Source organism: Lithobates pipiens, unplaced genomic scaffold (genome assembly GCF_037356315.1).
Source record: "Lithobates pipiens isolate NorthernLeopardFrog02 unplaced genomic scaffold, aLitPip1_a1.2 Scaffold_8, whole genome shotgun sequence".
Taxonomy (NCBI): Eukaryota; Metazoa; Chordata; class Amphibia; order Anura; family Ranidae; genus Lithobates; species Lithobates pipiens.
In genome coordinates, this window is record NW_027507903.1 from 598,593,447 (window position 1) to 598,737,625 (window position 144,179).

At 45.2% G+C, this 144,179-nt stretch overlaps 1 protein-coding gene across 1 annotated transcript; it reads right to left on the reverse strand.

The window, feature by feature from the left end:
• Positions 1 to 11,291: 11,291 nt before the first annotated feature.
• Positions 11,292 to 100,230, reverse strand: LOC143961278 (NACHT, LRR and PYD domains-containing protein 3-like). The gene is made up of 12 exons (XM_077470529.1): positions 100,132 to 100,230; positions 97,472 to 97,524; positions 84,185 to 84,267; positions 80,409 to 80,557; positions 73,692 to 73,869; positions 55,783 to 55,848; positions 49,389 to 51,084; positions 46,963 to 47,127; positions 43,328 to 43,492; positions 39,331 to 39,495; positions 30,467 to 30,631; positions 11,292 to 15,718 (listed from the first exon to the last, which is right to left on the reverse strand). Exons 3-12 carry the CDS (start codon positions 84,216 to 84,218, stop codon positions 15,628 to 15,630), a joined length of 2,874 nt encoding a protein of 957 aa, XP_077326655.1. The 5' UTR covers positions 84,219 to 84,267; positions 97,472 to 97,524; positions 100,132 to 100,230; the 3' UTR covers positions 11,292 to 15,627.
• Positions 100,231 to 144,179: the final 43,949 nt, after the last annotated feature.

Sequence of the window (144,179 nt, forward strand, 5' to 3'; positions counted from 1 at the left end):
ATTAGTCGTGTACTCCATAAATCTGACCTTTATGGAAGAGTGCCAAAAAGAAAGCCATTGTTGAAAGAAAGCCATAAGAAGTCCAATTGAGAATCTGTGGCAAGACTTGAAAATTGCTGTTCCCAGACGCTCTCCATCCAATCTGACAGAGCTTTTTTGCAAAGAAGAATGGGCAAAAATGTCACTCTCTAGATGTGCAAAGCTGGTAGAGACTTCCCCAAAAATACTTCCAGCTGTAATTGCAGTGAAAGGCGGTTCTACAAAGTATTGACTCAGGGGGGCGCCATACAAATGCACGCCACACTTTTCACATATTTATTTGTAAAAAAAATTGAAAACCATTTATCATTTTCCTTCCACTTCACAATTATGTGGCACTTTGTTTTGGTCTATCACATAAAATCCCAATAAAATACATTTACATTTTTGGTTGTAACATGACAGAATGTGGAAAATCTCAAGGAGTATGAATACTTTTCAAGGCACTGTATATAATTGACTTGCTTGCTATGATTATAACACACACAGTACACATCACCATGCTTAGAGCCCATGTAAATGGGCTTCAGGTTTGGGATAATGGGCAAAAGCAGCTGCTTTAAGGAGGATAAATCAACATTAACTGTTTTTTAGGCTGCTATTATTATTAAATAGGTATATTATACAGTATATTTACTTGTTTAACCGCTTGCTGACCTTATAACCAAGATATAAAGCAGCACGGTGGCTCGGCTGCACCAGATCACTTTCCTAGTGCATGATCTGACACTTTGGGGTAGGGGGCATGCACGCGGGCATGGATTGCTGCTGGTGTTCTGTCAAAATAACCAATTCATCAAGATCTCCAATTAAGTCATTTCCGGTTACTGTAAACCGTCAGTAATTGGAGATTTTGCTGACTTGCTGTTTTGACACAAATATACAAAAAGACAGTGCAGCACTAAAAGAATAAGTCCATAATTCAACAAACAACATGATCTGTAGTGTTTTCAGTGATGAGATATAGACAAAACATGCAGGTGACTTTGTGGGAAAACGGAACCACCACCAATGATAGAAATGGCAGCTCACCTCACAGAGTGGACCCTTTGTTGATTATAGAGGGTCTGATACACTTTCCCACTTGGGGTATATGATATATGAATCAAAGATGCGGCAAGTCAATCCTGGAACTTCCCCTCACTGGTCGGTTCAAAATACGACAGTAAACACTTTCCACTCCAAAGCCATGTGGTTCATGCAAATATAAGACAATACATAGTGCTCTCCGCAGGTATAAAGTATTTAATGGTAATACAATGGAATAAAATGTACAAATATGGCACTTCAACCATGTGCCTGGTAAAACAGTGTGTGTACATAACAAAGTCTGCGATGGCCGCTGGTGACGTCACGAGACTTCCGTCCATCCGAACGAAGGAAAGAACTGGACAGAAAGCTATCAGTGGTAATGTTCAATCGGTTCCACCTTTTACAACAACTGAAATATAGGAGGAGGGGGTCACTTCTCAGTGTGGCGGCTCAGATAATCCACACAGTCCCAGAACACTGACCCCAGGAGCTCACACTGCACAATGATCTCCTATCTGCCTGTGCTTCTGCTGCAGGGACAAGAGTGTACCGGCAAGCATGTACACTCTGGTACACAAAGACTTTGCTGTTTTGACACAACAGCGGGTAACGAGTAAAAAAGTGTTGCCGCTGCGGAGGTGGCCATTTTGTTGGTTAGTATCGGAGCGGACTAACAATATCTGCTCATAATACCATGTACCAGAGTGTATACGGTTGGCGTGTTGTGTCAAAACAGCAAGTCATTGAAATCTCCAATTACTGATGGTTTACAATAACCGGAAAAGAGCATGGGGGAGCTCATATCCATAATGGGGGTGGTAGTGACACAGCCCCAAATCCACAATGGCTCAAAAGTGATATGGTCCAGAAATATTTAGACAGAATAAAGGTGGATAAAGCACGAGGACCTTATGGCACGATTCCTAAAAGAATCGAGCTCTGTAATTTCAAAGCCATTGTATCTAATTTTTAGGGACTCATTAATGACAGGAATAGTACCACTGGATTGGCACAGGGCAAACATGGTGCCTATATTTAAAAAAAGGAACAAAGTCTTTACCAAGTAACTATAGACCTGTTAGTTTAACTTCTATAGTTGAGAAGATACTGGAGAGATTAATAAAAGACCACATAGACGAAAAAATGTTTTAAGCAACAGACAGCATGGATTAATGAAAGACAGAAGTTGTCAGACAAACCTGATTTCTTTTTATGAAGAGGTAAGTAAAACCTTGGACAGAGACGTGGCAGTGGACGTGTTCGATACAGTTCCACACACACGGCTCATGTGTAAGGTAGTCAGTTTTGTAGATGGATAGGAAACTGGCTAAAAGAAAGAATTCAGAGAGTAGTGGTTAATGATTCTTACTCTGAATGGTCTGAGGTTATCAGTGGTGTACCCCAAGGTTCTGTGTTGGGACCCTTACTTTTAAATATCTTTATAAATGATATTGGGTCTGGGATCAAAAGTAACATTTCTGTCTTTGCAGATGACACCAAGCTATGCAGTGGAATAACGTCCTTACAGGATGTCTCCAATTTACAAGCCGATCTCAATGCTCTGTCTAATTGGGCGATTATGTGGCAGATGAGGTTTAATGTTGAGAAATGTAAAGTTATGCACTTGGGGGCTAAGAATATGCATGCATCATACATACTAGGGGGGAGTACAACTGGAGGGATCCATAGTGGAGAAGGATCTGGGGATTTTGGTAGATCATAAGCTCAATAATAGCATGAAATGCCAAGCTGCGGTTTCCAAAGCGAGCAAAGTCCTTTCTTGTATTAGGAGAGGTATGGACTCCACAGAGAGAGATATCATTTTGTCCCTGTACAAATCATTAGTAAGACCTCATCTGGAATATGCAGTTCAGTTTTGAGCTTCAGTTCTCAAAAAGGATATCGGGGAACTGGAGAAAGTGCAGAGAAGGGTAACAAAAAGGTATAGTGAACTTGGTGTTGAGTTATTCACTTTGCGGTCAACGCAGAGGACAAAGAGGCACTCTTTACATCTAGAGGAAAAAAGATTTCATCTCCAAATATGAAAAGGTTTCTTCACAGTAAGAGCTATGAAAATTTGGAATAGACTCCCTCTAGAGGTGGTTCGGGCCTGGTCAGTAGATTGCTTTAAGAAAGGCCTGGATACTTTCCTAAATGTACATAATATAACTGGGTACTAACATTTATAGGTAAATATTTGTGTATATATACTGCGCTGTGAACCAAAAACTCTATAGTTAAACAGCCAACACACTCACATTCTATAGTTAAAAAGAATTGTGACGGCCAGCTAAATGTAATGCTGCCCGTCGCTTCCGAGTTCAGCGTAGATCGCGGTGACGTCAGCACCGCTCCTCCCTGGGGGCGTGCTGACGTCACCGCGATCTACGCTGAACCCGGAAGCGACGGGCAGCATTACATTTAGCCGGCTGCCAGAATTCTTTTTATTATTCGATGCGAGTAGACTCATTCCCCTATATCGACTTATAATCGATATTCCCCTCTTTCGGATCGGTTTAATTCAAATGTTTATCCATATCCTAAAGTTGAATACAGCCAACCTCTATATAGCTACCTATAGATAACAACCAAATTCTAACCCGCGTTCTAATCTGGGTTTTCACAAGGACAGGGCAGAAAAAGAGGCCCAGGACAAAAAGAGGGGCCAGAGGAGGGAGGCGGCTCCAGAAGGGAAAAGAGAAGGCGAACTTGACCTGTCAAGGGGTCTTTAATTTAAGTACCGTGACCCTAACCCAAAATGAAAAGGTAGTTTTAAATAAAGGTCTCAAGTTTGCACCTCCAAAGGCTAAATTTGATACAAAAAGTAAATTTGATACCTTCGTGGATGTGCACAAATATATTAGAAAAGTGTGAAAACAGGGACTTGGTTATCCGTCCGGCTGATAAGGGGGGGGGGGTGGAATCGTCTTACTAGACAAAGTAGACTATATGGGAGAGAGGAATAATATTTTGAGCGATTGTACTACTTATGTGGAGTTGCCTAGTGATCCAACAAAAAAATATAAGAGGGATATAATCAGCCTGATCTGTAAAGGTTTTGATTCTTTGATTTTAAACTATAAAGAAAAGTAATTTCTAGTCCCTACAGCTCCCCGCATTCCGATGGCCACTTCGATTCAGAAGTAAAAGGTGTCGCAATGGGGGCTAAGTTTGCCCCCAGTCTGACCAATTTATTTATGGCCAACTGGGAGGAGGACGTCGTCTATGCCTTAGACTGGCCCCAGTTAAAACTGTGGGTTAGGTATATAGACGACGTCCTCCTCCTATGGGCTGGCACCGCAGAATCACTCGAGGATTTTTTTTTCGATCCTTAATACAAATGAATTTCACTGTCATTTCAGTCGAGCCTATCCAGGATTAATTTCCTGGACCTTGTGATAGAAAAGGTGGGGCAGAAATTTATATTGAGTACCTATTTTAAACCCACGGATAGGAACGGGTTTATACCTCTTGACAGCTGCCATCACAAAATATGGCTGAACTCAATTCCCAAAAGCTTAGTAAAAATTGTACAGAGGGTGAGACCTTTAGAGTACAAGCTGATGTTATGTCGAGATTTCTGGAAAAAGGGTATAATCAAGACACTGTTGACAAGGACCTTTTGAAAGTCATGAACACTGATCGTTCCCAATTGTTGATTGAATGGCCTCAAAGGGAGGACGATATTAAATCCAAATGGTCCTTCCTCACTAGGCTTTCAACACAACATAAACAGATAAAGGATATCTTTGTTAAACATTGGGGGATTTTGAGGCATGACAAGATCCTGGGATCCATTATCTCAGAGAGGCCCAGGGTTGTTTACCGTGGGCTGCCTGCCCTCAAAAGTAAAATAGCTCCCTCTATTATTAACCCTCCTACTAGGCCGTCCTTTTTTCATAATTGGACTGGATATTTTCCATGTAAAAGGTGCCTTGTATGCCAGTATAACATCTGTGGGCGCAGAACTACAAAAGAATTTAGACCGTAACAGATGCGCCACAATTAATGTGGTCTACCTGCTGACTTGTCCATGTGGTAAGCAGTATGTGGGCCGCACTATAAGATCTTTCACTACGAGGGTCTCTGAGCACATTCATTTGATAAAACAGGGCAGTACAAAACATACAGTTTCACGTCATTACAGACAGTGTCATGATCGGGATCCTACTGGGACTCAATTTCTCGTCATAGACAAATACACTGCACCCTGGAGGGGAGGAGCCAATATCAGAGGCGTGTCTAGGCTTGAAACTTTTTGGATCTATGAATTTCAAACGCACTATCCTCATGGAATGAATGTAGAATGGGATATTAATTCCTTTATAAATAGATCATAGGGGTGATTAACGGTAGATTTTGGTAATGACTTTTCTCACTGATAATTTATCTATTTAGTTTTATTTGGTTTTTATCTTTCTATTTAGTTAGCATTCTGGTTCTCAAATTGGTCCACCTCACAGGATGCTCTGAGGGCGTTCTGAGGGTGGACAATGAAGTCGACGTATGCAAACAATAAGGGTAATATGTATTATATTGCGAAGGGGACACATAATGGTAATGTGTTAGTTCATATAATTACATGATTACCAAAATAAAACACGTGTAGAAGTGTTTGTTATGAGCTTTATAACGCTTCAGTTGTTTCTAATGACTTTTGTAATTTTTATTGGGAACAAAATTTTTTTTTTTAAATTATAATTTTATGATTATTTTATGAAAAGAATATATTAGAATGTACATGATGACCCCATTCGTTATGTAGCCGACATTAAAAAAGAAATTTTTTGAGTGCCGATGGGTTATGGAGATACTTACCATCAATAATCATAAGCCACTCATTATACAAATAATACTCAATTGGTTCATGATGCAGCTAGTGAACAGTGTTTCTCTTTGCTTACTGTGGATCATTCGAGGAACTGCGCATGTTCTGTTAGTCTAGCTGCCTGGCACTTAGCTTCTGCTGATAGAAGCAGTGCTAAGATGTTAAAATATGTATAACTATGCCCCCTCTATGTATAGTGATGAGGGTTTTTGAGAGCCCCATTGGAAGTTTACAGCCAAGCCTCTCTATCGAATGTTGTGATTGGCCGATAGCATATTGGATGTGCGCCAGGTCGGACGTGCTTCCCGTCTGGTATGCCGGAAGTTATGGTGACCAAGCCTTGTTCTCATAAATAGGTGAGATTGACTAACACGACACTGGAAGTGTGCGGAGCCAAGCCTCTCTTCTATAGAGAGGCAGTATTGGAGATAGTACATTGGCTGGCTGTGTACTGGGAGCGAGGCTGGTTATTTGGACTGTACATCCGGCGTTGACGAGGAAGCAGTATTTGTAGGCGCATCTGAGGCCAATCTCTGACAATATGTTTAGATATTTCATATTGTTGTATATAGCAGCACAAAGGGGGAGTATGTTTACATAATTTTATTCGCTAAAAAAAAAAAGGGCCTGTCCTTCCGAGTTTCACCCGGAAGTGACATCAGGCGGAAGTGTTCTGGCGCCATGAACGGATTGGGGTCACCATTTGTTTATTTGGCGAAACGCGCCAGTGGACCTCTTTGCAGACATCGCTTGCACTTGTTTATACACTGATTGATACTCTCCAAATGTGAGTGTTTTATTTATCCTTTATATTAAAGTTTTATGTTTGACGGTATCACGCTATGTTGGACTTTTATTTACATGGTTCTACATATAATACCGCTATCCCGCCTTCCATTTGATGCTTCTGGAGAACTATCTACTATTCATTTATTGATGTTTCAATGATCTGTGATTTGAGTTGAGACTGAGGACTACCTATAACCATTGGGCCGGGTTGTGCAGATAAGCCTGTTAGACTTGGGGGGCATATGCCCAGCTAAGTCCAAGTCCTCTGGTAAGCCTCTTCCGTTTTCATGGTGGTGTTGCACTTTTGAAGAGTTTACCTGAATTGGGCACCAAATTTTTTTCTTTTGTGACTGTAGTGGCACTTAAAAAAGTGGTTTCAGACTATTTGCTTTTAATAATAATTTCAAACTAAATCATGTTTTTGATCACTGTCTTTGGGTTTATATATCATATATGAGTTAAATCCAGATTTTGCAATTTTTGATATATTTATGTTTTCACGCATATGTATGGTTTTACTATAGAATAGTGCTACACATATTTTTCTTTATTTACAGGTAAAGTTGATCAAGGGAAAATTCGATTGCCTCTTGGGGGATCAGGAAGGAATTTTTTCTCCGCTGTAGCAAATTGGAGCATGCTCTGCTGGTTTTTATTTTTCCTTCCTCTGGATCAACTGTGGGTATAGAATTGGGTATATTGGATTGTACAATATTTTTTATTTTTTTTTATGGTTGAACTGGATGGACCTGTTTCTTTTTTCAACCTGACTAACTATGGAAGTGACGTAATTGGAGATCTTGATGAATTGGCTATTTTGACAGAACTCCAGCACCTGGCGATCATCATCATGTATTTACACAGGACATAGCTCTACCTAAGTAAACAAGGCAAAGCCCTGTCCTGTCAGCTGATAAGTAATAGACTTTCTTCCCCTAGTAAAAGCACCTAAAGACAGTACACCAAAACACTGGTTAGGTATACATTTAACCCTTTGATCACCTTAGATGTTTAACCCTTTCCAAGCCAGTGCATATTTTTTAGCACTGATCACTGCTTTAGTGTCATTGGTTCCCGCAAAATGTCAAAAGTGTCAGTTGGTGTCCCATTGGCCACAATATTGCAGTCCTGCTATAAGCCGCTGATCACTGCCATTACTAGTGTTAAAAAATCCAATATATATATACAGTGGTGTGAAAAAGTGTTTGCCCCCTTCCTCATTTCCTGTTCCTTTGCATGTTTGTCACACTTAAGTGTTTCGGAACATCAAACCAATTTAAACAATAGTCAAGGACAACACAAGTAAACACAAAATGCAATTTGTAAATGAAGGTGTTTATTATTAAAGGTGAAAAAAAATCCAAACCATCATGGCCCTGTGTGAAAAAGTGATTGCCCCCCCCCTTGTTAAAACATACTATAACTGTGGTTGTCCACACCTGAGTTCAATTTCTCTAGCCACACCCAGGCCTGATTATTGTTCACAATCAAGGCATCACTTAAATAGGAGCTGCTTGACACAGTAAGGTCCACCAGAAGATCCTTAAAAGCTACACATCATGCTGAGACCCAAAGAAATTCAGGAACAATTGAGAAAGAAAGTAATTGAGATCTATGAGTCTGGAAAGGGTTATAAAGCCATTTACAAAGGTTTGGGAATCCAGCGAACCACAGTGAGAGCCATTATCCACAAATGGCGAAGACATGGAACAGTGGTGAACCTTCCCAGGAGTGGCCGGCCGCCCAAAATTACCCCAAGAGCGCAGCGACGACTCATCCAAGAGGTCACAAAAGACCCCACAACAACGTCCAAGGAACTGCAGGCCTCACTTGCCTCAGTTAAGGTCAGCGTTCATGCCTCCACCATCAGGAAAAGACTTGGCAAAAATGGCCTGCATGGCAGAGTTCCAAGGAGAAAACCACTGCTGAGCAAAAAGAACATCAAAGCTCGTCTCAATTTCTCCACAACACATCTTGATGATCCCCAAGACTTTTGGGACAACATTCTGTGGACCGATGAGACAAAAGTGGAACTCTTTGGAAGGTGTGTGTCCAAGTATATCTGGTGTAGAAGGAACACTGCATTTCATAAAAAGAACATTATACCAACAGTAAAATATGGTGGTGGTAGTGTGATGGTCTGGGGCTGTTTTGCTGCTTCAGGACCTGGAAGACTTGCCGTGATAAAAGGAACTATGAATTCTGCTGTCTACCAAGAGATCCTGAAGGAGAATGTCCGACCATCTGTTCGTGTACTCAAGCTGAAACGAACTTGGGTTCTGCAGCAGGACAATGATCCTAAACACACCAGCAAGTCCACCACCGAATGGCTGAAGAAAAACAAAATGAAGACTTTGGAGTGGCCTAGCCAAAGTCCTGACCTGAATCCTATTGAGATGTTGTGGTATGACCTTAAAAAGGCCGTTCATGCTCGAAAACCCTCTAATGTAACTGAATTAGGACAATTCTGCAAAGATGAGTGGGCCAAAATTCCTCCAGGACGCTGTAAAAGCCTCATTGCACGTTATCGCAAACGCTTGGTTGCAGTTGTTGCTGCTAAAGGTGGCCCAACCAGTTATTAGGTTTAGGGGGCAATCACTTTTTCACACAGGGCCATGATGGTTTGGATTTTTTTTCACCTTTAATAATAAACACCTTCATTTACAAATTGCATTTTGTGTTTACTTGTGTTGTCCTTGACTATTGTTTAAATTGGTTTGATGTTCCGAAACACTTAAGTGTGACAAACATGCAAAGGAACAGGAAATGAGGAAGGGGGCAAACACTTTTTCACACCACTGTATATATATATATATATATATATATATATACTATAGTTTGTAGATGCTATACCTTTTGTGCAAACCAATCAATATATGCTTATTGGGATTTTTTACCAAAAATAGCAGAATAGTGCATAGTTACATAGTAGGTGAGGTTGAAAAAAGACACAAGTCCATCAAATCCAACCCATGTGTGTGATTATATGTCGTCAGTATTACATTGTATATCCCTGTATGTTGTGGTTGTTCAGGTGCTTATCTAATAGTTTTTTTAAACTATCAAAGCCCCCTGCTGAGACCATCGCCTGTGGAAGGGAATTCCACATCCTTGTCGCACTTACAGTAAAGAACCTTCTACATAGTTTAAGTTTAAACCTCTTTTCTTCTAATTTTAGTGAGTGGCCACGAGTCTTGTTAAACTCCCTCCTGCGAAAAAGTGTTATCCCTATTGTGGTGTTACCAGTATGGTATTTGTAAATTGAAATCATATCCCCTCTCAGGCGTCTCTTCTCCAGAGAGTATAAGTTCAGTGCTTGCAACCTTTCCTCATAAATAATATCATCCAGACCCTTTATTAGCTTAATTGCCCTTCTTTGTACTCATTCCATTTCCAGTACATCTTTCCTGAGGACCGGAGCATCAGAACTGGACAACATACTCCAGGTGAGGCCAGACCCGTGTCTTGTAGAACGGGAGAATTATCATTTTATTTCTGGAGTTAATCCCCTTTTTATTACATGCCAATATTCTGTTTGCTTTGTTTCTGAGCCTGCCATCTACTAGGACCCCCAGGTCCCTTTCCATCCTAGATTCCCCCAGAGGTTCACCCCTTAGTGAGTAGCTTGCATTCATATTTCTGCCACCCAAATGCATTATTTTACATTTTTCTACATTAAGCCTCATTTGCCATGTCATTGCCCACTCCATTAACTTGTTCAGATCTTCTTGCAAGGTTTCCACATCCTGCGGAGAAGTTATTGCTCTGCTTCGCTTAGTGTCATCCGCAAATACAGAGATTGAACTGTTTACCCCATCCTCCAGGTCATTTATGAACAAATTAAATAGGATTGGTCCCAGCACAGAACCCTGGGGGATCCCACTTTCCACCCCTGACCATTCCGAGTATGCCCCATTTATCACCACCCTCTGAACTTACCCTTGTAGCCAGTTTTCAATCCATGTGCTCACACTATGGTCCATGCCAATGGATCTTACTTTGCACAGTAAACATTTATGGGGAACTGTGTCAAAATGCTTTTGCAAATTCCAGATATACCACATCTACGGGCCTTCCTTTATCTAGATTGGTTTGGCAAAAAATGATTCTTCATGAAACCATGCTGATTACTGCTAATGATAACATTTTCATTACTAAAATCTTGTATATAGTCCCTTATCATTTCCTCCAAGAGCTTCCATACTATTGATGTTAGGCTAACTGGTCTGTAAATCCCAGGGATGTATTTTCGCCCTTTTTTAAATATTAGTGCTACATTGGCTTCTCTCCAATCAGCTGGTAACTAACCCAAAGCATGTACATAGCAAAAATTACACTCCAAAATACATTCTGCTACTCATCCTGAGTATGGCGATACCACGTGTGTGTGACTTTTACACAGCGTGTCCACATGCAGAGGCCCAACATGCAGGGAGCGCCGTCAGGTGTTCTAGGAGCATAAATGACACCTCTAATTTCGACCTATTACATTTGTGAAGGCCCTGGAGCACCAGGAAAATGGAATTACCCACGAAATGACTCCATTTTGGAAAACAAACACCCCAAAGTATATTCTATGAAGCATTATGAGTCTTTTGAATGGTTAATTTATTTACACAAGTCTTCAGAAAACGTGGAAAGAAAATGAAAATCTTTTTTTTTACACAAAGTTGTCCATTTATAAGATATTTCTAACACATAACATGTATATAGCAAAAATTACACCCCAAAACACATCCTACTACTCCTCCTGAGTATTGCGATACCACATGTGTGAGACTTTTACATAGCCTGGCCATATACAGAGGTCCAACATGGAAGTAGTACCTTCAGGCGTTCTAGGAGCATAAATTACACATCTCATTTCGTTGCTACCTATCACACTTTTGAAGGTCCTGGAGCCCCAGGACAATGGAATTACCCAAAAAATGACCCCATTTTGGAAAGCAAACAGCTTAACATGTATTCTATGAGGTATGGTCTGCAAATAGGTACTGGGGTACTCTGATGGGCTAGTGACAGGTACTCTGTTACTCCAATGGGCTGTGACAGGTGCTTCGTTACTCCGACAGGCTGGTGACAGGTACTCGGGTACTCCAACAGGCTGGTGACAGGTACTCGGGTACTCCGACGGGCTGGTGACAGATACTTGTGTACTCCGACGGGCTGGTGACAGGTATTCGGGTACTCAGATGAAATGTGACAGGTACTCGGGTACTCAGATGAACTGTGACAGGTACTCAGGTACTCAGATGGGCTGTGACAGGTACTCAGGTGGACTGTGACAGGTACTCAGGTACTCAGATAGGCTGTGACAGGCACTCAGGTACTCAGATGGGTTGTGACAGGTACTCAGGTACTCAGATGGGCTGTGACAGGTACTGAGGTATTCGCGTACTCAGATGGGCTGTGAGAGGTACTCAGGTATTCGGGTACTCAGATGGGCTGGGACAGGTACTCGGGTACTCAGATGGGCTGGGACAGGTACTCAGGTACTCAGATGGGCTGGGACAGGTACTCAGGTACCCGAATACTCAGATGGACTGACAGGTGCTCAGGTACTCGGATACTCAGATGGACTGCGACATGTACTCAGGTACTCAGATGGGCTGTGACAGGTACTCAGGTACTCAGATGGGCTGACAGGTACTCAGGTACTCGGGTACTCAGATGGGCTGACAGGTACTCAGGTACTCGGGTACTCAGATGGGCTGACAGGTACTCAGGTACTCGGGTACTCAGATGGGCTGACAGGTACTCAGGTACTCGGGTACTCAGATGGGCTGGCAGGTACTCAGGTACTCAGATGGGCTGGGACCAGTACTCAGGTACTCGGGCACTCAGATGGGCTGGGACAGGTACTCGGGTGCTCAGATGAACTGTGACAGGTACTCAGGTACTCAGATGGGCTGTGACAGGTACTCAGGTGGACTGTGACAGGTACTCAGGTACTCAGATAGGCTGTGACAGGCACTCAGGTACTCAGATGGGTTGTGACAGGTACTCAGGTACTCAGATGGGCTGTGACAGGTACTGAGGTACTCACGTACTCAGATGGGCTGTGAGAGGTACTCAGGTATTCGGGTACTCAGATGGGCTGGGACAGGTACTCGGGTACTCAGATGGGCTGGGACAGGTACTCAGGTACTCAGATGGGCTGGGACAGGTACTCAGGTACCCGGATACTCAGATGGGCTGACAGGTGCTCAGGTACTCGGATACTCAGATGGACTGCGACATATACTCAGGTACTCAGATGGGCTGTGACAGGTACTCAGGTACTCAGATGGGCTGACAGGTACTCAGGTACTCGGGTACTCAGATGGGCTGACAGGTACTCAGGTACTCGGGTACTCAGATGGGCTGACAGGTACTCAGGTACTCGGGTACTCAGATGGGCTGACAGGTACTCAGGTACTCGGGTACTCAGATGGGCTGGCAGGTACTCAGGTACTCAGATGGGCTGGGACCAGTACTCAGGTACTCGGGCACTCAGATGGGCTGGGACAGGTACTTGGGTACTCAGATGGGCTGGGGCAGGTGCTCGGATACTCAGATGAACTGTGACAGGTACTCACGTACTCAGATGGGCTGTGACAGGTACTCAGGTATTCGGGTACTCAGATGGACTGTGACAGGTACTCATATGGACTGTGACAGGTACTCGGGTACTCAGACGGGCTGTGACAGGTACTCAGGTATTCGGGTACTCAGATGGGTTGTGACAGGTACTCAGGTACTCAGGTACTCAGATGGGCTGTGACAGGTACTCAGGTACTCGGGTACTCAGATGGGCTGGGACAGGTAATTGGGTACTCAGATGGGCTGGGACAGGTACTCAGGTACTTGGGTACTCAGATGGGCTGACAGGTGCTCAGGTACTCGGATACTCAGATGGACTGTGACAGATACTCAGGTACTCAGATGGGCTGTGACAGGTACTCAGGTACTAGGGTACTCAGATGGGCTGACAGGTACTTGGGTACTCAGATGGGCTGACAGGTACTCAGGTACTTGGGTACTCAGATGGGCTGACAGGTACTCAGGTACTTGGGTACTCAGATGGGCTGACAGGTACTCAGGTACTTGGGTACTCAGATGGACTGACAGGTACTCAGGTACTCAGATTGGCTGACAGGTACTCGGGTACTTGGGTACTCAGATGGGCTGGGACAGGTACTCAGGTACTCAGATGGGCTTGGACAGGTACTCGGGTACTCTGATGGACTGTGACAGGTACTCAGGTACTCGGGTACTCGGGTACTCAGATGGGTTGTGACAGGTACTCAGGTACTCAGATGGGTTGTGACAGGTACTCAGGTACTCGGGTACTCAGATGGGCTGGGGCAGATACTCGGGTACTCAGATGGGCTGGGACAGGTACTCGGGTACTCAGATGGGCTGGGACAGGTACTCGGGTACTCAGATGGTCTGGGACAGGTACTCGGGTACTCAGATGGGCTGGGACAGGTACTCAGGTACTCAGATGGGCTGTGACAGGTACTCAGGTACTCAGATGGACTGACAGGTGCTCAGGTACTCGGATACTCAGATGGACTGTGACAGGTACTCAGGTACTCAGACGGGCTGTGACAGGTACTCAGGCACTTGGGTACTCAGATGGGCTGACAGGTACTCAGGTACTCGGGTACTCAGATGGGCTGACAGGTACTCGGGTACTTGGATACTCAGATGGGCTGGGACAGGTACTCGGGTACTCAGATGGGCTGGGACAGGTACTCGGGTACTCTGATGAACTGTGACAGGTACTCAGGTACTCTGATGGACTGTGACAGGTACTCAGGTACTCAGAGGGGCTGTGACAGGTACTCGGGTACTCAGATGGGCTGGGACAGGTACTCAGGTACTCAGATGGGCTGTGACAGGTACTCAGATGGACTGACAGGTGCTCAGGTACTCGGATACTCAGATGGACTGTGACAGGTACTCAGGTACTCATATGGGCTGTGACAGGTCCTCAGGTACTCGGGTACTCAAATGGGCTGACAGGTACTCAGGTACTCGGGTACTCAGATGGGCTGACAGGTACTCAGGTACTTGGGTACTCAGATGGGCTGACAGGTACTCAGGTACTTGGGTACTCAGATGGGCTGACAGGTACTCAGGTACTCAGATGGGCTGACAGGTACTCAGATGGGCTGACAGGTGCTCGGGTACTCAGATGGGCTGTGGTGACAGGTACTTTGATGGGTGGTGACAGGTCCTCTTTATTGGGGGGTTAATCAGTGTGAATGGTGTGTACACTAGGCGATAACGAGATGTTACCGCAATCTCCTCCTCACACACGATCAGTGTGTGAGGAGGAGAACCCGGTAACATCTCATTACCGCGGTCTGTTTACATTCTGTGACCGGCTGTGATTGGACACAGCCGGTCATGTGGTAAAGAGCCAATTTCATTGGCTCTTTACTGTGATCGGGGTTGGGCTGTGTCAGCGCTGTGAATGCTCAGTACATGTGACCGACTGTGATTGGACACGGCCGGTCATGTGTATCGGGGGGTGGATGGGGATAGAAATCCCACAGATCGGGGATGGGCTGTGTCTGAGGGACACCCCCGGGGGCCCGCAGGAACGGCGAAATACGGAGGACGCCATATGACGCCCACCCAGGATGGGAGAGCCCATCTGTGGGCATCATTTGACTATGGCCCAGTACTGAAGTGGTTAAGATAAATCCTGAGATATAGAGTGGACTCCACTCAGAACGTAAAGAGGATGTGCCCCTACATTTGTGAAAAATGTACCTTTAAACCCTTTATTTCTCCTTTATGTTCAGAAATGTTTTACTAATGTAACAATTTCCTTGAGGATATGAATTCACTATTTGCCCTTTTTGGGGTTGCTCCTTTGAAATAAGGTTCTCTTTGTCATGGTTCAGTGCAACATCCTGGCTCCCTTCACAGCTTTTTCTTTGGGTTCATTCTATGTAAATATTCAGTTCTGGACGAAGATTTTCTAGATTTTTAAGTTCCATTCTTACTGTATGAGACATGTGGTGAGAGAAGAGACTGGAAGAGATAAGGCAAATGTTCAGTAGATATTAGCAAAATTTTCTTACAAGAATGCCTTGCAGTCTCTAAAATGACTAGACAATAATAAAAAAAAAAACCCTGCTCCTTATATGTAAGGGTCAACTAACAAAAAAAAACACCAAAAAGTATATAAAAAACAAAAATAGAGCTGTTACAGTTCATATACCACACTAGTATAATACATAAAACAAAGATAATAAAGTGAAACGCTCAAAATAGTAAAATATCAATGTCAAATATGTAAAAAAATATATCCAAAATGACATAGTAACTATATAGCAAATATATCAATAGTGCAAAATATACTGTATAGTGCTCTAAAGACTAACAAAAGTCCCATACACAATCCAGTTGGTAATGTTAGATCAGTCAAAACTGTTTTGAAGTACATTTAAATATTGTGCTATAAAAGTCCAAATCTTCTCGGTCCTTCCACAGACATCAAACTTTTTAACAAAGCCTGGACCAACAGTGTTCCCACCACTGGAAACCTCTATGGGTGTCTTCTTACTTTATCTTGTGGACCCCACTGGTAAATGGAAGTCAAACACGCTTATATAGTAACTTATCCTATAAATCCAAAGTAGTATGCTTAATAGTTTTTATCAGGCATTCCTCAAGGTACAGTGAATTATCATACCAAAGTGAAGGTTTGCATCAATACTTTGAGTAAGAAGGTAAGGAAAAAATAAAACTATTTGAAGAAACTTAGAAACAGAAAATGAAACAAAATCAAATAATTACACAGTCTATTATTTCGATTTGTATTGAGGTATAACATAAGTGGTGTTCAGAACTTTTTAACTTATACCAGTCAGTCCATGGTTTCCAATGTAAGTGTGCTGTTTGAAATTTACCCTGTGATGAAGCAAACACTAGTTTGTATGTGGCATGCATATTAGTTGTTAGAACAACTTCTTTTATCATGGGTATTTCTCGGTCATTCCAGTGTCTCATAATCGATAGTCTAGTGTTCAGTAGGGTGAGCATCATTATTATTCTAGTAGCTTTAGAAAAATATTCTGTACCCAAATATAAAATGGCCAATCCTGGGGATTCATAAATGTAATATGTATGCCAATATTTCAAATACTTTATTCCAAAGGGTGCGAATGCATGGGCAATCCCACATTAGGTGGAATAATGTACCTATAGAACTGCATTTCCTCCAGCAAAGTGGAGAAGTATGGGTGTCAAACTTGGATATTCTAAGGCAGCAAGGCAGTATTTTTTTAGTTAATTTCCAAAGGTTGATACTTTTGGTTGCTGAATATGTTGTTTGAAGTGCTTTTTGCCATTGTACTGGGGTGTAGGAAGTACCCAATTTCTGCTCCCAAGCATTGATGTCAGAGAATTTGGTGAATATCAATTTATTATTCAGGGTATTGTAGTATAGTGATATTCCTTTGATATTGGTGGAAGGTTTGGTAAGGTATAGAGCTATTCTCCAAGGCAGGGATCTCCAACTGGCGGCCCTCCAGCTGTTGCAAAATTACAAATCCCATCATCTCTCTGCCTGTGGGAGTCATGCTTATAATTGTCAGCCTTGCAATGCCTCATGGGACTTGTAGTTTCACAGCAGCTGGAGGGCCACCAGTTTGAGACCTCTGCTCCAAGGTAAGTGGATGGAGGTCTGAGGGTTCATGCAGAGAAAATGGCTAATCTGGAGAAACTTGTAATGTTCACAATCCCCCAAATTATATTCTAGTTGGGTGGTTTGGAACATTTTCATTGTGTTCTACCACGAGGTCTGTTATGGTTTTTATTCCTTTTTCTATTCAGTGTGTAATGTGGAGATCAGGAATGATCCCAGCAAGACTGGTGAAAGGAAGTGATAGCGATATTGTGGTGAGGTCTGTATTTTGTATCTCCATTAGCAATTTCCATGCCTGAAGTGAGGCTTTCATTGAAGGTGATAGGATAGTGGTGCAGGTTGTGTTGTTTGCTTGACATTAGTAGGTGGTAAAGGCTATTGCTTGGAGTTTGGGATTTCCCTTTTTTCTGCCATCTCCTCCTAGGTGAATTGGGAAACCATGTTCTCAGTTTTGCAAGAATTTAGGCCACTCCTCCCACCTTCCTTGATGTTATTAATTTCCTAAATGCCCATCTCACCCTCTTCCCTTTCCACAGATACCTATTTACCGAGGATTGTACTTTGGAAAAATAAGAATTAGGTACTGGTATGGGTAGAGTCCTGAATATATATAGCAATTGAGGTAGTATCACCATCTTGAATGCTGCTAAGCGACCTGACCACAAAACGTCTGTCTTGGCTATATATTGGAGTTTTGATCTGAGTGAACTGAGAAATGGTATGCAATTGGCTGCGACTAGTCCTTCTGTTGATGCGGTTAGTGTGATACCTAAATATTTTATGCCTTCATCACTCCATTTGTACGGAAACTGTGAATTGTGTTATTGTCTTAGATGTGGAGCTATTCCCAGTCCCAGTATATACGACTTGCTTTCGTTTACTTTATAGTAAGAATCCATATTAAACATTAGCAGTGCTGAGTGTACCGAAGGAGAGATTTCTCAGGTTCTGTAAGCATCAAAATGATATCATCAGCAAAGAGGCTGATAGTATGGGTGGAATTTTGTATTGGGAATCCTCTGATATTGTGGATTCTGATATAATTGGCTAGAAGTTCCATTAATAGGTTAAATATTAACGGGGAGAGAGAACAGCCTTAGCGCGTCCCATTTGAGATGTTAAATGGTTTAGATAGTACTCCTGACGTATACACCTGAGCAGAGCTTTTGAGTAAAGAGCCATAATTGCAGTAAAAATTGGACCAGAAAATCCAAACTTCTCTAGGACTAGGGCCAGGTATCCCCAGTGGATATGATCAAAGGCCTTCTCTGCATCTAAAGCCAACAGCAGAGAAGGCCTTTGCTGGATCTTGGCTAAGTGTTTAATGTTTGTCAGTCTCTGAGAAGCATCGGAGGTTTGACAGCCATTGGGGAATCCTGATCTGGATGTATCAGAAAGGCTAATATGTCTATTAGGCGATTGGCTATATGTTTGGCGTATAATTTTAAGTCTGAACTTAAAAGTGAGATGGGTTTGAAATTTGCAGGGGTAGTCGGGTCCTTCCCTGACTTGGGTAGAGTCACTATTAGAGCATTAAGCTTTTCGGGGGGGGGGGGGGGGGAGAAGAGGCCATGGCAGCATTGAATAGTTTTTCTAGGTATGGTGCTAATAGAAGTTTCTATGTTTGGTATTATTCTCCTATAAAGAAATCTGGGCCTGGAGATTTGTTTGCAGGGAGAGATTCTATTGCTCTGTGGATTTCAGCTGCGTTAAATGGCAAGTTCAACAACCTTAGTTGTTTTGGGGACAATTTTGGTAGGAATATTTGTTGTAAGAAGCTGTTAATCAATTCAGTGTTGGGTTGATAAGTTTCTACGTAATCTTTTAAGTTATAAAGGGTGTCATAATAGTGGCTAAAGGCATTCACTATATCTTGTGGATGACATCATTTGTTTTTATTCTGGGGGTGTTGGATATAGGTTATTTTGGTTTTATACTTTTTATACTTATACTTTCCTCAAATGCCTCCAATAGGAGAAGTCTAAGATCATATCTTAGTTGTGTTAACCTATTGGATAGTGAAGGAGAGGATTGCTGTTTATTTTTGGTTTCTAATTTAAAAATTGAATCTGTAAGTTCACACAATCGTGCTTGCCGCTGCCTCTTCGCCCTGGCTCCCAATTTTATGAAAATACCCCTTATATATGCTTTATGAGCATTCCACAAAACAAATTGGTCTTGTACAGAGGATGTATTTTATGTCATCTTCAAGAGCCTGTTTAGGTTCTGGTTGTTGCATAAGATAGGTATTGGCCCACCACAAGGGGATTGAATTGACAGTTGATGTATCAGCTATGGATAGCGTTATACAAGCGTGGTCAAACCATGTAATATTGTTTATGGAAGAGGAAACAGCTCTAGATAGAGCCTGTTGGTCAACTAGAAACAGGTCAATCCTGGTGTATACATGATGAGGAATGGAGAAGAAAGTGAAATATTTTTCTCCTGTGTAAAAACACAGCCATACATCATATAGATCCTACTCATGAAAGGCTACTTGTAGGGATGGAGATGTGTGTCTATTTCTTGATATAGTGTTGATGGTTGGATCTGGTGTAGTATTAAACTCCCCACAGAGCACTAAAAGGCCTTATCTGTGAGCGCATATTTTCCTCATAAGTTTGTGAAAGAAGTGGATTTGGTGCGTGTTGGGGGCATAGACAGTCACGATTGTGTATGTAACCAAGATACATGCTAGGATCAGGAAACATCCCTGTGGAGCCTTGATTTCTTTGTGCAGGACAAATGCCACAGTCTCCTATTACAGTAAGTACTCCCGTTTTTTTAGAATCTGCAGTAGCAGTGAAAATATAAGCACAATTCCTGTGTGTGCAGGATGGAGGAGACATGTTGCAGAAATATGATTCCTGAGCACACAGGATATCACATTTATTGGAAAGAGCCTCTTTCCACAGGGATTTTCTTTTTACATGGTGATTGAGGCCCTTGGTGTTTATAGAGAGAAATGTCATACCCAATGTGGAGAGCATTTTAGGTGTGGTGGTAGTAGATGTGGCATATACAAAGTTATATCAAGAGCGCCCTCCTGTGGCCACTTCCGAAATGGCAGAAAGGTCTGCATAGCGTACTCACTCATTGCGGATGTGAACCTGCATGTGAAAGGGGTCTATGGGACTCGAACGTTCGAAATGGAAAGTGCTAATTTTAATGGCTAATATGCAAGACACTGTCCTAAAAAGGGTTTGGGGACCTGGCTCCTGCCCCAGGGGACATGGGTCAATGACTAAAATGTTTTTAAAAATGGCCGTTTTGGCGGGAGCACTGATTTTACTGACGATTAAAGTGAAAAAAAAAAGTGAAATATTCCTTTAAATATGGTGCCTAGGGGGTGTCTGTAGTATGCCTGTGAAGTGCCACGTGTTTCCCGTGTTTAGAACAGTCCCTGCACAAAATGACATTAAACGGAAATAACACCATTTAAAACTGCTTGCGGTTTTAATGTTATATCTGGTTCCTGCAATATGGTTGAAAATCATTGAGAAAAATGGCATGGGTAGCCCTCCCTGCCCATTACCAGCCTATTTGGGTCTTGTACGGATATTAAGGGGAACCCTGTACCCATATTAAAAAAAGGAAATGCGTGTGGCCCCCAGGCCCTATATACTCAGAACAGCAGTATACAGGCGGTGCAAACAAGACAGGGACTGTGTAGGTTTGTTGTGTTAAGTTGAATCTGTTTGTAATTTTCAACTGGTACATTTTTAAAGTGTAGCTCCAGTCAAAAAAACTATTTTTAAGCTTTTTGGAAAACATAGGGAAGGGTTATCACCCCTGTATAATTTGTTTTGTCGTCCATCTTTTTTCATCTCACTTGCTGCTGTCTCCTTGCGTTTGCAAGTAGGAGATGTTTGTAAGTTGGATGTTTGAAAGTAGGGGCCTGCCCTATATGCTCTGCAGAAATGGCGGAACAAGGTGTTGGTTTTGCCACAACATTGTAAGCCCTCAAAGTGACTCTTGGTGGGCGCTGGAGCGCCCTGCTGTGAACGATTATATCAAGAATTGTAATTACATGCCATTGTTGAACAGTGGTAGAAAAATTGACCTTTGGTGGTTGTGGTGCTGGTGCCACAACACTATAAGTCCTCACCGTTACTCTGGGTGGGCACAGGAAGGGGCCCTCCTGTGAAATATTATATCAAGAATTGTAATTACATGTCCCTGTTAAACAGGGGCAGAAAAATTTGGCCTTAGGCACTGCTGCTGGTGCTACCACACTGCAACCTCTGCCATATACTCTAGTTTTATTGCAGGAATTAGCCCTGCTGCAAAGCATTGCATCAAAAATTGTACTTAAACGCCCCTGTTAAACAGGGGCAGAAAAATTGGGCCTTAGGCACTGGTGCTGGTGCCACCACACTGCAACCTCTGCCATATACTCTAGTTTTATTGCAGGAATTAGCCCTGCTGCAAAGCATTGCATCAAAAATTGTAATTAAACGCCCCTATTAAACAGGGGCAGAAAAATTGGGCTGCTGGCATCACCCAGAACCAAAAATGTTCTTCCAACATATCAGCGGAGGAGGAAGAGGATAGACAATCAACATAACAGGACAATCACTCAGCATAGGCAGTCTTGAAGGGATGTGGTATTTCAAAAAAAATTATTCGGTTACATCAGCTTCAGGTGCTTGGTAGCTCTGGGTGATCCAAGACTGATTCATCTTGATGAAGGTCAGTCAATCAACTGATTCGGTGGACAGGCGCACCCTGTGATCGGTAACAAAGCCACCAGCAGCACTGAAGGTGCGTTCCGAAAGAACGCTGGATGCAGGACAGGCCAGTAGCTCAATTGCATACTGTACAAGCTCTGGCCAGTGATCCATCCTCAAGACCCAGTAAGCCAGAGGATTTTCGGTGGGAAAGGTGTCCAAGTCTGACCTTGCCCCTAGGTATTCCTGCACCATGTAAATCAGACGCTGGCGATGGGTGCTGGAACCAATCATACCTTGGGGCTGCGGACTAAAAAATTGTCTGAAAGCATCAGTCAGACGGCCACCTTCTCCACCGCTCCTTCTGACTGATGCCTCAGCAACACGTTGTCCAGGACCAGGAGTTTGTAACCTCCCAGTCTCTGGGAACGCGTTGCACAGACCTTTCTGCAAGGCCTCCCGGAGATGTCTCATCCTCTGCTCCCTCTGCGATTGCAAGATAAGGTCGGCAACCTTACCCTTGTACCGTGGATCAAGGAGAGTGGCCAGCCAGTAATGGTCCCTCTCCTTGATCCGAAGAATACGAGGATCCTTCCGCAGGCTTTGCAGGATCAGGGAGGCCATGCAGCATAGGTTAGCTGAGGCATTCGGTCCTCTGGGTCACTAAGGACAACATGATCCGCAGCTACCTCCTCCCAGCCACGTACAAGTCCACGTGTTTCTTGGGACTGTAAATCATCCCTATAAGACTGCTGCTGCTGCTGCTGATGCTGATGCTGAGTGCCAGCCTCCACCTCCATGCTGACACAATCATCCTCCTCCTCCTCTTCCTCCTCCTCATCCTCTTCCTGTGTGATGGGTGGCACAGCAGGAACACTGTCTGGATAAAGGGGGCCTTGAGAGGCAAGGAAGTCCTCCTCTTCCTGCCTCTGTTCTGCCTCAAGTGCCCTGTCCATTATTCCACGCAGCGTATGCTCCAAGAGGTGGACAAGAGGTACAGTGTCACTGATGCATGCACTGTCACTGCTCACCATCCTTGTGTCCTCCTCAAACGGTGACAGGACAGTGCATGCATCCCTGATCATGCCCCACTGGCGTGGTGAGAAAAAACCAAGCTCCCCTGACCCTGTCCTGGTGCCATAGTTGCTCAGGTACTCATTGATGGCCCTCTGCTGCGTGTGCAGCCGCTGCAGCATGGCCAATGTTGAGTTCCATCTGGTGGGCATGTCACATATAAGGCGGTTCTTGGGCAGGTTCAACTCCTTTTGGAGCTCAGCCAGCCAAGCACAGGCATTAAATGATCGGCGGAAATGCACACAGACTTTCCTGGCCTGCTTCAGGACATCCTGTAAGCCGGGGTACCTGCCCAAGAACCGCTGCACCACCAGGTTAAGGACGTGAGCTACACAGGGCACATGGGTCAGTTGTCCGGAGGGCGGAGAGGAGGTTGGTGCCATTGTCGCAAACCACCATTCCTGGCTTAAGCTGGCGTGGCGTCAACCACCTCTCGGCCTGCCCCTGCAGAGCTGACAAAACATCCGCCCCAGTGTGGCTCCTGTCCCCCAAACAAACCAGCGCAAGCACGGCATGGCATCGTTTTGCCTGCGTACTTGCATAGCCCCTGGAACGCCTACGGAGCACCGCTGGTTCTGAGCACAGAGCACTGGAAGAGGCCATGGAGGAAGAAGAAGAGGAGGGGGTGGAGGAGAGAGGTGTGTCACAACCAATTGTAGCATTTTGGAGGCGTGGTGGCGGAACAACCTCCAACACTACTGCACCTTGTCCTGCATCCTTCCCAGCAGCCAGAAGAGTGACCCAATGGGCCGTGAAAGACAGGTAACGTCCCTGTCCATGCCTGCTGGACCATGAGTCAGCGGTAATATGCACCTTACCGCTGACCGCCCTGTCCAGCGAGGCAAGGACATTGCCTTCCACATGCCGGTAGAGAGCCGGAATCGCCTTCCGTGAGAAAGAGTGGCGTTTGGGGACCTGCCACTGAAGAACCGCACATTGTACAAACTCACGGAAGGGGGCCGAGTCTACCAACTGAAAAGGCAGCAGTTGAAGTGCTAGCAATTTAGCCAAGCTAGCATTCAACCGCTGGGCATGTGGATGGCTGGGAGTAAACTTCTTCCGCCGGTCCAGCAGCTGGGGCAGGGACATTTGCCTGCTATAATCGGACGTGGGTGTACCACTAGCAGAGTTCCCGGAAGCACTTGGCTGTGACACACCTAATTCTACACCTTCATTCCTCTCAGAGCAGGTTTCAGAGAGGACTGAAGGTCTAGTGGGGTTGGAGATGCCAGCTGATGAGGAGCAAGGAGAGGTCCGCTTTGTTCTTTGGTGTGGGTCTTTGAGGTACGCTTGCCAACGAGCTGCATGGCAGGTCAAAATATGTCTGGTCAAGCATGTGGTGCCCAAGCGGCTGATGTTTTGGCCACGTGAGATACGCTTGAGACATATGTTGCAAATAGCAGCGGTGCAATCTGATGCACTCGTCTCAAAAAAGGCCCACACCAAAGAACTTTTAGAATAACGCGCAGAGGCAGCACTCTGCACAGGCGGAGCTCTGCGGTGTGATTCAGTTGGTGTGCTGCCCCTAAGCTGGCCCCCAGAGGCCATCCTGCCTCGTTGGACATGTGCCTCCTCCTCCTCCTCCCTCCTTCCAGGCACCCACGTGGAGTCAGTGCCCTCATCATCCCCTCCCTCTTCATCGCTGTAGCAAACCTGGCAGTATGCTGCAGCTTGTGGAACATGACTGCCAGATTTCTGTCCTTCTTGAGCATCCCCTCTCTCTGCGCTCACGCTACTGCCTTCCTCTAGCTGAGCGTCATCATCAGAGCCCACCAAACACTGGGCATCCTCCTGGAGCATGTACCCAACACTGTGCTCAAAGAGTTCAGGAGACTCCTCAGGAGGACGTGGTGGGTCTAGGGAAGGAGTCACTGATGATGACATTGAGAGGAGGGAAGACGATGCGTTGGCAGCTGCTTTGCTACTACCCTGAGACTGGGTGAGAGAGGATAAGGAGGATGAAGAGGGCTTGGTCATCCACTCTACCAAGTCGTTGGCATGTTGCGGTTCAACATGTCCAGCTGCCGAAAAGAAGGACAAGCATGTCCCATGGCCGATGACAATGCACCGCGTCCACGGCCAGCACTGTTGTCTCTAGACACAGAGCCTGCTTGCCCTCTTTTATCGGCTCGCGCCTGTCTGCCTCTCCTTGCTGGCCTTCCAGACATGGTAATGGCCTGAAGGGAGTTGGGTAAAACAGCAGTTGGGTAGTTTATATTGTGCTGGAGGCACACCACACCCACTAACTCCTGCAGATGCCTTTTTTATAGAACACCAGAGATAAAGGGGTATATACAGATGTATACTGTGCTGTGCTGGAGGCACACACAACTTCCAATAATTCCTGCAGATGGCAATTGGGCTCAAATAGAGAACAGCTATGTAGGTGGATTATAGCGGTATGTACTGGGTACAGAGCACGCAGACAGCACACACTATCTCCTAACACTACTGACTGCAAGCTCTATTATTAAAGATAGATCACTAGCTATATAGGTGAGGTGAATATCGCGGTGTATACTGCGGTCAGGGCACACAGACAATAACCAGAAAACAGCAGAGATAAAGGGGTATATACAGATGTATACTGTGCTGTGCTGGAGGCACACACAACTTCCAATAACTCCTGCAGATGGCAATTGGGCTCAAATAGAGAACAGCTATGTAGGTGGATTATAGCGGTATGTACTGGGTACAGAGCACGCAGACAGCACACACTATCTCCTAACACTACTGACTGCAAGCTCTATTATTAAAGATAGATCACTAGCTATATAGGTGAGGTGAATATCGCGGTGTATACTGCGGTCAGGGCACGCAGACAATAACCAGAAAACAGCAGAGATAAAGGGGTATATACAGATGTATACTGTGCTGTGCTGGAGGCACACACAACTTCCAATAACTCCTGCAGATGGCAATTGGGCTCAAATAGAGAACAGCTATGTAGGTGGATTGTAGAGGTATGTACTGGGTACAGAGCACGCAGACAGCACACACTATCTCCTAACACTACTGACTGCAAGCTCTATTATTAAAGATAGATCACTAGCTATATAGGTGAGGTGAATATAGTGGTGTATACTGCGGTCAGGGCACAGACAATAACCACTACACAACAGCAAGATAGGAAATCAGCCAAAAACGATCGGTGTGTACTGTGTTGAAGGTACACAGAACACCCACTGCTTCAGATGCCAACACACTACACGAGGCCGCCTCAATGGCGGCCTTATATAGTGTGGGGCGTGCACTACACAGCCTGAGCTATGATTGGCCACAGGCATCCTGCCTGTGGCCAATCATGGCTCTCCTCGCTGCTGGCGCTGCGATTGGCCAAGCATGCGGGGTCACAGTGCATGCTTGGCCAATCATGAGCCAGCAATGCACTGCGCCATCGCAGTGCATTGTGGGCCGTGAGCGCCACACGAATTTTGACGCGAACGGACCAAGTGTTCGGATTTCGCCGAACGGACGAACAGCCAACGTTCGAGTCAAACGTATGTTCGACTCGAACACGAAGCTCATCCCTATACACAACATATCTTTGGTCATTTTTTGTGATGGTAATTTTGGTGGGATATCCCCATCTATATGGTATTTTATAGTTTTTGAGGACTTTGGTGATTGTGTTCAGGTTTTTCCTCTTTTGCAGAGTATGTTGGGATAGATCCGCATAAAATTGCACATTTTGGTATTGGGAGAGAATTTGCTCTTGTTTGTGCATCACCAGCATTAGTTGTTCCTTAACATGGTAGAAGTGGAGACGTAGAATCACGTCTCTAGGAACTTTTTTTAGGTAGGTATGATGGTTTTGGCAGGTGGTGTATTCTGTCAATGATAACTTCCATTTCAGAAATGTCAGGTAAGAGGGATGTGAACGCATAGGACCGTGGGTCTGACTGCTGGACATATTCAGGGATCCCCCTATTTTTAAGATATTCCTTCTGGACCTTCAATATCCACTATTTTTTTTTTTTATCCATGTTGATTCTCCTTCTTGCTCCTCATTTGCGTCTACCAGTTCATTTATGGTGGATGCAAATTCCCCCATTTTGATTTCCCCGCTGAATCTATAAATACAGTTCATCATGTCTGCTTGTAGTGTGCTTCTCAGTGATACAAACCATGTCCATTACAGTTTGATTCAGTTTTGATTGTGGGGAATGAGGTGATTGACTCATGGAGTTCCCTTGTGTCAGTGACAGGGCTCAACGCAGGCCTGCATCCAGCTCTATCCAGTCTAAATTTGGCCTTGGCTGGGCTCCCTTGTGGTAGGGAGGAAGGGTAGGACTGCTGGCTGTCAGAGGAGTCACTATGCTGGAGCGATGTGCATTTTTTGTGTGTTTTATCCTGGTGTTTGGTAGCCAGGGTGGATGAGGATCCGGCACTATTTTGCCTACCTCCATGCTGCCAGTGGGTGAAGAAGTCTGTCAGCTGTTGCGGCTTGGAGGTTCCTTTTCTTTTGTGGGTCATGGTCCCCTGGTGTGCCCGGGTAAGATCGCCAACAGGATGAGTATTGAGTCCTATATTGCCATTTTGTGCCGCTATTCCCTCCAGGTGATCGGAGCTCCGGGTTTATGCTGGCATCTGGCTCTGTAGCAGGCCACGGCCCGACATCAAACTTTTTAACAAAGCCTGAGCCAACAGTGTGCCCACCACCAGAGACCTCTATAGGTTTCTTCTCACCTTATCTTGTGGACCCCACTGGTAAATGGAAGTCAAACGCGCTTTACATGCAAATAATGGCAGCCAGACTCCTGGTCCTTTAAATATCTGCCTCCACTCCTCCAGCAGGTATACCCATGAGAAAGAAAGAAAGAAAGAAAGAAAGAAAGAAAGAAAGAAAGAAAGAAAGAAAGAAAGAAAGAAAGAAAGAAAGAAAGAAAGAAAGAAAGAAAGAAAGAAAGAAAGAAAGAAAGAAAGAAAGAAAGAAAGAAAGAAAGAAAGAAAGAAAGAAAAATGCCACTCACAATAGAATGGATAAAAACCGCTTATAGAGACAAAGGGTCATCCACAAACCTAGCTTCAGCAAAATGGCGTCCTTATCCCACCCAGTGTAATGACATCACCGCCTGCTAGAGGTAACAACAGCAAGGACTGGGGGTAGGGTGGGGAGGGTGTTTGATGTTAGTTCACCTTTAATTTTTTTTTCTTAAAAAGGGAACTCACAAAACTTTGTGGAAATAGGTGGTTAAGCTGAAATATGTTCACCTTATCTAAATACCTAAATGGGCGCAGAGTAAAATTCAGTGGAAAGTAATTCACTTTAAAGCAGAACTTCACCCAAAAGGGGATGTTACGTTTTTCCACCTCCTCCCCCCTTCCCTCTCCTTTTCCACGTTTGTAACCTTTTTTTTATTTCGGGAATTAGGTACCAGATTTTGACAGGTACCTGCTCCTACTTTCACTTGGACCACCTACAGTAGGTTTGCATATGCGCAGTGGGAAGCTGCCTGTGAACTCGCAAGGAGCCATAGCTGGCTTCCCACACTAAAAATGCCATTACTGGGGAACTGAATACTGGTGGAAAACCGGCACAGGTGAAGATGGTACTGGATCCTTGGATAGATAAGTGTCCTTTTATTAAAAGTCAGAAGCTACAGTATTTGTAGCTACAGACTTTTAATTTTTTGATCCTAAGGTGAAGATCCTCTTTAAGGTCACTGACAAAAATACAAAGACACTGAAGGAAAAATGGTTTAACCCCTTCTTATGGTAAGGTAAATATGTTTTTACTGCAAGGGCTGCTGCAAAAAAACCTGGCTGTGTTTCTTAAGGCATTAAATATTAATACCAATAATATTTAAAAGAAATACCATTGTTTATAATTGATCCAGGGAGCACCCAATTGCCTTTGAGAAGTCAGGAAGGAATTTTTGGTTAGAGCAATAAGATAATTGGAGAGATTTTGCCATTCTTTCTTCAATCAAGAAAGCAGAACGGAGGAGAAAGAGAGAGGAGAAATAGGGGACACTGTAAAGCAGCACAGCAGTAAATATCGTAGTGTAAGTTGAGCAAGTCACCGGTACTCAAGACTTTCTTTATCGTGCTAAAAGAGTCAAGCAATGATAGCACTTCAGGACACATGCATAACCACCCCCATCCCCTTGCCCAACAGGGAACCTGAGAAACCATACTGACAGCAGAATAGAAGAGCCATGCCAAAACCCTTACGCCAAGGCTGAATACATCTCTATTCTGGATCTCTAGGCTTTCTTCCTAGTGCTATAACAGCTAAGCAATGATGCAAACAAAAATGGTTGCACTTCGATGACATCACTGGCATTCGTCTGTGAATGGCTATAGAGAAGAAAGGAGAGGCCTTCAGGCTGGGTTGTGTCTGCTGCCTATGATGGCTGAATAAACTGAAGGTCCTAGGTGTATTGCTGGACAGTGAACTCTCCTTTCGACACTACATCCAATCACTGTCCAAAGCTTGCCACCTCAACATCTCCAAAATACACCCCTTCCTAACCAATGACACCACAAAGCTTCTAATCCACTCCTTGGTCATCTCTCGCCTCAACTACTGCAACTTCCTCCTCATTGGCTTACCAACCTTTAAATAGGTTATCCCCTCTACAGACCATCATGAATGCTGCTGCCAGGCTCATCTGCCTTACAAACCGCTTGGCATCTGTTACCCCTTTCTGCCAATCCTCCTCTGGCTTCCGCTCACCCAACAAATTTAATTCAAGATACTAACAATAACATACAAAGCCATCCACAACTTGGCCCCTAGCTACATCACTAACCTAGTTTCAAAACACCAACCAAATTGTTCTCTTTGTTCCTGTCAAGACCTCCTGCTCTCTAGCTCCCTTATCACCTCTTTCCATGCTCGCCTCCAGGACTTTTCCAGAGCCAAGATTATCCTCTTGAACTCGCTACCCCAATCTGCCCAACTATCTCCCACTCTGTCCACTTTCAGATGATACACCATGCAGTCTTTCCCCTGAGCTCCATGCTAGACTTTGTTACATATGTCCAGTGGTCAAGAAAGGACCCTCTGGTCCTTTGTAGGCCTTAGGGGCCTGAGACACACTGCCTACAAGTGCTCTACTAGAAATTCAGTCCTGTATGCAAATTTAGAAGGAGGACCGCAGACACGTCATAATAGAGATATGAAGGATATACAATTATTTATATTACTGTCATCACAGCATATTTTTCCACCAATATAAAAAGTTTAATAAAAAAGTGAGGCCTCGGTGAACAAAAATGAAGAGCTGCTGATGTAGTATATATAAAAACCTGGGAATAGGTGGGAATTAAAGAATATTTGAGATGAATAACAATAACAATGAGGTGGAAGACATCTACATAAAACATCTGATAATTCTGCCCTTGATCTACCAGCCTGCCTTTGTAATTAATACATACCGAATTTCTTTCAGACTAGATGTGTTCACAATAAGATCGCGGATATGACCAGAAGCATTATCAGAAATTCCATTACGAGCCAGATCCAGGTGTGTTAGGTTCCTGTTGTTACTCAGCGACACCAGTAATGGCGCATGTTCATCTGTTAGCCCAATTTCATATATACTGTGAAACAGACCCAAAAGCACCTCTCAATATAAATCTAAAAGCCAGTAAACTTATGAATTATTTTTCAGTAAGCAGTCTTTAAAGCACACCTCATTCAAACCACTTCCCGTGAGCCCAGGCTGTGAATGAATTATGCCCTTTCGATGCATCATTTCACAACCTAGGCTCACAATGGAAAGCTCCATACCCCCGTGTTCACTTGTCATTACTTGAACATTGTCTACTCAGCATTCCCTTGTTAGCCCAGGCTGCTTGCTGATGTACCCTCAGGAGTATCGCTTAAAGCATAACTCCACCCAAAAAGGGGAAGCTCTGCTTTAAAGCCTCCTCCCCCACTCCTGTTCATAAAATGGAGCTTTTATGGGGAGGGGGGGGGCGAGAGGACAGGTAGCCACTCCACCGATTGAAAGAGGACGCCCCCCCCCCCCAAAGTCTTCTGCGACAGTAGGACTATTCACAATGCGCAGCTTGCAACTTCACACCCGGGTGCCCATAGTTAATATGCCAGCATCGGGGACAAAGGACACAAGGTGAAACTGGGTGGGTTGATTATGGGACAGGTGAGTGACAGTTTATTAAAAGTCAGCAGCAGGCCCGGACTAGCCATAGGGCACACCGGGCACTTGCCCGTGGCCCAGGGCCTGCTGGGCTGCATGTCCTTGTGGGGCCAAAGCTGCTGAGCCGCTCCTTGGTCCCCTGCCACTCACCCAACCTCTCTGTTTCAGTTCAGCCATTGGGCCGGGGGGGTGGTGAACACAGGTCATGTTACCTGTGACCATGAAGAGGGAGGGGATCTACATGAGATACCAGACAGAAGGAAAAGTGGGTGGGGCCCCCCGTGCACGTGCCTGGATAGGAGGAGCGGCTGCATACACAGTAGAATAATTCATCTCTTTATTTTTCTCCTAAAGCCTCTGAATTCCTGCTTCTCCTTTCCCTCCCGTGGGCATTCAGAGGCTGTAGGAGAAATATAAAAAGATGGTTTCTTCTACTGTGTATGTAGCCGCTCCTCCTATCCAGCTTCTTTCTACTGCCCCCTGGTGCTCTCAACCCCTGTTCTGTCAGTCTCCCACCGTGCTGTTAGGTGCCCCACTCCTAGGCTCCCCCACTGCTCTCCAGACCCCCGAGTGCTCTCTATGCCCCCAGTGCTCTCAGGGCCCATCCAGGTGATTTCTGGGCCCCCCCAAGTGATGTCCAACTTACCCCCATGCTCTCCAGCCCCTCCCAGTTCTCTCAGGCCTCCCTGTGCTCATCGGCCCCCCTGTACTTTCGGGTCCCCCCAGTGCTCTCCAACCTCTCCCAGTGCTCTCAGGCCCCTCTGTACGCTCTGCCATCCCTGTGCTTTTCGCCTTCTGTGCTCTGTAGCCCCCCGTGTTCTCTGCCCACGCATGTGCTCTCCAGCCCCCTGTGGTCCCCACTAGTGATGGACGAACTTCCGACGGGACGTTTCGCGAACGCGAAATGCGAACGGACCCAAACGTTCGCGAAACCGACCGTTCGCCGCGGGCCCCATTGACTTCAATGGGAGGCGAACTTTGCAAACCTTCATGTCGAATTTGCGGCCACGTGGTAATTATTAGGGGGTAAAACGTAGTCCCACCATCTGGACAATGACATAATACATGTATGAGGTGAATTTGGGATCGATAACTACAAGCATTTTTATTTTATTTGGGAAATTGTTCTAACAATTCAGGACTATGGAGCTAATGAAGGCAATGGAGGAGAGGGAAGGTCAGGGACCAGGGTAGGCAAAGAAGAGGGTGCAGGAGATGATCACCAGCAGCGTGACATACCGGAATGACACATGCACCGTGATAGAGGCATCTGACAGCAGCACCGTAATACAGAGCACTGACAGCAGCACCGTGACATACAGCGCTGACAGCAGCACCGTGACATACAGCGCTGACAGCAGCACCGTGACATACAGCGCTGACAGCAGCACCGTGACATACAGCGCTGACAGCAGCACCGTGACATACAGCGCTGACAGCAGCACCGTGACATACAGCGCTGACAGCAGCACCGTGACATACAGCGCTGACAGCAGCACCGTGACATACAGCGCTGACAGCAGCACCGTGACATACAGCGCTGACAGCAGCACCGTGACATACAGCACTGACAGCAGCACCGTAAGCAGCCCCAGGAGGAAGTCAGCACAGCACAGGGATGGTGTGATCCCCTCATAATAAGAACCCCCAGGAGGAAGTCAGCACAGCACAGGGATAGTGTGATCCCTTCATAATAAGAACCCCCAGGAGGAAGTCAGCACAGCACAGGGATATCATAAGCAGCCCCAGTAGAAATATGACACCGCTCAACCTCTTCAAAGAGGAGGGTAGGGGCATATAGTACGGTGTGCTTTTTTGGGTCAAGGAAGTGAGCCAAATGAATTAAGAAGGTCTGTGTGCTTGATTAAAAAAATAGTTTATAGACATATACATGGTCTACTGGTCACATGTGTTGAATTCCTCCGAGATCCATGCCTCATTCATTTTTAGAAATGTGAGGTAGTTAACACTGTGGTGAGCTAGGCGAGTACGCTTATCGGTCACAATCCCCCCTGCTGCGCTGAACGTCCTTTCGGACAGGACACTGGATGAGGGGCAAGCCAACAGTTCGATTGCAAATTGGGCAAGCTCTGGCCAGAGGTCAAGCCTGCCCACCCAGTAGTCTAGGGGTTCATCACTCCTCAGAGCGTCCACATCGGCCGTTAACCCAATGTAGTCGGACACCTGACGGTCTAGGCGTTCCCTGATGCTGGATCCGGATGACACCTGTCGATGGGTCGGCTGAAAGAATGACCTCATATCCGAAGTCACCAACACATCTTCAAACCGGCCTCTTCTTGCAGGCGCTGTTGGATTGGTACCCGCAAATCCTTCTCTGGGAGTGGGAATTGCTCCTCTGCCAGCGCACGCAAAAGCAGAATGCAGCATTTCTCGAAGCAAGGCCTGGAAGTGCTGCATTCTGACAGCCCTCTGCGACGGCGGTAACATTTCCGCCATTTTGTGTTTGTACCGGGGGTCTAAGTACGTTGCCACCCAGTACTGGTCCTTGACCCTCATGCTTTTTATACGGGGGTCCCTATTAAAACACTGGAGCATGAAGGCCCCCATTTGCACTAAAGTGGAAGCGGTGTGGTGGCCTGGCTCCTGCTCATCATCCAGGATAATGTCGTCCTCTTCATTCTCCTCTCCCCATCCTCGCACAACAGGGATCCCAGAAAGGTTTAAAGCATGCTCTTCTTGCTCCTGCTCATCCGCCCCGGCACCATCCTCCTCTGACTCCTCATCAGACTCCTGTTGTTGACTTGTCTCAGATAGAGTAGCCCCCCCTGGGAATTCATCCAGCATTGCGACTTCCTCATCTTCCCGCTCCTGCTCCTCCACAGCCTGATCAATGACACGACGCAATGCACGCTCCAGAAAGAAGGCATAAGGTACCATGTCACTGATGGCGCCATGGCTGCGACTGACCAGTTTGGTGATCTCCTCAAATGGCCGCAGAAGTCTGCATGTGTCGCGCATGAGCAGCCACTGGCGCGGTGAAAAAAAACCCAGCTCCCCAGAACCGTTTCTTTCGCAGAGTTCATACAGGTAGACGTTAACTGCACGTTTCTGCTGGAGCAGCCTATCAAGCATATAGAAGGTTGAGTTCCATCGCGTCGGGCAATCGCAAATAAGACGTCTGACCGGCAGATGGTGTCGCCGCTGAATGTCAGCAAGGCGAGCCATGGCCGTGTAAGATCTTCTGAAATGGGCCGAGATTTTCCTTGCCTGCCGCAAGATGTCCTGGACCCCAGGGTATTTGACAAGGAATCGCTGCACGACCAAGTTTAAGACGTGTGCCATGCACGGCACGTGCGTGATTTTGCCCTGTTTCAATGCGCTAAGCAGATTGGCACCGTTGTCACACACCACTTTACCAACTGTCAAATTGAGCGGTGTTAGCCACTCATCTGCCTGTGAACGCAAAGCTGAAAGGAGTGCCGGGCCAGTGTGGCTCTTTGCTTCCAGGCACAACAGACGCAGCACGGCATGGCAACGTCTCACCTGGCATGTGGAATAGGTTCTGGGGAGCTTGGGCGGTGCAGTGGAAGAGACGCTAGCAGCGGAAAAGGAGGAGGCAGCTGAGGAGGAGAGGGAGGAGGATGGAGTAGGAGGAGGAGAAGAAGAGTCAGGCCTGCATGCAATCCGTGGCGGTAAAACCAAATCTACACGGGTGCCACGGGTTACATGCTTGACGGCCGTCAGAAGGTTCACCCAGTGGGCAGTAAAACTGATATACCTTCCCTGCCCGTGTTTGCTAGACCACGTGTCTGTGGTCAGATGTATCTTGGCACCGACACTGTGTGCCAGAGATACATTCACTTGCCGCTGAACATGGCCATATAGCTCTGGGATGCCCTTCTCTGAGAAATACTTCCTTCCTGGGACCTTCCATTGTGGTGTTCCAATGGCCACAAATTTGCGAAAGGCCTCCGAGTCCACCAGTTTATATGGCAGTAGTTGGCGGGCTATGAGTTCTGACAAGCCAGCCGCCAACCGTTGGGCAAGAGGGTTATCCGGCATCATCATTTTTTTACGCTCAAACATTAGGCCCACGGAAGCCTGCCTTTTTGCAGAAAAATGTGAGCTTGGCGTGATGGAAGGTGGAGTGGAGGACAATTGTGAGGAGAGAGGAGAAGGAGAAGTAGAAGACGAGGCTGGACGGTGAGAGCCTGCAGTGTGGCTTTGTGTGTTCCGTTGCTCCCACTGGGCTCGGTGATGGCTGCTCATGTGCCTTCTTAAGGCGGTCGTCCCTAGGTGAGTATTGGGCTTACCGCGACTAACGCGTTGACTGCAAAGATTGCAGATGGCAACGCTATTGTCAGCAGCGGACACGTTAAAAAAAGCCCACACTGCGGAGCCATGTGCCGGTGTCCTGGGAGCGCCAGATGTGACCGTACATGGTCGATGACTCGCTCCTGATACATTTGCAGTCTGCTTTGTCCCTGCTGTGCAATGTAAGTCATTGCTGCTTCTCCTCCCTATCTGCTGGTCCATATCTCCCTCTGAACTCCCCTCCTCTTCCTCTCTTGTGGGCACCCACGTGACATCACTAGACACGTCATCATCAACGTCACCTTCCCCACCGCTATAAGTAGAGATCTCGGAGTAGGCAGCAACACCGGGGACCAACCTCCTCCTTGGGCTGATCTGGGTACTGGCGTCAGACTGCTGAGTAGCGCTTGTTGCTACCTCCTCTTCCTGATCCAATACCAAGAGTGGCTGCGCATCAGAAATGTCCTCTTGATATGGATCGGAAAATAATTCCAGTGACTCAAGCGGAAGGTATGTGGTGGTGGTGGTGGTGGTCGTGTTGTTGGTGGTAGTGTCTTTGGGGGTGCACATAGCAGAGAGTGAAGAAGAGGGTGCAGATCGAGAGGATGAGGAGGGTGCAGAAGAGTAAGGCTGAGCGAGCCACTCAACCAAGTCTGGTGCATCCTTTAAAGTAATTGAACGCACCTTCTGCAACTTCCCACTTTGGCTCAAGCCTGTTGCTCCTGCCCTACCCCTACCACCCCTGCGGAAGGGCCTGCCTCTTCCTCTGCATGTCATTTTTTAAATGACCCTGTGACAAAACTCTTAGTCCCTATACCGCTGAAGGACTGCTGCAGTATAGGTGAGCGGTCAGCAGTGGTGCACGTCAACCCTATCTATTGTGGACCTATAGCGGTCCTTACAGAACAGCAGACTGTACCGCACTCAAGCCTATGTACCGTAGCACCCTATACCAAGTTACCAGTCCTTATAAGAACTTTTGTGGACCAAGCAGGTTGTGTATTAGTGTTTAGCAGACTGTACGTCAGTCCCTATACCGCTGAAGGACTGCTGCAGTATAGGGCAGCGGTCAGCAGTGGTGCACGTCAACCCTATCTATTGTGGACCGATAGCGGTCCTTACAGAACAGCAGACTGTACCGCACTCAAGCCTATGTACCGTAGCACCCTATACCAAGTTACCAGTCCTTATAAGAACTTTTGTGGAACAAGCAGGTTGTGTGTTAGTGATTAGCAGACTGTACGTCAGTCCCTATACCGCTGAAGGACTGCTGCAGTATAGGTGAGCGGTCAGCAGTGGTGCACGTCAACCCTATCTATTGTGGACCGATAGCGGTCCTTACAGAACAGCAGACTGTACCGCACTCAAGCCTATGTACCGTAGCACCCTATACCAAGTTACCAGTCCTTATAAGAACTTTTGTGGAACAAGCAGGTTGTGTGTTAGTGATTAGCAGACTGTACGTCAGTCCCTATACCGCTGAAGGACTGCTGCAGTATAGGGCAGCGGTCAGCAGTGGTGCACGTCAACCCTATCTATTGTGGACCGATAGCGGTCCTTACAGAACAGCAGACTGTACCGCACTCAAGCCTATGTACCGTAGCACCCTATACCAAGTTACCAGTCCTTATAAGAACTTTTGTGGAACAAGCAGGTTGTGTGTTAGTGATTAGCAGACTGTACGTCAGTCCCTATACCGCTGAAGGACTGCTGCAGTATAGGTGAGCGGTCAGCAGTGGTGCACGTCAACCCTATCTATTGTGGACCGATAGCGGTCCTTACAGAACAGCAGACTGTACCGCACTCAAGCCTATGTACCGTAGCACCCTATACCAAGTTACCAGTCCTTATAAGAACTTTTGTGGACCAAGCAGGTTGTGTATTAGTGTTTAGCAGACTGTACGTCAGTCCCTATACCGCTGAAGGACTGCTGCAGTATAGGGCAGCGGTCAGCAGTGGTGCACGTCAACCCTATCTATTGTGGACCGATAGCGGTCCTTACAGAACAGCAGACTGTACCGCACTCAAGCCTATGTACCGTAGCACCCTATACCAAGTTACCAGTCCTTATAAGAACTTTTGTGGACCAAGCAGGTTGTGTATTAGTGTTTAGCAGACTGTACGTCAGTCCCTATACCGCTGAAGGACTGCTGCAGTATAGGGCAGCGGTCAGCAGTGGTGCACGTCAACCCTATCTATTGTGGACCGATAGCGGTCCTTACAGAACAGCAGACTGTACCGCACTCAAGCCTATGTACCGTAGCACCCTATACCAAGTTACCAGTCCTTATAAGAACTTTTGTGGAACAAGCAGGTTGTGTGTTAGTGATTAGCAGACTGTACGTCAGTCCCTATACCGCTGAAGGACTGCTGCAGTATAGGGCAGCGGTCAGCAGTGGTGCACGTCAACCCTATCTATTGTGGACCGATAGCGGTCCTTACAGAACAGCAGACTGTACCGCACTCAAGCCTATGTACCGTAGCACCCTATACCAAGTTACCAGTCCTTATAAGAACTTTTGTGGAACAAGCAGGTTGTGTGTTAGTGATTAGCAGACTGTACGTCAGTCCCTATACCGCTGAAGGACTGCTGCAGTATAGGTGAGCGGTCAGCAGTGGTGCACGTCAACCCTATCTATTGTGGACCGATAGCGGTCCTTACAGAACAGCAGACTGTACCGCACTCAAGCCTATGTACCGTAGCACCCTATACCAAGTTACCAGTCCTTATAAGAACTTTTGTGGAACAAGTGAGTTGTGAATGTTTAGCAGACTGCAGCAGAAGGGCAGCAGTCAAGTATAATATCCTTTCTATATTTGGAAGAAAGAATATTATACATGTACAAGCCTATTACTGTACCACTGATACCAGTCCTGAAAAGAACCTTTGTGGAACTAATAATAACAGCAAGTCTTTAAAATTACCCTCACTGCCTGACAACACTGCTTCCTTCCTGTCCCTATACAAATTGGCAAAAAAAGAGAACGATTAGTGGTTACTGGAACAGCTCTTTTGTGGACCTTGATAGTAACAGCTAATGATGATGATGATGATGATGATGATGAAAGACTAATCTGGCTGTCCCTGTAGCATACACCGTCCTTTCCCTTTCTCTAAACTAACAAAAGACACTCAGGCTGCTGCAAGAATCAGCAGCACAGCAAACCTATCAACACCTAACACCTATACCAGTCCTGAAAAGAACTTTTGTGTACCAAATAGCTAGTGGTTTATCTCTCCCTACTCCACACAGGAACCTGTCCCTATCTTAACAGAAGAAAGAATGTAAAATGGCCACCGGATCGGGTGTATTTATAGGTTAGGGGGAATGTACAAGTGTCCATGTGCTGTCATGTCTCAATTGGCTGTCCTGTATCACATGATAAACGTGTCACCAAAGGTTAAAGTTCTTGTATACATTAAACACGTAAGTCCGCCGCGGCGAACGACGGAAAAAGGCGTTCGAACGTGCGGACCGCGAATGTCGGAAATTCGCCGCGAAACGACCGCCGGGCGAACCGTTCGGCCATCACTAGTCCCCACCTTCCAGTGCCCTCCGACCCCCCTAGCGCTCTCCACCCCCTTGTGCTCTTCACCCCCTGTGCTCTCTGGAACCCCTAGTACTCCCCCCCATGCACTCCGTACCTCCTGGTAAATATGTCACGGGCTGTTCAGTCTAAAATGCCCGGGCCTATATTTTGTCTAAGTCTGGTCCTGGTCTGCAGCTACAGTTTTTGTAGCTGCTGACTTTTAAATTTTACAATGGAGACTGGAGCTCCTCTTTTACCCCATGACCTTTTTATGAGAAGATCGCCAACATGCAACAAATAATAAATCATGGATTCAGTTAGTAATTTACTCACAGTAATTCCTCTATCCTGCTTGTTTCCAGAGCTGTCACTAGATCAGTGAAATGAGGTCCAGCAAGGCTGTTTTGAGATAAGTCAAATTTCCTCAGGGTCTTATTATTACTTATTCCAGATGCCAGGTGGATACAGGAATTGTCTGTCAATTTGCTATACTGCAAACTGTAGAAAGCAGAAAAGCATTATCAGAATTGTTTTTTTTAATCATGTATACTCATGTACTGTATATAATATATATATATATATATATATATATATATATATATATATATATATATATATATATATATATATATATATATAATATATACCGTATTTAGCGGCGTATAACACACTTCAGCATATAACACGCACCCCAAGTTTAGGAGGGCATTTTAAGGAAAAAAACTTTTAGGAGGGAAGTTTAAGGAAAAAAAAATTACATTTAAATGCACATCAATGCAGCCTTATCAGTGTCATTTGCAGCCTTGCATTGCAGCCTTGTCAGTCATTTGCAGCCTTGCATTTCAGCCTTGTCAGTCTTTTGCAGCCTTGCATTGCAGCCTTGTCAGTCATTTGCAGCCTTGTCAGTGCCGTTGCAGGTTTCCCGTTTAAAAATGGTGCCGCCGAGATACAGAGAGGATGTCCTGTGTATCTCGGCAGTGCTTGGTAGCTCTCGGCCGTTTTCGGCGGCTTTCGGCTATTTTCGTCTGCATTCGGCCGTTCTCTACAGCTTTCGGCCACACTAGGCCGTTCTTGACGGCTTTTGGCTTTCTGAAAGCCGCCGAGAGTGGCCAAAAGCTGACCAGAACGGCCAAAAGCCACAGAGAAGTACACAATCGGCGGGGATCAGCGTATAACACGTACCCACGATTTCCCCCTGATTTTAAGGGGAAAAAAGTGCATGTTATACGCCAATAAATACGGTATATGTGTGTCTTGAAAAAGTATTCATACCCCTTGAAATTCTCCACACTTTGTCACATTACAACCAAAAACGTAAATGTATTTTATTGGGATTTTATGTGATAGACCAACACAAAGTGCCACATAATTGTGAAGTGGATGGAAAATGATAAATAGTTTTCAATTTTTTTTTTACAAATAAATATGTGGAAAGTGTGGTGTGCATTTGTATTTAGCCCCCCGAGTCAATACTTTGTAGAACCACCTTTTGCTGTAATTACAGCAGCAAGTCTTTTTGGGGATGTCTCTACCAGCTTTGCACATCTAAAGAGTAAAATTTTTGCCCATTCTTCTTTGCAAATTAGCTCAAGCTCTGTCAGATTGAATAGAGAATGTCTGTTAACAGCAATTTCCAAGTCTTGCCACAGATTCCCAATTGAATTTAGGTCTGGACTTTGACTGGGCCATTCTAACACATGAATATTAGTTGATCTAAACCATTCAATTTTTGCTCTGGCTGTTTGTTTAGGGTTGTTGTCCTGCTGTGAGGACTTAAGTCTTTTGCACACTCTAATGTCTCGTACACACGGTCGGATTTTCCGACGGAAAATGTTCGATGGGAGACTTTTGTCGGAAATTCCGTGTGTAGGCGCCATCGATTCTCTAACCAACCCCTGAGGGCTTCACAGGGCAGCTGTAGAGTAAATTACACACAGGTGGACTCTATTTACTAATGTAGCACTGACATCTTTGCCTATTGATGTGGTTATGTATGCTTAATGTAAGGTTTATGGGCATGACAATGGTTTCATAGCAGAGCCATCTAGTGATCAAATATGGATAACGTACCTGTTTATTATTACCTCAGAACAACCTAAAGACTTGTGCAGAAAGTGACTGTTTGTTTGGATTCTGAAGGTTGACCTTGTTACCCGGGAGTCCGTGTGACCTACCCATGAACACTCTCTTACGCAGTGCATGTTGGGTAGGGGATAAAAGGGACTGAATCGGCCATTTTAGGCCTTTTGGGACCACGCAGCCTGCCTGTGCAGATCTGTGGGGAGGCTTCCAGGAGACAACGGCCGACAGCCATCGCAGAGCGCCAGCCTGTTTGTTTGTGAGATGACCTGACGGAGCTTAAAAGACGGTGGCTGGATTGAGAAGGTCCAGAGACACTCAGCGGAGAATCAGAGAACCGGATTGATTCAGCAAAGCGATACAGAGCTCTGGCCCAGCTGATGGAGAGGCAAGCTACAGTAACCGGACCAAAGTGATCACGCGGAACTCTGATCCAGCTGATGAGCGGGATACGGCCCACCATTTGTTAACCTTTGCACGCAGTTAAGACTCACATACAGGCCTCACTGGAACCTGTAGTTCCATGGAGGCATAGCAGAGCAACTGACACTGAGCAGGCTTGAGGCCTATCTACCTTGGCGCCTCAAGCATTGTAAATAAGTTACTGCAGTTGCACCAGGAGCATTTCAGCTTAATCTTCCATTAACTTTGGATTACAAATACAAAGGAGTGACTTTAGCTAGCGAAGAAAAGAAGACCTCGGATAAAGTACTTTAATTGAGGCCTCACATATAGCTTTTAAGCAGGGGGAGATCCCAGATATATATGTAGATATAAATACACAGTCTATATTGTTTTATATTGGAACATATCGTGCGTCTATGTTGGGATGACAGCACAATTTCTGTAACCACCTGTTTACATATTGCGCAGTAAACAATATTTCTGGTTAAGTATCCAGTTGTGTGGTGTACTGTTTTTCCCCACCAGGTGGAGCCAGTGGATCCTGAGGGTATAATACAGGTACTTCGCATTGTTTTATATTGTACTGTATTACATTGCACCACAGCTGTGCCAAGGGGATTGAGCCAAGTTAGTGAGGTTTCTCAGTAGAGTGCAGGCCCAATTCAAACCAGCAGCTCCTTCGGGGGTCAGTGCTACACTAATTAGGTGACTTCTGAAGGCAGTTAGTTCCACTAGATTTTAGTTAGAGTAAAGGGGGCTGAATGCAAATGCACGCAACACTTTTCACATATTTATTTGGAAAAAAAAATGTGAAAACCAATTGTCATTTTTCTTCCATTTCACAATTATATACCAGTTTGTGTTGGTCTATAACATAAAATCCCAATAAAATACATTTGGGTTGTAACATGCCAATCGAGCTCCGTGGTGTCAAGCAGTGAGTACAGGACCCACAAGAGGATGTCAGGCCCTTAGGCCACCCTTTTGAAGTCTGTTTCTGATTGTTTGGTCACAGACATTCACACCAGTGGCCTACTGGAGGTTATTTTGTAGGGCTCTGGCTGTGCTCATTCTGTTCCTCCTTGCACAAAGGAGCATATACCAGTCCTGTTGATGGGTTAAGGGCCTTCTACGGCCCTGTCCAGCTCTCCTAGAGTAACTGCCTGTCTCCTGGAATGTCCTTCATGCTCTTAAGACTATGCTGGGAGGCAAAGCAAACCTTCTAGCAATGGCAGGTATTGATGTGCAATCCTGTAGGAGTTGGACTGCCTGTGCAATTTCTATAGAAGGTTTTCTGAACCTTTTAACCCTAGAGGAATCCCAAAAATAGTTTTCATGTCTCGAGGAACCCTTCCTAAAATCAAATAATTAGGGCTCAATAGGAACAATGCTCCTTACATTAGTGATCAATAGAAAGAATGCCCCACTTAAAGTGGTGTTCAGAATGCCACCTTTAAAGACAGCTAAAAAGATATTTGGTGTCATGCTGCTGGCTTTGCGAAGTGGTACTGAACCTTGAACTCTGCAGACATCATCAAATATGTGGTTCATCAGTCGCAGCTCAAGGAATCCCTTTCATAATGCTACGCATAAATTAAATTTATGTAATTTTTACCCACAAACAGAGCTTACTTTTGGTTGTATTTGATCACCACTGGATTTTTTTTACTTTTGTTGTGCTATAATTAATATGGGACTGGTAATGCTTCCTTGGAATATCCCTCTCGTCAAAATTGTTATGCCTGATAGGATGTACTTGTACCATTCTATACATTATGATAAAATGTACCTTTTACTTTTAATAACAATTACTTATGTAAAGAAATAAAATAGTTCTTATACTTACTGTAACTCCTCTATCCGGCTTGTTTGTAAAGCCTCCATCAGATCCCTCAAGTGGGGACCCTCCAGATTGTTACCGGATAGGTGAAGTTTCTTCAGTGTCTTGTTATTTCTTATTCCACAAGCCAGGTAGACATAGGACTGGTCCGTCAGGTTATTACTTCTCAAACTATAGAAAAAACAAAGAGATGTAGAAAAGATTTAAAACAATAACCCATACCTAAAATGTATTTTATTAACCACTTCCCGCTCGGCCTATAGCAAAATGACAGCCGGGCGATAGTTCAGTTATCCTGACTGGGCGTCATATGATGTCCTTCAGGATAACAGCCGCCGCCCACCCGTGGATCAGTGGAGCGGTGTGTCAGTCTAACGCACCACTCCACTGATCTTGGTAAAGAGCCTTTGACAGAGGCTCTTTACCCCGTGATCAGCCGTGTCCAATGACGGCTGATCACAATGTCAACAGGAAAGGCCACTGATCGGCTTTCTCTCACTCGTGTCTGACAGACGTGAGGAGAGGAGACCCGAATGGCAGCTCTCCTGATGGGGGGGTCTGCGCTGATTACTTATCAGTGCAACCCCCCCTCCGATGCCCACACTAGACCACCAGGAGAGCCGCCAGGACCAGCAGGGAAGGGGGCAAAATGTAGATGGCCAGGTATGTACCCCATGGCCATCCACATATGCAAATGATGCCCAATCTGTGGCAGTGCTCACAAATGGGCACTGACTGGCACCATTATATAACATGATGCCCAGCAGTGCCACCAATCAGTGTCATCGGTGCCACCCAGCAGTGTCCATTAGTGCCATCCATCAGTGTCCATTAGTGCCACCTATCAGTGCCCACCTATCAGTGCCCATCCATGGCCCCTATCAGTGCCACATATAAATACCCATCAGTGCCACCCATAAGTACCCATCAGTGCCACCTATGAGTGCTCATCAGTGCCACATACCAGTGCCACCTATCAGTGCCCATCAGTGTCACCTATCAGTGCCCATCAGTGCTGCCTATCAGTGCCCACCATCAGTGCCCGTCACTGCCACCTCATCAGTGCCACCTCATCAGTGCCCATCAGTGCCCATCAGTGCCACCTTATCAGTGCCCTTCAGTGTAGCCATATCAGTGCCCATCATTGAAGAAGAAAACATACTTATTTACAAAAAAATTTAACAGAAACAAAAAAATACTTGTTTTCTTTCAAAATTTTTGGTCTTTTTCTATTTGTTGCACAAAAAATAAAAACCGCAGAGGTAATCAAATACCACCAAAAGAAAGCTCTATTTGTGGGAACAAAAGTATAAAAAAATTGTTTAGGTACAGTGTTGTATGACAACAGTGCTGAAAGCTGGAAATTGGCTTGGGCAGGAAGGTGTCTAAGTGGTTAAAACTGAACTCTAGGCAGATATGCAAGCTGACAAGCATTAGGCATTGTTATAAAACCTTCTGGATTTTTATAAAGTCTGAATAAGTTTTCCAATTTGATTGAAGTATCATACACAGAAAGGGTTGTCCCTCTAGTGCTCAGCCTGGGAACCGAGTTATCCTCTCCTGAATGCAGAGCAAGCAAAGACCACAGCAGAGAGCAAGGGATCATGGGATAGTTGGTCTGAGTAGCCAGGATTTGCATCGGAGCCAGACTGCTGCAGACTACAAGTCATGTGGGAGAGAGAGAAGAATGCTGGGGGTGGACATAAATAGCCTGGTCCAGGGAGAAGTCTTTCTTTAGGGACCACGACCTTCAACTGCGACCAGTGGCTGCAGCCTATGTGGTGTGGAGAGCCTTCAGCGAGTAAGAGAGCAGATCCACCTTTGTAAACTCCCTGCCGGTCAAGTGACCGTCGGGGTCACTCTCATTTTCACTGGTACAGTTATATCAGATTCCCAGCAACGCTAGGTATATGGCCTGGTACCCTTCACTGGTTGTAGATTCTTCAAGAGCCTTTTCCGAGACATCCTATTCTTTTGAGCCTCGTATCATCAGGATTGGTGAGCGGGCAGAAGTCCACCCTGTGTACATCCCACAAAGACACTGGTGCAGACACCTTTATCCCATCCCTTTACATTATTGCCTCAAAAAGGAAACACTTTGCACATGCTATTTTCTGTTGCTGGTCACCATTGCACAGTAATCCTTCTAGGCCCATTGTTGAACTAGCTGAAAACACTGAACATCCACATGTCAAGGACTCCTCCACTCATCTCTTCTCCCTCCACTTAAAGGACTCTATGCATATTATCTGCACACTTTAAAGGGAACTCTACTCAGAGATTAGGTATTGCATTTATTGTAACTTGTTGTTTTATTATTGTGTCGTAATGTTTGTTGGGCCTGTGGCACCAGGATTTGAAGAGGGCAGTCTGACATAAAAGATAATTTGCTTCCCTTTTATACCTGGGGTCATAGGTTCCTTCAGGACCTACTGGTTACTATTGTTTGGCTTTTTGTGATTTGCATTGCATACCCTGTGCATATTTAAGTTTAACACTGAAAGATACTGTATCTGCCTAAGCCATTCTTGTCTCATCTGCTTCAGGAATCTTAATTAAAAATACTTGTTTACTTTGTTATAGTCTGGTGTCTGTGTAATTGCATTATCACTTTGAAATACACTATATTGCCGAAAGAATTGGGACACCTGCCTTTACATGCACATGAATTTTAATGGCAGGTCAGTCAAGTTCCTCCACCCCAAACTCGCTCATTCATGTCTTTATGGACCTTGTTTGTGCACTGATGCACAGTTATGATAGAACAGGAAGGGGCACTCCTCAAACTGTTCCCACAAAGTTGGGAGCATGAACTTTCCAAAAATGTCTTTGTGTTCTGATGCCTTAAGAGTTCCCTTCACTGGAACTAAGGGGCCACCCCAACCCCTGAAAAACAACCCCACACCATAACCTCCCCTCTGCCAAGTGATTTGGACCAGTGCACAAAGCAGGGTCCATAAAGACATGGATGAGCGAATTTGGGGTAGAGGAACTTGACTGGCCTGCACAGGGTCCTGACCTCAACCCAATAGAACATCTTTGGGATGAATTAGAGCAGAGACTGTGAGCCAGGCCTCACAAATGCGCTTCTGTAAGAATGGTCAAACATTCCCATAGACACACTCCTAAACCTTGTGGACAGCCTTCCCAAAAGAGTTGAAGCTGTTATTGCTGCAAAGGGTGGGCCAACTCAACATTGAACCCTAAGAACTAAGACTTGGATGCCATTAAGGTTCATGTGCCTGTAAAGGCAGGTGTCCCAATACTTTTGGTAATTTAGTGTATTTCAAAGTGAGAATGCAAAGAAAATCACATTAAGCCAAACAATAGTAACCAGTAGGTCCCGAAAGAACCTATGACCTCAGTTATAAAAGGAAAGTTATAGCTGCAAAGGTTAGGCCAACTCAATATTGAACCTTACAGACTAAGACTAGGATGTCATTAAAGTTCATGTGCATGTAAAGGCAGGTGTCACAATATTTTTGGTAAAATAGTGTATGCCCAAACCCAGGGTATCAGAGGTGTCAGGAGGCTTGCAAGGTCAGGGCAACCTTTGGGGTCATTCATCTTCCAGTGGCCCTCACGAGGGGACGGTGTCCTGCTACGTTTATAATTAATTTAGTAATTCTCATTACACTTACAGTAATTCTTCTATCTGGCTGGTTTGTACAGATGTCATCAGGTGACAGAAATCAGGACCCTCCAGATTGTTCAAAGATAGGTCAAGTTTTCTCATGGTCTGGTTATTTTGTATTCCAGTTGCCAGGTGGGTACAGGAACTGCTTGTCAGGTTATTTCGATACAGACTATAGAAGAAGAGAAGATGTTAAAGTGTTTGTGCAATTAGAACCTCTATATTTGTAAAAAGTCTAATGATACCATCGGAGTAAAAAATCTTTTGGGGACACCAACACTCCCTATTCGTAAATGTTGGTGAACCAACACTACTCCTTAATGAATGTCAGTGAAAAGTGTCAGCCAACATGCAACAAGGAGTGTCGATGCCCTTGATATTCATTAGGTCTTTGGCCTGGTGAAGCTTATATTGCTCTTCAGAGATCAACACTAGTGAAAATTAGCCCTTACAATGTTGGATATTCCTTACAGTGTGTAAGCATGTGCTTCCGAATGGTTAAACATTTTTCTTCTATTGTATTCATGCTCTGGGGTTACTCAGGTCAATTGTGTTCATATGTATAGACTAAACGTATGTTTCTGCAACATTTGACCTTGGTTGACCCGACAGGCTGGTGGTCCTGAAAAGAAAGGCTTAACTCTGCTGGTAAGGTTTTCCTGCTCTATTTCAGAGGATCACCACCCCCTACAGGTCATACCATATAAATAGGTGCTCATTTGTGCCCCAGGCCAGGAGAGACAATTCAGCTTTAAGATGTAGCCGCTACTCTGCCGGGCAGGATCCCTTATGGGGAGGTGTTTCCAGTGGGGTCTGGAGCCTGTAGACTTATATGGACTTGCGTTACCTTGTGTTGGATTCCTTTTATGGATTATTACTAGTTCTTGTAGATTTAATGCCGAATATAGACTCTTGCCTTGAAAGGATTGCTGTTATGGACTTGATGTTTGTCTAAGATAGAACTACCAAATGCGGCACTAGAGAACTTTGTACAAGAAAGTGTGTGGAATATGTCTTTGAGGACTGTCTGTTTGAACCTGCAACTACCTTAGCAAAAGATCTTAGTTGTTCACTTAAAATACCTGGTCTAATGTCTCTCAAAGTGTACATGTAAGGTGTATCAAAGAACATGGCCTACATAAGGGGAATGAGAATTAGCGAAGATACAGTACAGAGTCTAATGAGCTGAATGCTGTCCAGAGGAGGTTATATTGCTGTTGCTAAGGACTGCTGTATGTGTGTCTTTTGTCAAATCAGCCAACCAGCCAGGAGACTGATGATGTGGCAGAGGTGAAGGATACTCTTGTAGTGAAGGGTTGTTATGCTGTCTCCTTCACTAGCGACCGCATCCCTACATACTGGGACCAGATCTGCGGCACAGAGTACTTAGAGACCCAGTCTGAGAGTCATGAGAGTTATGGAGAGAGGCCTTGGGAGGAGAACAAGCATGAAGGTGTTTAAAAGTGTGTTTCCTGAGTCCAATAGTAACATTCAGAACATTGTAACTGGGGTGGCATGACAAGATTGCTAAATTGGTGGAGACTGGTACATGCGGTACTGGCTCAGAAATTCACACCTGAGGAAGTGGTATTCTCTAACAGAAGTTGTGTCTGAAGTGCTTAGTGTTAACAGTGTAAGAAGTATGGCCACAGATTACAAAAGAGTTACTGTGCAAGTTGCTGCTCGCTTCTAAAGTGTGGAGTTCAGCCTTAATATTGATTTCACGGGACTGCAGCTAATGCCTAAGGTTCCACAGTGTCCCCACTAGGCTGCCTTAAGCCCCACCCACAAGTGTGCTCACTATTACTATGCAGTATATATAGTAATTATAATATTTATATTACAATTCAATTACATTTTTTTTAAAATAGTAATTACATCTACTAACCTATAAAACAGAGGCACACTGCCATTACCAGGGAGGGTGATTATTTAATAATCATATTCATTTTGGTAATTTTGTTAATGAAGCTTTCAGCATGCATGTGGTCACTATAACAAAGCTCACATGGTGATCATAGGATGAGAAACCACTCCAACAGTTTCCAGATTTTTCATTGACAGCCTGTAGTAACTGCTCAGTGTGGGTTACAAGCTGTCAAATGGAAAATGTAGGTTAACGTTTTCTTTGCATAGGGTGTTCTTTAGGGCAATGTTATCCTACAGACTGCAGGAGTGGATGGGTTAAGGTTTTGAAATGCATTGGGGTGTAGATTTATCTCAAAGATATGACATCTTTAGACATCCTAAACTTTCAGCTGATCCAATGAAAAGAAACCCCCTTCAAAGCATAATCCTACTTTCTGTAACAGGGAATAAATTCCTCTCTTATTCCTGAAGTTCATCAAATAAGACTCTAAATTGCATACGATAATAAATCTGTAATTTTTAAAAGAAAATTATGCATTTAAAAAAAGAATTTTTAAATTTTACCTCAAATTTTGGATAGTGTGGAGAGCTGGTACAAGTTTCTTCAATCCCTCATCCTGAATGTTACATGAACCTAGATTTAACTCTTCCGTCTCTCTGCGAGACTCAAGAATGAATGACAGCACAGAGCAGTCAAGAGGGTTAAGGCGAACAAATGAGAAAGCAGTATCATTTTTGGATCCAATGCATTTTAACACCAGAGCATTATTCCTGCTCTCATGGAGACAGTAGAATGAATTGAGGAGCTCTTTCTTGTCTCTTTGTTCTTCAGCGATTTTTTGCTGAATCCAGTTGATGATATCTCGGGAAGCCTGCATAGATAGATATTTCACGTGAGACTTCAACATCCATCTAGTTGAATTGTCAGACAGACCACAGAGGAAACGAAGAAATATTTCAGCACGACCATCTTCGTAAGATTTAGCCAAATTGAGTGAGGCTTGTAATTTAACAGGATCATAGCTAATGAAATGAACTAATGCAGCAAAGAACTCCTGAACGGTGAGATGTAAGAATGTATAATCCACTGCTGGAGGCTGACCAGATTCCAACATGAAACTTGAAAAGAGATGGCTATCATTTCTCACTTTGAAGGACCTCAGGTGACGTTCATCAAAAACAATGATGTGATTCATGACTCCATGTTCTGCCATCCACCCAACAGAGGCCAGCAGGTCCCGGGTTGACTGCACATCATCTCTTTTTGGGCTGTGATTGGTTAGAATGTTGGAGACAAAAATAACAAAGAGTTGAGTCATTGTTTTGGGCAAGGAAGCCATCAGCTTGTCGTTATTTGTTGGCTGGGCTCTGAAGCACATCGATAGCACTGTACAGACAATCCAGCAGTATGATGGGATATAGCAGAATGTGTAGAGCATAGGGTTCTCCTGCACATAATGAAAAGCCCTTTCTGAGAATTGCTCTTTGTCAAAGAAATGTTCAAAGTAGAGCTTTCTTTCGGTATGGAGGAATCCCATGATCTCTGTTATCCTTTGGAAAGCAGAAATGTCAACTGATACCAGTCTGGTTGGGCGGCTGGTTATTAGTACAGAGCAACCCCGAAGAAGCCTCTGCCTTACCAAGCTGACTGCAATGACACCAAAATGTTTTCGATCTTTAGCATTAGTGCACAATTTGTTGGATCTGAAATCCATTTGGTGAATACTTTCATCCAGGCCATCAAAGATGAACAAAAGTCTTTCGGGATGTTCTAAAATACTGGCAAGCTGGTTCTCCAGATATGGATATTGTTCAAGAATCATCTCCTCCAAACTGACTTCAGGCTTTTTATTAAGCTCCCGGAATTTGAGGAAAAAGACAAAAGCAAACCTTTGGTAGAGTTCTCCTGTCACCCAGTCATAGACAAACTTCTGCATCATTGTGGTCTTCCCAATTCCTGGCACCCCACTCACTATAACTGCATGTGGTATGCATTGTGACTTTTGACTCCAGCGAAATAGCTTGTTGGGGGAAATGTACTCCATTCTAGTCTCCTTCAAGCATTCCTCATGTTTCGCCCCAGTCTCTATTAGCTCATTTTGGGAACGCTGTCTGAACTGGTCAGTTGAAAAAACAACCAGGTTTACGTAACGCTCATTGATGTTGAATTTCTGTGGTCCCAGGGTGGTTCCCGGTGGTCTAGGCTCCACCAGAGTCTGAGTCTTTGTCAGCAAATGTTGTTTGTGTTTTTCCTGAATATCTGGAAATAAATAAAACATATTTAATGACCACGTTTAAGGGAAATTGTAAAGGTGTCGTGTCAATTATTATTTTTTTTATAATATATCAAACCCATTGCAGAAAAAATATCCAAAACTGATGCAAAAATGCTTATTATTTCATATAGACATGAAGGGTCTGGTATGGAATTTGGGGGGTCCCCTATATCATTTTGGGGGATCCCATGCTCTTTTTTTCAATAATCTGTGTCTATATTGCCGAGGCCTGACAATTCATTACAGCCGCAATCAGTTTTCAATGTAAATTTTTCCTTTAGAAATGTAATTTTGATGTGGTACTGTTCTAAACACAGGAACAATTTGCCACTTTACAGGCATACTGTAGACACCCCCCAGGCACAATATTTAAAGGAATATTACATTTTTATTGTTTCACTTTAACCACTTGTCATCCCTACTATAGCCGAATGATGGCTACAGCGCAGGCCTGAATTTCCGGGAGGCCGTCAGGTCATGGCCTCTCCGAGTCACCGAGACTGTGGTGATCACAGATCCGAGTAAGGGACCGGTCCCGGCCCCTTACCACGTTAGCACCTACAGCGTGGACTTAAATTGCTGGGAGGGCATCCATGTTATTATTAATATTATTATACACAATTTATATAGCGCCAACAGTTTGCGCAGCGTTTTACAATGTATAAGGAGGGGGACAGCACAATTACAGTACAGTTCAATACAAAAGGTACAGGAGGGCCCTGCTCATAGAGCTTACATTCTAAAGGGAGGGGTGGTGGTACAAAAGGTAATAGCTGCAGAGAATTATTTGATGGAGGCAGCTCTGAGACAGTTGTTAGGTGGGTGTGGGATAGGCTTACCTGAATAAATGAGTTTTCAGGGATCTCCTAAAGGTGGACAAGGTAGGGGCAGATCAGACAGATTGAGGCAGGGAGTTCCACAGGATGGGAGAGGCTCTGGAGAAGTCCTGAAGGCGAGCATGAGAGGAGGTAACAAGGGAGCTAGAAAGCAGGAGTTCCTGGGAGGAGCGGAGGGGACAATTTGCCGATATCTGCAGATGAGGTTGGGGATGTAGATGGGGGCAATGTTGTGGATGGCTTTGTATGTTATGGTTAGCATTTTGAATTTTATACGGTGGGGTAGGGGAAGCCAGTGAAGGGATTGGCAGAGAGGGCCGGCAGTCACAGATCGATTAGTGAGGTGTATTAGTCTAGTAGTAGTATTCATAATAGATTGAAGGGGGATAGCCTGCATAAGGGTAGGCCATTAAGGAGAGAGTTGCAGTAGTCAAGGCGGGAAATAATCAAGGAGTGAGCGAGTTGCTTTGTGGTGTCATTAGTCAGGAAGGGTTGAATTCTGGAGATATTGTGGAGGTGAAGACGGCAGGATTTAGCCAGTGATTGGATATGGGGGCTGAGGGAGAGGTCAGAGTCAAGGATTACACCCAGGACCCTGGCATGTGTGGAGGGACCAATGGTTGTGTTGTTGATATTAATGGTGAAGTCATAGGGAGTGGATCGTGAAGGAGGAAATATAACAAGCTCAGTTTCAGAAACATTGAGTTTGAGGAAGTGGTGTGACATCCATACTGATATGTCATTCAGTAAGTTTGAGATCTGTGAGGAGATCGAGGGGGTGAGTTGAGGAGTGGAGAGATAGATCTGGGTGTCGTCGGCATAGAGGTGGTATTGGAAACCATGGGATGTTATCAACTGGCCCAGGGAAGAGGTATAGAGCGAGAATAGGAGGAGCCCAAGGACGGAACCTTGGGGTACCCCAACAGAAAGAGGAAGGGGAGCAGAGGAGATGGAGTTGTAAGTGACACTGAAAGTGCACTGAGATAGGTAGGAGGAAAAGCAGGATAACGCAGAATTGCGGAGGCCAAGGGAGCGTAATTTGCTGGGGAAGAGCAGGTGGTCAACTGTGTCAAAAGCAGCAGAAAGGTCTAAAAGTATGAGTATAGAGTAGTGCCCATTGGTTTTAGCAGTTAGTAGGTCATTGGTGAGTTTTAGTTGGGCAGTTTCAGTAGAATGTTGTGGGCGGAAGCCAGACTGTAGGGGTTTAGAAGGTTGTTGTCCATGAGGTAGCGACTCATTTGGTCATGGACAAGGCGTTCGATGAGCTTGGAGGCAAACGGGAGCAGGGAGATGGGTCTTAAGTTGTTCAAACAGGTGGGGTCTAGTGAGGGTTTTTTGAGTATGGGGGTAACCAGTGCATGTTTGAGCAGGGAAGGAAAGGTGCCAGAGGAGAGGGAGAGGTTGAAGATGTGGGTTAGGGAGTTGAGGATAGAGTGGGAAGGTGGTCGCAGTAATTGTGAGGGGACAGGGTCCAGGGAACAGGTAGTGAGGTGGGCCATGGAGAGGAGTTTATTAACTTCATCTGTGGTAACTGGGCAAAAAGAGGAGAGTATTGAGTGTGGTGTTGGACCTGTGTTGGGTAGGGGAGGAAGTTGAATGCTGGATATCTCCTTGTGAATTGTGTCGATTTTGCTATTGAAATGATCGGCAATCTGTTGAGCGGTAAGCAAGTTGGTGGGTGGGGGCAGTGGGGGGTGAAGTAAGGAATTAAGGGTAGAAAAGAGTTGACGAGGTTTGGATGATAGGGTTTTGATGAGAGTGTTGTAATAGGTTTGTTTAGCAGCGTGGAGGCAAGAGTTGTATTTGAGAAGGGCAGATTTGTTTGCCCGGACAGTGCGCTCTGATCACAAATCGGCGTAAGGGGCCAATCCTGGCCCTTTCTCGTGTGATCAGCTGTCAGCCAATTACAGCTGATCCCATTATGTAAAGAGAAGCCTGTAGTCTGCTTTTTTTCCTCCGCTAACAGTGAAAAAACATGACGATTACCAGCTCATGTAAAAGAGACATCGGTCCCACACACTGACAACCACTACTGTGTCACCTAACAGTGCCCCCCTAGCAGTGCCTATCAGTGCCACCATTCAGTGTCCATCAGTGCTGCCTATCAGTGCCCATCAGTGTCACCCATCAGTGCAGCCTCATCAGTGCCTCCTGAGCAGTGCTCATCAGTGCTGCCTCATCAGTGCCCATCAGTGCCACCTATCAGTGCCCATCAGTGCTGCCTTATCAGTGCCTATCAGTGCCCATCAATGTAGCTTCATCAGTGCACATCAGTGAAGTAGAAAAATTACCTGTTTGCATCATTTTATAACAAACTGTGAACACGTCTTATTTATTTTTTTCTAAATTTTCTGCCTTTTTTGTTTGTTTAGCAAAAATAAAAAAAAACAGTAATGATTAAATACCACCAAAGCAAATCTCTATTTGTGTGAAAAAAAATGATAAGAATTTTATATAGGTACAGTGTAGCATGACCGCATAATTTTCATTCAAAGTGCAACAGCGCTGAAAGCTGAACATTGGCCTGGGCAGGAAGGGGCTATAAGTGCCCAGTAAGAAAGTAGTTAAATTAGTTTAATTCATTTTCAGAATTAATTTAGTTTATTCGTTTTCTAATTGAATACGAAATATTCATGTTCTCTCAAATTGAAATTTGACCAAATTAGAAAAAAACAAAATGTAATCTAATTTGAATTGGCCTTCAAATTCCAAATTATTCTATTAGAAATTAGAATTTATTCTATTAGAAATTAGAATTTTGGAAGAAAACATTTGAATTTGAATAGAATAGAAAAAAAACTGAATAGAAAATATGAGAATAGAAAAGAAAAAAAGAAATAGAATATTATAGAATAAATTACAATATAACCGTCTTCTAAAATTCTAAATTCTAATAAAATGAATTAAAGTTCGATTCAAATTTTAAGAATTTAGTTGACTTTAAATTCAATCGAATTTGAAAATATCAGATCAAATTAGAATTCACATTTGAATTTGAATTTATTGTATTCAGAAATCGAATTTCTGGTGATGGTTATATTCTTTCTAATTTATTCTATTCTTTTCTATTCTATTTTTCCATATTCTACTCTAATCTAGTCCATTTGAATTCAAATTCAATCTATTAGAAATTAACATTTTGGAAGATGGTTATATTCTTTTTAATGTGTTCTATTCTATTCTATTTTCTAATCTATTCTTTTCTATTTTATTCTTGCATGTCCTATTAAATTAGTTTCTAATTTATTCTAATCTATTCTATTTTTTTTTATTAAAAAAAAAATCTATTCAAAATTAGAATTTCAGAAGGTGGCTATATTCTTTCTATTCTATTAAATTCTATTCTATTGTTTTCTATTATTTTCTCTTCTAATCTATTAATTCTCTTATTTTCTATTCGAAAATCGAATTTTGGAAGATGGTTATATATTTTCTATTGAATTCTAGTGTTTTTTTCTATTCTACTCTTTTCTATTCTATTGTATTCTATTCAATCCCATTCTATTTGAAATTCGAAAGACGATTATAGCGTTTGTAATTTTATTCTATTCTATTTTTTTAATTCTATTCCTGTATTTTCTATTCTATTTCATTCCATTCTTGTTTTCAAATTTGATTTTGATTTGTTTGGAATTCCAGCCAAATTTCCTGTCCTTATTTTAGATTTGTTTAAATTTGTTACTATTGTAATTCGGAAATTCGGATACATCTCCGAATAATGAAATATATGTCCGAATTTCGATTCAGTATGAAACAAACTGCACATGTCTACTTTTGAAATAACATTTAAATTTAATGATAAATCTGGCTTCATATACAATTTAACTATAGTGTATGCTTTTTTACCTTTCAGCTCTGGAGATAACATGTGTCCATGTTTATCTAGCAGAATCTGCTCCACCAATGAGTCACCTTTTAAAAGAAAAACAAATGACAGATTATGAACATATGCAATTAAAGCACACCCCTTTAAAAAAACATATAAATACAAATGAGAAAGATATCTAAATGGAAAGCATACCCTTTATACCTGTATCAGTCGCTCTTCATTGTACCAATGATAGAAGCTAATTTTTTTTACATGATTGATTTTAGGTTTTGTGTTTATAAACCTATATGGGAAACCCAGATCTCTTCATATTGTTACTTCCAAGAAATGTTCAGCACATGGTACTGAGTGGATGGGTGTACAGTATAGAATATACAGCATAGTGTATGGAGAAGAGGGATGTCCAGTATATAATATACAGCACAGTGTATGGAATGGAGGAATCTCCAGTATAGAATATACAGCACAGTGTATGGAGTGGAGGGATGTCCATTATAGAATATACAGCACAGTATATGGAGTGGAGGGGGGTACAGTATAGAATATACAGGGCAGTGTATGGAGTGGAGGAATCTCCAGTATAGAATATACAGCAGAGTGTATGGAGTGGAGGAATCTCCAGTATAGAATATACAGCACAGTGTATGGAGTGGAGGGATGTCCAATATAGAATATACAGCACAGTGTATGGAGTGGAGGAATCTCCAGTATAGAATATACAGCACAGTGTATGGAGTGGAGGGATGTCCAATATAGAATATACAGCACAGTGTATGGAGTGGAGGGATGTCCAGTATAGAATATACAGCACAGTGTATGGAGTGTAGGGATGTTCAGTATAGAATATACAGCACAGTGTATGAAGTGGATGGATGTCCAGTATAGAATATACAGCACAGTGTATGGAGTGGAGGGATGTCCAGTATAGAATATCCAGCACAGTGTATGGAGTGGAGGAATCTCCAGTATAGAATATACAGCACAGTGTATGGAGTGTAGGGATGTCCAGTATAGAATATACAGCACAGTATATGGAGTGGAGGGATGTCCAATATAGAATATACAGCACAGTGTATGGAGTGGAGGGATCTCCAGTATAGAATTTACAGCACAGTGTATGGAGTGGAGGAATCTCCAGTATAGAATATACAGCACAGTGTATGGAGTGGAGGGATGTCCAATATAGAATATACAGCACAGTGTATGGATTGCTGTTTATTATAGTGCACAGCACAGTGTTCCTAGTGGATAAGTCTTCTGTATAGTGTACAACACACTCTACAGAATAGATCAGTGTCATGTATATAATGATTAGCACAGTGTACGGAGTAGAGGGGTGCAGAATAGATTATAGAGCACAGTGTATAGGGTGTATCATTTTCAAAACATTCACCAAACAGCCATACCATTAAGATCACTGACAGGTTAAGTGAATAACATTAATTATCTTGGTACAATGACATCTATAACTGGATATGGTATATGGGATATATTTGGCAGCATGTAAACATGTTGTCCCTGAAGTTAATGTGTTGAAAGCGGACTAAATGAGCATTGTAGTTTGTTGAGTATGGGGCTTCATAAAGTCAGGGTGCCCATGCTGACCCATGTCGACAGCCAAATTAGTCTACAATGCTCACGTAAGCATCAGAACTGGACCACAGTGTAATGGTAGAGGTAGAAGGTTTCCTGGTATGATGAATTTCTTGTAGATGGCATGTGGTGGTGGCAGCATCATGCTGTGGGGATGTTTTTCAGCAGTCAGGACTGGGAAACTGGTCAGAGTTGAAGGAAAGATGGATGGTGCTAAATACAGGGATATTCTTGAGCAAAACCTGTACCACTCTGTGTGTGATTTGAGGCTAGGATGGAGGTTCACCTTCCAGCAGGACAATGACCCCAAACACACTGCTAAAGCAACACTTGTGTGGTTTAAGGGGAAACATGCAAATGTGTTGGAATGGCCTAGTTAAAGCCCAGATCTCAATCCAATAGAAAATCTGTAGTCAGACTTAAAGATTGCTGTTCACAGGCGCAAACCATCCAACTTGAAGGAGCTGGAGCAGTTTTGCAAGGAGGAATGAGCAAAAATCCCAGTGGTAAGATGTGATAAGCTCATAGAGACTTATCCAAAGCAACCTGGAGCTGTGATAGCCGCAAAAGGTGGCTCTACAAAAGTATTGACTTTAGGGGGGTGAATAGTTCTGCACATTGACTTTTTCTGTTATTTTGTCCTATTTGTTGTTTGTTTCACAATAAAACATTTTTTTAAAAATCTTCAAAGTCGTGGGCATGTTCTGTAAATTAAAATATGCAAATCCTCAAACAATCCATGTTAATTCCAGGTTGTGAGGCAACAAAACACGAAAAAATGCCAAGGGGGTGAATACTTTTGCAAGGCACTGTAGCTGTAGGGGTCATTATATTGTTATGGGGAATGAAGTTCTTTAGTCTAGAACATTTTTCAATTTTAGCTGATACTAATTTCTTATATCTCAAAGGCAAGTCATTATACATGTTATATCCTTGTGTAATCCATTCTTTTGATGAAATGTGGATTTTACGATAGTCTAGTATTTTTACAGGAAATTGCAATGTATCATTATTGCCACAATTTTTAGCTTTGGATAGGATGTGTTTCCATGCTATCAGGGTGGCTTTAATACTAAGTAGGTTTGGGATGTTAATTTTTTAAGTAGGAAGCTTGCCATAGAAAGTGTGTACATATCGTGTCCTAAAGTTACTTCTCTTGCAACGTTTGTCCATAATTTACCCTCCGAAGAGGAAAACCAATACTTCATTTGAGCTAGTAGTGAGGCGTAATAGTAGTTTTTAACTTCTGGTAATCCCATTCCTCCTACCAATTTGGTGTAAGTCAGTAAAGAAATTGCTACTCTGGGTTTTTTCCCCATTCCAGATGAAGTTTTTAAATTTCGTATTAATCTGTGTGAAAAAATTGTTAGGAATTACAGTAGGGAGGGAGCGGAAATAATAAAGGATTTTGGGTAGCTTTTTTTATTTTGAATGCTGCTATTTTCCCTACCCATGTGAGTTGCGTTTTCTGGATATTTTGAAGATCTTTGTGAATGACTGCTAGAAGTGCGGGGAAATTGTTTTCATATAATTTGGAGGGAGGGTAAGTAAGTTTAATTCCTAAATATGATAAAGATTTTCCATCCCAGTTAAAACCATATTTATTCATGCAGATTCTTGATTTGGTCAGTGATTAGATTCATTGGTAGTACATGATATTTGTTTTGATTGATCTTGTAGTAGGATACGTTCCCGTAGTATTCTGGTATTTTTTGTGCAGCAGGTAATGATGTATCTGGGTTAGTTAATGATATTATAATATTGTCAGATTTTGTGTTCATATTGTACTATTTTTATGCCTTTAATGTTTGGGTTTATACATATGGATTCCGCTAATAGTTCTATTGCCAATGAAATAATAAGGGGGGGGGGGGGAGTAAAGGGCAACCCTGTCTAGTCCCATTACTTAGATTTAATCTTCTTGAGATTGTCCCGAATGTAAATACTCTGGCTGAGTGACATGATAGCTGAGTGTAAAAATCCATTAAATACAAATTTTGTTAGTGATTTAGAAAAAAATTTCCAGTGCATTCTGTCAAATGCCTTTTCAGCATCAATAGCTAAGACAAGGGAAGGTGTTTGGTCATTGTCTATCTGGTTAATAAAGCTTAGCATTCTTCTTGTACCATCTGGTGCCTGTCTTCCTTTAACGAATCCTACTTGGTCGGGTTTTATGAGATATGAGGTTAATTTCTAGTAGTCTATTTAATTTAATTTAATGTGCTAGGCTTTTTTCTCCCTCTTTTTCCCTGCCCCCGTAAAACTGTGGAATGGGACTTGGGATAGGCCATTGGAGCACTTTGGCATGATACCTTCGTGCCAGACCTAGCTCCTTCTACTGCAATATTGCAGGGTATGGTCATGATTAAATTCTTCTAATGATAAATGCAGGTGCAACATTATATCTTTTTTACTATACTCTGCTTAATTTGGGTCTGCTGTGGTGTGGGGCGCGGGCTCTACGGCTTTGCTTCCGTGGCTGGTGTTTTTCTTCTGATTATGGGAGCTGCGATGCGCACCGGGGCTCCCGCCCCTCCTCCCTGCTGGGGGAGTGGGCGGTTCCCCCGCTGCGCATCGACGTCACGCATCCGGCGTCATGTGGCTGATGTCATCACATGGGCGCCGTGTATTTATCTGACGCCTTCCTGGGAGGGAGCTGGCGTTTGGCGTCGCTCGCTGGGGGGCTGACTCCCCCGGGGACAGAGTTGTCCCCCCCTCCCTACCTGGAGTGTCAGCGTGACGTTGGCGGCATCGTGTGGCAGCGGTGAGGCACTAACTAACTTCTGGCACAAGATCATTGGACACCACTAGTATGGTGACTGTTGTTTCTGACAGCCCTAGACACTTAGATGGAATGAGCATTATGCTCAACACTTCCAGGTATTGTTTTTTAGCACACTTTTTTGTGGTTTTTGTTTTCAACACTCACTTGTTTTGTTTTTGTTGTTGACCCAGTTTATATCTATATTTTATTAATTATCCTATTCATCTTTACACGATGGAGTTCACCATTGTTGGAGCATTTCCATTGCTCTTAACATGTTTTCACCATCTCGCATTCCCTGAACTTGTGCTGCACTTTTGTTAAGTCCATTCACTTCACGTCCCAGTCACTCCAGACACCCCATTCTATTAACTTACACTCACATATTCAAGTATTCATCGTAGGGTGATGATCACTTTTGGTTTATATCTATGGTACACAGCCTCATCGCGATACCGCACGCTCTGTCTGCCTCAGCTCCCGTATCGGTTGACACTCCCGGCTACCTCCGTTGTCCGTGGCTGCGCCTCTTGCCATTCCATGACCCGTGAGTATGGGTACTCGTTTTGGATACATTGTTTCTGTTCCCTCCATTTTTTTTCTCATTTATTATACAAACCTGACTAACTGTCGGCACACCATTTCTTGTCCCACAGATATTCATCATATTATCAGCTCCTGATGAGTGGCAATGTAGCCACGAAACGCGTAGAGCTTCAAATACTACAAATTACATTTAAACATGCAGTTTTACTAGACTCTGGAATGTTTTTACTTAATTCTATTGATTTTTACTGTGTGCAATATGCCTATATACAAGGTCAATGCTTTTGATGTATGAACTGTGGGATTGATGTTTTTGATGTGCAATACTTCAATATATTTACTATTTATGATGGATCATGGATTATACAATGTGTATCTTTGTGCCCTATGCTATACATTTAATCTATAGTTAATAAATTTATACTATTGATTTTTGTTGCTCCTCTGTTTTTTGCTTCCAAAATCGCATGCTTTGTCAAAGTCCCAACCTTTTCTTTTTACCAATTTCTAGTAGTCTATTGGCCAAGATTTTTGCATACATTTTCAGGTCAGTATTTAATAATGATATGGGTCGGTAATTTAGGGGGGATGTGGGATCTTCCTTTGGTTTTGGTATTGTAATTATTATTGCCTCTAACATTTCCTTGGGAAATTGACTGGTATTCGCTACTTGGATAAACAGTTTATTTAAGTGTGGGGCTAGGATATCCGCACAAGCTTTATAGTATTCTCCATCACTCCTTGTTTATAGGTAGGTGCTTGATAACTTTAACCACTTGCCGCCCGCCCTATAGCAAATAGACGGCGGCAAAGTGGTTTCATAATCCTGACCGGACGTCATATGACGTGATCAGGATTATGAGCCGCTGCGCGCCCCCGGGGGCGCGCATTGCAGCGATCGTTGTTGCGGGGTGTCAGTCTGACACCCGGCAACTACGATCTCGGTAATGAGTCTCTGACGGAGACTCTTTACCACATGATCAGCCGTGTCCAATCACGGCTGATCACAGTGTAAATAGGAAAAGCCGGTGATCGGCTTTTCCTCACTCGCGTCTGTCAGACGCGAGTAGAGGAGAGCCGATCGGCTGCTCCTCTGACAGGGGGGGTCTGTGCTGATCGATTATCAGCACAGCCCCCCCGAGGATGCCCACACTAGACCACCAGGGACGCCACTAGACCACCAGGGATGCCAAGGACAAGGTATGCCACCCTAGACCACCAGGGATTGCAATCAGTGCCACAATGGATGCCAATCAGTGCCCATAATGGATGCCAATCAGTGCCCACAATGGGCATCACTGATTGGCATGCATTATTGATTGGCACTGATTGGCATCCATTAGTATAATATATTATAATACAATGCCGCCTATCAGTTCCCATCTGTGCCGCCTATCAGTGCCTACCCATGCCCACCTGTGCCGCCTACCCATGCCCACATGTGCCACCTACCCATGCCCACCTGTGCCGCCTACCCATGCCCACCTGTGCCGCCTACCAATGCCCACCTGTGCCACCTATCCATGCCCATCCATGCCAATCCGTGCCAATTTGTGCCACCTATCAGTGCCCATCCATGTCGCCCATCAGTGCCACCCATCAGTGCCGCCTATCAGTGCCACATATCGGTGTCCATCAATGCCACCTCATCAGTGCCACTTCATTGGTGCCACCTCATCAGTGCCCATCAGTGCCGCCTTATCATTGCCCATCAGTGTAACCCCATCAGTGCCCATCAGTGAAGGAGAAAACTTACTTATCTGCAAAGTTTTGAAACTGAAACAAAAAAAAACATATTTTTTTCAAAATTTTCGGTATTTTTTTATTTGTTTAGCAAAAAATAAAAACCGCAGAGGTGATCAAATACCACCAAAAGAAAGCTCTATTTGTGGGAAAAAAATGATAAAAATTTCATTTGAGTACAGTGTAGCATGACCGCGCAATTGTCATTCAAAGTGCGACAGCGCTGAAAGCTCAAAATTGGTCTGGGCAGGAAGGTGTTTAAGTGCCCGGTATTGAAGTGGTTAAGAATTTCTGGCTGTGATATTGGTTCATTGAGTTGTTCAAGGGTGATAGGGTCAACTGATTTTAAGAAGTCAGTTATACTATCAGGTATAGGTTGTAAGGTGTTTTTGTCTTCCTGGAGATTATATAATGATTTGTAGTAATTTGCGAATGAGTCTGCTATTTCCTGGGGATTATAGTGAGTATTTCCAGTTGTATGATGTGTTATTCTAGATATTTTATTATTGTTTTTTCATTGGCGCAATTGATTTGCTAGTAATTTTCTAGCTTTATTACTCTGGGAATAGTGGTTTAGTTTTACTCTTTTTAGGTATCTGTCGTTGTCTGCTATTAAAGTGGTTGTAAACCAGCTGAATTTTTATTTTTTTACTCACCTGCAAAGGAAAAGGCATAATGAGCTAGTATGCACCACATACTAGCTCATTATGAAATACCTTAGAACGAGGCCCCGACATCTGGCCTGATCCATGCCGAGGGAGCTGACATGTTCCCTCTGCATTTCTTCCGGGTATCGTGGCTCTGGCGCTGTGAGTGGCTGGAGCCGTGATTTCTTCCCGGTAGGGTCCAGCGTATGCCGGGCTTCCAGCTGAGAAACCCCTGTGCGCAAGCGCCACTGCAGTCAGCGGCGCATTACGAAGGGAATATCTCCTAAACCATACAGGTTTAGGAGAGATTTTTTTTACCTACGGGTAAGCCTTATTATAGGCTTTCCTGTAGGTAAAAGTCAAAAAAATTACTTTACAACCACTTTAAAGTGCATCTTAGTTCCATTTTGAGGTTATTTAGTGTTGCATTATATTTAAATCTTTGTTTTTTTTTATGTGTTTCTTCTTGGCTAGATATGTCATTTAGTAATTTGTTTAGTTTTTCGTTTCCTTTTTCTCCAGCTGCTACCTGTATAAGAATTCTTCTTACAAATGCTTTACGAGTACACCATAAATATGCAGTATTCATCTTTATGGAATTCATAAAATTCTTTCTTTTTAGTACAGACAAATTCTTCTTTTGAGATAGTATTGTTTCTCCATAAGGTGCTGTTGGAACAGGTTAGTCCTGGTTGGATTTCTAATGTGAATGGTACATGGTCGGACCAAGTTATATTATGTATTTTGGCATCTACTACTTTTTGTAGAAGGTATTTGTCTGTAGTAAAATAGTCTATCCTGTAGAAGGATTTATGAACCTGGGAAAAAAATGAATAGTCTATTTCAGTGGTGTGTAGGTATCTCCATGGGTCATATAGGTCTTCATCGTGAAGCATCTTGCTCAGTCCAAATCTGGTGGAGTTTTCCTTTTTGGAGGTGTCCATAATGGGCTCTAGAGGTGCGTTAAAGTCTCCACAAAGTATAAGTCCTTGGCCTTTTTGTAATTTCCTTGCTGTCATTATTGTTTTCCGTATGAATCTTTGTGGATGTTTATTAGGAGCATTTATGTTTATAATTGTATAAGCTGTGTTGTCAATGTTTGCTGCCAGAATGCTATATCTTCCTTGACTATCTGTTTTAAGGTCCAGTAGATGAAAAATATTTAATTGCGATTACAACTCCCTTTTTCCCTTTTTATTGTTAGATACAAAATTTTGTGTAAACTTTTGGTGTGAGAAATGGGGTGCTTTATCCTTTGCAAAATGTGATTCTTGTATGCAAAATACATTGCTTTTGAATTTTAATGCATCATTCCAGAGAGCTCTTTTTTTTATATGGACTGTTGAAACCTTTGGTATTAATTAGTTTAAGTTCCATAATGTTGGTGGCAGCTTGTTAAATGTAACTTATTAGTAATTGATAAAGATATTACCTCAATTCTGCTCTTCTTCTTGTTACCTTTTCTTATTCTTGTTACTTTTTACATCCGGTAGATGGTGGTAGGAGGTAGGGTAAGAGTTGGGATGCAGTTCCAGTGTACATTGTAATTGTACCAATTATCCTTAGATAGGGGGAGTGACAAAACTACCCAGACTTAGGGTTTTCATTAACTTGGGTCCCTGAGATTAGAATTTGGTACAGCTAGTATTTTTGCAATAATACATATCAGTGTAATTTAATTTTTATATCATTCAAAGGGCTCCTTGAGGGGGGGGGGGGGGGGGTGAGGTTCTACCTTGTTTAGTTTTCCAGGTAAGGTTTTATCGGAGATATCATCTCCTCGGTTAGGTAGTAGGCCTCATAATTGTAAGATCTTCAGGCCCTCCTCTATGTTCTGAATAGAGTGTGCAGTGCCTTCTCGTTCGATCAGTAATTTAGTGGTGAATCCCCATCTATATATTATTTTGTGATTCCAGAGTATTTTAGTTATTGAATTCAATTTTTTGCGTGCTAAAATTGTAGCTTGTAATAGGTCTGAATATAGCACGGTTCCTGCGTAGGGGTCAGGAAGAGGTGAGTGGTGACGTGCATATTGCATTAGCTGATCCTTCACTTGAAAAAAGTGTATTTTTGCGATTACGTCTCTGGGTAATCTTTCTGGAATATGTGAGGGCTTAGGCAGCTTTGTGCCCAGTCAGTTGACAGTTGTCATATCATAGTTATGAGAAGACTCACATTCCCTTCTGGGTTGTTGAGTCTTCTTTTCTGTTTAAGTGGGCTGTTAATTTCAGCTTGTGACACCATGCTGTCTTTGAACTGCAGGTCCGTGTGTGCTTTCCCTCCCTCCTCAGCTCGTGTAGCATGACTTCTTGTGCTGTGCTGAGGAGGAGCCGGTGCCATCTTTTTTTTTCCAGAGTCCTGGCCAGGCTCCAGAATTCACCTAATTTGCAGGGTCTATTTCTTTTTTTTGTTCCCCATCAGGTCTGTCCACTCCTTCTTTGTGAGCTCAAGTCTGATTTTAATGGCTAGGGAGTCCTCTCATCTTGGAGCTGGTTTACAATGCAACCGGCTTCCTTCTCTTCCGGTCACGTGCCCACAAACACAATAATGAGTTTGAGGTGTTGACTTGACCTCCAGATTCTCCAGATCCCAATCCATCAAGCATCAGAGGGATGTGCTGGAAAACAAAGACTGACTAATAGAAGTCCCACCTCTCAACTTACAGGACTTAAGTAATCTGCTACTGACAACTTAGTGGCAGATACCACAGGTCTAGTGATTTCCATGCTGAGATGGTTCAAGGCTGTTTTACCGGCAAAAGGGGTTGTTTTGGTCACCATTTGTTTTAATGTAAACCCAGCCTGCACAACACCTGCTATAGAAATTCTTAGTAATTTGCAGAAAAAAAAGCACACAATTAGGGATAAGCCGAACACCCCCTAGTTCAGTTTGCATCTGAACATACGAACAGGCAATACATTTGTTCAAACATCCGAACACTGTTAAAGTCTATGGGACTCGAACATGAAAAATCTAAAGTGCTAATTTTAAAGGCTTATATGCAAGTTATTGTCATAAAAAGTTTTTGAGGACCTGGGTCCTGCCCCAGGGGACATGTATCAATGTATTTTTTTTTAAACTGACGTTTTTTCGGGAGCAGTGATTTTAATAATACTTAAAGTGAAACAATACAAGTGAAATATTCCTTTAAATTTCGTACCTAGAGGGTGTGTATAGTATGCAAAGTAGCACTTGTTTCCCGCGCTTAGAATTGTCCCTGCACAAAGTGTCATTTATGAAGGAAAAAATGTAATTTAAAAGCACTCCCGGCTATAATGAATTGTTGGCTCCCGGTAATACAGAGAACAGTCATTAAAAGTCGTTGATAAAAAAAAAATGCGTGGGGGTCCCCCCAAATTCAATTACCAGGCCCTTCAGGTCTGGTATGGATATTATGGGGAAATCTGCGTCAAATTCAAAAAAAGAAAAACACGGGGTTCCCCCCAAATATCCATACCAGACCCTTCAGATCCTGCAGGCATGTGGCCTGGGATGGTTCAGGAGGGGGGTCGCTCTCTCGTCCCTGCTCTTTTGCCAGGTTGCGTGCTCAGATAAAGGGTCTGGTATGGATTTTTGGCGGGAACTCCACATCATTTTTTTTTATTTGACGCAGGGTTCCCCTTAATATCCATACCAGACCCTTCAGGCATGTGGCCTGGTAGGGTTCAGGAGGGGGGGCGCTCTCTCGCCCCCCCCCTCTTTTGCCAGGTTGCGTGCTCAGATAAAGGGTCTGGTATGGATTTTTGGCGGGAACTCCACACCATTTTTTTAAAATTTGGCATGGAGTTCCCCTTAAAATCCCTACCAGACCTAAAGGGTATGGTATGGATATTTAGGGGGAACCCCACATCATTTCTTTTTAATTTTACGCAGGGTTCCCCTTAATATTCATACCAGACCTGAAGGGCCTGGTAATTGAATTTGGGGGGACCCCCATGCATTTTTTATCAATGACTTTTCAATGACTGTTCCCTGTATTACAGGGAGCCGACAATTCATTATAGCTGCGAGTGCTTTTAAATTACTTTTTTTCTTTCAAAAATAAACTTTGTGCAGGGTCAGTTCTAAGCACGGGAAACATGCGCCCCATTCACAGGCATACTATACACACCCCCCAGGTACGAAATTTAAAGAAATATTTCACTTTTATTGTTTTACTTTAAGCATTATTAAAATCACTGCTCCCGAAAAAATTAGCGCTTTTAAAAAAAATTTTTTGCATTGATACATGTCCCCTGGGGCGGGACTCAGGTCCCCAAACACGTTTTATGACAATAACTTGCATAGAACCTTTAAAATGAGCACTTTAGATTTCTCCCATAGACTTTTACAGGTTGTTCCATAGCTTTTCGGATTTGCCATGAACACCCCAAATTGTTCGCTGTTCATCGAACGGGCGAACAGGCAATGTTCGCGTCGAAGGTGAGTTCAACTCGAACTCGAAGCTCATCCCTACACACAATAAGCAACAGCAAAGGAAAATAGGAAAAATAGGAAAAAAGGCACTTAAATTAGTACTCATTTATAACCCCCTCCACTCGCCTCCAAACACTCACCTGTTCTCCTTGTCAGCGTTGCTGGGTCACCCAAGATCTGTGTTGTCCCACAAACTTCAGTTTGTAGATAAGACAGTGAGGGCAGGGGTGTGATTGGCTCCTGGAGCTGTCTAGGAGGAAGTAGCAGGGGTGTGGCTTGTCAAGTGCTGTGTGTTTAAATAGATACACAGTCCCCACGGGGCGTGTGTTCAGACATGTGTTTCATTAGCAGCTGACTAGTGAAGGAGACAACTTCAAAGAAGAAAGGGGGCTATTGATTTGGGGACCAGCCAAGAGAAAAAAAAAAAGGAATATTATGTGTAATTTTGGGCCTCATCAACTGAAATGTAATCACCAGGGTTTAGTATCATCTTAACAAAGTTCACCTTGATCTCGGTTCCTGTGCAGAGTCCAATCTGGTGGATCAGATTTACTGGCTCTCATAAATGACTCTAAGCATTCATGCATAGCTTTGGTGGAAAATTGAGAGCCTGAGATGCAAATGTAGCAGGTTTGTTTGACCCTCTAGAAGGAGTCTTTAAGCTAAACGCCAATGGCTCCCACTGCTGTCTTTGCCAATGAAGAGAGGGAGTCCCAGAACAGCCAAGGCTCTCATACACATTGCTGGATCAAGAGGGAGCTCTGGTAAGTATTGGGGGGGGGGGGCTGGGGAGGCATAGAATGCATGAAGACAAAAAACTTTGAGCCTTTACGACCACTTTAAGGAAATGAAGGGACATCTTCACAATGGTATCATGAACAGTAATCAAATATGACAGTTTCCAAGTCTACCAAAGTGTGTGCATTATATAAATCCAACAAAATGTTTTGTCTGGCTTTAGGCTTTAATGCATCGTGCAACTCATTGAATATGATTGTTGGTGTTCTCTCCAGATACAAATCCTGTATTTGCCACTGTGATAACTGCTATAACTCAATATTCTCACTCCAAACTATGCAGTGCTGTCCTGTTAAACCAATGTTTCCCTAAGGACAAACACATACACCTATAGGTATCAGAGAAAACAAAAATGTCATGATGCAACAAAAGTGTCAATGCACTATAATAGTCAAGAATCTTAAAACAACGTGCTTCCCTGATCCACCACCTTTGTTGTACCAGAGAAGACACCAGATGTCATGACCTCCCACTACAGGTAAGTCATGTATAGCATATTATCATCAAAAGATTTACGGTGGCTCTGGTGTTCCTTTACACTCATGGTGAATCCCCCTTGTTTTATCATGTGACCCCTGTGTGTGTCCTGTGAGAGGAGTGGTGGATAAGTGCACAGAGGAGAGGTGAAACCGTGGTGATAGTGAGCGTTGAGGAACACCAGAGGCGGTGGTCATGACCATCAGGGGACTTCTCTGGTGTGGCAACGGTGGTGGGTCACTGAAGCACAAGATTCTTTGATGAATCCTGATATTTTTAAAGAAATTATTGCACAGCACTACTGCACTTTTTCAGCTTTATATATAAGAGACTTTTATAGTGCACGGACACTTTATTGAGTTATCACATATTTTTTTTATTTTTATATTTTTCTTTGATACCTATAGGTAGAGATGGCCTTGCGGTTCGCCCCACCGTCGGTTCGTGGCGAACTTTGCTATTCGCCGAACCGGCGAACATATGGCGCTATTCGCGGCCACCATATTCTTTTACATTGTGAAGAACTTTCACCCATAACACATCCATCATGTGGTACAGGACAGCCAATTGAGACATTTCAGCACATGGACATAACCCCTACATTATAAATAGACCTGATCTGGCTGCCATTTCACATTCTGTCTTTTGTCAGTGTAGGGAGAGGTTGCTGTGTGGAGCAGGGACAGACTGTAGTGACACAAATCGTTAGCTATTAGGTCCACAAAAGTCCTTTTAAGGACTGGTATAGGTGTACTATTGTTTGGTGTGCAGTATATAGGGGTGTAATACACTTATAATATACTTTCAAATATAGAAAGCATATTATAGTGCATTTGTGTTGTGCAGCATTGTGACTGCTGACTGAGCGGTTCTGCAGCAATACTACAACTACAAAGAGTGACAAGCGCAATTAGAAAAAAAGTATTATAACTGGTGTGATAGACCAGTGGCCCCCCCAAAATGACAGATTGAAGCTCGGTGTTATATACCTTCTTCCACATATACTGCGCTTCTCTAGAGTCTTTTGTCACAGGGCTTTTAAAAAATGACAGGCAGAGGAAGAGGCGGGCCCTTCCGCAGGGGTGGTAGGGGTAGGGCAGGAGCACCAGACCAGAACCAAAGTGGGAAGTTGCAGAAGGTGCGTTCGATTACATCAAAGGACACACCAGACTTGGTTGAGTGGCTCACTCAGCCTTCCTCTTCTGCACACTCCTCATCCTCTCTATCTGCACCCTCTTCACTCTCTGCTGTGTGAACCCCCAAAGACACTACCACCAACATAACCACCACCATATACCCTCCGCTTGAGTCACTGGAATTATTTTCCGATCCATCAGAAGACTTTCCGATGCGCAGCCATTCTTGCCATTGGATCAGGAAGAGGAGGTACCAACAACCGCCACTCAGCAGTCTGGCGACAGTACCCAGATCAGCCCAGGGAGGTTGGTCCCCACTGTTGCTGACGTCGATGATGATGTGTCTATGGACGTCACGTGTGGTGCCCACAAGAGAGGAAGAGGAGGGGAGTTCAGAGGGAGAGATGGACAAGCAGATAGGGAGGAGAAGTAGGCCAAACTTACATTGCACAGGAGGGACAAACCAGACTGCTAATGTATCAGGAGCGAGCCATCAACCATGTACGGTCACATCTGGCGCTCCCAGGATGTCGGCACATGGCTCCGCAGTGTGGGCTTTTTTTAACGTGTCCGTTGCTGACAATAGTGTTGCCATCTGCAGCCTTTGCAGCCAACGCATAAGTCGTGGTAAGCCCAACACTCACCTAGGGACGACCGCCTTAAGAAGGCACATGAACTACCATCACCGAGCCCAGTGGGAACAACGCCATCAGAACCCACAAAGCCACACTCCAGGCTCTCACCGACCAGCCTCTTCTACTTCTCCTCACAATTGTCCTCCACTCCACCTTCCATCAGGCCGTCCTCACGTTTTTATTGGAAAAAGGCAGGCTTCCATGGGCCAAATGTTCGAGTGTAAAAAAAATGATGATGCCGGATAACCCTCTTGCCCAACGGTTGACTGCTGGCTTGTCGGAACTGATAGCCCGCCAACTACTGCCATGTAAACTGGTGGACTCAGAGGCCTTTCGAAAATTTGTGGCCATTGGAACACCACAATGGAAGGTCCCAGGAAGGAAATATTTCTCGCAGAGGGGCATCCCAGAGCTATATGGCCATGTTCAGCGGCAAGTGAATGTATTTCCGGCACACAGTGTCGGTGCCAAGATACATCTGACCACAGACACATGGGCTAGCAGACACGGGCAGGGAAGGTATATAACTTTTACTGCCCACTGGGCGAACCTTCTGACGACCGCCAAGCATGTAACCCGTGGCACCCGTGTAGATTTGGTTTTACCGCCATGGATTGCATGCAGGCCTGCCTCTTCTCCTCCTCCTACTCCATCCTCCTCCCTCTCCTCCTCGGCTGACTCCTCCTTTTCCACTGCTACCGTCTCTTCCGCTGCACTGCCCAAGATCCCCAGAACCTATTCGACTTGCCAGGTGACACGTTGCCATGCTGTGCTGCGTCTGTTGTGCCTGGAAGCTAAGAGCCACACTGGCCCTGCACTCCCTTCAGTTTTGCCTTCACAGGCAGATCAGTGGCTAACACCGCTCAATTTGACAGTTGTTAAAGTGGTGTGCGACAGCGGTGCCAATCTGCTGAGCACGTTGAAACAGGGAAAAATTACACACATGCCATGCATGGAACACGTCATGACTCGCCTTGCTGACATTCAGCGGCGACACAATCTGCAGGTCAGACGTCATATTTGTGACTGCCCGACACGATGGAACTCAGCCTTGTATATGCTGGATAGGCTGCTCCAGCAGAAACGTGCAGTTACCGTCTACCTGTACGAACTCTGCAGCAGGACAGGTTCTGGGGAGCTTGGTTTTTTTTCACTGCGCCAGTGGCTGCTCATGCGCGACAAATGCAGACTTCTGCGGCCAATTGATGAGATCACCAAACTGGTCAGTCGCAGCCATGGAGCCATCAGTGACATCGTACCTTACGCCTTCTTTATGGAGTGTGCATTGCATTGTGTCATTGATTAAGCCATCAAGGAGCAGGAGCAGGAAGATGAGGAAGTTGCAATGCTGGATGAATTCCCAGGGGGGCTACTCTATCTGAGACAAGTCAACAACAGGGGTCTGAAGAGGAGTCAGAGGAGGATGGTTTCGGGGTGGATGAGGAGGAGCAAGAAGAGTGTGCTTTAAACCTTTCTGGGATCCCTGTTGTTGTGCGTGAATGGGGGTAGGAGAATGAGGACAACATTATCCTGGATGATGAGCAGGAGCCAGGCCACCACACCGCTTCCAGTTTAGTGCAAGGGGGCCTTCATGCTCCAGTGTTTTAAGAGGGACCCCCGTATAAAAAGCATAAAGGGCATGGACCAGTACTGGGTGGCAACGTACTTAGATCCCCGGTACAAACAAAAAATGCCGGAAATGTTACCACCATCACAGAGGGCTGTCAGAATGGAGCACTTCCAGGCCTTGCTTAGAGAAATTCTGCATTCTGCTTTTAAGTGCGCTGGCAGAGGAATTTCCACTCCCAGAGAAACAGTTGCGGGTACCAATCCAACAGCACCTACAAGAAGAGGGCGGTTTGAAGATGTGTTGGTCACCTCTGATATGAGATCATTCTTTCAGCCGACCATCGACAGCTGTCATCCGGATCCAGCATCAGTGAACGCCTAGACCAACAGGTGTCCGACTACTTCGGGTTAATGGCCAATGTGGACACTCTGAGAAGTGATGAACCCCTGAACTACTGGGTGGGCAGGCTTGACCTCTGGCCAGAGCTTGCACAATTTGCAATGGAACTGTTGGCTTGCCCCTCGTCCAGTGTCCTGTCCGAAAGGACGTTCAGCGCAGGGGGGATCATGACCGATAAGCTCACTTGCCTAGCTCACAACAGTGTTTACTACCTCACATTTCTAAAAATGAATGAGGCATGGATCTTGGAGAAATTCAACACATGTGACCAGTAGACCATGTTTGATTCAAATTCCTCATGACAGGACACAAATATCCGCCACCACCCATAACAATTCATGGTCCCTGTCTTAGGTAAATATAGTGGCATAAAAGGCCTTTTATGTCCGTTGAATGCCTAATTTTTGGGGCCTGTAATGGCCAAAATGTATTTATCCTGTGAATGCCTAATGTACCTCCAGCCACAGAATACAAAGTTCTTTGCTGTTTGGCTAATCTTTGGGGCCTATACTGGCTGACACTTACTTCTTTATCCAGGCTGTGAATGCCTAATTTTTAAGACTGCAATTGAAAAACAAAGGGGCCGGTAAACGTTCCGCTAAATTGTGGAACGGATGCGGACTCATTTTACAGATGTGTGAATGGACCCCATATGTATTTGACATGTATTTACTGGTTGCTATCAGTTCTGGCTGATTTAGGCCGAGCTGTTACACTAAAACCGAGCAATATTACAAAAAACTAAATTCACGTTATAACTGTATAAACGATTTATATAACTTATATATATGGCCTTCATGCTCTCCTGAATTGACGAAATTTTGCAGATAAAAAAAGAATGCTTGTCAATCGCAGATTCGCGTAATACTTCTGGTATGTCAGTGTCCATGTTGTGGGACTACGTGTGCACAGCTAGTAAGTATTTTGTGGCTGCAAATATGACCTGGAGGTTTTTCATGTTCGCCTGCCAATAAAATGATTGGGACCCGCCGCGAACCTGCGGTTCCATCACTACCTATAGGTGCATGTGTTTTCCCTTAGGGAAACATTGGTATTGAGTTAGCAGGTCAGAGCTGCATAGTTTGGAGTGAGATTGTGATATTTCCCTTTTTAGGCATTTTCATCCCAGTGCTGGTGGCATTAATATTTTTATAACTTAACATTGTATCCAATTGATGATTTCACATGCAACATACTGTTACCTTTGTGATTGAGTTCATCCAGAATTGCCAATAGGTGAGGATGAAGATGTTCTTTTGGTAGCGTGTAGAGACTTTCCCAAAATCCAATCACAGCATTTCTTCCCAATTTCAAAATATCTTCTAACAAACGGTTAGCAAAGGAAACATCCCCAAGTTCTTTTTTGATTGACAAATAGATCTTAAGTAGAGATATATTGTTTATTTTGCTGTAGTTATCACAATATTGCTTCATTATCTAACGTAATCATAATATTTGTATTTATAGTAATGTAACTCAAACTACTATCATTGGCCCTGACATAAATTGTGTTACATCAATTAGAACAAGGTAGTTTGATAAATTACACACTGGAAGTAGGGGCATACCTACAGGTGTCACAGGGGTTGCAATTGCGACCCGGCCCCATGCTGCTGGATAGGAGAGGTGAGGGCAGCTGCATATAGAGGAACCAATCTCTCAATGTTCCTCCTACTCCTGCTGCTGAATGCCTGCAAGAGGAAGAGGAGTAGAAGCGACATTCAGTGGCTGCAGGAGGAAAATGGAGAGGACGGTTCCTCTATATGTAGCCTCCCCCAATGCTTATCTTATTCAGCTTTTTTCTGCTGCCCCTGTGTGACCGCAAGTTCCCCTGAGCTCTTTCTCAGCCCCCCTACTCTCTACTGGCCCCCCTCCCTTATTCCCCACACTTCTGCTGGGTTTAGCGGTGAAGGGACCAGTAAATGTGTCATTGTAAATGTATTTAACTCTATTCATTCATTCAGTGCAGCTGAGGCTGCAGAGATGGAGATTGAGAGCTGTGTTCTCATTCTCCTTTCTCTGTCTCAAAGGTGGAACATCAGAGGTCTGTTTAGATCCCTGATATCTCAACAAAACCCTCCAACGGGGCTCCTTAAAAAAATAGTAAAAAATAATAAAAAATGATATTGTAAAAAAAAAAATTGTAAAAAATAACTACTGACACCAGTGGCAGAACTACCAGGGTCACAAAGGTCCCACCTGCGTCCAGTCCCCAGCATTCCATCACCAGGCTCAGAAGGAAGGGCCCCCCCGGCCAGGGGTCCGGGGTCTCTTCATGGTTTTTTGCACCCGAGCCCTGAAGACTCTAATTGCACGACTGACTTGAAGCTTATACAGGGTTCAAGTTAAACTCCAGGCAATCAAACAAATAACAGATAAAACACATACTGCACATGGGAGCTGCCAAAGGATTTGTTACAGTTTTCTGTAGAAGGAAAGCATTGATGTGCTTTCTCCATACATCTCCAAAAATCGTGCTGCTACCCCAAAATAACCATTAATAATAAACAGGATGAGATGGAGACTCATGTGCTCAGACTCATGTTCCCCAGGCCTCAATCGTCCAATCAAAGAGAAAATAATCTGCCACCACAATGTCTAATAGATAAAACATATGCAATTTTATTAGATCCATCCATAAAAAGGAATCAATACCTGTAATAATTAAAGGTATTGATTCCTTTTTATGGATGGATCTAATATAATTGCATATGTTTTATCTTTGAGACATTGTGGTGCCGGATTCTTTTCTCTTTGATTAGACTATGTGCTTTCTCCACCCTGAGCATGTTGATTGCACAGTGAATAGATTTCAGAGGATTGATGAGGTCATCTCTCTGCTCACTCTCCTCTCTCTAATTATCGTATTCTTAGTACATTCATGATTGATGCCCCGCGCTGCCCCCCTTCCCCCAATTTTGAGCTCTGCTGTACAGGGGGTTAAAGGAGGAAGATTCAAAGACAAATTGAGGTACTTATGCTGGTTGCACTTAAAAATAGAAGTAATCATTTATTTTTGAATACAGAGCTACATTATTTGTGCATGTTATTTCTTCCCGCAATTTAGCTTTGGTGACCATTTTTCTTTACCTATGTAACGATGGTGAGACCAGGTGATTGACCACCCAGTACTGCATTCTGGGAGGAAGAAGAGAAATGCACATACATGATCAATGTATTTCTCACTACTTCTGCAGACACAGTGGTGGGGGAATGTGACAAACGTAAATTTTGTTAAAGTGGAAACCCATCGATTTAAACAGTTAAAAACAAAAAGGCATGCCGGGAATTCTAACTGCACATTGGCTGTGCTCTCAGCCAAACTATCAAACCATCCAATGGCTGGTGTCATAACGAATCACATGTGCAGCATCATAGCAGTTGAAGATTAAACAGAGGCAAAGATGGCAGCTTCCTTGGCTGAAAACGATAGGGAAGTTTACTTCCACTTTAAGGGTGGGGTGCCCAAAGAAGAGAACCAGCCACTTTGCATTAAACAGGCAAAGTGACAGGTAAAGCCAAGCCCCTGACGACGTCCAATGTATGACGAAATGCGTTGGGTGGTATGCATGATATGAGTTTTTCATATCATGCATACCACCTGATACTGCGAGTGGAACAGAGGATTTGAGGGCACCCAGGGCTGCTACAACCAGTGTGGATTTGTTTGGGCTACATTCCCTAAAGCACTACTTGGCTTTTCATTTATTTGAAAGTTAACATCTTTTGGTAAGCAGCCACCTTTACCTTTATTTCCACTGGATGTCTTTAGGAGCTTTTTGTCTGCCTATCCCTCCTCTTTTTTTCTGGAGCCACTCTGGGAAACACTATCATACTTTATTTGTACCTTCGTGGACTAGTTTTACTTATTTATTTGATTTCACTTATGTATTGTCACTTTTGCATGGTGTTTTGAGGACTTTCTTGATTATTTTGCAATTATTAGATGCTCACCTTTTTTTGATTTTGATACACACTTTGCACTTTGTTTTGTACTAAAATGACAGATACACTTTAACCGCTTCCCAACCGCCTCACGTAGAAATAATGCGACAGAAGGGCACGTATAGGCAGAATCACGTACCTGTATGTTGCCATTTAAGCTGCTGGTTGGAGGCACACGCGCGCCCACGGGGAGCTTTGTGAGCGCAATTGCGGGTCCCGCAGACTCGATGTCTGCGGGGATACCTGCGATCGTCTCACGGAGAGGAAGAAGGGGGAAATGGTAATGTAAACAAGCATTTCCCCATTCTGCCTAGTGACACTGTCACTGATCACCGCTCCCTGCAAACAGGAGCGGTGATCAGTGTTGTGTAACACGCAGCCCCTCCCCCCCACAGTTGGAATCACTCCCTAGGACACACTTAACTCTTACAGCGCCAACTAGCAGTTAACCCCTTCACTGCCAGTCACATTTACACAGTAATCAATGCATTTTTAATTGCACTAATTGCTGTATAAATGTGAATGGTCCCAAAATCGCGCCAAAAGTGTCCGATCTGTCTGCCACAATGTCACAGTCACAATAAAATTCGCTTATCGCCGCCATTACTAATAAAAGAAATTAAGAATAAAAAAGCCATAAAACTATCCCCTATTTTGTAAACGCTATAACTTTTGCGCAAACCAAACAATAAACGCTTATTGCGTTTTTTTTTTTACCAAAAATATGTAGAAGAATATGTATCAACCTAAACTGAGGAAAAAATGTTTTTTTTAATATATTTTTTGGGGATATTTATTATAGCAAAAAGTAAAAGTAAGCGTTTATTTCAAAATGATCGCTTTTTTTTGTTTATAGCGCAAAATATAAAAAACGCAAAAGTGATCAAATACCACCAAAAGAAAGCTCTGTTTGTGGGAGAAAAAGGACTTCAATTTTGTTTGGGAGCCACATTGCACAACTGCGCAATTGTCAGTTAAAGCGACGCAGTGCCGAATCGAAAAAAGCACTCTGGTCTTTGGCCAGCCAAATGGTCTGGGGCTTAAGTGGTTAAAGCAGACCTTTCATGCTTTATTGTACTTTGCCACTCCCGTTCTCCTTCCTCTCTGTTACACTATTGCTAAGACCTGTAGACATTTAATATTTCTCCTTTACGCTCCCACTTCCTCATTCCTCTTGATTATACACTGTTATTACTTTCTGACCTACAGCTTCCAGGGATGTGTGATGTGAATATCTCAGGAGGGTGCAGGCAGCTGAAGGGACCTCACTCTCACCTATGGAAGAATGAGGAAGTGGGAGTGTGGAGGCATAGTATCCTATTTTTCACAACCGGCAATCAGCTGTTTAGTAAAAGTGATCCTGGTGGCTCAACTGATCCCTTTTAGGGTAGTTAGAAGTGTTGATTCCCTCCAGCTAGGCTTGACACCTGTCCAGGATTCACCCAGACAGTTCGGATTTGGAATCTTGTGTACAGGTTTCTGTCAGCCTGAAACCCGGACACATGTAGACTGGGCCGTGGCTCCTCAAGTAACTGAGATAGTCATACAGGAATCTGTTGCCATTTGGTAGTTGCTGGCCACTGTCTGAGACAGGTTTGGCATCACTGGGGGGGGGGGGGGCATGATGTCAGCAAGAGCAGTTTGGCCATACCCACTGTTTGCTGCAGCACGCTGTATTACCACTCTCCTTGGGGCACCCAAAGGTGTCCCAAGTTTTTTTTATAATTCTATAGTGTATACTACGGAAAAAAAAGTGTCCTGTGTCGCTAAAGTGTTCGGGTTTGGCTTGAAGAAAAGGTGGCAACCCTACCCCCAGTTGTTGCCCATGGCAGTTCCCGGGCGTTCCTGTTCCTCCAGGGTTCCTGAAGCCATGGTAAACAGCTGGAATAGTTAGATACTTGCCCATGTAAAGTTCTGTATCAATATGTAAACATCAATTGCATGACCCATTTAAGGTATTGCTGTGAATGCTGGAGTGAGAACAATAATTGTATGACCGTAATTCACAGTTAACCACTTTCAGACCGGACCATTTTGCTGGCTTAAGACCAGCCCGCTTTTTGCGATTCGACACTGCGTCGATTTAACTGACAATTGTGAGGTCATGTGACATGGCTCCCAAACAAAATTGACATCCTTTTTTTCCCACAAATAGAGCTTTCTTTTGGTGGTATTTGATCTCCCCTGCGGTTTTTATTTTTTGCGCTATAAACAAAAATAGAGCGACAATTTAAAAAAAAACATTTTTTTCCCTCAGTTTAGACCAATACGTATTTTTCTACATATTTTTGGTAAAAAAAAATTGCAATAAGCGATTATTGATTGGTTTGCGCAAAAGTTATAGCGTTTACAAAATAGGGGATAGTTTTATGGCATTTTTATTAATCATTTTTTTTTTACTAGTAATGGCAGTGATCAGTGATTTTTATTGTGACTGCAACATTATGGCAGACACATCGTACATTTTTTACATTTTTGACACATTTTTGGGACCATTGTCATTTATACAGCAATCAGTGCTATACAAATGCATTGATTCCTGTGTAAATTACACTGGCAGTGAAGGGGTTAACCAGGGGTTGGCAGTGTAGGGGTTAAGTGTTCCTAGGGGTGTGCTATTAACTGTGGGGGGCTGGGCTTTGTGTTAGTGAACACTGATCTCTGCTCCAATCACATGGAGCAGAGATCAGCGTCACTTGTTGCTAGGCAGAACGGCATCTCCCCGTTCAGTCTCCCCGTGAGACGATCGCGGGTATGCCTGTGGCGATCAAGTCCGCGGGCCGCTGCCGGCGCACACGTGATGGCAGGGCGGCATTTAAAAATAGACGTACCTGTACGCCAATATGCCTGCCCGTGCCATTCTGCCGACCTATATCGGCGTGCGCCAGTCGGGAACTGGTTAAACATGAAGTAAAGTCAAATAATTTTTTTTTTTTAAATGACACCCTGCAAGGCAAAGGCATAATGAGCTAGTATGCATAGAATACTAGCTCATTATGAATTACTTACCTGAGATCAAAGCAATCGCAGCGGTCCTCGGCCACCTCCTCCGTCGCCGCCATGATACCCAGAGTGACTGCCAGGTATCGCGGCTTTAGTGCTGTGACTGGCTGGAGCCGTGATCACGTCACTCCAGAGCATGCGCGTGGGAGTCGGCATGTTCAGCTTCACTTGCGGCGTGCTCAATGCGCCTGCGCCATTGTCTACGGCGCACAAGCGCCATAGACATCGGTGCCTGGTTTTTGGAAAATATCTCTTGGACCTACAGGTAAGCCTTGATCTAGGCTTACCTGTAGGTCAAAGTGGTCTGTAAGGGTTTACAACCACTTTCAATCTAAAACGATAACCTGTAATGGCTTCTAAAGTGCCACTTAGATACTGTAGCGATTTCATGGGGGCATGCAATTTTGAGTCTTGACATGTTTGGTATCTATTTTTCAATGCAACCCCATCTTTTATATTTTACCAAATAATTGGGTATTATGTTGTGTTTCTGTGCATCTTAATTTAGGTGTGTTTTTTCCTGAAAAATTGAAATGGCAAAACATTTATTCTCCAGGGTCTCTGCTTTCAGAAAACACATAATATCTGAGGATTCTAAATAATTTTATTGCATAAAATGCTGATTTCATGTGCATTAAAAATTGCCCTGTACAGCAAGTGGTTCAATTATTTGCAGGTCACAAAACTTGAACCTTCTTAGCAATTGTGTAACAGAGATGAGGGAGGAAATGCTGAAATTAGGAAGAAAGGGTTAGCGTAATCGGTGGTGTTATCTCAATCTATATCACAATAATGTTTTTAAATTTAAGCTTATATGTTATGGTTTTTACTGGTTGAAGATTTAAAAAAAAATAGGTAAAAAATAAATAGCTGGGGTCTTAAATGTATACAATGAAAAGCTGATGACAAACATTTTTCTATAGTATACTCATGACTTTGATGTAAGAAATAAAGAGTATTTTTAATCTTACTTCTGCATTTAGAACATTCCGAGAATGCAGTTCGGTCAGGAGGGCATGATCATTGACATTTTCCAATATGTAGGTCAGATCATCTTTGAAATACTCATGGATGTGCCTCAGGGATACATCCTCATACTGGCACAACCTCTTAATGCTGTCTAGAAAACCATACAGAAAAACACAGTTACAGATGTGTGGACTTAACGTAGGTCCAAAGTCATAATTTTTTATTTTTTTATTGCAATTCATGTAAACCTGTATTACATTAAAACATTTACAAGTAAATGCTTCAGCTTGTTTAAGGGCAGTATGAACAGCAGCCTTTAATGCCGCGTACACGCGATCGGAATTCCGGCCAGAAAAAGACCGATGAGAGCTTTTCATCGGAAAATGCGACCGTGTGTATGCTCCATTGGAATTTAGCTGTCCGAATTTCTGTCAGCCAAAAATTTATAGCATGTTCTCAATTTTCCAGATGGAAAAACTTTCTATCGGAAATTCCGATCATGTGTATGCAATTCCGACACGCCAAAAATCACGCATGCTCAGATGCAACTACGAGACAGAAGCTATTGGCTACTGGCTATTGACCTTCCTTTTCTAGTCACGTCGTACGTGTTGTAAGTCACCGCATTATAAACTATCGGAATTTGGTGTGACGTGTGTAGGCAAGACAGCTTGAGCGGAATTCCATTGGAATTCCATTGAGAAAACCATCAGAGCTTTTTCCGACAAGAATTCCGATCGTGTGTATGCGACATAACAAATCATTTGCAGAGCTTCCAGCAAGCTTTGTTGAAGCTTTTAAAGTACCATTCAGCTCTAGTTTGCAAATGTTGAACATCGATCCTAATGGGAGTTCTGATCTCCACTGTAGGCAAGCTGCTAGCAGGCTTCAGCACTGAAGCTTGTTGAAAGCCTGCTAGCACCTTGCTTAACCACTTAAGGACCTGAACGATTTACCCCCTTAACCACTTGGCGACTGCCGCACACCGATTTACGTCGGCAGAATGGCACAGGCAGGCAAAAGGGCGTAACTGTACCTCCCCTTGAGTTTGCCGCCTAACGGGCATGCGCCTGCGGGTCCCGCAAACACGATGTTCACCGATGACCCGCAATTGCAGCAAGGAGAGGCAGAACGGCGAGATGCCTATGTAAACAAGGCATTTCCCTGTTCTGCCTAGTAACGTGACAGGGATCTACTGCTCCCTGTCATCGAGAGCAGTGATCTCTGTCATGTTCTAGTGAGCCCATCCCTCCAAAGTTAGAACACATCCAGGGAACATACTTAACCCCTTGATCGCCCCCTAGTGTTTAACTCCTTCCCTATCAGTGTCATTTATACAGTACTCAGTGACTATTTGTAGCTCTGATTGCTGTATAAATAAAACTGGTCCCAAAATAGTGTAAAAAATGTCTGATCTGTCCGCCATAATGTCACAGTCCCGCTAAAAATCGCAGATCGCCACCATTACTAGTAAAAAAAAAAATTATAATAAAAATGCCATAAATCTATCCCCTATTTTGTAAACGCTATTACTTTTGTGCAAACTATTCCTAATAGGAATTGGTTCTGTCAGAAATATTTAGAACTTGTTCCATTTCTAGGTTCCTCAGAATTTTCGACGTAAAAAGTCCAATGGGACATACACACGATCGGAATATACAATGAAATGCTCCCGTCTGACTTTTTCTGTCAGACATCCTGCTCGTGTGTGCACGGCATAAGAGCATACTCTGTGAGTTAACTGTCATTGGTATTTTCTAGCCAGAAACCCTACTCTAGGTGCCTCTGAAAGTAGTTTCCCTTTGTTGCTAGGGTTTCCGACTTCCCTGACTTTTTGTCTGAGCCTAACTTTCATCCTCTCCTCTAATGCCATTGGGGACACTACCTTAGACAAGGCAAAGACAGCTGGTTCACCTAAAAAAACTAAATTTCAAGGTGATATAAACTGAGTTATGCACATTATAAAATGATATTATAATTAGAAGCCGTGAGCTCATCCATCACTCATCGCATCATCTAAAACATTAAGGATGAGCCTTTTCACCAAAATTGATTTCCCACAAATTATGATTGAAACGTGTCTGCAATTTTGCCACATGAATTGCTAAGATGAAATTTTCTTGAAAAATGGCACGGCTTTGTTTTCTAATTCTGACATGGTGATCAGTATTTCTCACCATGCCTAACCCTAATGGTGACCCTATTGGCAACCTTTACTCTCACATTAACACTAAAGCTCACCCTAATAGTATTCTTACATTCCCACTAAACTCTGGTTTGAAAGAAAAAAATTACTATAATGCCACGTACACACGATTTGAATTATGGTCAGAAAAAGCTCTGATGGTTTTCCCGATGGAATTCCGATGGAATTCCACTCAAGCTGTCTTGCCTACACACGGTCACACCAAATTCCCGACCGTCAAGAATGCGGTGACGTACAACACTACGATGAGCCGAGAAAAAATCAAGTTTAATGCTTCTGAGCATGCGTCAAATTTTTTCCGAGCATGCGTAGGAATTTTGCACGTCGGCATTGCTACAGACGATCAGAATTTCCGATAGCAACTTTTTTCGTCGTAAAAATTGGGAACATGCTCTCAAATTTTTGCTGGCGGGAATTCGGCCAGCTAAAATCCGATGGAGCATACACACGGTCACATTTTCCGATGAAAAGCTCTCATCTGTCTTTTGCTGGCCGAAATTCCGATCGTGTGTACGCGGCATAACGCTAAAAAGTCCCCTCTATTATTCATATGCCGCATACACACAATCAGACTCTCCATCAACAAAACCATGGATTTTTGTTTGAAGGTTGTTGGCTCAAACTTGTCTTGCATACACACGGTCACACAAATGTTGGCCAACAATTTCAACCCTGTGTATGCGGCATAAGCTTCCTCCAAATCTCCAAATTACTTTTTTTGCAGCTGTGATCCAACTTTCTGTTAGAGGTTGCTTGTTTGTTCTCCATAGTACCACCCTCTCTTGCCCACACCTAAGATAGACTGTGGATTTATGGTGTACATAGAGTAGTGCACACGACTGTAGCTAAGATGGACTGCTCATTCGAATCCAACAGAAGTGTGGGGAAAAGGAGAGGTTCAGGAGATCACAAAGGAGGCACAAAAACACAATAAGGAACAATTTAGGAAAAAAATAGATTACAGGGGCATTAAAGGAGAAGTCCAGCCTGAGATTTTTAGGCTGGGCTTCTCCTATGGGTCACAGGAGTGCAATTCATTTTGCACTCCTGTGACCCGTTTTCAGCCGAGAGCAGTTTGATGTCCACTCTCCGCTGATGTCACTGTCCTCAGTCGAGGCACCGCATCATCCCGACTTCCCAAGTCTAGATCCACCAGCTGTCTTGATTGATGGCAGTCTCAGTGTCTCAGCGAGCTGCTGAGATGCCCACTCCCCACCCCTCCCCAGCTCATCGCTCCAATGAGCGTGGAGAAGCACACCAGGAGAGATGCTAACTGACAGTCAACATCACTCTACTTGAGGAGGAGTGAGAACCGAGTCATCGGCGGTGTTCGATGGCTCAGTTCTCAGTGCAGAGACGGCGGGGGACAGCTGCAGCATTAGTCTGATGCTCCATCCACCAAGGTAAGTATGGTTAGCAAAAAAAAACAAAAACCCATACTTTTCTTTTAAGTAGTGGATGGCTTATTTGGAGGATGAGGATCTAATTTAGTGTCACTTTAAGTTTTTCTTAAGTCATATTTACATAAAAGAATGTCTTTAAAAGTTAAGGGAATAATTCAGTTTTGTTTACCAGCATTGATGGACAGTTCCTGATGCCTTTTCATCCTTTTAGTTGGTAATTTGCAGCAGAAATCAAGCCATTAGAACATACACCTGGACATATTGACAAGATAAGTACTGAACATTAAGCCAACCTTGATTCATTAGTCTATAATATTATTAAAGTTAAAGTCAAACTTCACATACTGAAACATTAACAATTAGTGTAACAATCACCCTCCCTGCTTTGACCCTCACACTAACCCTCTCTGTATATCTACCTCTAACCCTCCCTTTAATCCTAACACTAACTGTTCCTATAAATCTAACTCTAAGCCTCCCTATAATCCTAACACCAACCCTTACTATAATCCTAACGCTAACCCTCTCTGTATCTCTAACACTAACCCTCCCTGAAGTGTCAATAGTAACCCTCCCTGCTTTAACCCTCTCCCTAACCTTCCCTGTATCTCTTACTCTAACCCTCCTTATAATCTTAACACTAACCCTCCCTGTAACCCTGACCTTAAAGCTAACTTTCACACTAACAATCCCTGTAATAATAACACTACTACTCACTAAAACCCTAACACTGTGATTCTAACACTAAATGCCCCTATAACCCTGAAGCTAAAACTAATTTATACAAAAACTCCATGTAACCCTAACCCTCACACTAGCAGGTTCAATTACAAAGCATCAATACAGCCATAGTTAGTGTGTAGGGGGTGTGCTGGATATGCCTGGGCACACTTTAATCACTCCGTGTGACACTGATTCCCCCTGCTCATATTTCACCAAAACGCCTCCCAACAGGGCTCCTAAAAAAAATGGTAAAAAATAAAATAATAGAAATAAAAAACTTCTGACACTGTCCACTGCCCTACTGACACCAACCTCTACCCTACTGACAAGTTCATTGCTCTACTGACACCATCCACTGCTCTACTAATACCGTCCATATTCTAATACAATTGTGATGCACACCTTTTATTAACTTTATATCTTTATTAAAGCATTTTATATTATACAGTTATACATCATTTACTTTTATTTACACACCCCCACATTACCCACCCACTCTACTCATCTCTACTTTATGTAAAACAATAAAAGGAGAAAATACAATTTTTTCTATAAGATTGGTAGGTGGGGCGTCATAAATAACAGGTCATATTTAACACTTCTTCCCAATACTCATATTCCATCGTATCTACACAAACTCGCTTCCTCTCCTTTCATCCACCTTTCACCAGACACCTGTCTTTCCTTGAATCACCATTCACCTTTTGTCTATTTTTCCTTCCTTGCTCACTTCCTACTTGACATCTCTTTGATTAGTTCAGGGTTATTCTTTTTTTAGCACACCAATGAATATGGCCTTACCAAGGCAATATCATTGCTTTAAAAACAAACACACAAAATGAATGGGAGTAAAAAAGAAAGGAGCAGGGCATGGTCGCATAACCTATCAAAGCTTTTTAACTATTGAGTTCTAGCTATGTTAACTGGAGAGAACTTTGAAGGACATCATACGCTTCATGCTGCAGCCTATAATTTATGAATGGGCCATTAAATTCTGGTTACAATGCACACAAATATTGCAATGTATAGGAAAGAATGGATAGCGATATCCAAGTGTCTTTCTAAATGGGGCCCTAAACCTCTCTAAAGTTATTACACTAAACCTCCCTAATGCTAACTCTCCTGTAGGCTAAACACCAACCAACCAACCACCACACAAAAGTTCCCTTTAATCCTCACATCCAATCATTATACTTGTAACTCCAAATTTTGAATTAACTCTTCTTAATGTAAATCAATGTTTGAAGATTATCCTGTGTCAGGATCATCTTCACCAAAGATCAACCCCCTCCCACCCCAAAGTAGACCAGTGTTGGAATCTACTTTTTTGACCCTATTACATAGTTGTTAGTAAATCTAAAAAGATAGCAACATGTAACTTTCACTTGGATAAGGTCATTACTGTGAGTGCAACCCATCTCATTCTCTTCCTCTGCTCATTGCCCAAGTCAATCTCTTTTCAAAGGCAACTCACACTGTCACGTACCTAATGGTTTGAGCCCAAATTGCAGAGGGAGGCCTCCCTTATGGCTCCCACTACCAGTTTCCTGGTAAGGTAACAGGAGACACAGGAGTAAGGAGGGGCATGGGTGCGCAGCAGGATCAACAGACTGGAAAGGATGAACAGACTGGGTCAGCTCAGCAGACAGGAACAGCTTGGCAGACAGGATCAACTCAGCAAACTGGATCAGCTCAGCAAACTGGAACAGATCAGCAAACTGGAACAGATCAGCAAACTGGAACAGATCAGCAAACTGGAACAGATCAGCAAACTGGATCAGCTCAGCAAACTGGAACAGCTCAGCAAACTGGAACAGCTTTGCAGGTAGCATGCACTCAGCAAACTGGATCAGCTTAGCAGACTGGAACAGCTTGGCAGGTAGGATGAGCTCAGCAAAATGGATCAGCTTAGCAGACTGGAACAGCTTGGCAGGTAGGATCAGCTCAGCAAAACTGGATCAGCTTAGCAGACTGGATCATCAAACAGGCCGGGTCAGGTATCATGCTGGAAGCAAAGGTACAAGGGAGAAGGCAGGAGAGAAGTCACAGACAGGCCAAGGTCAGGTATCAGGCTGGTGGCAAAGGTACAAGGGAGCAGGCAGGAGAGTAGTCACAGACAGGTCGGGGTCGGGTGCAGGTAGATAACAGGTAGGTCACAGATCCCACGCACACGCGATGGCACCCGCGGACACAAGCCAGAGTGTCTGGGGTGCAGATTTCTGGCAGGATCTCAGTGACATTGTCCCATCCCAAGGGGCAGCCTCTGGATGCCCCTTCGGGCAAATTTCTCAGGATGGGCCCGCTTGAAAGATTGAACCAGACTCTTAGCCTGGATGTTGTGCTTGGGCTCCAAAGAATTTTCTTCGGGACCATACCCCTTCCATTTAATTAAGAACCGGTTCTGGTTTCTTCTTCTTCTGAAGTTTAGGATAGCTTCAACTTCAAATTCTTCCTCACCGTCTACTAAGACCGGATCAGGAGGAGTGGTACTTAGGTTAGGAAATGGGTTGGGAACGGAGGGTTTCAACAGGGACACATGGAATACTGGGTGGACCTTTAATGAGTCTGGGAGTTCCAATTCAAAGGCTACTTCATTAATCTTCCTTCTAACTGTGAAAGGTCCTAAGAACTTGGGACCCAGTTTCCTTGAAGGGCACGTCATCTTCAAGTTCACAGTGGATAACCACACCAAATCACCGGGTACCAGTACCAATTCCCCTCGTTTGTTCTTGTCGAAGGTTGTCTTGTTGTCTTGTTGTGCTCTTGAGTTCTAGTCATGGTTTCTTGCAGAAGTTGGTTATTGGTTGAGAAGAAATCCATCTTTTCCTGAACTGCTGGCGCTGTGCATTCAGGAAGGGAGTTGGGTAGAAACAAAGGGTGGAAGCAGTAATTGGCGAAAAGGGGCATCTGCTTGGTGGCAGAGTGGATGGAATTGTTGTAGGCGAATTTGGCTACTGGAAGCAGGGAGATCCAATCATCCTGTGCAAAAGAGGAGAAACAGCGTAGGTATTGTTCAAGGGTTTGGTTCGTCCTCTCAGTTTGCCTGTTGGACTGAGGATGGTAGGCGGATGAAAAAGACAATTCAATAGCCAAAGCCTTGCAGAGGGACTTCCAGAATCGAGAGATGAACTGCACCCCTCGATCTGAAACTATATTGGTACCCCATGGAGCCTGATAATTTCCTTGATGAATACCTGTGCAGTTTTGGGGGCTGAGGGGGTGCCTTTCATGAGAAAGAAGTGTGCCATCTTCGACAGACGATCAACTACCACAAAGATAGTGATATGATCTTCTGCCGGGGGCAGTTCAACGATGAAATCTAGAGACAGCATTCTCCATGGCCTGTCCAGAACAGGCAGGGGTTTGAGCAGACCCCAGGCCTTAGTCTTACGGCTCTTACTCCTGATGCATGTGGTGCAGGTATCCACAAACTTCTTGCAATCCTCCCGCAACTGAGGCCACCAAAAGGTACGCTGTACTAAGTCGGTGGTCTTGGTGATGCCATAGTGCCCGGCGAGTGCGTGGTCATGACATAGCTCTAAAACGGTTACCCGTAGGCCCTTGGGAATGTAGATCTTGTCTTTGTGCCACAGTAACCCCTCTCTGGCTTGTAGTTCTGATTCGGGAGAAAATATTTGCCCCACGGAGGCTTGTCTGAGTCGGGAAAGAAGGTCTTCTTGAAGCAGAAGGAAATTCCCAGGAGCAAGAATGGTGTCTGGAGGAGAAATTTCTTGGGACTTGTGGAACATCCGTGACAAGGCATCTGGCTTTATACTCTTAGAACCTGGGTGATAAGTTACATGGAAGGTGAACCGGGAGAAAAAGAGTGCCCCCTGGCTTGTCTCGGCTTCAGTCTTTTTGTGGATCTCAAATACTCCAGGTTTTTGTGGTCGGTAAATATTAAGATCGGGTGAGAAGCTCCTTCCAGTAAATAGCGCCAATGCAGATTTAATTTCTAACAATTCCGGATCTCCTACATCGTGGTTCTTCTTGGCTGTTGATAGCTTGCGTGAGAAGAAAGCTACGGGGTGGAGCAGGGCCCTGGCTCCTTGTCTTTGGGACAATATTGCCCTTACGGCAATTTCAGATGCATCCACTTCTAGAACAAATGGCAGGGAGGAATCCGGATGTCTTAAGACAGGAGCAGAGGTGAAGAGTCCCTTGAGGATTTCAAAAGCTTCTTGGGCTTCAGGGGTCCAACGGAAATGGGTCCCTTGTTTTGTTAGCTGCGTGATTGGTGCAACAATAGCCAAGAACCCTTTGAAGAATTTGCGATAAAAGTTGGTGAACCCGATGAAATGCTGGATTCCTTTCATGTGCACAGGAGTTGGCCAATCCAGAATCACAGCAATCTTCTGGGGGTCCATCTTTATACCTTTGCTGGAAATGATCAAGCCCAAGAATGGTATACTTTCCTGCTCAAATTGGCACTTGTCGGCTTTTGCATATAGACCGTGTTGACGGAGCCGGCCCAACACACTCTTGACATGCCTGCGATGGGATTCGAGGGAAGAAAGAAAAATTAAAATGTCATCTAAATAGACAACAGCAAATAAGTCCAGAAAGTCTCGGAGCACATCGTTAATGAAGTATTGGAAGGTGGCAGGGGCATTACACAGCCCGAAGGGCATCACCAAGTACTCAAAGTGTCCAAATCGGGTACGAAAAGCAGTCTTCCACTCGTCTCCGTCCTTGATACGGACCAGATTGTAAGCCCTGCAGTGATCGAGTTTAGTGAAAATGATAGCGGACCCCAGTCTTTGAAATAATTACGTAACTAAAGGAAGAGGGTAACGGTTCTTTATTGTAATGTTATTCAATTTGCGGTAGTCCACGCAGGGTCGGAGGGTGTGGTCTTTATTCTTGACTAAGAAAATACCCGCGCCTGCTGGGGACGTGGACAGGCAAATTAACCCTTTCTTCAGGATTTCATCAATGTATTCTTTTAGCTTCCCTTGCTCTACCTCTGTCAGGGGAAAAATCCTTCCAAACGGAATTTAGGCTCCAGGGAGCAGTTCAATGGGGCAGTCATAGGCTCAGTGGGGTGGAAGCACCTCTGCCTTTTGTTTACCGAATACACTGCGATAAATTAGAGTGGTGCAAGTGATTTGGACCAGTGCACAAAGCAGGGTCCATAAAGACATAGATGAGCGAATTTGGGGTAGAGGAACTTGACTGGCCTGCACAGGGTCCTGACCTCAACCCAATAGAACATCTTTGGGATGAATTAGAGCAGAGACTGTGAGCCAGGCCTCACAAATGCGCTTCTATAAGAATGGTCAAACATTCCCATAGACACACTCCTAAACCTTGTGGACAGCCTTCCCAGATGAGTTGAAGCTGTTATAGCTGCAAAGGATGGGCCATCTCAATATTAAACCCTACGGACTAAGACTGGGATGCCATCAACGTTTTATGTGCGTGTAAAGGCAGGTGTCCCAACACTTTTGGTAACACAGTATATGTATATATATATATAAACATCTTAGAACTCCCCACCCTGTATGGAGGAAAACAAATGGAAGCTCCAAGCCAATCCTCTAAACAGCTTAGGAATTAATTCAGTATATAAGTATAAAACACCACTAAAAACTTACGTGGAAAATGTTGGAGCACTTGCAGAGTGCTAGAGCGGACGGGAGCTTCCACGTGTGTTATAGAAGCAAAGGAGGACTGCCAGAAAGTCTCTATTTAGGGATCCATGAGCACAATGTGTTAGCCGCAGCTGGAGCCTCGATAAGCCTCATGGAGATGACGGTTGTGTGTCTCTGGGTGGGAGTGGTCCATGGCACTCAAACTGGGGAGCCGCCTACGCGTTGCCTGGCCAATCGAAGGCACGGCCTCACCTTCTTCATCAGGACTTTCCAGCGGTCCTCCTGTACTCCTATGACACGTGGAAGCTCCCACTCGCTCTGGCACTCTGCAAGTGCTCCAACATTTTTCACAAAAGTTTTTAGTGTTGTTTTATACTTATATACTGAATTAATTCCTAAGTTGTTTAAAGGATTGGCTTGGCGCTTCTCTGTTATCCTTTTTGCTTTCCTTTTGTTCACAGTGATCGGGTTCCCCAGCTCGTGCCTGAAGCAGCAGCCTCGCTCCCTTTACAGCCTCCATTTATAGACTTTTTTAGAGACACATTTTTAGGGGTTCATCCCCTAGAGCTTTCAATCCACTCACCATTCACATGGTTGCACCTTCATGTATCAGCATACAGATGCATGCCTTTTCATTTAAATTTTAAACTTAAATCTTTTTCATCAGATGGTTTAGTGCTGAACTTTATACCAATATTGTGTATGTGTTTCCTCCTAATGTATGGAGGAAAACCCTAGGTGAATCCAACCCCTTTCCAGAGCCTATAACTCCTGACCTGCAAAACTGCAATCCAAATGTAATTTTTAAATGTGTTGTGGCATGGAATATATATACATATATATATATATATATATATATATATATATATATATATATATATATATGCCATGTTACGCTATCTTAAAATGGTATATACATGTAGCGCTGGTATTTTCAATACAGATGCTATTATTTTTGTAAATGTAAGTTTGTCTGAAGCTGCAGTTTGGCTCAGACTAATTATGTCAAAGTTCTGGTTTCCATACCAGTTTAGCTGGGTTGTGCTAGTTTCCACTTGGCCGTGGGTGTCGCTGTCACCACCGGTAAGTGTTGGAAACGCAACAGGCTGAATGCATTGGCTACCCCTTTTACTCAGAAACAGCCCAGTGGGAGTGGTTCACCCACTGTGCATTCTGAGTAAGGTTACTTAAGGTACAGGCACCACATTTTTGGGGTTTGTTATCCAGACCTCATGGCCCTCCTGGCCTGAGGTGTGTGCTGCCTTTCTGTATGTCTCGGGGCCGGCTGGTCCAAGGCTTTGCAACTGAAATTCTTGGGGCCTACCGATCCAGGGGTGGTGCTATGCTGTATTTCCAGTGGGGAGAAGCTAAGTGACTGGAGGATCCAGGGGAGGACTTTTTCAGGAGAGAACCGGGCAGCACAGTGGTGTAGTGGTTAGCACTCTCGCCTAGCAGTAAAAAGGGTCGCTGGTTTGAATCCCAGCCACTACACTACCTGCCTCGAGTTTGCATGTTCTCCCTGTGCCTGCGTGGGTTTCCTCTAATTTCCTCCCACACTCCAAAGACATGCAGGTAGGTTAATTGGCTTCTGTCCAAAGTTGGCCCTAGTATATATGAATGTGGACCTTGGATTGTGGGCTCCTTGAGTGTAGGGACCAATGTGAGTGTGCAATGTACAGGGATAGGGACAATTGTAGAGACTCACTTAGGTTGAACTGGATGGACTGGTGTCTTTATTCAACCTTACTAACCATGTAACCAAGCAACAAGGCTGGTATCTCTGGAAGAGCTTAATGATAGTTATACATAGCAGTGATAGTTATACATAGCAGATTTTGCATGGCTTGTAAATACAATAGTGTTTATTACTATTGATTACGTCTAAGGGCACTGCAATTTCCTCTTCCTCTTTTCTACATAATGTGCAATCATGTGAAAATGCTGATAACAACTCTTAGATGCTTTCTAAATCCCCATTAGCATTGCACAGATAATCTGATTGTTTGCATACACAGTGAAGGTTACATTATAGAAGTGTATTGGTTTGCAGTGCTGAGAGCTGAACGTTGGTAGTTTCTGGTGCAGGTGTTTTAGTCCTGAAAAAAACCTACTGCACCAAAAGCAATACCTAACCCTTAAAGTGGAACTATAGGCTAAATAAAAAGAATTACATATACAGTACGAAGGAGTCTATCATTAGTATTTACACAGCAGTTTTTGTTTTTCTGAGTACTCCCTATATAACATAGCTGTATTCCAAGTTTATCCTACCATTAGCTCTTTCATTCAGCTTCCGTTAACAGGCCAAGCTGTTCAGCAAATATGGCAGTTAGAGGGTTGAGGCAAACCATTTACTAGTGACAGAGCAACTTTTAGTTATATAGGTAATACCTTTTTTCCAAAAGGAAAAAAACCTATTTCTATAACTGCTTAACTCCAGTGTTAGCTGGAGTTAGTCTTTAATTTGTCAGTTACAAATGTAAAGTCCATCTAAATCTACTATACCGATCCAACACTACCCTCTCCAGAGGTTGACAGAGTTGCTGCCCAGGGATGACAACACTGCTCCTCTGTAGATATAGTGGAAGAGTGAGCGTAGCCACCCTAAGACAGGAAGTATGTTAGTGTCTGGATTCCCAAGTGAAAACTAATGAAAAAAGCCTTAAAAGGGTTGTAAAGGTAAATGTTTTTTCACCTTAATGCATTCTAAGGCATTAAGGTGAAAAAACATCTCACAGTGCCAGCCCCCCCGTTTTACTTACCTGACCCCTAGAAAGTCCTGCGCTCACCCCCGACGTCCTCTTCGCCGCTCAGCCTGGCCACTGATTGGCTGGAGTGGATGGATTAAAGGCAGCGCAGCTATTGGCCCACGCTGCTGTCAATCACATCCAATGACGCGGCGTGTCAGGGCGGGGGCCGTGTGATACAGCGAGCGGCTATAGCCGCCGGCTGTATCACGGAAGTGTGCCCGCAGGTGCTTCTCACCATGCGAGGGAGCTCGCATGAATGTGAGAAGTACCTGCGGGAGGAAGCAGAGACAGCCGCTGAGGGACCCCAGAAGATCAGGTTTGGGGCCACTCTGTTCAAAACGAGCTGCACAGTGGAGGTAAGTATGACATGTTTGTTATTTAACCACCTCAATACAGTGCAGTTACACCCCCTTCCTGACCAGACCAATTTTCAGCTTTCAGCGCTCTCACAGTTTGAATGACAATTACTCAGTCATCCAACACTGTATCCATATGAAACTTGCGTCCTTTTTTCCACACAAATAGAGCTTTCTTTTAGTGGTATTTAATCACTAGTGGGTTTTTTATTTTTTGTGCTATAAATAAAATAAAACGTACATTTTGTGAAAAAATGCCTTTTTCTTTGTTTCTGTCATACATTTTTGCTAATTAGTAATTTTTCTTCATAAATTTTGGCCAAAATTTATACTGCTACATATCTTTGGTAAAAATAACCCACATTAGTGTATATTATTTGGTCTTTGTGAAAGTTAAAGAGTCTACAAACTATGGTGCCAATCACTGAAAATTGATTGGCACCTTCAGTACATCAGGTGTATCTCATTTCTTGAGACACTAACAAGTCAGGAAAGTACAAATACCCCCCAAATGACCCCTTTTTACAAAGTAGATATTCCAAGGTATTAAGTAAGTAGCATGGTGAGTTTTTTTAAGTTGTCATTTTTTCCCACAATTCTTTGCAAAATGAAGATTTTTTTTTTTATGATTATTTTTTTTACAAAATTGTCATATTATCAGGTTATTTCTCACACACAGCATATGCATACAACAAATTACACCCCAAAATACATTCTGCTACTCTTCTCGAGTACGGCGATACCACATGTGTGAGACTTTTACACAGCCTGGCCACATACAGAGCACCAACATTGATGTAGTACCTTCAGATGTTCTACGAGCAAAAATGACGCATCTCATTTCTCAACCACCTATTACACTTTTGAAGGCCCTGGAGTACCAGGACAATGGAATTTCCCATAAAATGACCCCATTTTGGAAAGCAAACACCCCAACGTATAATCTGTGAGGCATAATGAGTCTTTTGAATGGTTAATTGTCAATTTATAAGATATTTCTAACACATAGCATGTATATAGCAAAAATTACACCCCAAAATACATTCTGCTACTCCTCCCGAGTATGGCGATACCACATGTGTAGGACTTTTACACAGCCTGGCCACATAGAGAGGCCGAACATTGAAGTAGTACGTTCAGGCGTTCTAGGAGCATAAATGACACATCTCATTTCATTCCTACCCATCACACTTTTGAAGGTCCTGGACCACCAGGACAGTGAAATTACCCACAAAATGACCCCATTTTGGAAAGCAAACACCCCAACGTATATTCTATGAGACATGGGCTGCAAATAGGTACTCGGATACTCTGATGGGCTGGAGATAGGTACTCTGATACTCTGATGGCCTGGTGACAGGTACTCGGGTACTCTGATGGCCTGGTGACAGGTACTCGGGTACTCTGATGGCCTGGTGACAGGTACTCTGATGGTTTGGTGACTGGTATTTGGGTACTCTGAAGGGTGGTGACAGGTACTCATATGGACTGTGACAGGTACTCGGGTACTCAGATGAACTGTGACAGGTACTCGGGTACTCAGATGGACTGTGACAGGTACTCAGGTACTCAGATGGACTGGAACAGGTATCTGGGTACCCTGATGGACTGTGACAAGTACTCGGTACTCTAATGGACTGTGACAGGTACTCGGTACTCTAATGGACTGTGACAGGTACTCGGGTACCCTGATGGACTGTGACAGGTACTCGGGTACTCAGATGGGCTGTGACAGATAGTCGGGTACCCTGATGGACTGTGACAGGTACTCGGTACTCTAATGGACTGTGACAGGTACTCGGGTACCCTGATGGACTGTGACAAGTACTTGGGTACCCTGATGGACCGTGACAGGTACTCGGGTACCCTGATGGACTGTGACAGGTACTCGGGTACCCTGATGGGCCCTGACAGGTACTCGGGTACCCTGATGGGCCGTGACAGTTACTCGGGTACCCTGATGGGCCGTGACAGGTACTCAGGTACCCTGATGGGCCGTGACAGGTACTCGGGTACCCTGATGGGCCGTGACAGGTACTCGGGTACTCTGATGTGCCGTGACAGGTACTCGGGTACTCTGATGTGCCGTGACAGGTTCTCGGGTACTCTGATGGGCCGCGACAGGTACTCGGGTACTCTGATGTGCTGGGACAGGTACTCGGGTACTCAGATGGGCTGGGACAGGTACTCGGGTACTCCGATGGGCTGTGAAAGGTACTCGGTACTCTGATGGGCTGTGACAGGTACTCGGGTACTCTGATGGGCTGGGACAGGTACTCAGGTACTCTGATGGGCTGGGACAGGTACTCGGGTACTCTGATGGGCTGGGACAGGTACTCGGGTACTCTGATGGGCTGGGACAGGTACTCAAATACTCTGATGGACTGTGACAGGTACTCTGATGGACTGTGATTGACAGGTACTATGAGGGGTGGTGACAGGTCCTCTTTATTGGGCGGGGGTGAGGAGGAGAACAATCCGGTAATCTCGTTACCGCTGTTTGTTTACATTTTAGTGATCGGCTGAGAAAGGATCACAGCCGATCACGTGGGTAAACAGCCGGCCAATGGCTGTTTACCAGCGTCAGTGACGAGCAGTGTTCCCGGGGAACACGCCGCCACCGACATGCATGCGCAGCACGCTCACGATCGTGCGCATGCGCCGTGCACAGTCGAGGTGTAACCATCTGTGATCGGCCGTGACTTCATCACGGCCGATCACGTGGTAAACAGCCATAACCAATGGCTGTTCACCCCCTTCAGTGGCGAGCGGTGTCTCCATGACACGCCGCCACCGAAGAAACAGGGATGCGCACGCACGATCGCGTGCATTCCCTGTTTAAACGGGAGGCCGTCATATGACGGCCTCCCGCCACAATAGGTGCGCCGCCTGGCCGTCATTTGATGGCCGGCGGTCAGCATCTAGTTAAAAAAATAAAAAAAATTACTTTACAATCCCTTTAAAAAAATGTGACCACCACTTCTCAGGATCGGTAAGCTGATGTAACCTAACTCACTTTTCCCATCTGCAGATGTACAGTATATTAACCTTAATCTGATGGCCACAGTTTTGGTGTTTGCTTACATCAAGTGCCCACAAGTGCTTTCACTATCCTGGCCATGCCTATGCATTTCAGCCATATAGACTACTATAAGACTATATGAGATCTTCTCCAACCTTGGGAAACATCACCACAGAAGTCTTACATAGTTACATAGTTAGTAAGGTTGAATAAAGACACCAGTCCATCCAGTTCAACTTGAGTGATTGTCTACAATTGTCCCTATTGATATACATTGTACATTGCACACTCACATCGGTCCCTAGCCTCAAGGAGCCCACAATCCAAGGTCCCCATTCATATACTAGGGCCAGTTTTGGACAGAGGCCAATTAACATACCAGCATGTCTTTGGGACTGTAATGCACAGACCTAACCTATTTCACCCTTGATAATCTGCAGATGCATGCTTACCTTAATCTGATGGCAACGGTTTTGGTCTTCACTGTCCTGGCCATGCCTGGACATTATAGCATTATAGCCCCCTTTTATGGAGATGTATCCCAAGGTCAGAAACAATCTCAGACAGTTCCATAGAAGTCGTTAGGGCAGTAGTGCATAGGTGTGGCCAGGACAATAAAGTCTTGGAGCGCTGGATGTAAGCAAACACCAAAACCGTGGCCATTGGATCAAGGTAAGTCAGCATCTGTAGAGGCGGTGGGTGGGTTAGGTCAAGGAAAAGAGGCAAAAAGGATAAATGCACTTTTTCTCCATTACATCTTTGTTGCTGGGTTATCTTCAAATTACACACCTGCACAGCGAATATTGGGGGAAAAGGGGACGGGGGGTTGTAAGGGAAAAAAACTCTATTTTTTAAATGAAGTACCCTCAAACCTAATTCTTAAAATGGATCTTTAACCCAAATTTAACTGTAAAACCAAACGACCAAACTTAACCAAACCTTAATTTTAACCCTAATCTCTTGACATAGCCCCTAATACTAAGTTAACTACTGCAGATCTGTACTACTTACCCTGTCTTGTGTCAAAAGCATCTTCATGTTATCCTTTATGGTTTTCATTGTTTCTGTCAAATGTAAAGGAAAAAACAATTTTTCTTTTTTTTACCATACAATAACACTATATGTACAACCTGTAGATTTAGAATATTTTATATACAATATATATATATATATATATATATATATATATATATATATATATATATATATATATATATATATATATATACTATATTACCAAAAGCATTGGGATGCCTGCCTTTACACTCACATAGACTTTAGTGGCATCTTAGTCCGTAGGGTTCAATATCAGTGGCAGCCAGTGGAAATTTTTTGGGGGGGCAGCAAACAGTGTGACAACCCCCCCCCCCCGGTCAGTCGTTAGCACTTACCCCATCACCGGCGGAGTACACTGCTCGGCAGCGGCAGCCTTCCGTTCTCCTGCTCTGCACTATTGAGTTGGCCCACCCTTTGCAGCTATAACAGCTTCAACTCTTCTGGGAAGGCTGTCCACAAGGTTTAGGAGTGTGTCTATGGGAATGTTTTGCCATTCTTCCAGAAGTGCATTTGTGAGGTCAGGCACTGTTGTTGGACAAGAAGGCCTGGCTTGCAGTCTCCGCTCTAATTAATCCCAAAGGTGTTCTATTGGGTTGAGATCAGGACTCTGTGCAGGTCACTTAAGTGTCTCCACCTCAAACTAAAAACAACCCCACCACATAATCCCCCCTCCACCAAATACTTTGGACCAGTGAACAAAGCAAAGTCCATAAAGAAATGGATGAGTGAGTTTGGGGTGAAGGGACTTGACTGGCCTGCACAGAGATCTGACCTCAGCCCTATAGAACACCTTTGGGATCAAAGAAGGGAGATTAAGGTCTGGTGTGACCCCTCTGACTCTATAGAACACCTTTGTGATGGATTAAAGGGAAGACTGTGAGCCAGGTCTTCTTATCTAACATCGGTACCCGACCTCACAAATGCACTCCCGAAGAATGGTCAAACATTCCCATAGACACACTCCTAAACCTTGTGGACAGCCTTCCCAGAAGAGGTGAAGCTGTTATAGCTGCAAAGGGTGGGCCAACTCAATATTGAACCCTACAGACTAAGACTGGGAAGCCAATTAAGTTCATGTGCGTGTAAAGGCGGGTGTCTCAATACTTTTGGTAATACAGTGTATCTGTCTCAGTATTTCTTTCCCACAATGCCACAATTCTACATATCTGTCTCAGCAGGGCTTTTTTTTTCTCAGAGAATAAGTGGTGGAACGTCATCCTTTTTTAATCACTTCTTGTCTCTACCCCCTACCCATCTCTGAGCTCCACCCTTTGGTTCCACCCCCTACCCACCTCCCAGCACCGCCTCATTTAGAGAATACAGAGCCAAGTATCATCATGTCATGCAAAGTAATTTGTATGTAATTTGGTAAGGATAACAAGAAAAGCAGTAAAATAGATCCCCTGCAGCCAGCAGCACTATATACCCCCCAGCAACAACATATCCACCCCCTCCTCCCTCCTCCCCAGAAATATAGGCCCCATGCAAAAAAACTATCACCCCAGCAACAATAGACCCCGGAAGCAAGAACAGATCTCCCAGCAGCCAACATCAACATCAAAAGATCCCTTCCAGCAATAAATGACCCCCCCCCCCCCAAACAACAAATGACATCTCCAGAAACAATAGGCCACAGGGCCGGGACAAGGGGTGGGCAGGAGGGGAGGTTTCCCTGGGCACTGTGGTATCATGTGAAGTGGGGGGGCACCAAAGGAGATGGGGGAGGTGATTTGTGTTGAGAAGGGGAATTTGGGGGGGGGCGGTTAAGAAATGTCCTAGGAGGGAAAATATGGGGAGGTATGCTAGGAATGGTGATTTGGGGGGGGGGGGGATTTGTGTTAGGAGGGGGGATAGGAGAGGAAGATTTGTGCCAGTAGGGGTGGTTGGGGGTATCTGTGCTGGGGGGAACTTGTGCCAGAATGGGGTGGGGGACTTTGTGCTGGAAGGGGGAATTTGGAGCGGGGGAGAGGATTTGTGCTATGAGGGTTAAAGGATATGTGCTAGGAGGGGGAACTTTTTTGTGTGGGGGAAATTTGTGCTAGGGCCATATGGATAGAGAGAATTTGAGCTGGGGTAATAGGGGGCAAAGATTTGTGCTCAGAAGGCAATTTCAGGAGGGGGGGGGCAGATTTGTACTGAGAGAAGGGGGAATTCTTGCTTAGGAATTGAGCATGCTTATTAGTATAATTTTTTTTTGGAAGGGGAGTTTTTTTTTTACACATAATGCTCATACATATGGGGGGGGGGGGCACAATTTGGCATGGTCGCCCTGGGCTCTAGATTACCTTGTCCTGCACTGATAGGCCACCACACAAAAATAGATCCCCCACCAGCAACAATAGATCCCCCAGCAGCCAGCATCAGTAGACCCTCCAGCACACCCCAGCACCCCTTTTCATTACATACATTCAGTGCTGGAGATTCCAGAACTGTCTTCCCCCCCACGTTCCCACTGAAAAAAAAACCTGTGTCTCAGTATTTATTTCTCACGATGTCAGCATCCTACATATCTTCTGAGTATTCCTTTCCCTTCAAGAAACATAGTAATCTTTTTAGAAATCTCATCCTATATACTGTAAGGCAGCGGTGGAAGCAAGGGTCAAGTTCAGTCCTACCTTATCGAGCAAACCAGCTTGTATAAACTGCTCCAGGCAGGTCCCAACAAAGGAAACAACGAATGTGTCCGTTAGGCAGAGTCTCGTTAAAGAGCTTTCAGTTTCAGTCTTCAACGTGAAGCAACATGTTCTGCTTTTCTACTGGGGCTGGGCTGTTACATGTTTACAGGAAATGTATTGGGGTTTTGTACACATTTTCTTTCAGTATTATTGTTAAGGACAACTAATATTTTTTCTACAGTTATAAATATACGAACGGACTTGTCCACACACAATCACACCAAAGTCCGACTGATTTTTAAAAAAAATAAAAATATATATATCAGTGGCAGGAGAGGGCCCCCCCTTTTTTTAATCATTATTCAACATTATATGAATTTATTTATTCATGGCAACATGTTTTACGGACATGGTTACGGTTATTAGCTCCCTTTCAAATACCTGTTTTCTGTTGAGAAAAAAAACTTTATTTTTTTTTTGCTAATTTGTGCTCATGGAAGTTTACTCTTTAACCACTTAAGGACCGGGCCTCTTTTTTAGACTAGCAAAAAACAGTTTTTTTTGCTATAAAATGTATTTTACCTTATATTTTTTTATTTTTACACTGTTTAAAAAAATAAAAATAAATTGTGTCACTTTTATTCCTATTACAAGGAATCTAAACATTCCTTGTAATAGAAAAAAGCATGACAGGTCCTCTTAAATATGAGATCTGGGGTTAAAAAGTTCTCAGATCTCATATTTGGACTTAAATGCAAAAAAAACAAAAAACAACAACAACATTTTGTCACTTTGAAAAAAATTACATTAAAAAAGTGCCTTTAAGAAGTATGGGCGGAAGTGACGTTTTGATGTCGCTTCTACCCAGCTTTGGTGTGGAGACGGGTGGCCATCTTCCCCTCACTCGTCTCCATACCTAGCAAGGAGACACATGCGATCGCCTCCGCCGCGATTTCCTCCGCTGCTGTCGACTACTCCGGTAAGTGATGGAGAGCACCGGATCGCGGCAGGAGGGGGGCCCTCTCCTGCCACTGATAAAAGTGATCTCGTGGCAAATCCACTGTAGAGACCACTTTTATCTTGTAGTCGACCACTAGCCGAACACGGGGATACCGGGGTTATGGCAGCTAGCTGCTGCCATAACAATGATGTCCGTCCCCAAAGGGACGTACATCGGCGTGTAGTGGTCGGCAAGTGGTTAAAAAGACCCTAAAAAATGTAGATGACAGCATAAAAAAATTTGCATTTTGAATACATTAAATACATTTTTTTCCTGATTTGCAAGAAGCCTCTGAACATGCTAGCAAAACTGACTGCTTCAGGAAGAGTCAATTCCCTAGCAGAAAAACCCTCCCTTCTTGCATATCAAAGGCCTCTCCTCTTAAGGGAGTGTCTAATAACTCTGTGCTGATCCAGCTCCTCTGCTCTTCCCCACTGCTGCATAACCTTTAACAGGATCTGGGGGGAGAAGCAAAGGGGTATACTACAGAACAGGGTCTCCAAACCTTTAAAACAAAGGACCAGTTTGCTGACTTTAGGGAGGCCAGACTCTGGCCAATGGGGTTTGAAAATGATCTGGTGTCAGTGGGAGTAAACAATATCTCAGGCTTGGTGGTCAGTGGGAGAAAAAAAAATCATGTACATAGCCATTGTGGTCAGTAGTCATTGGTACTAGTAAGGGAAATAGTGCCCCATCGTTGTTATCATTGGAAGAAATTATGTCCCACTGTTGGTGTCAGTGGAAGGAATGGTGCCTCATTGTTGGTATCAGTGGGAGGAAGAGTGTCCCGTCATTGATGTCATTAGGAGGAATTTTCCCGCGTCGTTGGTGTCATTGGGAGAAATAGTGCCACATCATTGTTGTCAGTGGGAGGAACAGTGCTGTCTACTATTTGGAAGAATAACATCTCAAGGGCCAGATAAAGGCAAGCAAATGGCAGCATTCAGCCCACATACCACAGTTGGGAGACCACTGCTAAAGAGTATCACGTGAGTGACAGCTCTGAGACTGATGAGGCTGCTGACATCACATCTGAGTTGGTGGCACCCAGAAGCAGTCAAGGAAAAATTTCACAGATAAATAACATGCTTAATATATGTTAAATACATGTAGTGGGGGTTTATGCCGTGTACACACGAGCGGAATGTCTGACAGAAAAAGTAGGATCGGAAGCTTTTCATCATATATTCCAATCATGTGTATGACTCATAGGACTTTTTTTTTTTTAGAAAATTCTGACGGACTTAGAAATAGAACAAGTTCTAAATATTTCAGACGGAACCAATTCCTATCGGGAAAACCGCTCGTCTGTATGCTGTTCCGACGGACCAAAAACGACGCATGCTCTGAAGCAAGTATGAGATGAAAGCTATTGGCTACTGGCTACTAAACTTCCTTTTTCTAGTCCCGTCGTACATGTTGTACGTCACCGCGTTCTTGACAGTCGGACTTTGGTGTGATTGTGTGTACGCAAGACAGTTTCAGCGGAATTCCATCGGAACTCCATCTGAAAAACCTTCAGAGTTTATTACGATGGGAAAAACGGGTCGTGTGTACATGGCATGACTTTTGCAATGATACTTCACATGTGTGGTGCAATTGCTGTGCATGCAGGCATGCGGGACCTACAATTGCATTTTGCGTTTATGCGTTAAATGTTTTAATATCATTCTTTTACTCATATTCATTTTTTTACTTTTTTTTTTTTCATTTAACTTTATTTTTATCACACAAGGGGCTAATAAGCCTACCTCTTGTTATAATATTTACCCACCTATAAATAAAATGGGTCACACCCAGTCCTTCTCTTTTTACATCTTTGTATTAGTTTAGAGTTGTAAATTCACACATTTTGTTTAAACTATTGAATGACAATGCATAACATTTAGCCATTTAAGAAAAAAAGGATAATAATACAATTTAAAATGCATAACTTAGAATAGAATTTAAAATACATAACTCGTAAGACATGCAAACAAATATCAATGCCCATCACTTTATTGCAGACTTTCTCAAGATTTTTGCCCCAGATGAACCCTTGAAATTGTTTTCTGGTCTTGGGGAAACCCTTACTAAAACCATTGGTGGTAAATGAGCAAAATGCCTCTTACATTGGTGGCCAGTGGCAACAATGCCCTATTTACAGTGTTGGTCAGAATGCCACCTTTACAGATAGATAAAAAGATCATTGGTGTTATATAGTTCACTCTGCCAAGTTGTGCTGGCACTGACTCTGGCACTATGAGATGAGAGGACAATTGCCCACAGTTTAAGGAACCCATAGCAGCCTCAAGAGCCCAAGAGTTCCAAAGAACCTTGATTGATAATGGCCACTTTAATGTTATCCCATTTCACTACACAATTTCCCACTCAAAAGTTTTTTTTGTGACCTAGCTGAAACCATTTTTTTGCACTTTCAATGCTAAAACCACAAGATCTTGGTCCTTTTGATTATGATCTTACCTTTTTACTATTAACTTCTATTCCATTTCTCTGTGCGTTGGCAGTAAATCCTGACACACACCCTTTATAACAAATGAAATCAGACTGGTTTTGTCATAACACTGTGTGATTATCGATTTCAGCTAAACGGTAGCTAACAACATATGTTGTATGAACATATGAACATAAATAAAGATATGCTAAAATCACAGCCAATTACTGCACCTGCCTCTATTACTCAAAAAATAAATAAATAAAAGAAACAACATGAATAACGTCAAGACAGACCATTTCTCAATTTAAAGAATAATTCCAGATGTGAATATTTTATACATAGTTACATTGGTCCAGCTTGGAGCAATGTAACTATGCATATACCATACCTGGCTAATCCCCATAGAAGCTCGAAACCCCTCAACACCACTACTCCAGTGATCTCCACCAGCTTCCAGGTCTTGCACTCTGAGGACAGGATCATGAGGACAATGCAATGTAGACACCTCGTCCCTTTAAACCCATACACATATGAATTACACAGGTTTTGAGGCTAATTTAATGGAGATAAGGCACCAAGTTAGTTTAACCACTTGACCACTGGGCACTTAAACACCCTTAATAACCAGACCAATTTTCAGCTTTCGGTGCTCTCACATTTTGAATGACAATTACTCAGTCATGCAACACTGGACCTATATGAAATTTTTGTCCTTTTTTTCACACAAATGGAGCTTTCTTTTGGTGGTATTTAATCACCGCTGGGTTTTTTATTTTTTGTGCTATAAAAGAAAAAATACAGAAAATTCTGTAAAAAAATGAATTTTTCTTCGTTTCTGTTATAAAATTTAGCAGATTAGTATTTTTTTCTTCATAAATTTTGGCCAAAATTTATACCACTACATATCTTTGGTAAAAATAAGTACAAATTGGTGGATATTATTTGGTCTTTGTGAAAGTTATAGAGTCCACAAGCTATGGTGCCAATATCTGAAAATTGATCACACCTGAAGTACTGACGGCCTATTTCAATTCTTGAGACCCTAACATGCCAGAAAAGTACAACTACCCCCCAAATGACCCCTTTTTGGAAAGAAGACATTCCAAGGTATTTAGTAAGAGGCATGATGAGCTTTTTGAAGTTGTCATTTTTTCCCACAATTCTTTGCAAAATCAAGATTTTTTCATATTCATATTATCAGTTTATTTCTCACACAGCGTATGCATACCACAAATTACACCCCAAAACACATTCTGCTATTACTCCCGAGTACGGTGATACCACATGCGTGAGACTTTTACACAGTGTGGCCACATACAGAGGCCCAACATGCATGGAGCACCATCAGGCATTCTGGAGCACCCAGGACAATTCTGACATTTCTCTCCTACATGTAAAAATCATCATTTATTTGCTAGAAAATTACATAGAATCACAAAACATTATATATGTTTTTTTAGCAAACACCCTGGAGAATACAATGGTGGTCGTTGCAACTTTTTATCTCGCATGGTATTTGCGCAACAATTTTTCGAATGCTTTTTTTTTTGAGAAAAAACAGTTTTGTGCTTAAAAAAAAAAAAACACAGTAAAGTTAGCCCAATTTTTGCATAATGTGAAAGATGAAGTTACACCGAGTAAATCGATACCTAACATGTCACTCTTCAAAATTGCACAGGCTCGTGGAATGGCGCCAAACGTCGCTACTTAAAAATCCCCATAGGCGACGATTTAATTTTTTTTTACTGGTTATATGTTTTGAGTTACAGAGGAGGTCTAGGGCTAGAATTATTGCTCTCGCTCTAACGTTCGCAGCGATACCTCACATGTGTGGTTTGAACACCGTTTTCATATGTGGGCGGGACTTAAGTATGCGTTCGCTTCTGCATGCGAGCACATGGGGACAGGGGCGCTTTAAAAAAAAAATATATATTTTATTGTTCATTTTACTTTATTTATTTTAGTTTGACATTTTTTTCCCCAAAAATAAATTTTTTGATCACTTTTATTCCTATTACAAGGAATGTAAACATCCCTTGTAATAGGAATATGGCATGACAGGTCCTCTTTACAGTGAGATATGGGGTCAATAAGACCCCGCATCTCATCTCTAAGCTGGGAAGCCTGAAAAAAAAAAGATTCTGGATTTGATCGTATTGGCGAGTCGGTAGAAGCACCGGAGGGAGGCGGGAGGGGGGGGGTGTCTATGGCTGGGTATTGCAGGGTATCACCGACTATGGCTGGGTATCTCAGAGTATGGCTGGGTATCTCAGAGTATGGCGTTGCAGAGCATTGCAGGATATTGGAGGGTGTTGCAGAGCATTGCAGAGTGTTGCACGGTATTGGCGGGTGTTGCAGAGCATTGCAGAGTGTTGCAGGGTATTGGTGGGTGTTGCAGAGCATTGCAGAGTGTTGCAGGGTATTGGCGGGTGTTGCAGAGCGTTGCAGGGTATTGCAGAGTGTTGCAGAGTGTTGCAGAGTATTGCAGGGTATTGCAGAGTAATGCAGAGTATTGCAGGGTATTGCAGGGTATTGCAGAGTATTGCAGGGTATTGCAGAGTATTGTAGAGAATTGCAGAGTAATGCAGAGTATTGCAGAGTATTGCAGTGTAATGCAGAGTATTGCAGAGTAATGCAGAGTATTGCAGAGTATTGCAGGGTATTGCAGGGTATTGCAGAGTATTTCAGAGTATTGCAGAGTATTGCAGAGTAATGCAGAGTAATGCAGAGTATTGCAGAGTAATGCAGAGTATTGCAGGGTATTGCAGAGTAATGCAGGGTATTGCAGAGTATTTTAGGGTATTGCAGAGTAATGCAGAGTAATGGCAGGGTATTGCAGAGTATGTGCAGGGAATTCAGGGGTTAATTTTCGGTGGTATTTTAGGGTATTGCAGAGCATTGCAGAGTGTTGCAGGGTATTGGTGGGTGTTGCAGAGCATTGCAGAGTGTTGCAGGGTATTGGCGGGTGTTGCAGAGCGTTGCAGGGTATTGCAGAGTGTTGCAGAGTGTTGCAGAGTATTGCAGGGTATTGCAGAGTAATGCAGAGTATTGCAGGGTATTGCAGGGTATTGCAGAGTATTGCAGGGTATTGCAGAGTATTGTAGAGAATTGCAGAGTAATGCAGAGTATTGCAGAGTATTGCAGTGTAATGCAGAGTATTGCAGAGTAATGCAGAGTATTGCAGAGTATTGCAGGGTATTGCAGGGTATTGCAGAGTATTGCAGAGTATTGCAGAGTATTGCAGAGTAATGCAGAGTAATGCAGAGTATTGCAGAGTAATGCAGAGTATTGCAGGGTATTGCAGAGTAATGCAGGGTATTGCAGAGTATTTTAGGGTATTGCAGAGTAATGCAGAGTAATGGCAGGGTATTGCAGAGTATGTGCAGGGAATTCAGGGGTTAATTTTCGGTGAGCAGCGATGTGGGCACTGCAGATGCAGCCCACATCGCTGCTGACACCGATCTCTTCCCCCTCCGCTGTTCCGATCGGTACAGAGAGGGGGAGGGAGGAACCGGCGTCATAACATGACGCCGGTTTGTTTACAAGTGATCACTCCATCATTTGACGGAGCGATCACGTGGTAAACGGCCGCTATGAGCGGCCGTGATCCGTGATCCGTGATGCGCCGGGTCCTGTGGACCCGGCGGTCACGGATGCTCTCGAGTGCGCGCCCCAGGGGGCGCGCGAGAGCGGAATACTGGGAGGACGTCATATGACGGCCTCCCAGAGTTAAGAAACCGCCCTGTAGCCGTCATTTGGCTATAGGGCGGTTATTAAGTGGTTAATTACCACATTAATCAGCTACAGAGCCTGTGTAATTAATATGGATTTGGTTTTAAAGAGATGAGGTGACAACTCTTATGCTGCGTACACACAACCGGATTTTCAGGCAGACTAGGTCCGACGGACTTTCGGCGGACTTCCGACAGATTTTCAGAACGAACTGACTTGTCCACACACAATCACATCAAAGTCCGACAGATTTGACCGTGATGACGTACAACCGGACTAGAATAAGGAAGTTCATAGCCAGTAGCCAATAGCTGCCCTAGGGTCGGTTTTCGTCTGTCGGACTAGCATACAGACAAACAGATTTTTCGACCAGACTCAAGTCCTTTGGAAAGATTTGAAACATGTTCTAAATCGAAAGTCCTTCTAATTTTCCGACAGCAAAGGTCCGATGAAGCCCACACGCGGTTAAATTGTCCGATAGATTCGTTCTGTTGGACGTTTGCTGTCGAAAAGTCCGGCCGTGTGTACATGGGATTATGCCCCGTACACACGATCTTACTTTCTGACAACAAGACCATGGAATTTTGTTCGAGGGTTGTTGGCTCCAACTTGTCTTGCATACACACGGTCACACAAATGTTGACCAACAATTATGAACGTGGGAACGTGGTGACTTACAAGACGTACGACGAGCTGAGGAAAAGGAAGTTCAATAGCTAGTGTGGCGCCTTCTTCTCTGCTTGATTCCGAGCATGTGTGAACTTTTGTGCGTCGGACTTGTGTACACACGATCGGAAATTACAACAAAGTTTTGTTGGTAGAAAATTTGAGAACCTGCTAGCCAACATTTGTTGGCAGAAAGTCCATCAACAAATGTTTGATGGAGCATACATACGGTCGGACTTTCCGACAACAAGCTCCCATCCAACATTTGTTGTTGGAAAATCCAATCGTGTGTACGGGGCATAACTGTAGTCCTTTCTTCTTCCTGAATTGAAGTTTGCTAAAGCTTATTAAAAATCCCCCCCACCCCCCTGAGTGGCAGCCACCTACATGGATACTTTGCTTCAGCTTTGCTCCTGAGTTTTTCACTGTGTGGCCCTGTTTTCCTGACACCAAGAGAAAAAAGGTGACAGGGGAAGGACCTCCAACAGATTGAAAGCCTCAGCTCTGTTCCTGTGAGATGTGTGAAGGGGGGGGGGGGGTCTCTTCTCCCAAATCAGCTCTCAGAGCTCTCCTCACTGAGCTCTTCATAGTGTAACTTAACCACTTCAATACTGGGTACTTTCATCCCCTTCTGCCCAGGCCATTTTTCAGCTATCCGCGCTGTCACACTTTGAATGACAATTGTGCGTTCATGCAACACTGTACCCAAATGTATTTTTTATCTTTTTTCTTCACACAAAAAGAGTTTTCTTTTGGTGGTATTTAATTACTGCTGGGATTTTTTTTTTTCTTATGCAGTACACACGACCAGAATTTTTGACAGCAAAGATCAGACGGAACGAGTCCGCCGGACAATTCGATCATGTGTGGGCTCCATCAGACCTTTGATTGGCAAAAATCCAGCGGACTTTAGAAATAGAACATGTTTTAAATTCTCCCGCCGGAACTCCGCCGGGCTGAGAAATCCGTTCGTGTGTATGCTAGTCCGACGGACAAAAAACGACGCTAGGGCAGCTATTGGCTACTGGCTATGAACTTCCTTATTCTAGTCCGGTCGTACGTCATCACATTTCGAATCCGTCAGACTTTGGTGTGATTGTGTGTATCCAAGTCCATTCATTCGGAAGTCCGCCAGAACTCCGCCGAAAGTCCGTCGGGAAGACTGTCGGACCTAGTCCGTCAAAAAGTCCGGTCGTGTGTACGCGCCATTAGTTTCTGTGAGTAAATTTTGTAAGTAAGTCATTTTTCTCCTTCACTGATATGCGCTGATAAGTCGGCACTGATGGAGACTGATGGGCACTGATGAGGCAGCACTTATGGGCACTGATGAAGTGGCACTGATGAGGAGTCACTAATATACCGCACTGATGGACACTGATAGGTGACACTGGCGGGCACTGATAGGTAGTGATGGACGAACTTCCGACGGGACGTTTCGCGAACGCGGGCAATAGTTCGCGAAACGGAACGTTCGCGGCAGGCCCCATTGACTTCAATGGGAGGCGAACTTCGCAAACCTATAGGTCAAATTTGCAGCCACAAAATAATTATTAGCTGGGCAAACATAGTCCCACCACATGGCCAATGACATAACACATGTATGAGGTGAATCTGGGATCGACAACTACAAGCATTCTTTTTTTATATGGGAAATTGTTGTGACAATTCAGGACTGTGGAGTTTATGAAGGCAATGGAGGAGAGGGAAGGTCAGGGACCAGGGTAGGCAAAGAAGAGGGTGCAGGAGATGATCACCAGCAGCGTGACATACAGCAATGACACCTGCACCATGATAGAGTCATCTGACAACAGCACCGTGATAGAGAGCACTGACATCAGCAGCGTGACATAAATCACTCCCACCAGCACCGTAATATACAGCACTGACAGCAGCACCGTGATAGAGAGCACTGACATCAGAAGCGTGACATACAGCACTGACATCAGCACCGTGATATACAGCACTGACAGCAGCACTGTGATAGAGAGCACTGACATCAGAAGCGTGACATACAGCACTGACATCAGCACCGTGATATACAGCACTGACAGCAGCACCGTGATAGAGAGCACTGACATCAGAAGCGTGACATACAGCACTGACATCAGCACCGTGATATACAGCACCGACAGCAGCACCGTGATAGAGAGCACTGACATCAGCAGCGTGACATTAAGCACTCACACCAGCACCGTGATATACAGCACTGACAGCAGCAACGTGATAGAGAGCACTGACATCAGCAGCGTGACATTAAGCACTCACACCAACACCGTGATATACAACACTGACAGCAGCACCGTAAGCAGCCCCAGGAGGAAGTCAGCACAGCACAGGGATGGTGTGATCCCCTCATAATAAGAACCCCCAGGAGTAAGTCAGCACAGCACAGGGATGGTGTGATCCCCTCATAATAAGCAGGCCCAGAGAAAATCAGCACAGCACAGGGATGGTGTGATCCCCTCATAATAAGAACCCCCAGGAGTAAGTCAGCACAGCACAGGGATGGTGTGATCCCCTCATAATAAGAACCCCCAGGAGGAAGTCAGCACAGCACAGCACAGGGATGGTGTGATCCCCTCATAATAAGCAGGCCCAGGAGAAAATCAGCACAGCACAGGGATGGTGTGATCCCCTCATAATAAGAACCCCCAGGAGGAAGTCAGCACAGCACAGGGATGGTGTGATCCCCTCATAATAAGCAGGCCCAGGCGAAAATCAGCACAGCACAGGGATGGTGTGATCCCCTCATAATAAGAACCCCCAGGAGTAAGTCAGCACAGCACAGGGATGGTGTGATCCCCTCATAATAAGAACCCCCAGGAGGAAGTCAGCACAGCACAGGGATGGTGTGATCCCCTCATAATAAGCAGGCCCAGGAGAAAATCAGCACAGCACAGGGATGGTGTGATCCCCTCATAATAAGAACCCCCAGGAGAAAATCAGCACAGCACAGGGATGGTGTGATCCCCTCATAATAAGAACTCCCAGGAGTAAGTCAGCACAGGGATGGTGTGATCCCCTCATAATAAGAACCCCCAGGAGGAAGTCAGCACAGCACAGGGATGGTGTGATCCCCTCATAATAAGCAGACCCAGGAGAAAATCAGCACAGCACAGGGATGGTGTGATCCCCTCATAATAAGAACCCCCAGGAGAAAATCAGCACAGCACAGGGATGGTGTGATCCCCTCATAATAAGCAGGCCCAGGAGAAAATCAGCACAGCACAGGGATGGTGTGATCCCCTCATAATAAGCAGGCCCAGGAGAAAATCAGCACAGCACAGGGATGGTGTGATCCCCTCATAATAAGCAGGCCCAGGAGAAAATCAGCACAGCACAGGGATGGTGTGATCCCCTCATAATAAGCAGGCCCAGGAGAAAATTAGCACAGCACAGGGGTGGTGTGATCCCCTCATAATAAGGACCCCCAGGAGAAAATCAGCACAGCACAGGGATGGTGTGATCCCCTCATAATAAGAACCCCCAGGAGGAAGTCAGCACAGGACAGGGATGGTGTGATCCCCTCATAATAAGCAGGCCCAGGAGAAAATCAGCACAGCACAGGGATGGTGTGATCCCCTCATAATAAGAACCCCCAGGAGGAAGTCAGCACAGCACAGGGATGGTGTGATCCCCTCATAAGCAGCCCCAGTAGAAATATGACACCGCTCAACCTCTTCAAAGAGGAGGGTAGGGGCATATAGTACGGTGTGCTTTTTTGGGACAAGGAAGTGAGCCAAATGAAGAAAGAAGGTCTGTGTGCTTGATTAAAAAAATTGTTTATAGATATATACATGGTCTACTGGTCACATGTGTTGAATTCCTCCGAGATCCATGCCTCATTCATTTTTAGAAATGTGAGGTAGTTAACACTGTCGTGAGCTAGGCGAGTACGCTTATCGGTCACGATCCCCCCTGCTGCGCTGAACGTCCTTTCGGGCAGGACACTGGATGAGGGGCAAGCCAACAGTTCGATTGCAAATTGGGCAAGCTCTGGCCAGAGGTCAAGCCTGCCCACCCAGTAGTCCAGGGGTTCATCACTCCTCAGAGCGTCCACATCGGCAGTTAACCCAATGTAGTCAGACACCTGATGGTCTAGGCGTTCCCTGATGCTGGATCCGGATGACACCTGTCGATGGGTCGGCTGAAAGAATGACCTCATATCCGAAGTCACCAACACATCTTCAAACCGGCCTCTTCTTGCAGGCGCTGTTGGATTGGTACCCGCAACTCCTTCTCTGGGAGTGGGAATTGCTCCTCTGCCAGCGCACGCAAAAGCAGAATGCAGCATTTCTCGAAGCAAGGTCTGGAAGTGCTGCATTCTGACAGCCCTCTGCGACGGCGGTAACATTTCTGCCATTTTGTGTTTGTACTGGGGGTCTAAGTACGTTGCCACCCAGTACTGGTCCTTGACCCTTATGCTTTTTATACGGGGGTCCCTATTAAAACACTGGAGCATGAAGGCCCCCATTTGCACTAAAGTGGAAGCGGTGTGGTGGCCTGGCTCCTGCTCATCATCCAGGATAATGTCGTCCTCTTCATTCTCCTCTCCCCATCCACGCGCAACAGGGATCCCAGAAAGGTTTAAAGCATGCTCTTCTTGCTCCTCCTCATCCGCCCCGGCACCATCCTCCTCTGACTCCTCTTCAGACTCCTGTTGTTGACTTGTCTCCGATAGAGTAGCCCCCCTGGGAATTCATCCAGCATTGCGACTTCCTCATCTTCCCGCTCCTGCTCCTCCACAGCTTGATCAATGACACGACACAATGCACGCTCCATAAAGAAGGCATAAGGTACCATGTCACTGATGGCGCCATGGCTGCGACTGACCAGTTTGGTGATCTCCTCAAATGGCCGCAGAAGTCTGCATGCATCGCGCATGAGCAGCCACTGGCGCGGTGAAAAAAAACCCAGCTCCCCAGAACCGTTTCTGCCGCAGAGTTCATACAGGTAGACGTTAACTGCACGTTTCTGCTGGAGCAGACTATTAAGCATATAGAAGGTTGAGTTCCATCGCGTCGGGCAATCGCAAATAAGACGTCTGACCGGCAGATTGTGTCGCCGCTGAATGTCAGCAAGGCGAGTCATGGCCGTGTAAGATCTTCTGAAATGGGCCGAGATTTTCCTTGCCTGCCGCAAGATGTCCTGGACCTCAGGGTATTTGACAACGAATCGCTGCACGACCAAGTTTAAGACGTGTGCCATGCATGGCACGTGCGTGATTTTGCCCTGTTTCAATGCGCTAAGCAGATTGGCACCGTTGTCACACACCACTTTACCAACTGTCAAATTGAGCGGTGTTAGCCACTGATCTGCCTGTGAACGCAAAGCTGAAAGGAGTGCCGGGCCAGTGTGGCTCTTGGCTTCAAGGCACAACAGACGCAGCACGGCATGGCAACGTCTCACCTGGCATGTGGAATAGGTTCTGGGGAGCTTGGGCGGTGCAGCGGAAGAGACGCTAGCAGCGGAAAAGGAGGAGGCAGCTGAGGAGGAGAGGGAGGAGGATGGAGTAGGAGGAGGAGGAGAAGAAGAGTCAGGCCTGCATGCAATCCGTGGCGGTAAAACCAAATCTACACGGGTGCCACGGGTTACATGCTTGACGGCCGTCAGAAGGTTCACCCAGTGGGCAGTAAAAGTGATATACCTTCCCTGCCCGTGTTTGCTAGACCACGTGTCTGTGGTCAGATGTATCTTGGCACCGACACTGTGTGCCAGAGATACATTCACTAGCCGCTGAACATGGCCATATATCTCTGGGATGCCCTTCTCTGAGAAATACTTCTTTCCTGGGACCTTCCATTGTGGTGTTCCAATGGCCACAAATTTGCGAAAGGCCTCCGAGTCCACCAGTTTATATGGCAGTAGTTGGCGGGCTATGAGTTCTGACAAGCCAGCCGTCAATCGTTGGGCAAGAGGGTTATCCGGCGTCATCATTTTTTGACGCTGGAACATTAGGCCCACGGAAGCCTGCCTTTTTGCAGAAAAACGTGAGCTTGGCGTGATGGAAGGTGGAGTGGAGGACAATTGTGAGGAGAGAGGAGAAGGAGAAGTAGAAGACGAGGCTGGACGGTGAGAGCCTGCAGTGTGGCTTTGTGTGTTCCGTTGCTCCCACTGGGCTCGGTGATGGCTGCCCATGTGCCTTCTTAAGGCGGTCATCCCTAGGTGAGTGTTGGGCTTACCGCGACTAATGCGTTGACTGCAAAGATTGCAGATGGCAACGCTATTGTCAGCAGCGGACACGTTGAAAAAAGCCCACACTGCGGAGCCATGTGCCGGTGTCCTGGGAGCACCAGATGTGACCATACATGGTCGATGACTCGCTCCTGATACATTTGCAGTCTGCTTTGTCCCTCCTGTGCAATGTAAGTTATTCCTGCTTCTCCTCCCTATCTGCTGGTCCATATCTCCCTCTGAACTCCCCTCCTCTTCCTCTCTTGTGGGCACCCACGTGACATCACTAGACACGTCATCATCAACGTCACCTTCCCCACCGCTATAAGTAGAGATCTTGGAGTAGGCAGCAGCAACACCGGGGACCAACTTCCTCCTTGGGCTGATCTGGGTACTGTCATCAGACTGCTGAGTAGCGGTTGTTGCTACCTCCTCTTCCTGATCCAATACCAAGAGTGGCTGCGCATCAGCAATATCCTCTTGATATGGATCGGAAAATAATTCCTGTGACTCAAGCGGAAGGTATGTGGTGGTGGTGGTGGTGTTGTTGGTGGTAGTGTCTTTGGGGGTGCACATAGCAGAGAGTGAAGAAGAGGGTGCAGATCGAGAGGATGAGGAGGGTGCAGAAGTAAGGCTGAGTGAGCCACTCAACCAAGTCTGGTGCGTCCTTTAAAGTAATTGAACGCACCTTCTGCAACTTCCCACTTTGGCTCAAGGCTGTTGCTCCTGCCCTACCCCTACCACCCTTGCGGAAGGGCCTGCCTCTTCCTCTGCCTGTCATTTTTTAAATCACCCTGTGACAAAACTCTTAGTCCCTATACCGATGAAGGACTGCTGCAGTATAGGGCAGCGGTCAGCAGTGGTGCACCTCAACCCTATGTATTGTGGACCGATACCGGTCCTTACAGAACAGCAGACTGTACCTCACTCAACCCTATGTACTGTAGCACCCTACACCAAGGTACCAGTCTTTATAAGGACCTTTGTGGACCAAGTAGGTTGTGTGTGACTGATTAGCAGACTGTACGTCAGTCCCTATACTGCTGAAGGACTGCTGCAGTATAGGGCAGCGGTCAGCAGTGGTGCACCTCAACCCTATGTATTGTGGACCGATACCGGTCCTTACAGAACAGCAGACTGTACCTCACTCAACCCTATGTACTGTAGCACCCTGGACCTTACCAGTCCTTATAAGGACCTTTGTGGACCAAGTAGGTTGTGTGTGACTGATTAGCAGACTGTACATCAGTCCCTATACTGCTGAAGGACTGCTGCAGTATAGGGCAGCGGTCAGCAGTGGTGCACCTCAACCCTATCTATTGTGGACCGATACCGGTCCTTACAGAACAGCAGACTGTACCTCACTCAACCCTATGTACTGTAGCACCCTACACCAAGTTACCAGTCTTTATAAGGACGGACCAAGTAGGTTGTGTGTGACTGATTAGCAGACTGTACGTCAGTCCCTATACTGCTGAAGGACTGCTGCAGTATAGGGCAGCGATCAGCAGTGGTGCACCTCAACCCTATCTATTGTGGACCTATACCGGTCCTTACAGAACAGCAGACTGTACCTCACTCAACCCTATGTACTGTAGCACCCTGGACCTTACCAGTCCTTATAAGGACCTTTGTGGACCAAGTAGGTTGTGTGTGACTGATTAGCAGACTGTACGTCAGTCCCTATACTGCTGAAGGACTGCTGCAGTATAGGGCAGCGGTCAGCAGTGGTGCACCTCAACCCTATGTATTGTGGACCGATACCGGTCCTTACAGAACAGCAGACTGTACCTCACTCAACCCTATGTACTGTAGAACCCTGGACCTTACCAGTCCTTATAAGGACCTTTGTGGACCAAGTAGGTTGTGTGTGACTGATTAGCAGACTGTACGTCAGTCCCTATACTGCTGAAGGACTGCTGCAGTATAGGGCAGCGGTCAGCAGTGGTGCACCTCAACCTTATCTATTGTGGACCGATAGCGGTCCTTACAGAACAGCAGACTGTACCTCACTCAACCCTATGTACTGTAGCACCCTGGACCTTACCAGTCCTTATAAGGACCTTTGTGGACCAAGTAGGTTGTGTGTGACTGATTAGCAGACTGTACGTCAGTCCCTATACTGCTGAAGGACTGCTGCAGTATAGGGCAGCGGTCAGCAGTGGTGCACCTCAAACCTATGTATTGTGGACCGATACCGGTCCTTACAGAACAGCAGACTGTACCTCACTCAACCCTATGTACTGTAGCACCCTGGACCTTACCAGTCCTTATAAGGACCTTTGTGGACCAAGTAGGTTGTGTGTGACTGATTAGCAGACTGTACGTCAGTCCCTATACTGCTGAAGGACTGCTGCAGTATAGGGCAGCGGTCAGCAGTGGTGCACCTCAACCTTATCTATTGTGGACCGATAGCGGTCCTTACAGAACAGCAGACTGTACCTCACTCAACCCTATGTACTGTAGCACCCTGGACCTTACCAGTCCTTATAAGGACCTTTGTGGACCAAGTAGGTTGTGTGTGACTGATTAGCAGACTGTACGTCAGTCCCTATACTGCTGAAGGACTGCTGCAGTATAGGGCAGCGGTCAGCAGTGGTGCACCTCAAACCTATGTATTGTGGACCGATACCGGTCCTTACAGAACAGCAGACTGTACCTCACTCAACCCTATGTACTGTAGCACCCTGGACCTTACCAGTCCTTATAAGGACCTTTGTGGACCAAGTAGGTTGTGTGTGACTGATTAGCAGACTGTACGTCAGTCCCTATACTGCTGAAGGACTGCTGCAGTATAGGGCAGCGGTCAGCAGTAGTGCACCTCAACCCTATGTATTGTGGACCGATACCAGTCCTTACAGAACGGCAGACTGTACCTCACTCAACCCTATGTACTGTAGCACCCTACACAGACCAAGTTACCAGTCCTGATAAAGAGCTTTGTGGAACAAGTGAGTTGTGAATGATTAGCAGAATGCAGCAGAAGGGCAGCAGTCAAGTATAATATTCTTTCTATATTTGGAAGAAAGAATATTATACGTGTACAAGCCTATTACCATACCACTGATACCAGTCCTGAAAAGAACCTTTGTGGAACTAATAGTAACAGCTACTGTTTAAACTGACCCTCACTGCCTGACACACTGCTTCCTTCCTGTCCCTATACAAACTGGCAAAACAGAGGAGACTGGAACAATAACTGGTTACTCGAATAGCACTTTTGTGGACCTGATAGTAACAGCTAATGATGATGATGATGATGACTAATCTGGCTGTCCCTAAAATAGCAGCACACAGCGCTCTGTTCCTTTCTCTAAACTGACAAAAGACACTCAGGCTGCTGCAACAATCAGTAGCACAGCAAACCTATATACACCTAACACCTCTACCAGTCCTGAAAAGAACTTTTGTGTACCAAATAGCTAGCGTTTTATCTCTCCCTGCTCCAAACAGCAACCTTTCCCTATAGTGACAGAAGAAAGAATGTAAAATGGCCGCTGGATCGGGTGTATTTATAAGTTAGGGGGAATGTCCAAGTGTCCATGTGCTGTCATGTCTCAATTGGCTGTCCTGTACCCCATGATGGATGTGTCATCAGGTCAAAGTTCCTTTACACAGTAAAAACACGGAAGTCCGCCGGGCGAACGGCGCCAATAGTCCGCCGAAATGGCGGACCGCGAACAGCCGAAATTCGCCGCGAAATGACCACCGGGCGAACTGTTCGGCCATCCCTACTGATAGGCGGCAGTGGTGGGCATTGATAGGTGGCACTGATGGGCTGTACTGATGGGCACTAATGGGAGGCACTGATGAGCAGGCACTGATGGGCACTGAAAGGCTGCACTGACTGGCATCACTTATGCACCCTGGTGGGCACTGATTGGTGGCACTGGTTGGCACTTATGGGCACTGATTTGTGGCACTGGCACTAATTGATGGCAATGATGGGCACTGCTAGGGCTTTCCTGTAATCAGGGCACTGATTACCAGCCCAGGTCTCCCCTGCGAGGAGATGCCGCTGACCACACGCTCTGTCAGTGTGAGGAAATGAGAGACAATTCACAGCACTTCCTTGTTTACATGTGAATGGCTGCAATTGGACACAGCCGATCACATGGTTAAAGAGCCAAAAAGTGGTTCTTTACATGGGGTCGCGCCGTATCCTAGCAACACGGCATGACCCCGATCGCCACACTGCGTAACTCCGCGGGCGCACGAGAGCGGCTGTTCTGGGCACCATCATATGACGTCCTCCCAGAAGGACAGCTGCACCGTCCCTCTGTCATTTGACAGTGGGCGGACGGCAACTGGTTAAAGTGATATTACCCCCCATTTATTGCTAGGCACTTTTACCCCCATCCTACCCATTTTCATCTTTCAGTGCTCTCACCCATTGAATGACAATTACTTAGTCATATGCTACATTGTACCTACTTGGTATTATTGACAACTTATTTTTTTGCAATATAAGAGAAAAAAAAGTTTCTTTTTTAAAAAAATCCAATAAAATCAAATTTTGTCATAAATTTAGGCAAAAATGTATTCTGCTACATGTCTTTGGTAAAAAAAAAAAAAAAAGTGCATGTTAATTGGTTTGTGTGAAAATTATAGTATCTACAAGCTATGCTACATATCATTTAAAATTGATCAATCCTGATGTACTGGCTGCCTATCTCATTTCTTGAGGCCCTAAAATGTCAGGACAGTAAATATACCCCCCTTTTTGAAAAGAAGATAGTCCAAGGTATTTAATAAGAGGCATTTTTCTAACACATAAAATGTACATACCAAGAATTACACCTCAAAATCCATTTTGCTACTCCTCCTGAGTATAGCGATACTACATGTGTCAGACTTTTCCACAGCCTGGCCACATACATAGACCCAGTATTCAAGTAATGCCTTCAGGCGTTCTAGAAATTAAACATATAATTTCCTGACTTCCTATCACATTTTTGAAAGCCCTGGAACACCAGTACAATGAAAACACCCACAAAATGACATCATTTTGGAAAGAAAACACCTCAACGTATATTCTATGAGGTATAATGAGTCTTTTGAACATGTCATTTTTTGCACAAGTTTTTGGAAAATGTAGGAAACTGAAAACTTATTTTTGTTTTACACAAAAATGTCCATTTGTAAGATATTTCTAACATATACAGTGGTGTGAAAAAGTGTTTGCCCCCTTCCTCATTTCCTGTTCCTTTGCATGTTTGTCACACTTAAGTGTTTCGGAACATCAAACCAATTTAAACAATAGTCAAGGACAACACAAGTAAACACAAAATGCAATTTGTAAATGAAGGTGTTTATTATTAAAGGTGAAAAAAAATCCAAACCATCATGGCCCTGTGTGAAAAAGTGATTGCCCCCCTTGTTAAAACATACTATAACTGTGGTTGTCCACACCTGAGTTCAATTTCTCTAGCCGCACCCAGGCCTGATTATTGCCACACCTGTTCACAATCAAGGCATCACTTAAATAGGAGCTGCTTGACACAGTAAGGTCCACCAGAAGATCCTTAAAAGCTACACATCATGCCGAGACCCAAAGAAATTCAGGAACAATTGAGAAAGAAAGTAATTGAGATCTATCAGTCTGGAAAGGGTTATAAAGCCATTTCCAAAGCTTTGGGAATCCAGCGAACCACAGTGAGAGCCATTATCCACAAATGGCGAAGACATGGAACAGTGGTGAACCTTCCCAGGAGTGGCCGGCCGCCCCAAATTACCCCAAGAGCGCAGCGACGACTCATCCAAGAGGTCACAAAAGACCCCACAACAACGTCCAAGGAACTGCAGGCCTCACTTACCTCAGTTAAAGCGGGAGTCCGCCGGGACTCCGCGTTTTTTTTTTTTATTAAAGTCAGCAGCTACAAATACTGCAGCTGCTGACTTTTAAAATAGTGACACTTACCTGTCCAGCGCGCCCGCGATGTCGGCACCCGAAGCCGATCTCTAGATCGTCACTCGGGTGCTGCCGCCGCCATCTTGGGTATGGGAATCAGGAAATGGAGCCTTTCAGCTTAATTTCCCGGTTCCCTACTGCGCATGCGCGAGCCGCGCTGCGCAATGAGGACGGTCCCCGCTGCCTCTGGGATCTGTGTGTTTCCCAGCAGGCAGCGGGGCACTTGCGGAAGGGGGTGGGCACTTGCGGAAAGGGGCTTAATCTACGCCCCTTTCCGCAGAGAGCTATCCCGGAAGTGGGTGCAGTTACCTGGATTATCCAGGTAACTGCACCCCCCTCCCCCCTGAAAGGTGCCAATTGTGGCGCCGGAGGGGGGGAGGATTCCGATGAGCGGAAGGTCCATTTTAGGGTGGACCTCCGCTTTAAGGTCAGCGTTCATGCCTCCACCATCAGGAAAAGACTGGGCAAAAATGGCCTGCATGGCAGAGTTCCAAGGAGAAAACCACTGCTGAGCAAAAAGAACATCAAAGCTCGTCTCAATTTCTCCACAACACATCTTGATGATCCCCATGACTTTTGGGACAACATTCTGTGGACCGATGAGACAAAAGTGGAACTCTTTGGAAGGGGTGTGTCCAAGTATATCTGGCGTAGAAGGAACACTGCATTTCATAAAAAGAACATTATACCAACAGTAAAATATGGTGGTGGTAGTGTGATGGTCTGGGGCTGTTTTGCTGCTTCAGGACCTGGAAGACTTGCCGTGATAAAAGGAACTATGAATTCTGCTGACTACCAAGAGATCCTGTAGGAGAATGTCCGACCATCTGTTCATGTACTCAAGCTGAAACGAACTTGGGTTCTGCAGCAGGACAATGATCCTAAACACACCAGCAAGTCCACCACCGAATGGCTGAAGAAAAACAAAATGAAGACTTTGGAGTGGCCTAGCCAAAGTCCTGACCTGAATCCTATTGAGATGTTGTGGTATGACCTTAAAAAGGCCGTTCATGCTCGAAAACCCTCTAATGTAACTGAATTAGGACAATTCTGCAAAGATGAGTGGGCCAAAATTCCTCCAGGACACTGTAAAAGTCTCATTGCACGTTATCGCAAACGCTTGGTTGCAGTTGTTGCTGCTAAGGGTGGCCCAACCAGTTATTAGGTTTAGGGGGCAATCACTTTTTCACACAGGGCCATGATGGTTTGGATTTTTTTTCACCTTTAATAATAAACACCTTCATTTACAAATTGCATTTTGTGTTTACTTGTGTTGTCCTTGACTATTGTTTAAATTGGTTTGATGTTCAGAAACACTTAAGTGTGACAAACATGCAAAGGAACAGGAAATGAGGAAGGGGGCAAACACTTTTTCACACCACTGTAGTATGTCCATGGCAAAAATTACACTCCAAAATACATTCTGCTACTCCTCCTGAGTATGGTGATACCACATGTTACATAGTAGGTGAGGTTGAAAAAAAGAGTCCATCAAGTCCAACCTATGTGTGTGATTATATGTCAGTATTACCTTGTATATCCCTTTATGTTGTGGTCATTCATGTGCTTATCTAATAGTTTTTTGAAAACATCGATGCTCCCCGCTGAGACCACCGCCTGTGGAAGGGAATTTCACATCCTTGCCGCTCTTACAGTAAAGAACCCTCTACGTAGTTTAAGGTTAAACCTTGTTTCTTCTCATTTTAATGAGTGGCCACATGTCTTGTTAAACTCCCTTCCGCTAAAAAGTGTTATCCCTATTGGGGGGTCACCAGTACAGTATTTGTAAATTGAAATCATATCCCCTCTCAAGTGTCTCTTCTCCAGAGAGAATAAGTTCGGTGCTCACAACTTTTCCTCAAAACTAATATCCTCCAGACCCTTTCTTAGCTTTGTTGCCCTTCTTTGTACTCGCTCCATTTCCAGTACATCCTTCCCGAGGACTGGTGCCCAGAACTGGACGGCATATTCCAGGTGCGGCCGGACCAGAGTCTTGAAGAGCCAGAGAATTATCGTTTTATCTCTGGAGTTAATCCCCTTTTAATGCATGCCAATATTCTGTTTGCTTTGTTAGCAGCAGCTTGGCATTGCATGCCATTGCTGAGCCTATCATCTATTAGGACCCCCAGGTCCTTTTCCATCCTAGATTCACTCAGAGCTCCACTTAAACCTAATTTGCCATGTAGTTGCCCTTACCATTAATTTGCTCAGATCTTTTTGCAAGGCTTCCACATCCTGTGGAGAAGTTATTTCCTTGCTTAGCTTAGTATTGTCCACAAATACAGAGATTGAACTACCCCATCCTCCAGGTCATTTATGAGCCCATTAAATAGGATTGGTCCCAGCAAAGAACCCTGGGGGACCCCACTTTCCACCCCTGACCATTCTGAGTACTCTACATTTATCACTACCCTCTGAACTCACCCTTGTAGCCAGTTTTCAATCCATGTACTCACCCTATGTGTCAGGGCTCTGCTTATGCTTTGCGAGCGAATCGCGGTGCACACATGCACACACGCGCCGTTAGGCAGTCCAGGCATCAGCACGTGTATGTGCGCCAGTGTGCACCTCAGGCGCACACACGTGCACAGCGGGCGCGTGGATCCCGCATGCGCGCTAGCGCGATATGGCGCCAGTGGCCCTATTTAATGGTACAGCTGCATGTGTTCTGTGCTGTTTGTCTGCAGCTTGTACCTGAAAACCCTGCTACCTGTCCATCTGATTACCAATACTGATCTGGCTTACGTTTGACTCTGCTGATCTCTCCTGCCCTGATCCCGCCCTGCCTGACCCTGTTTATGGACTGACTATTTGCTGATGAACCCTTTGCTAGCCAGTGACTGTGCCTTTGCCTGCCGTTCCTGCCTGATTGCCTATCTGTTTGACCCGGCTTGCCTGACCTACCCTTTGCTTGTTCCAAGCGTTCTGAGTCCATCCAGGATCCGCTGCTGCCGTTCAGTGTCTCCTTCTAACTGGTTGCTGTTGGTCCTCCTGCTCTGCCTACTTATGCCAGTTCTGCCAGCTCTGCCAGCCTCCTCCAGCCTCCACCAGTTCCTGCGGTTCCAGCCATCTAGAGGACCATCTACAGTGCCTGCATCAGCTGCTGCATCCAGCTCAGATGCTCCTACCCCGCTGCGCTCACGGGACCACTGTCCTCATTCCAGTGGGACCTAAACCAGAGTCGTAAGAGAGGTCTTCTTCCACCAAGTCAGGCTCACCACCCAGTTACCTAACAGTACAAACAGCCATGACTCTCACTCAGGCCGTGAAGTCTCTTCAGGAAGAATACACCAGATTGGAGGAGCGGGTTCAACATCTTTCTAGTGCCAGTCCCACGGTCGCTATACCTCCTTCTCTTCCTGCTCAACCCACCCCCCAGACTGCTGTTATGATGCTTCCACCAGAACCGAGGGTGCCTATTCTTGAAAGATACTCGGGAGACTGTTCTAAGTTCCGGACCTTCTGCAATGCCTGCCAGTTGTATTTTGCCCTCCAGCCCAGGACTTTTTCTTTGGAAGCTACCAAGGTGGGATTCGTTATTTCCCTGTTGCAAGGGGAGCCTCAGACCTGGGCCCATCATCTCCTGGAAGGTGACAGCGCTCTGACTCAATCTTTTCCTTCCTTCTTTGAGGCCATGGCACAGCTGTATGATGACCCCCAACAAACTGCCACAGCTGAATTCACCCTATCTGCGCTCCTGCAGGGCCGCAGAACAGCTGATGACTATGTTACGGACTTCAGACGCTGGAGCGCAGACACCCAGTGGAATGAGTCGGCTCTGAGACACCAGTTCCGCATGGGCCTCTCTGAAGGACTTAAAGATGAGCTTGCCCGTGTTGGTATCCCAGATTCCCTGGAAGGCCTGATCGCACTTTTCATCCAAATTGACCGCCGGCTCCGGGAATGCAGATCTGAACATTCCTCGCAACTCCATCACCCTGCTTGGATGACTGCAAGAGTCCCTACTCTTGCTAACCACTACCTACCTGTTCCACAGGGGGGTTCTGCCAGCTCTGCCCCTGTCACCGATGAGCCGATGCAGCTTGGACTTATGCGACCCACCTTATCGCCGGAGGAGCGTGCTCGTCCACGGCAGTTGAACTTGTGCCTTTACTGTGGTGGGTCCGGACATTACGTGAATAACTGCCCCGCTAAGACACGTAAGTGCCTCTCCTCTGTGTCTGCCAGCCCTGTATCCTTGCCAGCCAACACCACCCATATTGCTCTCCCTTTTTCATTACAGCTCCAGGAAAAGACGGTCTCCATCAGCGCCATTATTGACTCTGGGTCTTGCAGTTGTTTTATTGATACCACCTTCACCAGTCTACACACCATACCCCTTCGGAGGAAGACCCATGGACTATCCGTTTTCCTGGCTGACGGTTCTCGCATCAGGTCGGGTCAGGTAACCCAGGAGACACTGCCCTTGCTAGCTATTTCCTCTTTTCAGCACAAGGAACTGTTAACCTTTGATGTGATCTCCTCGCCCCTGTTTCCTGTGATCCTGGGCATACCTTGGCTTCAGGCTCATAACCCACCATCAACTGGTCCACTGGGGAAGTGAAGTTTCAGTCCTCCTATTGTTTGGAACATTGCTTGCATGAAACATCTGACCGGCCCGCTGCACTTCTTTGCCTGGACTCTGATCAGGACTTATGTCAATCTGTGCCGGAATCGTATCACGAGTTCCTGGACGTCTTTAGCAAACAAGGAGCAGACTCCCTTCCTCCTCACTGTCCATATGACTGCCCTATCGAACTCCTTCCAGGGGCTGAGATCCCGTTCGGACGCATTTTTCCCATGTCAGAAAAGGAGCAGGAGGCTCTGAAAACCTACATCACGGAAAATCTGGAGAAGGAGTTCATCCACCATTCTACCTCTCCTGCAGGTGCCGGAATATTCTTTGTCACCAAGAAAGATCAGTCGCTCTGACCCTGTGTGGATTACCGTGAACTGAACAAAATTACGGTCAAAAATCGCTACCCTCTGCCCCTGATACCGGAGCTCTTCCAGAAATTGAGATCGGACACAATTTTTACCAAACTGGACTTAAGAGGGGCCTATAATCTGGTCCGCATACGGGCCGGAGATGAGTTGAAGACAGCTTTCCGAACCTGTTTTGCACACTATGAGTACCTAGTGATGCCTTTCGGTCTTTGTAACGCCCCTGCCACCTTTTAGCATCTCATAAAAAATGTGTTTAGAGACTTTTTGGACATCTTTGTCATTGTCTACCTGGACAACATTTTGATCTTCTCTGGATCCCTGGAGCAACAACGAGGGCATGTGGGCAGAGTGCTGCTCCGTCTCCGCCAGCACGGATTGTATGCCAAGGCCGAGAAAAAAAAAAATTGAGCAGCAGAACATTCAGTTTCTTGGTCTTGAGATTTCCCCAGTAGACATCAGAATGGATCCGCAGAAAGTATCCGCTGTCCTGGACTGGCCGGCACCCACGGACAAGAAAGGGATACAGCGTGGGTTTTGTGATCTTCTATAGGAAGTTCATTAAGGGGTTCTCTGCCATCATCACCCCCATCACTCAGCTGACCAAGCAGAATGTACACTTCCACTGGGGCCCCAAGCCTCAGGAGGCCTTCGAGAAGCTCAAAGGCCTGTTCACCTCTGCTCCCATTCTTAGCCACTCTGATCCATCTCTGCCTTACATCCTTGAAGTTGATGATTCCGAAGTGGCCGTGGGAGCGGTGTTGTCCCAACGTCAAGGCAGTAATGACCTGATGCACCCTGTAGGGTTCTTCTCTTAGAAACTCTCTCCTGCCGAAAGGAACTACGATGTTGGGGACCGGGAGCTGCTTGCTATCAAGTCGGCATTGGAAGAGTGGAGGTTCTTGTTGGAAGGTGCAGTCCATCCTGTGTTGATTTACACTGACCACAAGAACCTCGAATATTTAAGAACCGCAGAGCGCCTGAATCCCCACTGGGCCCTGTCCTTTTCCGATTCTGTTTCCACATTACGTATTGCCCTGGCTCGAAGAATGTGAAACCAGACACGCTCTCGCACATTTATGACTGCTCCAAAGTAGGGATGAGCCGAACACTCCCCGGTTCGGTTCGCACCAGAACTTTCGAACGGACCCCAAATTCGTACGAACGTTAGAACCCCATTGAAGTCTATTAAAAGTGCTAATTTTAACGGCTAATATGCAAGATACTGTCCTAAAAAGGGTTTGGGGACCTGGCTTCTGCCCCAGGGGACAACGGTCAATGCCTAAAATGTTTTAAAAATGGCCGTTTTGGCGGGAGCACTGATTTTAATGACGATTAAAGTGGAAAAAAGTGAAATTTTCCTTTAAATATGGTGCCTGGGGGGTGTCTGTAGTATGCCTGTGAAGTGCCACATGTTTACCGTGTTTAGAACAGTCCCTGCACAAAATGATATTTAACGGAAATAACGTCATTTAAAGCTGCTTGCGGTTTTAATGTTATATCTGGTTCCTGCAATATGGTTGAAAATCATTGAGAAAAATGGCATGGGTAGCCCTCCCTGCCCATTACCAGCCCCTTTGGGTCTTGTACGCATATTAAGGGGAACCCCGTACCCATATTAAAAAAAGGAAATGCGTGTGGCCCCCAGGCCCCATATACTCAGAACAGCAGTATACAGGCGGTGCAAACAAGACAGGGACTGTGTAGGTTTGTTGTGTTAAGTTGAATCTGTTTGTAATTTTCAACTGGTACATTTTTAAAGTGTAGCTCCAGTCAAAAAAACAATTTTTAAGCTTTTTGGAATACATAGGGAAGGGTTATCACCCCTGTATAATGTGTTTTGTCGTACATCTTTTTTCATCTCACTTGCTGTTGTCTCTTTCCGTTTGCAAGTAGGAGATGTTTGTAAGTTGGATGTTTGAAAGTAGGGGCCTGCCTTATATGCTCTGCAGAAATGGCGGAACAAGGTGTTGGTTTTGCCACAACATTGTAAGCCCTCAAAGTGACTCTTGGTGGGCGCTGGAGCGCCCTGCTGTGAACGATTATATCAAGAATTGTAATTACATGCCATTGTTGAACAGTGGTAGAAAAATTGACCTTTGGTGGTTGTGGTGCTGGTGCCACAACACTATAAGTCCTCACAGTTACTCTGGGTGGGCACAGGAACGGGCCCTCCTGTGAAATATTATATCAAGAATTGTAATTACATGTCCCTGTTAAACAGGGGCAGAAAAATTGGGCCTTAGGCACTGGTGCTGGTGCCACCACACTGCAACCTCTCCCATATACTCTAGTTTTATTGCAGGAATTAGCCCTGCTGCAAAGCATTGCATCAAAAATTGTAATTAAACGCCCCTGTTAAACAGGAGCAGAAAAATTGGGCCTTAGGCACTGGTGCTGGTGCCACCACACTGCAACCTCTCCCATATACTCTAGTTTTATTGCAGGAATTAGCCCTGCTGCAAAGCATTGCATCAAAAATTGTAATTAAACGCCCCTGTTAAACAGGGGCAGAAAATTGGGCCTTAGGCACTGGTGCTGGTGCCACCACACTGCAACCTCTCCCATATACTCAATTTTTATTGCAGGAATTAGCCCTGCTGCAAAGCATTGCATCACAAATTGTAATTAAATGCCCCTGTTAAACATGGGCAGAAAAGGGATGTGATATTTCAAAAAAAATTATTTGGTTACATCAGCTTCAGGTGCTTGGTAGCTGTGGGTGATCCAAGACTGATTCATCTTGATGAAGGTCAGTCGATCAACTGATTCGGTGGACAGGCGCACCCTGTGATAGGTAACAAAGCCACCAGCAGTACTGAAGGTGCATTCCGAAAGAACGCTGGATGCAGGACAGGCCAGTAGCTCAATTGCATACTGTGCAAGCTCTGGCCAGTGATCCATCCTCAAGACCCAGTAAGCCAGAGGATTTTCGGTGGGAAAGGTGTCCAAGTCTGACCTTGCCCCTAGGTATTCCTGCACCATGTAAATCAGACGCTGGCGATGGTTGCTGGAACCGATCATACCTTGGGGCTGCGGACTAAAAAATTGTCTGAAAGCATCAGTCAGACGGCCACCTTCTCCACTGCTCCTTCTGACCAATGCCTCAGCAACACGTTGTCCAGGACCACGAGTTTGTAACCTCCCAGTCTCTGGGAACGCGTTGCACAGACCTTTCTGCAAGGCCTCCCGGAGATGTCTCATCCTCTGCTCCCTCTGCGATGGCAAGATAAGGTCGCAAACCTTACCCTTGTACCATGGATCAAGGAGAGTGGCCAGCCAGTAATGGTCCCTCTCCTTGATCCGAAGAATACGAGGATCCTTCCGCAGGCTTTGCAGGATCAGGGAGGCCATGCAGCGTAGGTTAGCTGAGGCATTCGGTCCGGAGTCCTCTGGGTCACTAAGGACAACATGATCCGCAGCTACCTCCTCCCAGCCACGTACAAGTCCACGTGTTTCTTGGGACTGTAAATCATCCCTACAAGACTGCTGCTGCTGCTGCTGCTGATGCTGAGTACCAGCCTCCACCTCCATGCTGACACAATCATCCTCCTCCTCCTCTTCCTCCTCCTCATCCTCTTCCTGTGTGATGGGTGGCACAGCAGGAACACTGTCTGGATAAAGGGGGCCTTGAGAGGCAAGGAAGTCCTCCTCTTCCTGCCTCTGTTCTGCCTCAAGTGCCCTGTCCATTATTCCACGCAGCGTATGCTCCAAGAGGTGGACAAGAGGTACAGTGTCACTGATGCATGCACTGTCACTGCTCACCATCCTTGTGGCCTCCTCAAATGGTGACAGGACAGTGCATGCATCCCTGATCATGCCCCACTGGCGTGGTGAGAAAAAACCGAGCTCCCCTGACCCTGTCCTGGTGCTGTAGTCGCACAGGTACTCATTGATGGCCCTCTGCTGCGTGTGCAGCCGCTGCAGCATGGCCAATGTTGAGTTCCACCTGGTGGGCATGTCACATATAAGGCGGTTCTTGGGCAGGTTCAACTCCTTTTGGAGCTCAGCCAGCCGAGCACAGGTATTAAATGATCGGCGGAAATGCACACAGACTTTTCTGGCCTGCTTCAGGACATCCTGTAAGCCGTGGTACCTGCCCAAGAACCTCTGCGCCACCAGGTTAAGGACTTGAGCTACACAGGGCACATGGGTCAGTTGTCCCTGTTGGAGGGCAGAGAGGAGGTTGGTACCATTGTCGCAAACCACCATTCCTGGCTTAAGCTGGCGTGGCGTCAACCACCTCTCGGCCTGCCCCTGCAGAGCTGACAAAACATCTGCCCCAGTGTGGCTCCTGTCCCCCAAACAAACCAGCGCAAGCACGGCATGGCATCGTTTTGCCTGCGTACTTGCCTAGCCCCTGGAATGCCTACGGAGCACCGCTGGTTCTGAGGACAGAGCACTGGAAGAGGCCATGGAGGAAGAAGAAGAGGAGGGGGTGGAGGAGAGAGGTGTGTCACAACCAATAGTAGCATTTTGGAGGCGTGGTGGCGGAACAACCTCCAACACTACTGCACCTTGTCCTGCATCCTTCCCAGCTGCCAGAAGAGTGACCCAATGGGCCGTGAAAGACAGGTAACGTCCCTGTCCATGCCTGCTGGACCATGAGTCAGCGGTAATATGCACCTTACCGCTGACCGCCCTGTCCAGCGAGGCATGGACATTGCCTTCCACATGCCGGTAGAGAGCCGGAATCGCCTTCCATGAGAAAAAGTGGCGTTTAAGGACCTGCCACTGAGGAACCGCATATTGTACAAACTCACAGAAGGTGGCCGAGTCTACCAACTGAAAAGGCAGCAGTTGAAGTGCTAGCAATTTAGCCAAGCCAGCATTCAATCGCTGGGCATGTGGATGGCTGGGAGTGAACTTTTTTCGCCGGTCCAGCAGCTGGGGCAGGGACATTTGCCTGCTATAATTGGACGTGGGTGTACTGCTAGCAGAGTGCCCGGAAGCCCTTGGCTGTGACACACCTAATTCTACACCTTCATTCCTCTCAGAGCAGGTTTCAGAGAGGACTGAAGGTCTAGTGGGGTTGGAGATGCCAGCTGATGAGAAGCAAGGAGAGGTCCGCTTTGTTCTTTGGTGTGAGTCTTTGAGGTACGCTTGCCAACGAGCTGCATGGCAGGTAAACATATGTCTGGTCAAGCATGTGGTGCCCAAGCGGCTGATGTTTTGGCCAGGCGAGATACGCTTGAGACATATGTTGCAAATAGCAGCAGTGCGATCTGATGCCCTCGTCTCAAAAAAGGCCCACACCAAAGAACTTTTAGAATAACGCGCAGAGGCAGCGCCATGCACAGGCAGAGCTCTGCAGTGTGATTCAGTCGGTGTGCTGCCCCTAAGCTGGCCCCCGGAGGGCATCCTGCCTCGTTGGACATGTGCCTCCTCCTCCTCCTCCTCCTCTCTCCTACCAGGCACCCACATGGAGTCAGTGCCCTCATCATCCCCTCCCTCTTCATCGCTGTAGCAAACCTGGCAATATGCTGCAGCTTGTGGAACATGACTGCCAGATTGCTGTCCTTCTTGAGCATCCCCTCTCTCTGCATTCACGCTACTGCCTTCCTCTAGCTGAGTGTCATCATCAGAGCCTACAAAACACTGGGCATACTCCTGGAGCATGTACCCAACACTGTGCTCAAAGAGTTCAGGAGACTCCTCAGGAGGACGTGGTGGGTCTAGGGAAGGAGTCACTGATGATGACATTGAGACGAGGGAAGACGATGCGTTGGCAGCTGCTTTGCTAGTACCCTGAGACTGGGTGAGAGAGGATGAGGAGGATGAAGAGGGCTTGGTCATCCACTCTACCAAGTCGTTAGCATGTTGCGGTTCAACATGTCCAGCTGCCGAAAAGAAGGACAAGCGTGTCCCATGGCCACGTGCTGATGACAATGCACCGCGTCCACGTCCAGCACTGTTGTCTCTAGACACAGAGCCTGCTTGCCCTCTTTTATCGGCTCACGCCTGTCTGCCTCTCCTTGCTGGCCTTCCAGACATGGTAATGGCCTGAAGGGAGTTGGGTAAAACAGCAGTTGGGTAGTGTATATTGTGCTGGAGGCACACAACACCCACTAACTCCTGCAGATGCCTTTATTATAGAACACCAGAGATAAAGGGGTATACTGTAATGGAGTCACACAACACCCACTAAGCCCTGCAGATGGCTCTATTAGAGAACAGCAATAAAGGGTAGATACAGGTGTATATTGTGCTGGAGGCACAAAATACCCACTAACTCCTGCAGATGCCTTTATTATAGAACACCAGAGATAAAGGGATATATACAGATGTATACTGTGCTGTGCTGGAGGCACACACAACTTCCAATAACTCCTGCAGATGGCAAGTGGGCTCAAATAGAGAAGAGCTATGTAGGTGGATATAGCGGGGTGTACTGGGTACAGAGCACGCAGACAGTCTTCCCGGTGAAGAAAAGGATTAATGAGTTGTCTTACGAGTTGTCCTTACCTGAATCAATGAAGGTGCACTCAGTTTTTCATGTATCCCTGCTTAAGCCTTCGGTACCCGACCCCTTTCCGAATAGAGGAACTAGACCACCTGAGCCTGTTTTAGTCAACGGAAGTGAGGAATATGAGGTGGAGGCTATTCTTGACTGTAGAAAACGGCAAGGGCAAAGACAGTTCCTGATAAAGTGGAAGGGTTATGGCCCGGAGAGAAACTCTTGGGAGCCTGATAGTAATCTACATGCTGGGAGATTAATTCTCTGTGCATCCTGAAAAGAGAGACGTGTTGGGCACCCGGAGGTTGCCCCTTGTGGGGGGGGCAATGTTAGGGCTCTGCTCATGCTTTGGGAGTGAATCGCAGTGCGCGCATGCGCACACGCGCCGTTAGAAAGTCCAGGCATCGGCGCGTGTGTGTGCGCCTCAGGCGCACGCACGTGCGCAGCGGCCACGTGTGTGTGCATCCCGGAGTATTCATTCTCCTCTGACTGTCTTATGAGGCTACAGGATCCCTGACCCTCTGTCTGGACAGTGCTGATTGGCTCTGTGCTGATCACATGCACTCCCCCCCAAAAAAAACACTCTAGCAATACACACCAAACTGAGCATGTGCAGAGTGACTGTCAGGAAAGGCTGTCTGGGGACAGTGGTCCGTCACCTGTCTGTGCGTGCCTGCGGGTGCCTGGGCGCGTCCGTGCGTGTGCGCGCAGTCGCGGTCACGCGCACACAGTTACCGGCGCCAGGCGGGCTATTTAAACCCAGTTCTCCCTTCAGATCTTGCTGCTTTATCTACAGCGTTCCTGAAACTATTGCCTGAATCTGATCTGTTTGTGTATTGACCCGGCCTGATCTGTAACCTTCCCTGCCTTCTGCCTGCCTCTGACCTCCGGCTTGTCTATGACTCTGCACTTGTCTCATCCTCTGGTCCATCCATGCTCATCCGTTACCGACCCAGCCTGTTCCACGTTCCTGCCTCTGCCTGCTGCATCTGTTCCTGTACTGACTGTCTGGTTTGACCTGGCTTGCCCGACTCTTCTGCGTGCCTGCCCCTGAGTGATCCACCTGTTCCTGTTGGTCTCCTGCTGTCTACTGGTTCCTGTCCGCTGCCACTGGGGCCTGCTTGTCCAACTACAGTTCCTGAAGTCAGCCTGATCCTTCCTCCAGCTGTTGATCCTACCAGGCACTCGTGCTACCTTTGACTCCCATGCCTCCATGTCACCACCATCAGGGGCCGTGAGTCGGGGATGCAAGAGAGGTCTCCTTCTGCATTCCAGGCTCAGCACTAGGTACGTGACAGTCACTCCAAAGGCTCTGTTCTTTAAGGAGATGTATTGGGAACTGTAGGGAGGATTAGAGAAGACAGGATCAAACAGCTTTTTCACACAATGTGCAGTATTAACCCCTTAGGTTCCACAGTGAGTGTAACAAGCATGCCTTACTACACGTACAGACTGATTTTACTGTTGTGGATTTAGTAACACTTTCAGTAGTATCATTAAATTCCCATTTTTTAATCCCATGGTCTTAAAGTGGTTGTAAACGCATACAGACCACTTTGTGCTACAGGTAAGCCTATAACAAGGCTTACCTGTAGCTACCCAGGATATCTCCTAAACCTGTACTGTTTAGGAGATATCCCCTGTATTTGCATGTGCCGGCCTCATCGGCACATGTGCATTGACACAAACTGAAGCAATGGCATGTATGTGCTGTTTCGTCAGTGAGTGTGCCGTTACCGCACACATGCATGGGAGTGGCATCATCGTGGCTCTGGCCAATCACAGCGCCTGATCCACGATACCCAGATGTAACCCCCGGGAATGATGTCGGCCACCGGAGCGGTGTACGGGCACCGCAGCGAGGGCTTCGATCTCAGGTGAGTATTACATAATGAGCTAGTATGCTATGCATACTAGCTCATTATGCCTTTGTCTTGCAGGTGTTTTTTTTTTTTAAAGTGGGCTTAATGCCGAGAGATGGCTATCTGAACATGTGACCCCTGCCATTGGCTGTCACAGTGGTCACATGATTGTAAATAATGACCGGGATCTCTTTAGGGCAGCTCAGTCACTGTGCTGGAAGCACACAGTGAACACACTCTCACTATGGTGGTTTGTTATGGACCCAGCAGGGAGTTAAAGTGGTATTAAAATCAAGACCCCCATTTTTTATATATTGCAGCTTACCAATCATTAGATGTGGTGGCTGCATCAGTTTTCTTTTGTTAGCCCCCCCCCCCCCCCCCCCCATTCTCACCTGGTGATCTGGTATTAGAGTGCCACTGCCCATACTCTGGATGAAGGAGCACAGGGGCAGAGCAAACAGCAGTATTATTAATCTATGAGGGGGGTGTTAGATGGAGTAGCATATTTACACATTCAACAAATTGAAGCCAAACTCAAGATATATAATAAAAACAGTTACAGCAACAACAAAAAAATGTTTTCCTTTTGGGGGAGGTTTTACATAAATTAATAAAAGCTGACCATTGCAAGCACCCCTGTCAGTAGTAAATAGTTTGTCTTATCTCTGAAACTTCTACAGCTGCAGGAGAGCTTGTTCTTTTGAAAGTCTACAGACTTACTGCCTGGATCGCCAGGTGAAACTAAGGGGAAGAAAACCTAAAAAAAGAAAAGGAATGCGCACATCTAATAATTGACAAGCTGCAATATAACAAATGTTTGTCTTTGGGTTTAACACAGCTTTAAGGCCCGCATGACCTTCTGCCTCTTACATGCATTCAGCCTTGTGGGAACAAGTTAAGATGATTGTAAATGATCACCTTGTAAAACTACCTATTCCGTTTAAAACTGAAAACGAAGGGCAAAACATGCAAAACATTTGTGTATAGATATAAAAAAAACTATATAAATACCTTTTTTTTCTCTTTTTCATAAGTGATCGTTTTCCCTTCTCAGCTGCAAAAGAGCTGGAGGTAGGAGAAGCAGTAGCATACTGTTATTCCCAGTGAATGGCTGTGCAGAGGGACAAGTCTGATCATTGAAGGAGAGCAGGCTGAGTTTGCGGCACAGCTAGAGAACTGTCCATAGTGTGTTGTCCTGCTTAGTGTGGTCAGTTTTTTAATAGAAAAGCAGAGGGACTGTGAGGATCACCAGGGATTTCACACAAAGGAAGCAATACAAAGAGAACGGGATAGGTTTAAATACAAGTACATAATACGACAGGCACATACCAGGAATACGAAATGCTGGGGTAAGAGACACTTTAAAATGGTTGTAAAGTCAGACGTTCTTTTTTTTTTTTTTTTATCTGAATGCATTCTATGCATTAAAATAAAAAACCTTCAGTGTGCAGCAGCCCCCCTAATACTTACCTGAGCCCTCTCACGAGCCAGCATTGCACAAGAGACTCGGCTGTCCGGGACTCTCCCTCCTGATTGGCTGAGACACACCACGGGTGCTATTGCCTTCCACTGTCGTTAATCAAAGTTAGCGAGCCAATGAGAAGAGAGAGAGGGCGGGGCTGAGCCATGGCTTCGTGTCTGAATGGACAACCAGCTTGTGCGCCGCCATAGCAAGCTGCTTGCTGTGAGGGCACTTGGCAGGAAGGAGGGGCCAGGAGCACCAGCAAGGGTCCCGAGAAGAGCAAGATCGGGGCTGATCTGTGCAAAAACAGAGTAGGTAAGTATAACAGTTTTGTTATAAAAATGAAAACGAGACTTTAAATAATTTTTCCCTCTCGCATCCATGTATTTGGCAGTACTTTCAATGTGTGTTGCTTTATTTTGGCCTAGGGCAGCGATTCTCAACCAGAGTTCCATGGAATCCTGGGGTTCCTTCAGAGGTTGCTAGGGGTTCCTCTAGCTGTGGCCAATTAACCACCTATTTGATGATGCCTACAGAGTTGAAGGTTCAGAACCACCTAGCAAACCCAGCAGCATGACACCAAATATCGTTTTAGCTGTCTTTAAGAGTGGCATTCTGAGCACCACTTTAAGGGGGGCATTCTTACTATTGACCACCAATATAAGGGGCATTGTTCCTATTGAGTCCTGATGAATTGCCCAGAAATGTTGCTTATAGTTCTCCTCTTATGCATAAGGAAATATGGAGAAAGAAATGACACAGCAATACAGGAATTATGTGAGTTATATGTTTAGTTTTATAGTTTGTGGGTTTATTACTTGTAGTATATAGAATCCATAAAACCAGGGCTGATCTATGCCTAGAAGAGATAAGATGAATCATATATATTTGCTTTAACGCTTATCAGCAAGGTAGCTACCTCTGCATTCACAACTACACTATATTGTCAAAATACACCTGCCTTTACACGCACAAACTTTATCCTGGCATCCCAGTTTTAGTTCGTAGAGTTCAATATTGAGTTAGCCCACCTTTTGCAGCTATAACAGCTTCAACTCTTCTGGGAAGGCTGTCCACAAGGTTTAGGAGTGTGTCTATGGGAGTTTTTGACTATTCTTCCCGAAGCACATTTGTGAGGTCAGGCACTGATGTTGGACGAATAGGCATGGCAAGGTTGAGGTCAGGACTCTGTGCAGACCTGAAAAGTTCCTTTAATGCACCAGTAAGCATCAGTAAGAATGTAAATACTGGTAGCTATGCCATGCATCTGTTTGACGAATTTAACCTTCAATAAAAAAAATAATAATATATCAAGTACAATAGTATAATCACTATGATAAGGTAACTTTTGAATAGAGTTCTGTACCACTAGACTGGGACTCAGGGGCAGACTGACCAGTCAGTCAGTTTGACCATGGTATGATGGCTTGGTCAATGAAGGGGGCCAGCCAGTGCCACCTGCTAGAATGTTCAGGGCACCTGCAGGCCCCCAGCGACCATCTTTTTTTTTTTTTTTTTTTGTTCAATGCATTTTTATTGAAGAGTGAAATACAGTTTACAATGAATTGAAATAGCAGTATGTTTCCCTTGGTTGAAAAACTAAACAAACACAAGATGCCAACTGGCTTAGGGAACATGCAAGATAGCAATAGACATACACAAGGGGTCAAAAGATGCTTGGGACTATTCAGTAAGCATAGGCTAGAATGACTCATTGACATAGTGAAAAAAAAAAAAAAAAACATGAACATAAAATGTCATTAACCACTTGCTTACTGGGCACTTAAATCCCCCTCCTGTCTAGACCAATTTTCAGCTTTTAGCGCTTATGCGCTAATGCCAATTGGGCGCTCATACAAAGCCGTACCCAAATTAAATTTTTTTCATTTTTTCCCCACAAATAGAGCTTTCCTTTGGTGGTATTTGATCACCTCTGCGGGTTTTTATTTTTTGTTAAAAATTAATATTTTGCAAACAGGTAATTTTTCTCCTTCATTGATGTACGCTGATAAGGCAGCAGTGATATGCACCAATAGGTGGCAGTGATGGGCACTGATGGGTGGCAGTGATGGGCACTGATGGGTGGCAGTAATGGGCACTAATTGCTTACACTAATAGGTGGCATTGATTATCACCACTAGTGAGCATTGATAGGTGGCACTTGTGGGCATTGATTGATGGCACTTATGGGCATTGATAGGTGGCACTGGTGGGCACTGTGGGCACTGCCAGGTGGCAATAACAGGTGGCACTCGCAGGGGGTACTGATTGGCACAGATGAGGTGCCTGTGATGCTTCCTCTTCGGGACCGATGTCCCTTTAACATAAGCCGGTGATCGGCTTTTTCTCCTCATGCTGACAGCGTGAGGAAAAAAAAAATGATTACCAAGCTTTTGTTTGCATTATGTGATCAGCTGTCATTGGCTGACAGCTGATCACATGGTAAGGGGCTGGGACTCGGTGATCACAGCACGCTTCCCCCATGCCCTGCAGGGAGCATGCACAGGGGAGGACGTCCTATGACGGCCTCCTGGAAATTGAGGTCTGCACTGTAGCTGTCATTCGGCTATGGCCCAGACCTCAAGTGGTTAAAGGACAAAACGTGCCTTGTATAGAGAATAGTGAAAACTGTGTGTGATAGAGAGAGAGAGTAAGGAGAGGTAGAGAAATATAAAAAGAAAGGGAGGGGGGGGTATCCTGCTTCAGCTTAATACCAATGTATACAATGAATGACTATAAATCATCTTATGTTGATTGAGACATCATTTGCGCATAGGGGGAAACAAATTTGATCTACTTCCAGTAGCCACTGGCGTAGGGTTGGAATAGTTGGTTGTTTTCAAAGCCTAGGAATCGACGTCTTTGCCACGTTCAAGAGATGAGGCGTTATTGATTTTTTATAGGGTTCCACTGATTTGTCCATACAGTTGAACAATATCACCCATGGGTCATTGAGAACTTCAGAACTCTGGATCTCTTTGATTCAATATATTATGGTCAATCAATATGGGTAAATGTGCGGGCACAACCACCACACATGCGTTTGAGTTGCCTGCTCCCCTCATTCTCGCCAACTGAAATGGACGAAAAGGCTTTATTTAGCACCATTGGGGTGTAGTGACACCTCGTAAGCAATTTATAATTTACCTCCGCAGTTTTGGAGGACATTGAAGAGGCATGGGTTAATTGGAGAATCATTGATTGTTGAGTTTCCAATAGAGGATTTTGTAGGTCTTGTTGCCATTTGGATAAAAAGGAAGGCCACTCCTTTGAGGTTAGTGATAATAGTGCTTGGTAGAAGTAGGAGATAGGTTTCTCAAGTGGGTGATCATTAATGAGGATGTTTTCTACCAGTGTTAGTTCTTCTAGTGAACGTAATTGCTTTGGAAGTGATTTAATGAACATGGAGAGCTGTTTGTATCTCCACCCGTCAATAAATGACACCGTAGAGGATGGTAAGAGCGTAGAGAGAGGAAGGGTGCCAGTGGCGGATGTTACTTGGTGGAGTAGAGTTGATGTCTCAAAGATCCAAGTGTGAGACTTAGGCCGCGTACACACGGGCGGACTGTTTGGCCAACTTAGTCCGCTGAACAGTGTTTCAGCGGACAGTCCGCTCGTGTGTGGGCTTCAGCGGACTGTTTCAGCGGACAGTTTGACGAACAAAGTCTTACGGAATTTCCGTAAAACTGTCCGTCCAAACTTGGTTTGAGCGGACAGTCCGCCCGTGTGTGTGCCAGTCCGCTGTACTCTCGAAATGAGCGGACTTTTCCCTCCCGGAGAAAAGTCTGCTCATTTCGAGCGCGTCTCCAGGTAGGCGGGGCCCACGATGGAGACGTCGCTGGCCCCGCCGCCTGGTATGGACTTAAAGGGGAACCCCAACGCCGAAAAAAATCGGCATGGGGTTCCCCCAAAGTCCACAACAGACCCTTGTCCGAGCACGCTACCCGGCCGGCTAGGAAAGGGGGGCGAGCGAGCGCCCCCCTCCTGAGCAGCACCAGGCCGCGTGCCCTCAACATGGGGGGTCCCCACCCCAAAGCACCTTGTCCCCATGTTGATGAGGACAAGGGCCTCTTCCCGACAACCCTGGCCGTTGGTTGTCGGGGTCTGCGGGCGGGGGCTTATCGGAATCCGGGAGCCCCCTTTAATAAGGGGGCCCCGGATACTGGCCCCCCACCCTATGTGAATGAGTATGGGGTACAATGTACCCCTACCCATTCACCTGTGAAGAAAAGTACAAAAAAAAACACAACACAGGGTTAAAATATTTTATTGCACAGCTCCGGGGGTCTTCCGTCTTCGGGGGTTTTCTCGCCGGACTCCTCCGCTATCTTCTTGTAGCTCTTTTGCTAGCGGAGGAGTCCGGCTTTCTTCCTCCCCGCCGCCGGCCTCTTCTCCCGACTTCGGGGGTCTTGTCCCCCTCTTCGGTTCTTCTGCCGGGCCACCGCGCCTTCTTATAGCTCTTTTACAGGCGGTGGCCCGGTCTTCTGTCGCCGCTGTCGCTGTCGCCGCCTTCCGTTCTTCTTCTTCTTCTTCCCCAGGAGATGTTGCCTCGACGATCTCTCCGGCCGGAATGCCAGAGCCGCGCTGCGCGCCCACTTATATAGTGACAATGGGGCGGTGTCACATGGTATATGTCACATGGGTTGGTCACATGGTGACCCCGCCCCTTACGATGTCATAGTCCCCTTCTTCAAGAAGAAGAAGAAGAAGAAGAAGAAGACCGGGCCACCGCCTGTAAAATAGCTATAAGAAGGCGCGGTGGCCCGGCAGAAGAACCGAAGAGGGGGACAAGACCCCCCGAAGTCGGGAGAAGAGGCCGGCGGCGGGGAGGAAGAAAGCCGGACTCCTCCGCTAGCAAAAGAGCTACAAGAAGATAGCGGAGGAGTCCGGCGAGAAGACCCCTGGAGCTGTGCAATAAAATATTTTAACCCTGTGTTGTGTTTTTTTTGTACTTTTTTTCACAGGTGAATGGGTAGGGGTACATTGTACCCCATACTCATTCACATAGGGTGGGGGGCCGGTATCCGGGGACCCCTTATTAAAGGGGGCTCCCAGATTCCGATAAGCCCCCCGCCCGCAGACCCCGACAACCAACGGCCAGGGTTGTCGGGAAGAGGCCCTTGTCCTCATCAACATCGGGACAAGGTGCTTTGGGGTGGGGGGGGGCCGCGCGGCCCCCCCTTCCCCAAGGCACCACCCCATGTTGAGGGCACGCGACCTGGTACGGCTCAGGAGGGGGGGCGCTCGCTCGCCCCCCTTTCCTAGCCGGCCGGGTAGCGTGCTCGGACAAGGGTCTGTTGTGGACTTTTGGGGAACCCCACGCCGATTTTTTTCGGTGTTGGGGTTCCCCTTTAAGTCCATACCAGGCGGCGGGGCCAGCGACGTCTCCGTCACGGGCCCCGCCTACCTGGAGACACGCTCGAAATGAGCGGACTTTCCTCCGCGTGTGTGGGCGAGTCCGTTCATTTCAAAAGTTGAGCGGATTGTTTGGCGGACTTAGTCCGCTCAAAAAGTGCCGTGTGTGGGCAAGTTCAAAAGTTTGGACAGACTGTCTGTCGGATTGTCTGACGAACTTAGTTGGGCAGACAGTCCGCCCGTGTGTACGCGGCCTTAGGGACAAGATTCCCCCGGAGGGAAATAGGCATATAGCGTTAATTGCATTAGAGGAGAGTTATACAGCCATTTGTGTGTTTTACATAATGAGTTCCGGATCGTGAGAGTAGACCATGTAAGTGGTGAAGTGTTCGGGATAGCTACAATCTGTTTTTTTATCAATGTCTTTGGAGATAAGGATATCATTTAGTTTACAGTTTGCAGTTTTTAAGGGCAAGGAGGGAATTTTCAATTTGAGACTGACCTGGCCTGATCTGATATTGTTAAAGGTTTCAATGTCAGAATGGAGTGACAAGGCTAAGAGGTGATGGTCAATAAAAAAGAATCTATCCTCAAGTAGGAACGGTGAAGGTGCAAGTAGTGCGTATAGTCTTTTGCTCGTGGATGCATCACCCTCCAAACATCCACGTGTTGAGCATCGTGGAATTGTTTGCGGATATAAGTCAAACATTTGTGGAGATACTAGATCTGCCCTGTGAGGTTGTCTCTGGCAGGCTCCAGTACAAATCCATCTCCTGTATAAATCCGCCTCCCCAGCTGAAATTCCCCCTGCACAGATGCCCCCCTAAAAGTCATCTCTTCTAGCACAAATCCTCTACACTTCAAATTCCTCAAATTTCCTCTGGAGTACACATCACCCCTCCCACTCCATATCTCCCTCTTAGCACAACCCCCCACCCACCATCTTCCTCCTAGCTAAAATCACCCCCCACCCAAAAAAAAAATTCCCCTCACAACACAAATCCCCCTAAATCACCACTCCTAGCACACGGCACCAAATGTTCCCTCCTAGAACAATTTTTACTGCCTGCCCCCCAAATTCCCCTCCCAAAACAAATCCCCTCCTCCCCAAACTCCTCATGGTGCCTCCCCATCTCAAATGACACCAAAGTGCCCTTGGCATCTGACCATCCTGTCCACCCCTTGTCCCAGCCCTGAGACAATGCCCCACTGACATTCTTAGCCAAGCACCTGGCTACATAACTTTATGAAGTGTATTTACAAAAAAAAATTCCAAAGCTATTCATCCTGTGAAACTGCATGTACATTCATTCTATGTGAATTAGTGCAAAATTGAATGTTACTAGGCTGTTTTCTCTCCAGATCGAATACTGTTCAATTACATGGTGTTGTGATCATTAAAAATAAATATACAGTATGTACTATGATTTCCATCTTCCTAGTAACGTAGCATTTTTTTTTATGAAGGATAACATTTGACCTGGAGAGAAAATATTTTAATAACAAACTATTTACCTTATTCACCCAGAATGAATGTACATGCAACCTCACATGATAAATAGCTTTGCAAACTGTTTATGAATACACTTCTAATGCCGCGTACACGCGATCGGACTATCTGGCAGACTTAGCCTGGCGGACAAACTGATAGACTTTGCAGCGGAGTAGGTCCAGAGGACAAGCCGCTGGACTATGACAGGAGTCCGCCAGACTTTTGAAACTTTTGAAATGAACGGACTTGCCCACACACGGAGAAAAGTCTGTTCATTTTGAACGTGGCTCCAGGTAGATGGGACTAGCGCAGGAGGTCAAGATCGGCGAGATTGACACGTCGCTGGCCCCGTCACCTGGTATGGACTTAAAGGGGAAGCCCTACGCAGAAAAACCGGCGTGGAGGTCCCCCCAAAGTCCATATCAGACCCTTATCTGAGCACGCAGCCTGGCCGGTCAGGAAAGGGGGTGGGGACGAGCGAGAACCCCCCCCCCTCCTGAGCCGCTGAGCCATGCCAGGCCGTGTGCCCTCAACATGGGGGGGGTGCTTTGGGGAAGTGGGGGCCCTGCGCCCCCCCCATGCCAAAGCACCTTGTCCCCATGTTGATGAGGACAAGGGCCTCTTCCCGACAAGCCTGGCCATTGGTTGTCGGGGTCTGATCGGAATCCAGGAGCCCCCTTTAATAAGGGGGCCCCCAGATACCGGCCCCCCACCGGTGTGAATGAGTATGGTGACGACAGAGGACCGGGCCACCGCTAGTAAAATAGCTGGAAGAAGGAAGCGGAGGCCTGGCAAGAAGAATCGAAGAGGGTGAAAAGACCCCCGAAGCCGGAGGAAGAGGCGGCGGCAACAGAAGACCGGGCCACCGCTAGTAAAAGAGCTATAGGAACAAAGCGGAGGCCCAGAAAGAAGTACCGAAGAGGGGGACAAGACCCCTGAAGTCGGAAGAAGACCCCCGGATGGCGGTGGCGAAGAAGAAAGCCAGGCTCCTCTGCTAGTAAAAGAGCTAGCTGAAGATAGTGGAGGAGTCCGGCGAGAAGACCCCCAAGACGGAAGACCACCGGAGCTGTGCAATAAATTATTTTTAAACCTTGTGTTGTGTTTTTTTTACACTTTTTTCACCAGGTGAATGGGTAAGGGTACATTGTACCCCATACTCATTCACATAGGGTTGGGGGCCGGTATCTGGGGGCCCCCTTATTAAAGGGGGCTCCCGGGTTGTCTGGAAGAGGCCCTTGTCCTCATCAACATGGGGACAAGGTGCTTTGGAGTGGGGGAGACCACAGGGCCCCCTTCCCCAAAGCACCCCCCTATGTTGAGGGCACGCGGCTTGGTATGGCTCAGGAGGGGGGCCCTCGCTCGTCCCCACCCCCTTTCCTGACCGATCGGGCTGAATGCTCAAATAAGGGTCTGATATGGACTTTGGGGGGGACCCCCATGCTGTTTTTTCGGCGTAGGGCTTCCCCTTTAAGTCCATACCAGGTGACGGGGCCAGCGACGTGTCAATCTCGTCGATGGAGGCAGCGACATTGACCTCCTTCGCTAGTCCCGTCTACCTGGAGCCACGTTCAAAATTAACTGACTTTTCTCCGAGTCCATTCAGTTCAAAGGTCCGGCGGACTAGCACACAGACAGCCGGATTGTCCGTCGGACTGCGGAGTCAAAACTTTCCAAGTCCGCTGGACTTTTGGGAAAAACAAGTCCGCTGGAGCCAACACATGGGCGGATTGTTCGGCGGACTCTGGTTAGCCGGACCAAGTCCACCGGATAGTCTGATCGTGTGTATGGGGCATAAGTATGATTTGCTATAGCGTGACTAAAATATAAAAAAAAAAAAGAGTGCTCTGGAATGTGAGTTTTAGCTGTTGTTGAAACAGTAGCTGCTGGTTTACATACGTTTTAATGAAAGCCGTGGAATTCTTTTGGTATGAGTGATAAAACCTTAAAATAGCTCAGAAAAACAGAAACATGCAACTCTTGATATTTAATGTTCTGTCAATAGTGATAAGCGATATTTGTAGATAAGCAACGCCAACAATTGCGTGCATTATGTGCGATGTGATGACAAGCCAGCTGCCCCACCCATGGAACTAGAACAGTTTGTATTTTTTACTGTATATTAAAAGGAAAGTATGAAGTATTTCCAGTAGGCAATCGTGATGATCCAACTGCCCTGGGTTCTCTTCAAACAAATTTCAGTGAACTTTAACTACTTCTTGAGCCTGCCATAGGTGAAAGACAGCTACAGCGTGGTCGTAAAAATCTGAGAGGGCATCCATGGATGTCCTCTCAGAACCATGCCCTCAGTGTGCCCCCTGACAATTGTGACAATGTCCTGATTGTAGGTGCAGCCCCAACAGTGAACATCAGTGCCACCTAACAGTACCCATCAGTGGCCCATCACCTATTAGTGGCCATCACTGCTGTTGATCAGTGGCCATTAGTGCCTCGTCATCAGTGCCCATCAATTCCGCCTGTAAATGCCCATCAGTGCAGCCTATTAGTGCCCATCCGTGCAGACTGTTAGTGCCACCTAACAATGCCCATCAGTGC

Bases quoted from the DNA above. Each gene is read 5' to 3' on its own strand.
- LOC143961278 (XM_077470529.1), bottom strand. From the start codon at position 84,218: ATGAAAAGGCATCAGGAACTGTCCATCAATGCTG. The intron at 39,496-43,327 runs GTAAGTATAAGA...TGCTTTCTACAG, and splicing joins AGCCGGATAGAGGAGTTACA to TTTGCAGTATAGCAAATTGA. The intron at 15,719-30,466 runs GTATGTATTAAT...TATCTCTTCCAG, and splicing joins TCTAGTCTGAAAGAAATTCG to TCTCTTCTCTCACCACATGT.